Consider the following 144179-nt stretch of genomic DNA (forward strand, 5'->3'; position numbering starts at 1 on the left):
GGGTTTCTTATACGGTTTGACAAATGGCAAGGTAACAGAGCAAGGGATGCAGCTTTTTTGGTTACTGGGGAAGGGAAATACTTACAAAGAGCATTGAATGGGGTAGTTTGGACAGCAAACTGGGCTCCTGGACAGCGAGGCAAGATCTGGTCCTGAGCAGCGGCGGGCTCTCCTGGAGGCGACAGCTGGGCCTAGTCTGGTCACTGTAGACAGCGAGGTGCATCAGCTGGGAAAAACAGGTAGCAGGGCAAAAGCTGGTCTGGTCACTGGATAATCCCAAAAAGGGTTCCACAGCCTTTCCCCCTATCGCCCCTAATTATTGGCATTTTTGTAAGGGTTTAATTATGGATTAGAGGTTCAGCCTGGGTAAGAGGTTCTGCCTGGATCTGCTATCAGCTACCCCAGGCCTAGCACTGGAATCTGGAATCTTGCAGGGTGAATGTGGAATTTCTGGATCTCTGGATGTTGAGTTGGATTTTTGAATCTTGTATGTTTGAATGTCCTGACTCCCCCTAAGCTTCCTCCTTATAAAGGCCGGATGACATCAGAGGATATTTACGATATGGGCAGAACTAAGCTAGACCTACCTCTGAGAATCGGATAGGTCAGCCTGTGAATGTTGCCGCCTCCCTGTCAGCCGATAGGACTGAAGGAAGTGACTCCATTTTATTGTGTGTTTTGAAAATGTGCTTTGTTCTACCAAAGTTACTTTTGCCAAAATGAGTTATGGAGCAAAACACTTATATTTACAAATTTCATCATCAGGAAAATTAGATAGGCAGATTACATATTTCACAAGGGACATTTCTGTCGAAACGCCAAGTTTGTGCAATATTGTTCAGTCATTCTGGCAATCTTTTGCCATTTCCATGGAAAACATTTCACCTAAAATTCTACAATTGTTTACATATATACATATTATCACTGGGCATGTTATTAATTTTCAAAACCGTACCATGTGCGCTCTCCCCAGAAAATACATTCTACTGGCGTTTGCGTCTACAACATGTCAGAATAACCTACAGTGTCTTATTTTAATGGTGCAAAAATGACATTTAAACAGTCATATTCTCACTTTACTGTTTCTTTAGGTTACTGAAATGAATACTTTCATATCAAAAAGTCCTTTAAATCAAATGGATGGCATCTGTCACTGGAGGGTGGTCCTTCAGATTTCCCCAGTCATCCTACTCCCCCTTTGTCAGTAATGGGCAGCAGGGCTACCATAGCAACCTTTCATTCTGGCAGATCCAGGTGAGGAGAGGTGTCACCGGGAATTCACACTTGCCCGTGACAACGCCAGTTAACCGTGATCCATTGTTCATGGCTGGAGAAACGCCAGGAAGTCCGACGAGGTTGCCACATTGCACACCTTGTCCCCTTCCATGTGCCAAGGGGCTGGTCCATTTGGGGAAGGTAATTCCGTTCGCAGGGGAGGCAGGGCCCTTTGAAGTCGTGCCTGCCAAACCTGTTCTACTGGTCACAAAGTGATTTTTTTTTCTTTTTTCTTTCTTTAAACAGAAACAAAGTCTTTTTGGGAGTACATATCATGGATATTTTAGAGAAAACCCCCATCTTCCATCACAATTCTGTGCAAGCACAGGGCATCATTTTAACATTTCACTTTCAAAAGGCATTTTCCTGCTTGGCAAAAGGACCATTATACACGTGGGTTAATTTTTCTTGCATGTCACTTTACAAATGTGGTTCTTCCTTGCATATTTGATCTGAACATTTCCATAACCCTAGTCAATTTCTAATACACAGGAATCTGTTCAACACAAGGGTTCTTTGAAACTGACATAAGTAAAGAGAGAGAGAACTAGTTTCTTGTGAAGAGTTTGCCCGTGTTAGTTTGTTGCAAAAAGTAAAACGCTTGCCGTATGGCCTGGAGTGAATTCCTCTGCTATTTCCCAGATTTTACTTGACACATAAAGCCTTTCAGGGAGGACTGCCCTCCTTTGCTGGTATACAACCTGAATATGGATGAACATCGGTGTTTCTTACTTGACCCAAACTATGTAATGTTGAAAAAAATGGAAATGGCATCAGTGCACAGTAATTTTAAACACAGAATATGTTCTTTTTCAGTGGGAAGTTTTGAGCCGGTAGCATAGCAGTGCTGCCTTTGGATTATTTTCTTTGGTGCACATGAAGAAAATACTGGCAGACATTCTCAGGTTGTTCCAGGTTCCATCTCGCCCCATATGTGCTTGACAGAGCCAGCGCAGCCATTATCTTTGTAAATGCAAAGCACAGTTTTGATGCAAGGGAATGGTGCTCTGCAGAGACATCACAGACATTCTTCTTCTAACTGCTGAAAATGTAGTTTAGTGATGTAGGGGAAGTTCTGCTTGGCTAGTAAATGTACCCCACAGAAGGAATGAAGATAAAGGTATGCTTGTGTTCTGTGTGTGCATGAACGGAGTGTGTGGCCCCTGTGTTGAATTTGCCTGGAGTGTGCAGGGTTCCTAATGGCACTAGGTTACCATGTCCGTGGACACTCCTGCTTTCTAGGGTGTGATGCTTGTGACCCTTGGGGAAGGGGCGATAGCTGGCTTTGCTGATCTGACTTTTGGGGTATCTACTCTGATCCACAAATACTCTCTGGTGCACAGGTCCAAGATGGACAGACGTTTTGTTTGACAGTTCTCATCCTGTCGACAGTCAAGCGTTGGGTCCTGATGACCTGCCCATATTGTCTGGTCTTCAATATTACAAATGTTTTGTTTACTCCCAAACGGTGCTATTCGCCCTTAGATGTTGTATTTCTTTTTTCGTGAGTTTTCCATAATGTGCAGATTCTGCAGCTTTCTTGCTTGCTTTGAAGGGGGTGTCATCATGTGAGCCGGAGGCTAGCACTGGAAAAACCCAAATCATTCTGTCTATCCAGAAACAAACTTTGTTTTCCCTCTTTGATTTCTGTTTTATAATTATTGACTGTGTCACTTTCAAAGCCTGGGCATGGAGTGATCTTTCTTTTCTGAGACAGCAGGAGGGAGTTCAGCTATTTTTGGGCTACTTTCCCAGCCCCATTTTGCTAAATGTAAGTTCCACTTTCTACATACTGTTACCATTCAAGCCATTATTTTTGTGAGAGTTGCAGTACCACTAACAACATACTGGTGGCTTTGTAAAAAATCACATTCAGGCTCCTTTTCAAGTTCTCGTAAATTGGTGATGGGGATCCTATTTGTGTAGACATAAACACAGACGGCTGCTCACAGACTTTGGTCATTTTCACAGCAGAGAGTATATATTCAGGACAACAGGTGGCAGACATGTGTGTACACCACCTGTTTCCCTTCACTTTTGCAGTCTTTCCATGTGAACACAGAAGGTAGCATATGCAATTTCAATTAAACAAAAATGAGCCCTATTGCATTCAAAACTACAATATAGCACAACCACGAGCAAAGGCTGCAATTATATATACAAGCAGCATGTGTACTCACTCTTCACTTGCACTGTTGCTCCTTTCCCCCTCATGATGTTGCTCCTTTCCCGCTTGCTCTGTCGCTTTTGCCCATCCCCTGTCACTCCTTCCCCCATACGAACTGTTACTCTTCCCACCCCATTTGCATTTTATTTGTATTTGTATTTATTACATTGTCACGCTTTACCCCACATTTGCACTGGCACTCCTTCCTTCAAATGTTGTAAAATGTTTTTGTGTACTGTTGCTTGCCTAGCTTATCCTCCCTTGAGTTGCCATGTATTTCTTAACCCCCCCACCGTACTTTCATTACACCCCCAAATCCCGACCTCCTTCCGGCATTGCCCTTCATTGTAATGTCTTCCTACCTGGGCTGTGATTCCTCATTCCTTCTCCCCCACAGTACTTTCTGTACACCCCTACCCCAACCCCATGCTCCCACAGGCACTTCCCTTTATTGTCATTTCTTCCTACCTGTGCTGTCATTCCTCATTCCTTCCCTCCATGCTAAATGTGAAATGCAATAAACAAGTACAACGCCAAAACGACTCGCATTGCCGAATGCTTTTTCCGAAAGGTTTTGGAACATAGGGATAACATTTGTAATGTTTATTAGCTTTTCCTGGCTTTGCGTGGAGCAAGTGACGTGTTCTAAGTTAGGCACTGATAACTTTGCGTTTGCTTAATCACAAAGTTGAGAGTTTCTGCGCATTTTGAACTCTCTGGATTGTCTGTACCTCTAAATCAGGAAGGCATGCATGGAGTGCTTTTAGTAGCGCAGACAAGAGTAACATCTCTCATGAACAATGCAGCTTGGTAGTAATACCACAGTAACTTACACATACCTTTTTTTTCAATTAATGCACGACTCCGATTAAGACATTCACATGTTAGTGAATGAACAAATGTGCAAATGAGTGAAAAGTATCAATGAATGGATGATGGTTCCTAATTCAAATGTGTACGATAGGGTTATATTGTCCACGTATTTGCATGTGCGATAGCTATTTTCTGTGAGGTTAAAACTGCTGTGTGTTGGTGGTATTCATTCAGAAAGCGTTCAATAAGGTGACTTTGTTAGAAATATACATAGCACAAAATATCGCATTGTACAATATTATATATGTGCAAGCCTTCAGTGGGATTACTGTCATACAGAAATATGCATATCCTTCTAATAGCCGCAGAACAATGCATGTCATTCCTTTGTAACAGTAACAACATGCCTCTCATTCTCACTTATAGTACCTATAACATTCATGTGGTCACTTACATTTATTTATTTATTCATTTGGGAATGTTACACAAAACCGAGCTCGCATCACTTACCTTTCAACGGCATAACACCTATCTTCATTTTCGGCTATCAGAAACCCCTGCACCTTTTCATTGCTTAGCATTACTGAGTGTATTACACATGTTTCTCCTTTTCTTAAACAATTCTTCGATAATAGCAGCACAACTATATTTCCACTTGTCAATGTACTGGCATATAATGGTGCACATGATCAAATAATGGTGCTCGGAATGGCGATTTATCGATTCCTGATTTCATCAAGAAGATAGCACTATTATGTGAGGCCGTTTCTGGCCAACACCTTTCTGTGCAATATTGGAGTGCTACCTTGGAGAGCATGTTCGTTTGCTTTCTTTTAGTCGACGGGGAGCTAGTAGCGTATATCGGGCGACAGGATCTGTCGTTACATTTCATTCTAACGGCAGCGATGAAGGGAAGTCAGAGGAGACGGCTTTCCTAACCTGCCCTGATGGGTGGACTGGGAACTAAAAGAGGCCCTGGAAATAATGACTGGGGACCAAAAGAGGCCCTGGAAATAATGTCCAAAGTGGCCCCATATAACACATTTTCAGCAAGCCCAATGCTTTTCCTATGAGAAAATTTGGAAATACCACACAAAAGAGGCCCAGGGTGCAGAGTCCCACCGGGAAATCTCCAGAGTTCCTTATAGGCCAGTCCACCCCTGCACTGATGCTATAAAACAATTCACTCCATCCAGGAGGAACAGCTCGTACTTGAACCGCTCTTTTCACCAAGATGTGAGTGTACCACTGACAGATACATTTTCTTTAGGTTCTTAAAATAATACTGAAAATGATTCCAGACTATAATCCGAATAGCAAACTGCCTCTCAATGTCAAAGGCAATGTCACATTCGCCAGAGGATAGCCTAAATCTTAAGGCCTCATTAAGAGTTTGGCGACAATGAAAAAATGGGTATTATTTGAAACTACTGCACGCGTTACCGCTCCAGCAAAATGATGAGTAACATAATCCTGCATGCAGGAATATGGCATTTCCCCACAGAGTCCTATGGGAATCCAAAATGGGAATAAGAGAGGGGTGTGCATGGCTCGCAATCAAGCAGACCCCTCCATTATTCAATGCTTACCATGGGTAGTATTTGATTTCAGGAGCACTGCCATAAGAAATCCCACAAACTCTCCATGGGAACCCTATATTTTCCTATACAATCCGTACTATGATCTCACATTCCCACATTATGAGTATGGTGGCAATGGTAAAACCTGCAGATCTTTAACTACCCCCTATCTAAAAACACATAACTAATTATGAGTTGTGATGACCTGAGATATTTACCATTTATGGTCTATAGAAACTTCAACCTGGTGTTACTAGTCAATATTTAACCCATTCACTATTTTCAACATAGTGCATGCAGAAATAAGTAATACAGTATTATGAATATGAATATGAATATTAATCTTAATATTGTTATTATTTAGGAAAGTGGCATACAAAATGCCACACATCTGTAATGTTAGCACTATTTTTATATGAAAGCCCAACATGTTTGGTTTGTCAAAGTGTGCCTAACTTATTTGTGTTGTTATTTTCAAATCCAGAATCATCACATGTTGAAGTAATTTATGTAATTTGCAATTGAGAGGAAAAATGTTATTAACACAAATATTGTGTAATCTCTTTGCTAATTATTACACTTTGACAAATGTGTACTGACATTTAACAAAAACATGTTTGCTCTATAATTCGCAGCTCTTATTTGTGCCTAAACACGCACCAGATGCATAAACAATTGAGGTAGACATCTGGAGGAGAATCCTTAAAATAGCTAACGGTGAACCAGAGGAAACTATTAGGTTGCTGTTTGGAGTCATATAAATTAATATAGCAGGGGACATCTTCTTCTCCAAAAAGTCTGGTCCAGATAGTTGGCAAACGTCTTTAACGGCAAACAGCCGACATAGCAATGTGTACATAACAGGACAGTAGTCCAGGACATATCCAAAAGGGCTGCCGTCCACTCACCACAAAACATGTATTTGTATAGCTATATTTTATTTACCACTGGCTTTCTACATTCATGAAGGTCACCACCTTTCCAAACTGCCGAGATAATCGCAAACAATTGACAAGTCATTGCACTTGGCCTATCGAGGTTCACGTTTACAGACAGAAAATAACATTTCATGAACACGTATCAGTTATGGAGTTCACTTTAAATGGAAGGTGTAAGAAACAATGAAGTGTGTGTCAATCAAAGCAAATCAATGACCAACCTTTGTGGCAACTAAATGATGTCGCCAAAAATCATTCATAATTGTCTTGCAAAATAATGTAAAAATGAAAGCAATCAAACTACAAAGCAGATCGTTCAGGAAATTCCAGGAATTCTCATTTTACCACCCTATTAAATTCGCGTTTCTGTATCAATGTTAAGTGTAGGTGATTCATCTGCTGGTTGACCAAAGAGCTAGAGTGATTTGGTTGCCGTTGCTTTCCTCGTATTTTGTTGCATTTCCTCGTATTTTGTTGCATCGCAAGGATTATCAAGGATGTTTTTTTTTTTGTTTTTTTTGGACAGAATCAGATCACAATTTTATAATAAGGAACATCCTTTATTACACTCAGGTTTTCATTGTGGATGGAACAATTATGCATTTATTTGAAAAACACACATACACCCACATTCTAAATAAACAATTATTTTGAAAATAGGAAAAATGTATTTTAAATGGATATGGCATTTTGCAAGTGTTTGGTTTTGCAACGAGGGGACCACATCCATGCATACTTCCTTGCGCACGGTTCACCCAGTGAAATAATGATGCTTTTCACTATGAATTGAAAACAATGCACTGATATCCACGTGGTCCAAGGTTTTCATCCGTATGTACACTTTGTAGTGTGAGGAAGCATAAATGCCTTCCGTCAAATATGTGCTGCAGGCATTTACATTGACTCCTAGGGAATCTGCCAGGTTTTAGTAGGTGCAAAAACCAGAAGGATTCCAAGTTAATTGAAACCCTCTCTGTCTTCATCGAAAGCTGATGTTATTAGAGTTCTAAGGTGGAACAGGTTCATGGATCCTAATTTGCTTATCTGAAGCACTTCCTACCTGCTCCGCCATAGACATAACTTAGCATCTCCACCATAGAAATCCATACAAATGTGTTGGTTCATGAACAAGCTTGTGTACATGTTTCATGGTTGCTTCATACTCATGCTTTTCATTAACTACCACATTAGCAATGAGCCCCACATTGTTTTACTAGTGTAGTCTATTGAGTGTAAGTTCAGAATACGCACCATACGTGGTCATATCAAGCAGAACGTCAGCTATGGCATTAACAACTGCATAAGATTGGTTTAAGTCAGTGTTAGCAGGGCAGCCATTTAACATATGGCCAGTGCAGGCAAGCTACTCCGGCATCAATGCGCACACTGACATCTACATCTACAGGAATACCCCAATGAATACTCAAATACAATGGCTGAAGGAACCATGCAAAGCTGATAAAATCATATTAAAAGGGGTCTAATCACAACGAAAGTGAGCATGCTGGAACACACCTATCTGCCTAGAAAAGAGCACTGTGCATACCCAGCATTCTCATTCAGAAGCTCTATGGCCAATGTAAGCTGTAGTTTACAAAGCAAGCCCTCAAAAGCAAGTTGATAGGACAGATGGATGATGATATTTCTCTAAGGGACCCTCTGCTCCTGACACATTTCCTCAAGTGCAGAGAATACTGTGAATGGGCAGAACACCTACAGCATGAGTGTCAATGATGGCGTGCGCCATATGTCATCCTGCACAGCGTGAGACAACCACCAGCCCATGACGAAGCTTGCAGCAACATGGTTGTGAGGTGGGTTAAAGTGAATCTTTATTTTCAATTTTGAAGTTAGTAACTCTCAGATCCCACACAGGCCTCCCTACAGCAACGGTCCCTCGCCTCTAACCACTTCCTTTGCTTCCACCTGCAACATTCCGGTTGTGAGACTTGAACGCCAGCTGCATGCAGCACACGGCACAGCGGGCCAGGCACACAGACACATGTGAAATGTACATACCAAGAAGACAACAAAGACTACATTGCGACCTGCAGGGAACCAGGGAGCAAAGCACACAAAGGACCAAATAACAGAGTTGGGTAACACCAAGGGGATAACAGATGAGAAAAAGTGACAATGAAAATACAAACAATTACATAACAGACATGGGGAACATCGAGGAATGCACACACCAGAACAAAGGACAACAATGAAGTAACAATGGTGCCATACAAAAAGGTCTGACGAAACATAGCTCACAGCACTTCACAATGGCCCAGACTGCCTGACATGTCCGACTGCCACATGCCACATGATCTATAATTATTTATTGGGTATGTATAATGCGCCTACACAGCAAATGGTATTTCAAGGTGCCACAAGACAAAACAAGGAGGGGTGCGGGGGGACAGGGATGAACAATAACAGAAACTGTCCTACTAGGCCTTGTGTCAATCAAATCATGAAACTGCAGTAACAAGAAGTGCAGGGGAGTGGGGAGGGAGGGCGGAGGTGCAGGTCAGAGAGGAATTCGCTAATGCTGATGTGGGAAGGAAAGTGCAGGAGGGTGCGGAGGGCGCACAAGTGCTGAGGGGGAGGAGGAGGAGGGGAGGAAGAGGGCCCCTGGGCTAGTCGAGTGCACAGGGAAGGCAAGGTGGACAAATGCCAGGGGAATGAAGGGTGTGCAGGGAATGAAGGTCCACATTTTAAGTGCAGGGACAGGGCTGGATCAGGCTCAGTAGTGGTGCAGGCCCTGCCAGACTAATACAGGGGACAGAGCCCAGTAGGTGCAAGTGAAGGTTTGGGGGGAAGGGGTCAGGGGAGAATGAAGTGCAGGGGGAGACAGGGCGAGAAGGGCAGGCTGCCCTGTACGACTCAGAAGGAACCATGCAGCCAGTCAAAAATGTGGCAGAAGGAGACATTGGCAGGGGTGAAGGACATAGGAAGAGAAAAAGGAGGGTCTTCAGAAGCTTCCAGAATTTAAGGAGAACCCACCCAAGTATGAGAGGGACAGGGAGACCATTCCAGAAGCAGGTTCCTATGGAAAAGCGAGATCTACCCCAACTCTCTGATTGGCAAACATCTGATCTGCAGACATTTGTAGCTAGAAGAATGAAGGGCTCTAGCAGGGAGGTATTTGGGGAGAGAGAGTTGGATGTAGTGGGGTTCCAGGCCCATGAAAGCCTTGGGGATGATGCAGAGGGTCTTGAACTTGATCCTCACAACAACCAGAGCCAGTGGAGAGTTTAGGGATGGAGAGATGTGGTCCCTGGGCTTGAGGCCAAGAATAAGTCTCACCGTCCTATTGCCTTAGTTGAAGGGGGGACGGGAGAAAGATTAAGGAAGAGGCAGTTGCAGTAGTCCAGCCTAGAGAGGACCAGAGCTCTGGAGACAGTGAGTTTCTGGGGGAAGGTGAGAAAAGAGAGAAGGCCTCTGAGGACGTGCAGCTGAGAGTGGGCCTTGTTGGCAAGGTTTATGATGTGAGGCGAGAAGGATAGAGAGGAGTCAAAGATGATACCAATGTTTTTTGCCTCACAAGAGGGTGAGAGGAGGAGGCCCATGGAAGGTGCCCAGTGAGTATGAGGATAGAAGGGAGCTGGGTGAGACGGATTTCAGTCTTACTGGCATTACAGCAGAGATTGTTAGAAGCACACCATGCCTGATTAGCAGTAAAACAATCAGGAATGAGAGAGGAAGTAGAGGAGGCAGTGAGGGGGAGCTTGAAGGAGAGCTGCATGTCATCTGATTTATAAGGGTGGCATGACTGACCGTGAGGAAAGGTCAAGAAAGACCATTCGATGAAGGCCAAGACAAAGGCCCTGTTTGCACCTGTGCCCAGTTCAGCCACGACCACCGAAGGAGAGGGCAGGAGCCCTAGCCCAGCCTTCAAGCATCCGTATGAACCAGATGGCGATGACAGCACAATCACGCTGGATTAAGGGTGAGGAATCCCCATCCCCACCTATGTGCACATGGCACACCAGCACCCCTGTGAGCCGTATTCCTGCCCTTGCCCCATCTGCGCCATAGAAATCCGCAGCATACCTTTCAAACTTGCACATTGCTGGTGCCTGATCCTCAGTCATCCTTCTGCCTGGCCTAGCAATCTCGGGTGCTGTGCGACATGAGAGCGAGGGTCTGGCCTCGGAGCCTGGTTGCTAGGCAACCGAAGCCCCATTTGTTGCCACAACATCCGCCGGCAGGCGGATACACCGGCTGTTCAAAGAAGGCCAAGACAAAGGCCCTGTTTGCACCCTGTTCGCGCACCTGGAGCACAAGGGTGAGTACCTTTCGGAATTCTTCGCCCTATATCTAATGCTCAGAGATCTCTGCTTGTGCCTTACACCTTCTAGGCACAACAAGGTATTTGTACCCCAGCTACCCCAGCACCTTAAACATTTACACCAGCATCTCCGCCTACAACACCATGGTGTCTTCCTGCCACATGCCACTCGTAAAGACTTCCTAAGAATATTGCTATGCTTGTCACCCACTGTAACCATTGGTTAACATCAACTATGAAATTCCATACTGCCCACGTACCTGCTTTGTCATAATCAATGCACAGTCAGTACCTAATGTTTCACCTGCCCTTACTAATACTAGACCTAGTAATATTGCAATGGCTGTTTGATACACTGCCATGACATAGTCTCCCACTGATTGCCTCATTTAGCCCATATGTGCCTTGCATTGATTGCCTCATTTAGCCCATATGTACCTTGCCATTGATTGCCTCATTTAGCCCATATGCACCCTGCCACTGATTGCCTCATTTACCCTTGTGTGCCCTGCCACTGATTGCCTCATTTAGCCCATATGTGCCTTGCCATTGATTGCCTCATTTAGCCCATATGTGCCTTGCCATTGATTGCCTCATTTAGCCCAAATGTGCCCTGCCACTGATTGCCTCATTTAGTACATATGTGCCCTGCCACTGATTGCCTCATTTAGCCCATATGTGCCCTGCCACTGATTGCCTCATTTAGCCCATATGTGCCCTGCCACGGATTGCCTCATTTAGCCCACATGTGCCCTGCCACGATTGCCTCATTTAGCCCACATGTGCCTTGCCATTGATTGCCTCAAACCTAGTTGTGCCAATAGACCAGCTTCCTATGACTTACTACCTATCGACATTATAAGACTAGCTAGTCCTATCCTATCACCATTAGTCTCAGGCACCTACGTGCACATATCTTGACTTGCTGGAACATGTTGTATCCATCATTGTACTATAGCATTATAGCTGCTACTCTACTCTCTATCACCATGACCCAGGAATACCATACTGCGCCTTCCTCCTCGGCGTCAGACTGTATCTCACACATGCTGCCTAACGTAGTGATTAATAACCCTACCATCTCTCTACCGAAATACACTAGCGCCATAGGTGAAATCATCACCTCCCTCCCACGCACTTTACTAGACAGAAATCTTAAACTTCCCGCAAGACTCACAAAACTATATGAACCACTGAGAAGAACCATACCACCAACTAACCTAAAAACAAACTACCTACAAAAGTCTCACCAGACTGTAATAACAAAGGCCACTAAAATTAAAAGACGAAAGTATAAGCCTATAGACACCAATTTAACTACTCCCAACCAAGGTATCACGTCTAAAGAGACATCACTACTTAGAGGAGCACTCATCAATGTGAGATCCGTTGTCGCACATGCCCTCGACATAGCCAATTTAATTACAGAAAATAATCTGGATTTCCTGGCAGTAACCGAGACCTGGCTACACAATGCAGCTGGCCCATCGCTAATGTTAGCCATTCCAGAAGGTTAGACCATAACAAGACAAGACAGGGACGGCTCACGAGGTGGCAGAATCGCCATTATCTCTAAATTGAGCCTCTCTCTCAGAACATCCCCCTTTCAAATCCTACAATCCTGTGAAAATATCTTGGTTAAATTCCAGATAAACAATATACAAACTCTCACAATCCACCTAATATATAGATTCCCAGGTCCTCTCGGAACCTTTGAGGAGGACTTGTATAGTCTTATCACCAATAACCTTAAACCAACCTCCCAGCTTCTCTTATTACGAGATGTCAATCTAGGCTTTAATGATCCTATGGACAAACACGCTTCAGATATAGCCAATATCATCAACGCCTCAGGCCTGTCTCAGAAAGTCAACAAACTGTTACGCTCACCTGGTTCCCACAGGGGCGTCGATCGGACCCGGACAGCTGCGGTCTCCACCAACGTGATGCGTAGTGAAGAGATGACAGTCTGGACTGGCCCGCCTAATCTTGTCTGCTGGACTCATAGAAGTATTCTCCTGCAAGTGGAGAAAGGGATTTAGTCACCCATGGACTTTAGTGATGGCCCCCCAACAGTTCTCGTTCTCCCCACTAATCACCTCCGATATTCCCTTTTGGTAACCTCACCTTATGTTTTTAAATGATGAGCTCTCCATCCTGCATGGCAAGCAGGGGCGCGTAGATACCAGTTACTTCACTGGGTTGAAGGTACTGGAGGAGTTCCTGAGGAATATTGACTCCAGTGTCTATAAAGTTCAAAGAGTTCAATATGTCCGATGTTCACTCTTGTTCCATTCCCTCGTTAGGTTGCAGCTGGGTCCAAAAGAATTTTGCCTGGAGGCAGCTTATGGCGTTCAGGTAAGAGTCTGTATTACCAAACACTGTCCGGTAAAAGTTGCATGAGTTTAACTTGCTGTTTTCTCTCCCTTTATAGGTGAGGCATAGGAAGATGCGGCAAATTAATGAATAATACCTCCGGTGGTAAAGCAGGTAAGCCTATGGTGGCAAAGAGATTGTCCTTGTTGGTTTTCTCAGCTCACCTTGTTATTCCTTTTGTTTTCCCCCCAGGTGCTGGGTTTCGATGAAGAAAATAATGGAGGCAGCGCCGAGTCGAAAGATGCAGTGGACTGGTGAGTATAACACGGCGCTGCTGCTGGCGAAGCAACGCTTGCTGAAATAATGTCCTTTCCAGGCTCGGAGATGTGCTGGGTCCGGAATCAAATAAGGAATCAAATAATATCTGTGATCTAACCTCTTCTCCTGTCTTTGCCTTTTGTCTAGGAGCTCCGGATTCGAGGCGGGCGTGGCAGAAGACTGGATGCTGACTTGCAGACACAGTGAGCGTCACGCTGCTGGATGCAGAATAACGCAAAGCATGGGCTGCTGTTTGGGCGTGATTTAAATAGCCTGCAAAGTAGTCGCAGGTAAGAAGTTCCCCAGACCACACCCAAGTGAAAAATAGTCTCTGTAATAAAATAGTCCCATCCAGGCCTCACGTTGGCTTGGACTCATTTGCAGCATGGTCTGCATAAGGTAAGTAAAGTCTATGAGCCTGGCACCTATGGCACCAGGACTGATTTCTATGATGAGCCTGGCACCTAAGGCGCCAGGACTGAATCCAAACAGCCCCCAGCCGGGGCTGTTGGGGTTTTAATGACTATCCGGATGCCTGCTCCCGGGGCTGATGGACTCGATCCGGATGCCCGGGGGTAGGCATCATGACACAAACCCACTCATTCTAAAGGGAGAATGCTGGACTGGATAGCGGACTACAACAGTCTCTATCACCTACATCTCTCCTCAATCATGGACAGATCACTCACTCGTGGCCTTTAACCTATCAACAGCCAGACCCTCTCCCACAGTCTCCCTGCTAGCGCCACCATGTCTAACTAGAAATAAAAAAAGTATTACAGTGGAAAAGTCATCCCTGCCATCCTACCCACACTAAACGCTCTGCCTGACAATCTAGACCCGAGTACTCTAGTCCAGGAATACAATAAGATTATGCTCAACTCACTGGACAAAATTGCCCCGCTCAAACTTAGAAAAAGTAAACCTAAAGCACACCTTAACAAATGGTTCATGCCCCAATTAAGAGAAAAAGTGAAAACTCCTGGAGACTATGCCCTTCAAACGAAAATAAAGCCAAACTAACCTCCATTTCCTCGCACTTCAAAAATGAAGTGCACCTTGCCAAAAAGAATTCCTATGATGAACGGATCACCAACTCAAACTTCAGCATGAGAGAATTTTTCTCCATACTGAAAGAATTTGAGTCACCAATAGCTATACCAGATTTAGTTACCAAGGATAAGACTTGGTGCGCAGACATCCAAAATGCGCTAGCAAACAAAATCAATACACTCCAAACTAAAATACAGCAAAAAAAGATATGCTCAATTTACAGTATTCTCCTAATACCTCACACACAGTGACTCATACGAGGCACACAACAACAAATTTCATTTCTCCAAAACCTCTCCACTAGAAGTAGAAAAAAATCATTCTCTCACTCAAACCGTCCAATTGCAAGGGCAATATTTGCCCAGCACAGTTAATAAAATATGCCACCTGAGACCTCTCACCATTCATTTCAAAATTAATTAATGCGTCCTTCACATCATGTACTATCCCAGCTAACTTAAAACACTCCTGGGTACTCCCACTACTCAAAAAACAGACCTTCGATCCACTCATCCCGACCAACTATCGCCCCATTACCACATTGCCATTCCTCCTTAAAATATTGGATAAAGCCGCCTATATCCAGATACAAAAACACCTTGATTTGCACAACCTCCTAGGAGCTAGACAATCTGGCTTCCGCCCATTACATGGAACGGAAACTGCCCTAATCGATTTAAAGACTCAAATCGATGAGCTGAGAGATGGAGGGAGAACAGCACTCCTGCTCTTACTCGATCTTTCAGCTGCATTCGATTTGGTTGACCATAAGGTCCTTTGCAGGCACCTGGTCTGTGCTGCCCACTTCTCTCCTGAGGCCATCAAGAGGTAAGGATCTTTCCTCAGTGAAAGAACAATGAAAAGTATTTTCCCCAACGGCTGCAGCTGACCCCACCCCCATATTATATGGCGTTCCCCAAGGCTCCTGTGTTTCGCCAACCCTATACAATATCTTCACCATACCCTTGTTCGACCATCTGGACCTTCTGGGTATTACCTACACTAACTATGCAGATGATACACAGATTCTCCTCCCACTTTCTGGGGATCATAGTAAGGACTCGGAGTTGGTGAACAGAGTATATCTCATCGTTCAAGCATGGATGGCCACTTATGGCTTGTGATTGAATGACAACAAGACAGAGCTGATAATCTTGGGAACACACATAAACATCAAAAAACTAGGAATTTTCCTCCTTCAATATTGATGGAAATACTATTAGCGTCTCCAAGGAAGTAAAAACCCTCGGTTTCTACTTGGATTCCACACTATCATTTGATAAACAGCTAAAATCCCTGGCCTCCACCACCGCCTACACCTGCAAACTGATAAGAGCAGGTAAGCCTTTCCTTTCCAACAACAGCTGTATGATCCTGGCCAGAGCACTTATTCTCTCCAGGATCGACTACTGTAATGTCCTCTACAGCGGTGCAATCGACCATCCAGAAACTACAAACACTCCAAAATAACGACTTGCGAGCAGCACTTGGCATAAATAAAAGAGCACACATTTCCGCCATCAGACGTCAACATAAATGGTTATCCACAGACAACAAAATACAATTAAAAATGATCTCTCTGACACACAAGGCTCTTAACAATGCCGCTACTAGCTACCTCGTGAACAAGATACAGAAAAAGACCCTCTATCAGACCAACCAGAGTTACCAACATGAACTGCCTAGTAGTACCTAGATTTAAACTAACCACAATTGGTGGTAAAAGCTTCCCTGTGAAGGCTGCCAAAACTTGGAACCGACTACCAAACAACTTGAGAGCAGATCAACCCTACCTACTATTTAGAAGGAACGCCATCCAACATTTTATCTCTAACGACCACTAGTCACCTATTTGTACCTGCCTACCCTACTCCTAGGTCTGACACCTGATACTGGCCCCTTTCTCCTTGTTGAATTAGGATATATTATCTGCACCATCTTTTATGCAACTCACTTACTCGTATGACTCCTGTCTTGTATAATTTGTATAATATTAGTGTATCTTGTATAATTTGTAACTCTGTAAGCTTCGCATTATCCTACCTGCTGCGCCCTTCTACCCACGGGTCTGGAGCGCATTAGAAATTAATAAACAAACAAACAAACAAACAAACAAGGATGAGAATGGAACAAGAGTATGACTCATCGAGATTCAAAGGCATGTCTTCATGGCTGTTCACAAGAGCAGTTTCTGTGCCTGTGGCTGCTCTGAATCCAGACCAGTGCTAATGGACACAACCAACAGATTCAGTGTGGTGGATCAGCTGGGAGATGACCAGCTTCTTCAAGAGTCTTCCCAGGAAGGGGGTAATGGATATAGGGAGGCAGTTAGGCGGGTTGGAGGGGTCAGCAGAAGGTTTTATCAGGAGATGGTGCACACGGCAGTGCTTGAGGGGTAGCGGGAAGGAGCCAGTGGCAAATGAGTGATTGCAGAAATCAGCCAAGGTTGGAGCAAAAGATGCAATGTTGTCCTTAATTGTTCTGGAGGAGCAGAGGATCCCCTGTTTGGAAGAGACTTTCATAGAGACAACATGTCTAGAGACCTCATCCAGTGGTATGGGTGAGAAAGAGGAATGTAAGAGGGAAGGGAAGAGGGTGGCCAAGTGCAGCCTGAGAGTAGGTGGGGGAGAAGGGAGAGGTGTAGAGGAGAGTGAGAACAGGATGTCCTGAGTTTTGGTATTGAAGTGAGAGGCCAGTGCTGTGCAAGGGTCATGGATGTGAGAGGAGAAGTGGGAACTGCAGTAGGATTGTCAAGTTCCTTGTAGATTTTGAACAGTTCAGCCATGTTGTTAGCGGCCCCAGAGATGCATGCTTGGATATAGTACTTCTTCTTTGAGCGGATTGAAAGTCTGCATTGCCTTTGGAGCAGGCAGCCGGCCAGTCTGTCTGAGGATGTGCTCAGAGCCTGCCACTTCCATTCAGCAGCTCTGCACTTGCGTTTCAGAGAGATTGGAATCATAACAGGTGTTGCATTTGGAGGTGAGCTTCATTTGGATCCTCATGACAGGGGCAAGGATGTCGAGGGTGTTGGAGATGGAGAGGTGAAGGTTAGAAAAAGTTGGGTCAGTGTGAGAGTCAGTGGCCGGAGTGGGAGGAGTAAATTAAAGTGGTGGCAAAAGCAGCAACTGACACTCGCTTCATTGGTCTAATGATGGAGAAGGAGACTGGCAGTACGGGCAGCGGCTTAGCAGGGGGACCTAAGAGATCCAGGTTCGAGGACAGGAGAGCATGGTCTGACCAGGAGAGAGGTGTAGAGAGAGGGTTTCTAGTTTGGGATGTCTGCTCAGATGAGATGATGCAAGGTCTGTCCAGCTGAATGTGTCAGATTGGAGAGAAGAATGCTGAGGGAAAGAGAGTCACAGAGGCTGCAGAAGAGTCCAGAGGTTGCATCAGGAGAGTCAAGGTGAATATTAAAGTCTTTAAGAAAGAGACACTTGGAGGTGGATGCCAGGATAGAAGATGTGAGATAGGACCAGGGGTCCTGTAGATGGTGGGAAGAGTCAGCGAGAGGATTGGAGAGACACCAAGCCTGCAAATGAGGCATTTGAAGGAAGAGTATGTCTGAGTGAGTAAGATAGTAGCAAGATGGTCAGGCCTGGGTTTATAGAGGACCTTGTAGCCCTCAGGGAGGAGTGTGTGAAGGATAGTGACAGAGCTGACAGTGAACTACATCTCGATGACGGTGAGGAGGTTGCAGATGTCAGAGGAGTGTCTCTCGGCAGAGCGAGAGTTGACAGTAGCTAAGTGGAGCTGGTTGCCACTATTGAAGATCTTCTGAGGTACAGGAATGTGGTTTGCCTGTCAGTGGTGGTGAAGGGGCCAGAGGGGTGGCAGACGGAGGAGTGGCAGGAGAAGGGAGGGAGTTAGTGAGAGATGGAAGATGCCTATAAAGAAGGATGAGCTTGGGCTGTGAGCCCTGGCCAATGACAATGCCATTCTGGTAGACATTAATGATGCCCCTAGCGGATGGGAAGTTTGCCAAGAGTACTTCCCACTAAATTCCACCATTAATGGGTGAGGAAGAGAATGGGGAGAGGACTGAGAACATATGGGGAATCCAAAGGTCCCGAGAGGGAACGACAAAGAGGATGTCGGTGACGGTCTGCCTGGTAGAGGCGTTGACGCAAGTGTCTGGGATGGGCAGGCCTGGATTGGTGCCCAAGAGATCTTTCTTGAACTTTTTACTTCCAGTCTTCGAAAGAGAGATAGGATAGGTGTTAGAGTAGCAGTTAGAGTAGATGGGGAGAGGGAGAGCACCATGGAGGGCGAGAACAGAGAGATGGAGGGGGGAGAAAGAGAGGGATGAAGAAACTACACAATGCACACACACTCACCAGGTGACCTAGCAGCAAGACAGGTGCAGGCAAATCAGGTGCCCAGAAGGAAGTTCAGGCCAGTGAGGAGAGTCCTGCGGCAAGTGGAGGGCAAGCATGGTGAAGAGGCTAAGAGACTAAATACTTTGTCAGCCTTCAATTTGCCACACCGCTGAAGAGACTTAAGAATGATAGTCCATTTAATTTGCCATCATTGTCTCTATGAGCTTAATGCAACACCTCCTCCTGCTTATTGATGTGAATGGCTGCAAAAACAGTTGCATGAAGGTGGCAGTTCAGATTAGTGAAAGGACAGTTCAGACTCTGTTCTGCTTGGGTTTCTGCATTTTTGAAATACATCTCCTGAATCCTCCCCACAGCATAAGTCTGCCTGATCCTCAGAAGGATCAAATCAATATTCCAAGAAACAGTGTTGAAAGCTTTCAGGACCACTTGAAACTACTTCTTTCTGGCACCCTTAGGCAATGGGAATGTTCAGGCCATGATCTTGCTGTTGGTAGGAGCATCAGATGAAGTGGAGAACATTAACATCGAGGCCCAGGCTCGACTTCCTCCACTTCCAGTGACCCCGTCCATTGCAGCTGAGACACCAGCAAGCAAATAGCCCTTCCAACTGCAAAGGCACCCACATGGAGTCCAATGGTGACCTCACAACAGAAGGGGAGCACTGCCGCCAGCCTGCAATTGCCTGCAGAGCATCAAGATATTATCTCCCTGCAGCAGCCGCACTGCAGCTCGTAGTGTGCTCCCGTGCGCAACCATCCAGACAGTTACCAACACATGAATGCCAAATGACCATATATAGCTGGACACAATGCTGTCATGCGACACATGAAGCAACATCCATCATACACCCATGCATCACACTCCGAAAATTGGGACACAGTGAGACAAAGGAAGCATTTGAAATGAACGTCCCACAGAAAAGCACATCAAAAAACATTCTGTGGTGTTTTGGAACACCATATCCTAAAGTTACATTTGTTTAAAATGGTACAGTGAATAAGCATGGGTGTTCATGGATAAGCCTACATACATAATACAATGCATCTCAAACAAGTTGCCGGATGTCAGACGTGCACAAGGTCATATCATATATCACACATGTTTACCCTGCACATGGAGTGAGAGGAGAAGAAAATCACATACAAGTAATCCCTACCATGTATGCTTGAATACGTTAGAATGTGTGGGTATTGGGTGAAGGTGTGTGTGTGTATGTGTGTATGTGTGTCTGTGTCTGTGTGTGTGAGACAGATTGCCATGTAAAAGTTCTGACTGTGTTGATTTTTATTGATATACAATGAAGCAGGTAATTCTGTTTCTGGAAAGGAAGTCTACTAATTTGACCCCCTCATCCCAAAACCTGCACTGGTAAAAGTAAGGTTCAAAGGTTCACTGTGCATTTCTGGCAGCTGCTGAAACACAAATGTTCTAGCAGGCTTTTTAATCATCTGCACCTTTGATACAAAACCTTATAGTTGTATGCTTTAGCTTGTCTGGTGGCATGTCAATCTTTAAATATAAGCCAAAAGTGGATGTGGCACGATACTAAAAATCGCACACAATTATACAGCCACATAAATGTGATATTATACTAGTGTCAGCTCTATGAGCAGGGCCGATTATTACAGGACTGATGTGTATTGTTGGCTGTTCTGACTGGCATAACAATTACCATGCGAAACACTGGCCAGGATGGTGCTCCTTTGATACCCCAAATGGTCGGCAGTTCTTTCTTCCTAGGGCACCTAAAGCTCACCCAAGTGGTTGTCTGGGAACCAGTGGGTCAAAGGTAGTAGAGACCTACCTAGCAAATCCACTCTTACACAAGGCACAAGGGTGCTGACAACTGGGGTCCCTTTGAAGTCAGCTGTCATGGGAAGTGGACAGAGAGTTAGGGTAGCCAGGTGGGGTTGGGGCACTGAGAAGGGTTCCACTATTTTGGTTACTGTTAGGTATATCCACCTCTTTCTAACCACCCTATTTCCTTCAGGTAATGCACTTTGGGTTTGATGTCAGAAGTCAAAAGGCTCTTGCTACAACAGCCTGGATTGGACAACTTGCAGCAGGTTTGCTTTAGAAAATTCATGTGTGAAGTTCTGTCTTTATAAGGAGAGGATATACTCTTCATTGTTGATTCTTCTTTGGGCTCTGAAAGAAGAAGGATTGAAGCTGAACTCTGTTTTCTGTACAATCAATTCCAAAGTCATCTGACACAGAGTTGAGGAAAGAAGCTTCTAAGGCAGATCAGAGCTCTACCCACTGACCATCTCACAGGAACAATAGGAATTACACTGCTATTGGGCAAGGCCTCACTGCTGCATGTGCACTGGAACCAGGTTCTGCACACTGCCAGTGAATTTCACCCTATATTTTTATTGTTAAATGTAATTGGTTTATTCAAACCTTTGCAAATCTTGAATCAACCATAATAACATAATTCATTTGTAAGAAATTAAGAAAAAAATATAAAAAAGGAACCTTAAGTCATAAGATAGTCATTATTCATAAGCAGAAGTAATGAGAGTAAAAAGAAAGAAATAAAAAAAAGAAAATGTATCAAATAGTGATACAGTCAAATCAAAAAGAATCAAGTTACAATAATTCAATGAATACATTGTAAGAAAAATGAATAGTAATAATATAAAAATTGATAAGACCTAAGAAACAGTCACATAAAATTAGAATCAAAATACATTAGCATCACATAGTCCATATAAGATCAGACAGAGTACAAGAAATGCCCATACAACAATTTTTTCTAAATCTATAAATTCAGTGACTTGATGAAACCCGACAAAGCCAACCCTTAACGGGTATTGCGAATTTTTAGGCAGCGTTTCCATACCAGATCTTCATCGAATGTTATTGGGTTCACTGCTAAAGGCCCCAGGTACCAAGCTCTTAGGCCCTGTAATGATACATGCTCAAGCACCAGATGTCTTAAGGACTCCAGTTTCTCCATACAGAACCTACAACAAGCTGAATCTGCCGTAATGAGAGATCTCCTTAATTGACACACCCTATATCTGTCAGACAACTTCCTGGAACGGAAGTGCAGAACACTAAAGGAGGCTGTTGATTGTACTTCTCATGAGCCCTCATTCATGCATTGAACTACGTGTGTGATACACCAATTCTGACTTTCACTGCCTGTCGAAAGCATCTTCTATCAACGTGCCATTGCTGCTTGAATTTTAAGCAGCCATTGGGACAGCAGGTGCAAATCACTTCATGACACGCGCAATTCCAGTGCAGGTAGTTGTCATTTATTTCCCCATCTTCACTTGGGCATCTGACCATCTTTCCATTGTTAGAAGTTATTCATCAGTGTTGTATTCATGTGGCTCACTTAGTGTGCATGACATCAGGGTGATGGTGTAAGGATGGTAGGGAAAATGATGTGGGAGCTGGTTGTGGTCTGGTTAACAACAGAAACCTCTTACAGTCGACATAAAGGGGCTTAGAGGCCTACTAAAAAAACTCAGGTAACAGCTTGTGGGTCTTCTTGCCCTTTCCTGTAATGCAAGGAGACTGGTAGAATTCATGGCAGAACAGCATGATTAAGATTAAGTGGCACCAGCTCCTAAGGTACCATGTAGTATTGACTTTCAGTGCCTACCAATGTGAGAGCTTGGTGTCTGTATGAGTGATGTGGACGGGGCATGTCACATTCTTTTCCAAAGCCATGGTTCCTACTGTTGAACTGTATCTGGTGATATAGATAGGGAGCGGTAATACGATCAGAGCAGCTACCTATTCAGGCCTATTGTCTTGCCAGTTGAACATGTCCACCTTGGCTCTGGGGACCTACAGTTAATAGGTGAGTGGTGCCTCCTAGGTGCCCCCCCCCCTACCTTTCAGAGTCCCATCTGTTCTGGGTCATTATGGGCGCTAAGAACTTTGAATGTCAGTCAATTCTTCTCCCTTCTGTAACAGGTCCCTTTTGGTGTACCTCTTTCTGCTGCCATGGAGCCCTTTTTATGTGTTTCTAACTACATTATTGTACTGTAATATTTTCATATCACATTGATGTACAACGTCCGTCTAATGCCAATATAACTCCATGGAGGGGAAGGAGTGTGATTTATAATTAATAAATAAAAAGCATAGGTTGGTCACCGTTTTCATCTTAAGTGGGTGTGTAACACCTGCTCGTGTATATCCACAAACTATTCGTAAGACTGTCTTGCTGGCATCATCATCTTATTGTTTGGCATGTGCAGACATGATTGAGTGCAGAACAACCAATCAATGGTATAAAAACCGCTTTGTAGACCTGGTGCAGTGGTGGCGATGCATGTTGTATTTCTTGTCTATATGTGGGATGGTCCTCTGAAGCTTGAGCATTATTTGCCTATATCATTCGGTATGTTGTGCTGGAAAGGATGACTTGTCACTGTGATTAGTCATCAACACAGGGTTGCCGTCCACCTTATGTGGATGGTTTTTTTTCTGCCATTAGAACTCGAAGTTGTGGGCTGTTTGACAAGGTTTCTATTGTTCAATGTGTCAATAATATCAGCTATAGTGCTACACGGGATGTGCTAGACACATGCATAGCATGGTTTCTTCTCATGCGACTAACTTCTGCTTGTGTGTAAGACACAGGGAGCTATGCTGTGTCAAAGACCTAGTCCTATGTTGCACAAAGAAGAGTAAACCGATGCTCATGACGGTGTTGTGTTTTGTTTTACGGACCATGCATGGATATTCTGCAAGACATTTACATATGGACTTGTGCTCGGCTGTTCAGATCTCAAAATAAATGTTAAAAGACACTTAAAAAGCCATCTGACTTCCTTCTTACACTGATTTTTGGTTGGCTGCACAGAGTAGATAATAGGGCAGTTTCACAATTTGGTAGTGTGTTGGGGGCGATTTGGAGTACTTTTTTCTGATAGTATGAGAGTTTCGGAGTTTTGTAGAAGATTTTTTGTTTTTGTTTTGTTTCATGTTTTGTATTGCTGTATTATTTGTTGACTGTGTGTGATTGTTAAGTCACTTGCCTTAACTTCCCTTTTTAGCCTTACTCCCTTATTACACATTTTAAAATGTGAAAAGGTTCCTGTGTTCTTATACCTGCTCCATTTTTCCATTTGTTTGTGTCACCCATACATATTATAAAATCTCAAAAAAGTTCAATTTGCAATTTCCCTAGTTCCTTTAATCCTCATGTGCCCCCTCAAAATTGAAGAAAGGAAAAACAACAGTTTCCTAACAGCTTGCCTTTCCTATGTTGTTGTGTTTGTTTGTTCTGTGTACCCCAGAAGTGTCCCTGTGTTCATTCACCTTTCTTGCCCTTACTGGGTGTGTTATGTGACAATGCTTTACCTTTGTGAGAGTCTTGAATGAAACAATATATCATGTTCAATTTGTTTTCCATGCATATTGTTGACACCCTAGGCCGCACGCAGCAACATGGTATGTCTTCTGGAGGAAATGCTGGGTGGAGAAGAATATAAGCAGGACTAGTTCTGCAACTCTCTGTGAGAGAAGGTAGTCAGTGGGAGACAGGAGTTTCTACTACAGTTTACCTTACAATGGGACTGTCGGGAGGTGAGGAGGGTGGGGGGTTGAGACAGGCATTGTAATCTGCAACACTTGTAAAAAGACAGTGCTTTGCTGTGACCCAGGGAAGAGTGCTTAATGAGCAAGCACTGCCCCAAGTGGCACAAGGATGTGTAAGATTAACACAAATCTGATACCACAAACATGCTAGTGCTGCACCGATCCTCGAGGAGTTATTGCATTGAGAAGAGCTTGGCATATGACATGCCACCTCATTCGCAGTGGCACAAGTAGTGACTCCTTTTCCCCTATAACTTTCAGATAGCACAAATTCCTTTCCAATCCTGAGTTACTGTACCAACACCACCAGAACCATTGGCTCCTTTGATTAGTAAGTCAGCAACTTTACCACCACCATTAGCGTGATCTCCTATTAGTTAAGTGCCACTGGGCAGGGAGGGAGGCAGAATGATGAGGAGTGCAGTCACATACTTACTGTTCTGTTTAACATCTATTAGTCAGAGAAAGCTGACTTTATTGTGGATATTATCCACATTGCGCTTGTGAATGTACGTGGGCAAGACACTAGAAACATGGGATACCTTGAGTACTTGCAGAATTAAGAAATACATTGAGGAGTCCTGAAAAATGTAGGAGAGGCTCAGTTGGTAGGTAAAGCTAAACAAATTGGGACAGAACCATACATTTGAGAGTGAGGTAGAGCCACTGGGAAGTACAGTGGGGCTCAATACAAGTTTGGTGATAATTCAGCAGTAAGCCATCAATTACCACCAAACTCAATACAGTTACCAGCAATTAGTCCTGCAGATTTATAGCAGAATACAAAATGGTGGCCTCCATAGTGGCATTACTATCTGCAGTAATTCCGCATTCAGTAATTCTTCCAATTTTGCTGATTGTTAGCGTTAAGGTTGAGGATTTACCCCCAGCTTTGTGCTACAGGTAAATCCCCCACCTTACCCCAGACTTGTAGTATGGCAGTGTGGTAATGCAGCGGTAACAGAATTGCAACCGTTTTACTGCGTTTATTTCCGGAACCACCACACTTGTAATTAGGGCAACATCCCAGCTGTCTGGGCTATGTAAAGAAGAAGGGAGGAATTAAGCACCACTGCTAGGTACAGCTAATTGACAGATGCAGGACCACCTGGGATATACCATCTCTGGTTTGGGCTGAGCTCTGGAGTTTTGGGTTGAATTTGGGTCTTTGTGGGGTCTGGCACTTGATCAGAACAACTCCCCCGCTGGTTTCAATATCAAGGTTAACCCGGCAGAATAAATGTGAAGCCAAAACATGTAGAGAAAAAGAAAACTGATCTAAATGTTAACTTAAGTTAAAACTCAACTATAACTAAACCTTAAAGGAAGGAGAAACTAAATATAACTAAAATGTAACTTGAGGAGAAACTAAACATTAAGAACAAAAAAAGTAAACTTTAATTTAAGGAACTTACATTTACATAAACTGTTCTTTTCTGTTGCTTTAATGGGTGTGCCATCCTGCTGTCATCTCCAGAGATAAGATACTTGTTCACCTTTATGAAAGTTCTCTCTCATGTGTGTCCTTGAGGTGTCTGCTATGGTATGTGGCAATAGCCCCATCCATGACACCTAAATACTTGTTCATACTGCACACTAGCTGGGGAACATGTTACAGTTCCACAGCCCATTTTTAAATGCACAGATGGATATGTTGCCCTCTTGCCAAGTCACAATTTCAATGGATCACCATCACTACACAGCTGATATATGTTGAGAACATAAACATCAATCATAATTACTGCTGTATTACTGCTTAATTCGTTGCACCAACAACAGCAAGCCTGACTGCAGAAGGACTGTTCCACAGTATGTTACATTTTTCTGCTTCTCAAAAGCTTGTTGTGGTACCCCCTAAAGTAGTGTCAGATGCTGAGGATAATTAATGTGCACCATTATATTTACTACTTTGCAGCTGGTGGGCAACACCCTGTTTTTTTTCTCACATTTGTTTCACTCGTCCTATTGCATCCAAGGTTTTAGATATCTCTGTATTGCAACCTTGTATGTCCTCTTGCAAATGGCAAATCCCTCTATTGTCCTCCTCAGTCTCACACACATTTTTTATAAAGATTGACTCCTTGACTTTAAACTGTGCATTACAGAAAGATGCCACGTTCTACTCCATAGTTCCCTCATCCCAACAATGAGTGGATCCTTACAGAAATGTAACCGCAGTATCTTGGTCATTTACCCTACCTTGGCATTGCCAGACATGTCATGTTCTTTCATTGTTTTGGATAGTTATTTACAAGAGATTCAGCTGTGGCAGCTCCTTGCTGAGGTTCGTGCCATACATGCTACTCTGCTTAATGGTCTCTTCAAAATGCTGGGGTAAAGAACAGGCATTTTCCAACATTGTCCAGGTGTTAAAAAGGCAACCTCTAGTTGTTGGCTCTGATTATTGCTTTAGTCAGTCCCTGTATTGCACTGGTCTCACATATGCCTCTGTATGTGCAGAACATAGGAAAAGCAGGGCAAATGAATGCATTCACCTGTGCTCGGGGCAGCTATATTATTTAACTCATTATCTGCTGCCAAAATGTCTACTTCTAAAACACAGGAATTGAGTCAGTGTGCCATAACCTCCTTCACTTTTGTCCAGTGATCAAATTCCCAGAGGGACCTGCTCCCAATCCCTTCCATACACAAGGGGTCTAATGGCAAACATCATCTGATGTTGTGTCTCCTATATTTTGCTGCTAAGAGGGATAGGGTAAGGTGACCCTGTGTCTGGTGATGGCCATGACATCCATGCCTTGATCATTGATCCAATGTCATTGTCAGGTAGACCTTGATACACTCAGAGTAATCTAGTCCTACTCCCACTGCTTACAGAACATGTTTTTAGAGACATGGGACTACATTGTGTGTGAATTAATGCAGACCCAGAGAAGCAGGGACCAATGAGGCCACAGAGTCATTGATGCCTTGGATTTCCACAAAAGAGTAGGGCAGCAGAGTTATTGGCAACATTACAGCAGTCATTAAAGAAATTAAGACTTTGTGGTTTATTTCTGATATTGCCCAACATGCTCATGAGTCATCATAATGTTATCAAACAACAAGGTTTTGAAATGTGGCCCTCCTGTTTCAACTCCATGAGCTGGGAGTTCAAGTCCAGAATTGAACAAGAGGTTCAAATAATGGCATTATTGTTTGTCACATTTGTGTACCTTGAATTCCGAGCACAGGTTTCGATTTGTATTAACACTTGGATTTTTTCCTTGGTAATGAAATGTCATAAGGTAGGAGAATGAATCTCCGAAGACTTAACTTCGAACAGGGCATGCCAGGTGATGTTCTTTATAATTTTCACTGCATCCAGGCAAACGAGGAAGGGATAATCTGGTTTCTTCACGACCAATGGATCTTACTACATGTCTCATTTTATATGTCTTAAAATGTCCTTTTTTTAATAATGAATAGGCGCGTTTTTGATTATGCCTCTATGATCCTTGTCCACTGTTTCAATAGTTAACCCTTCTGAGTTCTCTGTCAAAATCATGAATAATGTTCTGTTCATCAACATTAATGTTCTGAAGTTGGAATATTGTGTGAAGTCTTCACTGCGATTTGGAAAAAACGTTGCCTTTGCAATTGTTTTATGGTGATAGGGTATATTTGATATTTTGCAGTCATAAACTGCCTTCACCAAGGGTTTCAGCATTGATTTACACACCTTATAAAAGGTAATACGTTTCATGATATTTGATTGTACCTGTTACTTTGATATCTGATATCTGTAAGTGCAATTTATCTTAAAAAGTGTTGTTTACCCTCAGAATTGTTTTGTTACTCAGGGACATGTCTATATCTAGGACAACCATCCCAGTGCTCAAGGATCCCAAATGTAGTTGTTTCTCCATGTACTTTTGAATCTCTGACTGGGCACCCTAACAGCAAAGCGCCATCAATGCCAGCAATGTACGTTTAATACACCACTCCAATGGCATCAGGCAATACAGGCAATCCACACAAATTATTATACAGCAAGGACTACGACAGAATTTGGTCATGCTGTTCACATAAACTCTCTGCATACTTACACTATGCTGTAACACCGCTGGCAGCAGAATGCAACTCAGACCTAGGACACATTTGGGCACGCAGAACACATAGCGAGACTCTAGGACTGACGCAATGCCTAGTCCTTTCAGCACCCATCCACATGCTTAACTGCATGGGTAGCTTCTCTACCGGAGCCTGGCCAGCCCTGCTGAACCTTTTTTGGTCAAATGCACACACGCATCCTAATCGTGCTCCATAACCACCAAAACTCTGGACTTTGGTTTGCCGAGGGTGTTCCCACTAACAGCGCATTGAGGCTCTAATAATGGTCACATTGTCACTATACAAATGACAAATACAATACAATACACATCTTCATAAACAGTTTGACGTCCTCCTTTATTGCAAAGATTTTAAGGAGGGCATTTCCACACTTGCCGTTGAAAGAAAAAAGGGACATCAAAGAAGGGATTGTATTGAGTTTATGTACAAGCAGTTTGCCACTACTCCCCCCCAGAACTGATGTTCAATGTACACTAAAGATATTTCATCCTACTTGAAGTAGTGCTTGTTGATTCCATATTTTGCATGCTCTATTTTCCTTTGCCAGTTAAAAGAAGTCTGACCATTTTTGGCTGTAACTTCAGTCAACACCTCCTTTTCTCATTAAACTGACTTGTTTTTCTCTTTTCTTTTGATAAATGCTATCTACAAGTTAGAGTCCTCTACTCCAAAGGAAAAAATATAGGGCCTCATTACGAGTCACCCGGTATGGAAATAACGGTGGCGGTAAACCCGCCGCCACTGTTGTTTCCATACTGGGTGATCTCGAGTTCTGCAGGCGGGAGGTGTCATTCCCACCAGGTCTGACCAGGCGGGTTTAACACCACCCGCCTGCAGGGGGACGTGGAAACACTGGCACGATCACGAGATGGTGCCAGTGTTTCCACTTCCCCATTCCCATTGAGTCCTATCGGACTCAATGGGAATGGGGATTTACCGAATTCTGCCTCCGGAATTCCTGGGTCACCGGGGTCGTAATGCCCCGGTAATTCCGGGAATCACAGAGGCGGAATGGTAATACGAGTCCGGCGGTAACCTTCTGGAATTTCAGGCACGGTTACCGTCGGACTCGTAATGAGGCCCATAGTATATTTATGACAGAAGAACCAGATGCAAGTATTCTTCAGTCACAATGATTCCATATGTTGTGTTTAGGTTGTGGCACACCAAGAGCCCCCTGTGCAATCTATTACCATCTATTATTGAAAATGATCATTTTAACCTATGTTTTTTGGACAATTCCGACTCAATGGCCATGTTACAATTGGGGATACTGAAATCAACCAATGCCCATTATCCAACCTTTTCTTCATTGGATGGAGTCTACTAATTCGAGCACAATCAACAAAAAACAGGCTACCTAAATGCCTGGCTTTCTTTAGTAATCTTTGCAAACTAACACCTACCGCCTTGGCACCCTATTTTTCTGCCATTACAAATAATTTTCCCAACCTGAACTCAGCGAAAGAGTTGGCTACCACATATCAACATATGCTTGAAAACGCATTTCATAGCTTGGCTCCCATGATATTTCATCTGGTGAAAAGTCAACCTAACAAAATCTGGTACTCAGCAGACATCCATAACCTAAAAATAAATCAAGATCACAGCTCTTAAGCAGTGGAAGAAAACGAAATCCACTGAGGATACATTCACTTATTCCTGTGCCGTAAATGCCCATAAAGCAGCTATTTGTGATGCAAAAGAACTGTCCCATGATCACAGAATATCTGAGGCAGCCTCTAACTCCAGGGAGCTCTTTAACATTTTAAAGGAGATGGAAGACCCCTGCCAACACCCGCCACAGGTAAACAAAGACGCAAATTGGTGTATGGCTATCCAGGAAACCATGACGGGCAAGACCAATAACATCAAGGCAGACACAGCAGACAGACCTAAAGAAAATATAGCTCCCACTAGAATCAGTGCAGCTTCACCCAAATTCAAATTTCAAGTAGTGACCAAATTAGAACTAGTGGAGGTACTAAGTAAACTCAAGCACACAAACTGTAAGGGGGACATATGCCCTGCACTGACGGTTAAACCGTGTGCCCCCCAGCTAGTACCTCTGATCACAGAAATTGCGAACACTTCATTCATGGAAAACTGTGCACCATCCCTCATTAAGCAGGCATGGATTTCTCCCCTGATCAAGAAGCCTTCTCTGGACCCTAATGTGCCAAGCAACTATCAGACGCTTACTAATCTACCCTTTTTACTGAAGATCCTGGATAGAGTAGCTTATTGACAAATTGAGGACTTCCTTTCCACCCACGCATTACTGGGGCAGAAACAATCTGGGTTCAGAAGTGTCTATAGCAGCAAGTCCACATTGTTAGACCTTAAAATCCATTTTGTTAACATCTTTCAGAAATGGGACACAGTTCTGCTCATGCTGTTGGAATTATCTGCAGCCTTCGATTTAGTGGATCACTCTATACTCGTGGACAGATTGTTGAACACTGCCTCTTTCTCGCCATTGGCAGTGGAGTGAATACAATCCTTTCTCACTGACTGCAAGGCCAAAGTCTGATTCGAAGAGATAATTGCAAAGTCTTCTTTGAAGAGTTCCTGGTGATGTGTGATGTCCCACAAGGCTTGTGTGTGTCGCCACACTGTTTAACATCTTTATGCTACCCCTACTAGAAAAACTGGACACTCAAGGCACGGTTTATGGCAACTATTCTGACGATGCACAATGGGCCTCATTCCGAGATTGGAGGTAGCCATGGTGCTATTTGCACCATGACTGCCTCCAATAATGGAACCGGCATCGGTCTCGTTCAATGGGGACTTACCGGTGTAGTCCGACCTTTGCGGGACCGGTAAGTCCCCATTGAAAAAAACATTCCCCATTCCCATTGAACCATAATAGGGCTCAATGGGAATGGGGAAATAGTTAATAACGGTACCTAATTTGCGGTACCGTTATTAGCTCTGAAGTCCCTTAACGGGTCCCGTCCTTAACACCTGGTCAGACCAGGCGATAAGGAAGGGACCCACTAAGGGACCTTGTAGTAGGGCGGTAAGGGATTACCGGTACCGGTCTCCTTACTGGTGCCCGGTATCCCTTACCGTCCTACTCGGAATGAGGCCCAATGTCTTATTCCTCTCACCAGGAACCATAGCAATGAATCCAACTCCGTCCATTCCACCTATAGCCTGATACAAACTTGGATGCTTGATGATACCAAGACGGAGCTCTTGGTCACTGGCACAGCATCACAACTATATGAACTTAGCACAGAATATCAGCACTTTGTCATTGCAGGGTGTACCATCCCAACCCAGGGGAAGGATAAGACACTGGGAGTTATTCTTGATCAATAACTCAATATGAAAGTCCATGTTAATAGCTTAGTTTTAAGCACTTCATACCATATTAAATTGCTCACACAGCTCAGACCTTTCCTGAACTCTAACAACTGTGCTACCATTGCATGAGCAATAATTGGAGTAAAGCTTGATTCATGCTCTAGTTTGCTGCAGGGTAATGGCAAGAGTGAATTCAGCCAGCTACAAATTATTCAGAATAATACTGTGCACGTTGTTGAGGGGCTGCATGGATCTGACCAGGTGTCTGCAGCCAGGAGGGCCCTATATTGGCTTACTATTAGTAAAATAATTGGTTTCTGAGTGTCCTGTATTACACATAAGTGCTTGTATGGCCAAAGCCCTGGGTACCTGTCTAGTAGCATTTCATGGCTGACAGTTTGGAGGGTACTAAGAGGGTACTAAGATCTAATAACTCCTTTCTTCTAGAGGTACCACAGGCCAGCCTCTCCATGATGGCCCTTGGATCCTTTCCTTACGCAGCTCCCAAAGGCTGGAATGCCCTAGCCACTCATCTGACAGTGTGTAACTCATTGCCTGTCTTCAAATGTGTGCTGTGAACTCTGCTTTAGTCCCTCTGAGATCATTCTGCTAGACTCCACCTTTTACTGCCAAATTATTTGTTTCCTGTTGTTCTGTCTTGTCTTAGCACATCCATGCATGTGGGCCATTGTCTGGCGCTATACAAATAAAATAAATAAATAAATGAGCAGTCACTGGATTTCTGGCAAATGAAGGCACATTTTCTCACCAAACATTTGCACAACCAATTGTGTCGTCATTTCAATGACAACTAAGGCAAAATATGTGCCTGCATACCCATTATATAACTGACTGTAATGGAAGGGTGTACTCTTGAGGACACACAGCATTATGGGCACTGTTGGCAGATAGAACCATAGATTTATCTTAGTTAGTAGGGTGTCCAGTGGTGGTATTATCCAAGCCACTGGCACCCAGATGGTCAAAAGAGGAAACTCTGACATGTCCCCTACTTCCCATTGGCCCTGATGGTCTTTTATTTCTGTGACATGGCATTTTGTATTGGGCATCAAGGGTGGAGCAAGCATGATATATATTTTTTTTTATGTGGCCTACATGTTTGAGCCAGTCTGGAAATATGTTCTTACTGTGGCACCACATTGTTTATTGGACCTACAATGGTGCAGCACATGTGAATATATATTGTAATTGTGTCATGACATTTTTACTACACATCAAATTTAAGCAAACATGATGAGGGTTATTACCTGGTTAGACAGGTTAGTGCAACCAATCTGGATATATACATTCTTACTAGGGCATGGCATTTTGTACTGAGGATTATTGTAGGAGCAAACATGATGAGTGTTAATATGCAATTAGAGTGCCCTGCATTGGTGCAGCCAGTATGTCTATATTGTCTTAGGGTGGCATGGCATGTTTACTGAGCATCAAGGAGAAACAAATCATGATGAGTGCAATTATGTAGCTAGACTACTCTACATTTGTGCAGCCAGTTAGCACATGTTTTTTTACCGATGCATGACATGTTTGATTGCATCAAGGAATACGCCATGGTGATGAGTCTTACATGGCTATACTGGACTACATTGGTGCCACCAGTTTGGACATGATTCTTCACTGTGGCATGGAATGTACTGTGCATCAAGGGTAAGGTACACATGATGAGTTTGCTTACCTGTCTAGACTGGCTTACAATTATGCAGTTAGTATGGGCACATTTTCTCACTGCAACATGACATTTTGTACTGGTATCAAGGGTAAAGAAATGATTAGTGTTTGTATGTGTCCATGCTGGGCTATTTTGGTGCAGCAAGTCTGAACACGTTTTCATTCTGTGACGTGGCATTTTCAGTGCAAAGCCAATGGGATTATGTGCTTGCATGGTGATACTGGCTTATATCAGCAGAACCACCAAGGATGTTTGTGTATAGTATTTTTTCTGGCATTATGAGCAAAGCAAACATAAGTATGTTCTTGTAATGTGAATTCTGGTATATATTAGTGCAGCCAGCATGAAAATGTATGGGCACAGCCAGCATGAAAAAGCATTGTGAAAGACATCATAAACATCCATTGCAATATGCTCCTGTGAAGTTTTGGTGAGTTGCATCTATGGTTTTTACATGTGTTACCTGGCAAAATCGATTGCAAACTATATGGCTTTTTACCCAATTTTCCATAGAAAGTGTGCTGTTAAATTTTACAATTTTAACTCATTATTTTTAAAATGTTCTCGGGTGGAGAACCCCCAAACCTCCCTGATTGGTTTCAGGCTATATTGCAACTCTCGGTCACTCATGCGTATTCACGGAAAACATTTGAAAACACCTAATACAAAAATGAAAAAGATGCTAAGGTCTCTGCATTGTGCTCTCTGTGTTGTACAAACACATGTATGTTCTTACTAAGACAACTGAAGGATATTAATATGATTTTCAGTATTCTGATATTTATGAGAGAAAAACAGCACAAACATTGAATGGTGGACTAATGAACACCATCTTAAAATATGAGGTGCTCTTTCAAGTTTTACAGTCCAAAATAGATCTTAATGTAACAGTTTAATGGTGAATTGATTTTTGATGCTTTTATTTTTTCAAGTGTTGTTATTGTTCTATATACAACAGGAACTCTGTGGACTGACAAACACCAACATGTGTTTTGTTTTTTTTTAAATTTAAAATGAGCTTACTTTACCCCATTGAATTTAATGGTACGCACTCTTCCCAATAACACATCTAGTGTGCCAAGTGAACTTCCGTGAACTATAGGGTGTATGCAGAACACATAAAATCAAAAACGAAGAACGCACACCTGCACAACCCAATTTTCCTTTCATTACTTATTTATTTAATTCCCTGTCTTCTGTATGGAACAAACCTTCCCATTATTGGCCCATGATTGGCTGCATCTGTGCAAGAAAATATAAAATATGTAACAAGTGTGTAATATAATAAAAACAACAGTTTTTAAAACAATGTTAAAAATCGTAAGAAAACGGCATGCAATAAAAATGTCAAACATATTGTGAAAAGCGGACTCAGCAGTTATGGTATGATATAAGTCATTTATAATGCGCGTGTACACAAGTGTTTATAGGCACGACAAGACAAGGCAGTGAAGACAGGGGGAGGGCAAGACAAATGACCTTACTATGCCTTGTGTCATTCAAATCGGGCAAGTGTGAGAAAGAGAAGTGCAAGGGAGAGGGGAGGGGAAAACAGGGCAGCAATGCTCTGAGTAAGTGCAGCCAGGGCAGCGCGGCTCTAGGTAGTACAAGGGGAACAAGGAACTGTAGCGTTACAGGTACAGCCGCTAAGTGTGTGGTAGGCCCAGAGGCAGTGCAAGGGTGACTGGTCAAGAAAGTGCCTGGTACCCAGTGAGACTCTGAGGGTAGTCAAGCAACCAGTTGGTATAGCAGACAAGGAGGGCCGGAGGTCAGCAGTGGAGGGAGAGAGAGAAAGCAGAGGAGATGAGGAAAGTTGTGAGCCTCTTCCGGAACCTCAGGTGGTCCGGCTCAAGTCTGAGATGGGCAGGGAGGCCATTCCAGGGGGAGATACCTCTTTGCCCCATCTGTGGTCGATGGATGCTGCGCTTATCTAAGCATCACTTCCAATCTCCTTGAGGCATGGCTAAAGTGCTTGCTACTCCAGTGAGGACATAACGAATCTCAATTTGACAACAACAGACATTTTTTAAACAGAATCTTAAAGAGCCATGAGTAAGACATCACCATAGTTCTGGACACCCTAGCCCCGGTAATTTTAAAACCAGAAAATACTCCGACTAAGCTAAAGAGCAAGGGGTTAGACAGTGAGCTAGCCCGCTGCAAAAGGAACAATCACTAACTGGAACATACATGTATGAAAATCCAGACCACAAAGAATAGCAGCATGAATCAGGTACGATAGAGGATGCCATCTGGCATCACCAGGAAGAAGACCAGCAAAACCTCATCTCTTTCACCCACAACATATCCACAGAGATATTCAAGATAACTAAAAAAAATTAAGAACACCAGTAACTGGCTGCCAACTTGACTATGGTCTTTAAAGAAAAACGAATCACTGTTTACCCCAACCTCATCGCATTTTATGCAAGATCTGACCACCTTTGATGTGTCATGCTGCCCTTTAACATCACTTTAGCATGACATTTCTCTGCTCTAAACCTATTTTCTTAGAAGATTTTATTAGCCATGCTCCATAGATGAGCAGCATGCCTGAGTAAACTCACCAATGCCCTATTATCATAATGAAAGAGAACATAACCACTGTGATGCTAGGTATAGAATATCTTATCAACAGTTTACTCATAGCTAATTCCTTCCCTGTGAGACTGAATTCACCATCTCACCATGCTGAAAGGAAAATGTACAGAGATACCAATCTATGACCAAATTCAGCTCTATATCCATCAATCCTTCCAGAAGAAACATTTTGCGGCATGTAGCTGCTCATCAATCCATTTAGTTCAGTATACTGAATGCCCTGCTATATAGCAGCATATAAGCACTGAAATAGCCCTACTGCACATGAAGGAAGTACTTCTATCTACCATGGACAGTAAAATCCAGCCAATTCACTTCTTTAACCTCCCCACAGCTTTTGATGCAGAAAAGCACGAAATCCTGTTTCAGAGACTGTTCTGTGGTGCAAGACACCACTTACTTATGGATTGCCTGCTTTGTTTCAGGACAGTATTATTCAAGTTATATCCGTTCAAAGACTTTCACCTTTAGAGATGCTATGCCACATGCTTCAGTGCTATCCAATGCTTGTTCAACTGCCACATCAAACCTGTAGCCGGAGTAAAGGAGTAATTCGCAATGCCCATATTTATGTTGGTGACAACCAAATTGCCTTGCTAAAACCGACATTTGTTGAAAAGGCTCACAGCATCTTCTAATGTCTAGAAGTTCTGAAAGACTGGTGATGAACAATCACTCTGCAAGAGCTAAATGAAACATATTCTTGGGCACAGAGATCCTTTCTTTCCTTGAACTGGTACTTTTTGATGCCCCAATCCCCCAAGGTCCAGAAAACACATCACTGAGGTAAATACCTATTGTTTCTCTCTGATTATATACTCTCCTCATCTCATTTAAAAGACAGATTAAGGACATTTCCAAATTCTATCACTCCCACATACATATGCTAAAATGCAATCTTTCATTCCTCAACATGCAACACAGGAGGTATTGACCAACGCAATGATATTAACTAGACTATTTTACTAACTTAAACATTAGCTTACGAAATCAGGGAATTCATCTCATACAGCTCATGCAAAACAAGGCAGAATTACTAAAAACAATGGTCTAAAATGTATTGTGATTTACATAAGATTTATTTTAAATAGGGGGTGCTCCAGCCTCAATCCATTCATCAAGAGGTAAATTAAGATCTATAGTGAGAAGACTTTCCATTGTTACTATCAAGAAAAATAGACCACGCATATGGTCCTCAGGATCTCACAGATTTGTCATTTGTAATAGCCTCCCAATAAACATCAAATGGAAGAAAAATACCTAAAGTTCAGAATGCAATGAAACACTCAATATTCAAGCAGGAATACCCCCTGACTACTCCTCTGTCTAGCACTTTTGGTATGTTAGACATTGCATAATCTGGTGCTGTCCATGTGGCTGATTGAACAGGTGCAAACAATCACCTTTCCCCTTCCCTTTTTCTTTAGTCTGTTTAATATCGCTCTTGTACTTAGCATCACTAAAACCTTCCTAGCATCTCTGATCTTCCCCTGTTCGGAACCCCTCGCATGTATGCTGGTATGAATGCTCAAACAACTATGAAAACTTTTTTTCTACCCATCCTCAGTCTATTTCAGTGCTTCCCACCGTCTCTCAAATTGGGGTGCAATGAAGCAATTAGCACATTTCAGCTGGCAACTATTATATCAGCAATACATAAACAACTGAACGCCTTTAACTGAAGCCAGAAACCTTGGAGTCGTATTCGACTCCTATTTCTCCTTCCTCCCTCACACTCAGGACATTGCCAATAAATCCAACTATCAGCTCTTCCTTCTCAAAGGAATTGTAACTTTTCACACTTTCCCTCAGAGGTTCAGTGTGTCTCAGCCTTGGTTCTCTCTAGATCTGACTACTGTAACAGCCTACTCCTGAATCTTTCTTCTTCCACTCTGTGACCCCTCCATCTTATCCAGAATAGAGCAGCAAGACTTACCCTTGGCCTTAAGCCCAGGGACCGCATCTCCCTTGCACTAAATAGTCTTCACTGTCTCCTGGTTTCCAGATTAAATGCAAACCCCTCTGCATCATCCTCAAGACTGTCTGGGCCGGGGGACCACGCTATTTCTGACTTTATCTCACTAAATACTCTCCCTCTAGACCACTTCTTTCCTCTGGCACCAACTCTTTGTTTGTAACACATTTTGATAAATAGAGGGCAGGGGTCACTCACGTTTTACTCTGCGGGCTCCCTCCTATGGAATAGCCTCTCCCTCCCCTTGCGCCTTGAGCAGGATCTTCTCAAATTCAGGAAGCTCCATAAGACTTTCGTCTTTTCCTCCTCCTTCCCTCCTTCTCTCCTCTGCTAATCCCACAGTTGCTGAATTGTTGTCCTTGACCTGTATGCATCCTTGCGGTCTTGACCTCCCACACCAATTCTTCCCAGCTCCTGTCTATCCACAGCACTTGCATTTCACACCCTCTGCTCTGGAGGCTCATGCTTTCACCTCCAATGTCCCAGGACTACTAGCACTCAACATTCCTAGCAATTCATCTATGGCACTCACAGGAGCTCGGACTTCCCAGCTTTTACCCCCTCTTCCCTCTTCCTTTCTGCACTTGCATGTTCTGAAAACTCACAAGGCATAATAGGTTAGCCCCTCCCCATCTGCTCTTAAATATTTGTGTTGTAATGTATTTTCCACCCTTGCTCCCTCCCTGCCCTGTGGGAGCTTTGAAACTCTATTTTCTTATTGGATAAGCACCTAACAAGCAAACAATAGATACAATAAATAAATACATAAAATACAAAGAAAAGTGATATGTGTTTACCATCTGCAAATACAAATGCAGTACTGTGACGAGTCAGAAGAACTTGTCCCTTTAATAAGACGAGGAAACTCAACTCCCACACCAAAACCAAGACATTATTTGAAAATTCCCATGACTCCCACTTCCATAAATGCACCTATATAAGGTAAACCCATGTATTTGTGTAAGTTTGAACCCGTAACAAATATACAGGAGACTGAGATGAATAAGCCCTATGCGAATGCAGGAAAGCAAAAAGAAAAGCATAACCGATGTTCTAGTTTTTCTATAGCCGCTGAAAATTTCAACCAATTAAAAGGGAAGAAAGTGAAAAAATTGCGTTGAGAAGTAGTAGAAGTGGTCCTGGCCAGCGATGGAGAAACAGTAGTAGAGTGAAAAAATTATTACAAAAGCTGAGAACAGTGACAGAATGCGGAAAGCGTTCACAAAGAAGTCCTTGCTGGGTGGTGCTGCGACAAACAGTGAGACCCGGACAGTCAACTGCGACCCGTGGACAAGTAACAAACGAGCCAAGGCGTCACAAGTGAGCACATTAGCACTTTGGGAAGCGGAGTGCCGGTATGCAAATGTAAACCGTGTTCGCAAGCAGAACAGAAATAAACTTTTTGCAGAGCCACACAACTGGCAAACATGCACTGAGGGCATTTGGTATCAGATCCAGACAACCTTTTCAACAACCACAAGTGGCAGGCCACAGGTGACTCATTGCAGAGCTAGGTAGCAGATCCCTGAGGACTTTGTCGACTGGTGTTGGCAGCGCTGCAAAAATATCCTGGAAAGTCGATTAAGAGAGGTGAGAAGCTGTAGTGAGAAAAGACACACTACAGAAGCATTCTAACAGTTGCTGCTTGGGGAAAGTGGGCACAGATTGTCTGGATAGGCAATCACAGACCAGGTAGGGGTGGAGTAGAACCCCAAAGAAAGGTCTTACCACTAAACCCCAAAAAAAGGTACATAATAAACCAAGTGACAATACCAAGCAACAGAATCAAGGCAAACCCAAGCTACTGGGGAGTTAAAAAAAAGTAGCAAAGTTTGAATACCATAAGATATACCTATAAAGAAATACTTGGCATGTTAGTGAACCAATTATCTTGGACAAAGTGAACAGACACATAGACATTGGCAGGAGAGTACACCAGGGCTAAGGGTCAAAGTGAAGCCCGGTAGAGAACCCAGTCTACAAAAGGGACTACCATATGCAAAGACTCACATGGATCTTTGCAGGACAGTAAACCAGGACTGTGAGTTAACCTAAGTCAGATAAAGAGGAGCTACATTTTTTTTAAAACCATAGAGACTGCCAAAAGGGAAGGGAGATAACTACTTTTGTACAGCCTGGACATCTGTTTATTTTGGAACACTTTCTTTCTTTTGGATCTCTTGATTTTGGTACTATTCAATAAGGCTCCAGAAGACCAGCCGCGAGACATGTTTCCCCCCATTTCACTTTTTATTGAGATTAGACTGCGAGGGACGGATTAGGTTTTGGACAGAGGACAGCAAACTTTATTTTGGACATTAGTTCGTTTTGCTTAGGCAGGGACATCACACTTAGTGTTAGGGCTAGTGAGGCATTTCTCCAAATTCCTCTTTTCTTTTACTTTCAATAAAAGTGTACGAAGCAAACAAACACGCCTGTGTATGTCTCCTACTTCTGATTCCTTATAGTACTGAGCGTTCAACTCTCAAACAAGCAGTTTTAATCCGTTGGGCTGTAAAACACAGAGCCTATACACTAAACTACACTGGATAAACATGTTTAAAGTGAAGTGCTTTTGGTAGCCTATTCGCCTGATCTACATTGGAGAAAACTTTAAAAAGACAATTTAGCCTCAAGGAAAGAGGTAAAGATGCCATTCGCACACAAAGAACTAACAGAGATATTGTAAGTTATCTACTTTAATGCCGGGTATACTGGGGCTGGTTCCATGATCTACACTGTAGCAGATGATGTATGGCAGGTACACAGAGGATGGATGTAAAGATGAAATCCACTTGTACCGAGGCTCAGACATTGTGTAGATTAGCTGCTCTGAGCCTTAGGCAGTCCTAGAGAATAGCATTCTCTAAATGGAATTTCAAATACAATGGGTGATGGAAAGACACACTATCACTCTGCTTATGCATCTTGTGAACCAAATGTACCAGCTGTAGGAGCAGAGGTCCGCGCCTTGAATGGCCAGTTGAAGATGAAATTTACTCGGGTAGTTAGCAGAAAACATCTCATAGGTTAAACACCGTGATTCCAAGGAAGCCTCCAGCAACAACTGTGTTTTCCACACAGACATTTAAGGTTCAAAAACAATAAAGTATGCATACTACAACAAAACATATATAATAAAGTTTCCTAATTACAGAGAAGAGCATGCATAGAGAAAATTGCCTAAAAGTGTTGTCATGTGTGCCAAATATTGACCTCTGTGTAGGATACCAGCACTTACTGAAAAGCCATTGTAAATGAGTTCAAGAGTAAAACAAGACTATCCCTGTAAGAAAGATAGAACGGCAAGTTGACAGTTGTATTCACTCTGTTATGCATGCACGAGTTAAGAAAGAACCCTTCATGAATTTCCCATACTTTGCACCTTTGCAAAACAGGATTCAGATTATGCTTTTCTGTCTCATGTTTAAACTTTTTTTTTTTTCATTTGTAAATTCAAGATACACTTTTAAATACAGGAAAACTGTCTGCCCTGCCCCTAATTTGATCAATCACACAGTGTAAGGATGTGGAGGGTTGTCATCTGGAAATGGCAGGGAAGACCTGTCTTTTTTATGTTTCAATAACTTGTGTTCCCAGCACGTCCGCTCCCGAAGGCCGCCATGGAAAGAGAAAACGGACTCCCGTTTTCCCTTTCGCGGCGCCATTTTCTTGGCTGCGGCTTTTCGGGACAGAAAAAAATGCTTTTAGTGCCCCGGTCACGCATCTAATGCGGGCCAGGGTACTAATAGCAATATGACCCTCGCGGCGGGGGCATTACCGACTCTGGTAATGCCCCGGTGCCTTCGTTATGGGCCCCGGGGCATTACCTGAGTCGGTAATGCCCCCGCCGCGAGGGTCATATTGCTTAAATGTAACATTGTAAAACCCTTGAAATTTGCAACCAATTCAGGCGAGGCCACCTTAACTGCCCCCTGTTAACTTCACTAATTACATCATATATGACATCACTAATTACATCCGCCATAACATTATATATTGCTTGACTGATAAAAGCACTGATTACATTATTTCCATGTTCATACTTTAGGACTATTTTCTTTTACATAAAATAAATATACATATTTGTAAAAGTACATTTTATTGTGCTGTAATTTCTTTAAAATTAAGTGTATGGTCCACAATTCGAAGTCCATTCAAAAATGAGTACAAAAGAAAATAGTATAGTATGTAAAGATTAATTTCCTTTGGCATGCCATCTGTTAGAGTGAAATAAAAATCGTACATCATTTACAAAAGAAAGTACTGAAAGTAATATAACTCGAATTACATGTCTAAAAGTAAATCTTTAATTTCTAAGCGTATTACTTATGTATATATGTAATTATGAAATATTCTTTTTACTTTTAGAAAACCCATGTTTAAAATTCTTATATCACAATATGTAAGTGCAGGTTCTTTGTTTTACATGTGTTTTTTAACACTTCTCATTAGGAAAACAATATGTTTATATAATATGTTTATAATAAGCACACTACAAAATGTAAATCAGTACATTTAGCATTTTCCTAATACTCAGGACGCAACATGTTTCTATTTCTATCCATTCCTATTATCATTTTTGTTCACTAGTGTATATACATATTATATTATATCAAACATATCTAAAGTACAATTCCCACAAGTAGATGGATTCTATGGAATTGACTATTTTAATTGCTTGCTATAAAATGTTAATAATTATATTTCTAAAAACTGACATATTTACATTTTAAATTTCATCTTCAATAAATACTACAAATGAATGTTCTACAAGAACTCATAACATATTTGTTTACCCATCTATCGTGTGATTAAGTATACTGAAGTAGCATGTATACCAAGAGAGTGACCCCAGAATATGTTAACATACATAATGAGTGATCTCATATTTGATGTAATCAGTGATGTCATATACGGTGTAATGAGTGATGTCATGTGAATGGAGGATAGCACAGGGGCAACACACTGGTCTTGGAAGCACACCACTCAGAACAACAGAAACTTAGAAACCAAACTCAGGTATGGTATTAGGTTCATTATATTTCCTAGCTAATTCCATGAAAGCCCAAGGATTCTCTCATCGCATCTGTTCACGGACCCATGAAAAAGGACGTACCTTGGATTGGATTCCTGACACTAATTGCGTCACAGACATCTTATCTAACACCCCTTCATCATGGTTCGACCACAAAACCATAATCTTCTCCACCACTATAATAACCAAACCTATCAAACTCTTCGCACCCACTTCCACGTTACCCTCCAGAAGTTCAAAAAGATCAACCGTGATTACATGCTCCCCCTCTTATCACCAATAACGAACCCCACTTACCCTCATGCAAATCCATGCTTACTAGTCAGCCAGTATAATAAAACCTTGCTAACAGCTATCAATAGCCAGTATAATAAAACCTTGCTAACAGCTATCAATAAAGTAGCTCCATTGAGATCCAAAAAAGCAAAACCCAAAGCACATGCCAACGTCTGGTTCACCTCAGACTTGCAAACCTTGCAAGCGACCAAAAGGTTGGCCAAAAGTAGTTGGCTAAAATCACCAACACCAGCAAACAAAGCCCTCTTTCAGACTCTAGCTAACAACTTCAAGGACATTATCATCAAAGATAAAAGTGACTCATACAATCAGAGAATCCAGAATGCCAAATCTAATTCCAGAGAATTAATTGCCATTCTCTGTGAGCTGGAATCTTCAGCCCCTACCCCTAAGCACTCCACCAAAGATCAGCAATGGTGCACTAATGTGCAAAAGGCCCTCACAGACAAAATCAACCTTCTGCAAGATCAAATTGAAATAAAAAAAACTAAACTCAGCATTGACCCTGCCTCCCAAACTACATACTTGACTCTAGAACCACTCGTGATCAACAAATTCACGTTCAAGCCAGTGACCATAGCAAAACCATTAACATCATCAAAACATTAAAACTTTCGAGATGCAAAGGCAACACTTGTCCTGCTCCCCTTATAAAAGAATGTGCAAATGAATTGACACCATTCATTACCACCATCATCAACAGGTCATTGCCCACCAGTTCAGTACCTGATGACTTAAAAGAAGCCTGGGTGTTACCTTTGTTAAAAAAAAAACCTACCTTGGACCCTAGCATCCCAACCAATTTCCGACCTATCACTACAGTCCCATTCCTATTAAAAATCCTCAACCGTGCAGCTTATCTGCAGATCCAACAATTCTTGGAAAACAACAATCTTTTAGGACTGAGACAATCTGGGTTTAGAGACGGCTCTATTGGTCTTAAACACAAATGCACCAATTCAAGGACAGAGGAGGCCTATGTATCTTTTTCCTACTAGACTTTTCCACAGCTTTTGTTTTGGTCAACCATAAAATCTTATGCCATCATCTCGAATCTGCAGTCCACTTCTCCCCTGAAGCCATCAAATGGATCAAATATTTTCTTCCCAATCATATAATGAAAGTCTTTTCGACCTCATCAGCAGCCCCACCAGTCCCAGTAACATGTGGCGTACCGCAAGGCTCTTGCATGTCTCCATCATTGTATAATGCTTTCACACAGCTCTTGTTTGACAAACTAGACAAAATGGGTATCACATATATAAATTATGCAGATGATACGCAAATACTCATACTTATCACAGGTTTTTATGACACTGCTGCTAACAACCTCAACAAAATGTACCTTGCCATCCAGGCCTGGATGGCCCAACATGAATTATGCCTCAACGATGACAAGACTGAGTTAATTTTAATAGGTGATCAATCTAAGCTAAATCAAAACAATATAAATCCTTCAAAATTGATGGCAATACTATCAATGTTGCCAATTAAATAAAAACACTGGGGGTCTACATTGACTTTTCCCTCACCCTAAACAGACAGGTTAATGTCATTATCTTGTCAACAGCCTACACGTCTAAACTTATTAGATCTAGCAGACCCTTCCTCTCAACAGAGAACAACATTACCCTAGAAAGAGCTTTGATCCTCTCGAGGACAGATTATTGAAATTCGCTATGTGCCGGGTCCAGCACTAAAAACATAAAACATCTCCAAATAGTACCAAATAATGCGATCAGGGCTGTGCTGAATATACCCAAGAATGAGCACATCTCTTCAACCAGATGACATATGCACTGGCTTCCAGTACAATATAGGATCACATTTAAAATCCTTACCTTCACCCACAAATGTCTAGCCAATAATGCACCAGCCTACCTCAGCAACCAAATTGTCAAAACTCAATCCAATAGACCCACTCGAGCCTCTTATGCTAACCTCATTTCTGCACTGAGATTTAAGAAACAGAAAGCAGGTGGGTCTAGCTTCCGGGTTGTAGCAGCAAAACTGTGGAACACATTGCCACTACAACTAAGAAATGTCCCATCCCCTCTGGTCACTCAGAAAATATCTGAAAACCAGACACTTCAGCCTAGGTTCCCAGCAATGAGACAACTGGCCCAGTTTTTATTTTTTTATTAATTTGCATTTGCTGAGCGTGCAGCAGCCCGGAGGAATTGTGGCACTGGTTACAGACAAATTTCCTTGGGAAACCTAGTCCTCCCGCTTTGGATCTGTTGATGTGGGGAGTGTGAAGAAAGTTGGCGTAATGTGTTCTGATAGGTCTGGAGTGAGAGGGTCTCAATAATGTTTGAGCCAGATATGACGGAGCTGAGAGTGAGAGGCATTTGTGGGTGAGGGTGAGGATTTTGAAGCTGATGCGTTCTTTAACACAGAGCCAATGGACTGATGTCTGGCCTGTGTGATGTGTTCTCTTTTGGGAAAGCTTAATGCTGCTCTGAGCGCATTGTTCTGCATGATTTGAAGTATGTTTATGTTGTGTTTGGAAGTGCCTGCTAGGAGGGTATTGCAATAGTCCAGTCTGGCTCCAATAGTGGCTCTGGCAATTGAGAGGCTGTTGGGCTTGGATAAGTATGGTTTTACTGCATGTATGAGTTTAGTAGTGTGTGCTGAGGCGGAGGTGATAGCGCTAACCTGTCTGAACATGGATAGTGTGGAGTCTAAGTAGACACCTAGGGTCTTTACTCACGTGGAAACGGGGATGATGGTATTGTCAATAGTAAAGTTGGAGTATACATTGTCTAGCTTGGTTAGTGTGGTTCTTAGGCCTAAAATGATGATTTAGGTCTTCTCTCCATTGAGGCATAGGCCGTTGGCTGCCATCCAAGCCTGGATGGTGGTGTATATTGTGTGAAGAGCTTGGGCATCTCTAGTGTAGGAGCCAGTGAGTGATAAAAGTACTTGAGTGTAATCAGCGTAGTTGGTATACGCGATACCTAAGGCATCAAGCTTGTCAAAGAGGGGCTTCGTGAACAAGTTGTAGAGAATGGGTGCCGCGTATGAGACTTGTGGGACTCCAGAGTGAGTGGTGGTGGGGGCAGCATGGGCTATGTCTGAGAATACTTTCATTGCCCTTCCCTCGAGGAAGGAGGTAATCCACTGTGCAGCTTCTTTGGAGAAGCTGGCTGAGTGGGTAAGGTGTGAAGTGAGTGTATTGTGATCTACGAGATCGAAAGCAGCTGAGAGGACTAGGAGTAGCAGGAGGGCAAGCTTGCCTTTATCCTTAAATTGTTTGATCTGTTTTTTTAGGTCTACCAGTGCTTTTTCCATGCCGTGTCCTTTGCGAAACCCAGATTGTCTGGAACCAAAAATTGAGTGGGTTTCAAGGAAATGTTGGATTTGGCAGTGGGCAGCTTTATCCAGGATCTTGAGGAGAAAATGGCACCGTTGTTATGGGTCGGTAGTTTTTTAATTTTTTTAGAAGGGGGCATACCCACGCTTCTTTGAGGCTAGCAGGGATGATTCTGGATCTGAATGAGGCATTAATGAACACTGTTATAAGTGGGAAAAGGAGGTCTGAGCAGTCCTTTATCAGTTTGGGAGGACAAATATCTCCTTGAGGGTTTAAGGTGTATGGTGTATTGGGGGAGATATGAATTAATTGAAAATGCAAAGATTTCTTTAGATTGTGGTTTGGCATTGGTGATACGGACATTGAAGGATTTAGCTTTAGCGTTGGTGATGGTATCTTTGTATAGTCGGGAGATTTGGTTAAAGCAGTTTTTTGTAACCTAGTTTTTTTGAGCCTCCATTTTACGGGAGCGTAGGGACTGAAGTTCATCAGTGAACCACGAGTTAGTGTGTAGGAGGTTTTTTTTGGGTTCAGGTGGAGCTATGGCATGTAGCTGTCAGCTAATTCATTAGGGTCGTTATAAAATGGTGGAACTAGTGCAGGAATGTTGAGGTGTGAGCGAAGGAGGTCCTCTTTGAGTTTTTTGGAGATTCTTGCTAGTGTATGGGATGGGGGTGAGGATTTTGGTGGTAGAGGAGGTAGGTAGGGTGAACTCAATGCAGTGGTAATCGGTCCATGGTAGTGTTGTGTTGGCAATGATGGAGGTTAGGCAGTTATGGTCAGCGACCCAGTCAAGGGTGCGGCCTCTGGGGTGTGTGGGGCCAGAGATTGTTTGTGTAAAACCTAGTTCTTTAAGTTCCTTGGTGAGGGAGTTGGCAGCTTTATCTTTAGCGTCATTAGATGCTGATGAGGAGAATCAACGTGATGGTGCGAGGTGGCAGGCTTCCAGGATCGCGGCGAACGGTCGAAGGTTAGACAGTAGATGTGTAGGTTCACTTGTCTACTTATCAATGCCTGCAAACCCCAGTTCATTTGCAATGGATAATTACTTTGTATGCAGCAACCAGTCACAACATTTATTTCATGTTGTTTTGCATATCTGTATAATTGTATTCCGTAAATTATATGTTGTAGTGCAACTGTACCTGTTCAAGTAATCCAATGTAACCAATCTCTTAAGTTTTAGCGCCTAGATGCCTCTGGGCTGTGTGAGCTTTATAAATGTACAAATAAATAAATAAACAATAACATAAAATTAATATACAATTTCATCTGTAATCTATAAAAATCAACATAGACCTGACTTTGCATATTCTTGCAAAATTTGGTGCGGTTATATCAGTGGTGTGTTCAAAAACGTTAGGAATCTCGGTAGGCTTTAATGGAGACATTTGCGTGCGGCTACAACCTGAAATACAGGATGGATTTGCACCAAACTTGTGTGAGGATCTTTGGTCATGTCACAAAACGTGCTTTTGCTCATTTGGTGTTAATCCATACAGTGTTTTATTTTTTCAAAAGTGCCAAAATGTAGGTACCAAATATAGTGATATAACTTTGGGGCCTGAGACTGCCCCCTGAGACTGCCCATCATTATGAATGTTTTATTCTTTACTGGACATGTGTAAAGTCATGATTGGACTTACTACAATGTCTGTTTTTAGTGATAAAGGGGCTAGCGTATCTCATCATAGCCAAGACTGAATCAATACATCCTTGGCTCTAAATGACCTGTAATTTTAAATGCAAGCTCCACCCAAGCTTTGCTCCGGAATCCACCCTTATTTGCAGAAACATGTGTTTTAAATGTCTAACCTCTCTTTATTACATGTGTAATCTGCTGTACCAGTGATGCCACTCATGTCGCCATAAGCAATGTCATATGTGATATCATCAGTGATGCCATTGTGATGTCATCAGTGTATTAGGGGTAATACATTAGGGCATCATAGTTAAGGTGGCATAGCGTCCAACACCTGTCGAATTTCAGATGTTTGTTGCATTTAAGAGGCAACTAATGTCACACCCACTAAGGTTTTTTCACTGAATAATTGCTTACTAATACATTACATTCAAACCATTTGTATTACGATACATATTTTTATTTTCAATGTTGGAAGTTGCTTAGTACAAAAAATGAATGCTCTATTCGTAATTATATGATACTTCTGTGTCAGTGTATTGTTCCAGTTCATGTTGCTATTATTGTTAAGTATCATGAAATAAAATATGTTTCAAAAGAGGTGAACATGATATTCTAAATTATTTAATCATTTAATCAATAATGGCATATCTGATATAATTTTTGATCTAATCAGTGATGTAATTTATGATGTAATAAGTGATGTCACCAGTGTTGTCATCATTGTGGTCATACACTTTGCAACAGTGGGAGAATAGTTAAGATGGGCTTGATGGAAATGTGAGTTCTGAACCCACTGCCCCCCTGCCCAGTAGAAGTAGACATTGCATATGTTAAACCTGTTTTTTTTTCCCAAACTCGTCATTACCTACTATCACTCATCGCCATCGTGACTCACATTGTTTTCTGAGCTAATCTTGCAGCGTTCTTGCAGTGATCTTGTGAGATTCCCGTGGTTTTCACCTGATAACCTGAAAATGCTCTACCTGTAACTGGCTCCCGAACCTAACCCACAAATCCCCAACTTCCAAATGGTGTCTTCTTTCCAACTTCTGACTTCTTGCCTGATTTGACTACTATTGTTATTGCTATTGTTATTGCTATTGCTATTGCTTTTGCTATTGATATAGCGCCTACGACCAGGCCATCTAAACAGTGTTGTTCGAAACAATCAGTGTTCCCCTATGAGTGACTACATAAACAGAAGAGTTGTGAGGCTGTTTCTGATGTTGAGAATGTTATTAGGCTCTGTGAGGTCACTGGGGAGTTTATTCCAAAATATTTATGGCATCCTTTTTCCTCATCCAAATGGCTTTTTGTTTTCGTTCACTTGAGGCGTCTCCTGGTAATATCATGAGAATCGCTTGCATCGAGCCAAACCGCCTCTAAGCCTATTTGCTTCAAAGCACCAAGGCTGATATATATATAAAGGTTTAAAGGAACAGGGAGCACCCTATGTCTCTGACAAATATTTAAAAAACTTCTGGATGGATTTATCCAAAACCTGTCAAGGAAATTAAGTCAATGCTTTTGCACAGATTGTTTCTTATTTGGTCGAAATCTGTTAAGTTATTTTTACGCTACGGCTGTTTAAAAACTGCACATTTTCGCTGGGAAAAATTAATGGGAGTAGGCTAAAAACTGCATTTCTATGCTTTCTTCATAACTTTTTAATTATTTAACAAATTGTTCCCATCCTTTCCAGTTTAGGGGGGATGGGAGCTTGACAAACCTTTGGTTTAGAAAATGTCATCCAAATTCAACCAGCAAGCCAAAAGTTATTAGCATCTCTCGGCCTCTCTGATGCAAAGCACCAAGACCCATATAAAGGTTTAAAGGCACATGCGGCACCCATTCTCAAAACTCGTCTGTTTTTGTAGTCACTGGGGAACACTGATTGTTTTGAACCAGAGTGCTTAGATGGCCTGGCGATAGGTGCTATATTTATTATTTGATTTATTTGTTTCTGTATTAAGCATTGAAAGCCCAAGCGCAACAGGGTGCTACATTTACACATGAGACACACTCATCCAGTGGAGTCCTTTTCTGGCCTGTGTAATGTGTTCTCTTCTGGGGATATCCCAAATGACATGCACAACATTGATTTGTAGAATTGTGAGTTCTTTTAGGCTGTTGCTGTTTCAACCAACAGAGCATTATAATAATCAATGCGTGGCATGAGAATTGGCCTGACCAGGGAGGCATGATTCATCTGTAAAATAAATTGTTTTTCTAGAGAGGGAAATTGAGTGGAGTGAGGGCACATGGAGAAAAGAAGGGAGACACATGTTGAGTGCTTGTGAAGACATGGAAGACGTTTTAATTCTGAGCAATTTCTCCATGGCTCATGGTTGCTAAATAAACCTATTGGTGCAATATATAAATAGGGCCACGGACTGTAAGGATATTTGGCGTGTTACAGTACACAGTACAGCAATACTGCACAAGTAGCACAATTTTTTTGCAGCACCACCACAAGGGTGCGGTGCATTGCTATATGGGTTAGCAGATTAACAAGGAAAGACAGGCTATTCAGTCAAAAAACGATTTTAACATATAAGATGCAAAGCTATTTTTACAGTTAAAAGCACACGTGTTCATTTAAAAATGCACACTATTTTTCACCTGAAATGCCTATATTGCTAGAGACACATTTGAAAATTAACAGCTAACCTATTAACAATTAACCTGACTAATAAAACCTTATTTTAATATAACCCACTAATAAAATGTGTTCTCTACTGCAGAATTAGGCATACTTTGAAAACCAGTTAAATGAGTGTGCAGATTTTTTTTTCCTCTCTTCTCTGCCTGATTATCCGTGTTGTTGTGCACAGTAACTGCAGGAGGAAGGAAGTCAGATTTGCAACAATTGCAAATGTATAAGCGAAGCTATTGTTAAAGAGTAGGAGGATGAGAGATGATGGATTTCATTGGGACACGTCATAAAGAGGGCTGAGAGGAAAGTTTTAGTGGGCAGTAGCAGGGAAAAAGACAGGCAGACATCTTTCTGCACTACTGGGGAGAAGACCTGGCTGTGGGGGTGTCCTGCTGCAGTCGAGACTGGGGAAAGCTGAAAGAATTACCTTTCCACTGGCAGAGGCAGTCCTATCTGAAAAAGCTGAGAATTCCAGGCAATGACCCCGGCTTGAGAAGGCAAGCGTTCCTTTTTGTTGGAGTTAAGCCAAGAGAGCCACATTCACAGAGAGAAGCCTCTGAACAGATAAGGTAATTACCTAACTGGGGGAGCTGTGTGTGTGCACGAAAGTATGCAGTCAGTGTAGAAAAATGAAAGTCCCGTGCGTGTCTTAATCAAGTGCTAATGTTGCAATTTAAGTTCTGTTCTCCGCCACTATAATTGCAGTGTGTCATTGAAAATGCTTTGATTGTTCCATTTTATTGCTGTAAAGAATGAGATCATGTCTAAATGCAAATTTTATAATACAGAAAATATTTGAAAACAGACGGGTGGTTTATTTTCTATTTACCATTACAATGCCAATGATGTGGGGAGATTTTTAAACAGTGCAATGGTCATTTTAAGACAGATGTGTGTATGTCAGAATCAGTATGAATAATTGTGAGTGACTGTAGTATAACTTGTTGGAGGTACATGAGCCAACGGGAAGAGAGACTCTCTGAACATAGCTCCCTACCGTATATAAGGTAGTGGAAATTACCACAAGAATACCACATATAGCTCTCTGTCGTAAATAAGTCAGTGAGTTTGCCCATGGTGGCGCACCAACACTATCACTGGAAATTGTGGTATCTCTAGAATGCAGGTCTGAGGTCTCTCTAGTGATCACACGAAAAATCTAAGCGAAGATAAGGGATTCTGGACATTGGGGCCACAAATAAAACAAGGGAATTATGCTCACCAAAATACCACCAACCACGTATACCAAATATGCAGGTCTGGGTGCTGAAATAATGCATGTCCATTGTATTATTGTTGCACATGGCCAAATCTGAATACAAAGAGTGATTATTGCTAAGTTATTTCTCGGCGGTAATAAAATACCGTCAGGCCCCAAATCTCCACAAAATACCCTACATATTTATGGTGCGTTGCAGGCCGGGAAAGTGATCATAGAGTACCTACTGGGCGTGGCAAGCGTGTCTCACACTGCCATTTGCACATTAAAGGGAACCCATTTTATAATAGCAGTGTGCCACTAAAAACGAATTTCAGAATGTCACAAAGGGAAACCACATTCTCAGATCTAGTGCAATATTTAGAGGCAAAGTTATTTGCACATGGGAATTGGTCTTCGAACAGTACCTTAGAATGGAGTAACCGCATTCACGGTGAGGTGCAGAAAGAAAAACTAGACAATATTTTTGCAGAAGGCAGCATAATTCAGGTCTGCCTTACAAGATTATTGAATGCAGCCGATAAAAGTGCAGAGAAAGACTGTTTAATACGGCTATGCGGCAAAATATGGTTTATTTTAAACAAGTCCCTGCGAATGCAAGAGAATGATACTCAGCTAATTAACAGGTTAAAGACTGAATTAGATGGGGCAAGTAAAAATCAGGAAATGTTGAGAGCAGAATTGGATGTATGCCAAAAAGACATGCAATTAAAATGCAGAGACTTTGATACTCAGTTATCCAAAAGCAAGAAACAATTTGAAGATAGTGAGCAAGAATTGACACACTTAAAAGCCTTAGTGGATCACATTAGGCAGGATAAAGATGAGGTTGTTTCAGAAATGCAGATTTTACAAAAAGAACATTGCGAAAAAGAAGGTGATCTCCAGAGTGTAGAACAAGAAATGATTAAAATGATCCAAGAAAGAGACAAGAGAAATAAAGAGTTCAATGAATGCCAAATGCAAATGTGCGATATGCAGGAGGCAATTAATAAAATGAGTGATGAAAATAATTATTTGCATGATGAAGCCAACAGACTCCTTAAAAAGTGTAAGGACTTAGAACAGCAAATGTGCATTCCCAGGTCCCAGGAGAGGCGGCAGGGTACCACATTCAATGGAGTGGAGGTGAATTCTAGCTCTGCCCAAAGAGCTAGTGCCCCAGTGACAGGACCGGTGACTGAACTTGGTTGCAGCGCCCTTGGGGGATTTGATACTCCCATTGGGGGCAGCCACCAATCTCATACACCTGAAAACAGGATTGAATCACAAAATAGTGCAATTCCATGCATTGCAACAAGTAGCCCCATAAAAATAATGAAATCCATTAAAGCCCTGATCAAACCATTTAAAAAGGGAGGTGAATGCTGCATTGAGGATCACTTAGAAGCGGTGCATGACATTTTTAAAGCGCTCCAGATACCTAAGGAACAGTACAGACAATATTTTCATTTAACTTTAGATGCCCCGACGGCCAGCATCATAAGGGGATTAAATGAACAGCAGAATATGACATGGCTGGAGTTTGAAAAAGAAATTAGGCGTCATTTTTCTCCTTTTCAGTCATTGCAGGAGGCAAAGAAAGTCGCGTACACTATTACTGCTGGACCTAATACATCACCTCGCCAATTTTTACAAGACTTAAAAAGAGCATTCTCTCGCTTTGATGTATCTTTTGACTCAAATTCCAATGAGTTTAAAACCGCATACTTCTATGGGCTACAGAAAGACATCATATCCCAATTGGTCCGTGAATTTGACCGTGACAAGTCCCTTGAATGGATTGTACATCAAAGCACCAAGCTATATGAGGTACTCTATTGTCAGGGTAGAGAAAGTGATAAAATGAAAGATACCAGGCCTAAATCTAAAGAACCCTCAGCCACAGTAATGGAAATCAGGTCAGCCAAAATGTCCCTTGAGTCTGCTCAAAGCCAAGGTAAAAATAATGTGACACCTGAACAAAGGGGTAATCAACAAAGATCGCCATTTCCTGTATCAATGTTCCAATCACATGATCCTAGTAATAGAGAGAGCTACATCAGCCCTAGATATTTAGGAGATAGACCCCGGGTAAGATACCGGTCTGATATGGCAGGTATGAACAATAATCAGAGACAAAATCAAGATCAAAGAAATGATGGTCCCTACCAGTCATTGGGGACACAGAGCAGATTTGATCCCAGCACCATGATATATGGTAATCAGGATAGGCCCCGATATGTGGATCGATTTACTGATAATGGAAATCAATATAGGGGCCAGTACCCACAATCTGAGAGACAGGACATGAAGCAAAACGTGAACTACAGTCCACGCCAGTACAATGATTCCCCACCAGGGGACTATAATCAAAGGATGGGTGCAACCCGCTCCCCTCCACAAATGAATCAAGAGTTCAGAAACCATCCCAACCGGTATCAATCACCTGAGAGGTATCAGAATAGATCCAATCAGGGGGAAAACAACCAATATCGACCTAGGCCACAGAAAGAGGATCCTAGAGAGGTGGAAAGGTTCCAATGCCTTGAGGCCCAAGTGAAAATGTTAGCTGAGCAAATAGGAAAGCTCTATACAGCGCAAAAACAACCTTCCAAAGAGGGGGCTGATGGCCATAGCAATGACCGGGGGGCTTCCGAAAAGTGACTAAGTACTCATGATAACTGCAGTGCCAAAATGACAGATTGCTCTGATATAACTTTGCATAACGACTCTGAGATGACTAATGGATTAAAAATGAAAGTACCAGTAAATGAAATTGTGATGGAAAGTGTAAATACTTCTAAAAAAGAGGTACGGTTTAACTTAGAGCTAAATAAAACAGTAAAGATTTGCACAAATGAAAAAGAAACATTAGGAATTCCAAAAGAACAAAGGGACAGATTTAAGAAAAATGACTCATGCATGGGGAATACCAGTGAACAGGGAGTAAGTGGGGATGCCATAGCTCCTTCCCTGGGCAAGCAAAACAATGACCAAACACAGACAGAAAAAGGAAATACTCACAAGGAGGGTACAAGTCAATCACCTGAAAAATTCTTTGAGCCACATATTTTTGAAGAGGCTGAAAGGGCTGGTATTACACTAAATGATCACAAATGCACAGAATTAAAAAATGACAAATTGCTGAATGATGTTGTGACACATGTTCAGTTGGAAGGTTGTAATGTGGTCTCTGATGTTACCCAGATGGATGGGCGAACGGTGGCCACACTCCAAAAAACCTCTGAACATGGAGAAATGAATAAAATACCTCGCACAGAAATGGGTAAAAAGGAGGGAAAAATGTCTTTTCATTTACCAATGTGCTTAGCCAAAAGTGAAAAAGACCTGAGAAAGGTGAGCCCTGAAATCAGTAAGAATTCACATTTCTTATGTGTATTAGAGGAAGTTGAGGACAGATATTATGCACCCATCACTGTAGAAGAAAAATGCCACACCTTTGCTATGATTGACACTGGCGCACAGGCCACAATTATGTCCAAGGAGCTGGTAAAGAGTATCAATGAAGGGAGGCCTCCACAGAGTCAGATCACAGTGAAGGCAAATCAAGGCCCAGTGCATAACTTTAATGGGGAGGAGGTGCCCATCATAGGTGTAACTGAGGTTGACATAAAAATAGGAAAGCACAGAATGAAACAAGAGGTATTGATCACATCTATTTGTGAAATTCCATTTCTGATGGGGACAGATTGCCTGAAAAGATTGTCTCCTCTCATAGATGGGGTGAATGGAGTGCTGTGGTCCTTAACCAAAAAACCATTGAGGCCTAAGAAACTAAAATCACAAAACAACAATATAAAAGAATGTCACACCGTTGCCAAAACAAATGATGCTGTGGAGGTATATCTCCAGAATAGCTGCATACCTAGTGTCACTGTTATATTAATGTGTCAAGACAAAGATCAGAGCGACAATGAAAAACTACCTGTACAAATATACTTGGACCCAAGGAAAGATTGGCAGACTGCTATAGATGAACACACATTACGTTTTTACTTAAAAGAGAATACATGCAAACAGAATATTGTTCCTAAAACAGATTCAGAAAAACACATTACCACTCTGGCAGAGATACACATGGAAGATGAGCAACCATGGGTTCACGCTGGTATAAATGATTATCTTAAAACAATAAAAGCCACTTTAGCGCTTGAACATGAAAGGAGTTTCATTAATGAGAAATTGTTGCAAAAAATTATGGAGAGGGAAGAAATCCCGAAATTTAGGATTAAAAACCAATATGTTTCTGGGTTGGACAGTCCAGACTTTGAAAACCGAATTACAGGCAGATGCATGCTTAAAATTAGCATTGGGCAGAAAACAATTTACCATAATGTATGGATAGTGAATGGAGCACAAAATGAATTTTACATGGGCAATGACATCATGCACAGAATGTGTATGGTGTTAGATTTCCTTAATCAAAAAATATGGTCACGCCTAGGTGGGCCGGCGCCTGAATTTGAAGACAAAAGAAGGGCTTATCATTGTGCACAACTAGTTCCTTATGCAGTCGAATTACAAATGAGGAAAAATACTATTGTTCCTGCATTTACAAAACAGTTTGCAATAACACTGCAATGCAAAAATGGACAGCAGATGAAAGGCTCTGATGCATTTGTATGCCTGAATGAATCCATAAAACAGCAAGGCCTGGATTATGAATACATTCCATTGGTAGACATTGGTGAGGGATCTGTAAAAATCATGGTAAATAATAAAGGTTGTCAGGACGTTCATTTAGAGGAAAACTCCCCATTAGGAATGGCCATACAAAAATCACATTATACGGCAGATTTAAATAACATGGTGATTGGGAATATTCCTGAAAAATATGTAGATGCCAAGGGCGAGTTGCCAGAACACCTGGACTCTCAGCCCAAAGGAATATTTAAAATTCACTCTGTGTATCCTTATGATTCAAATGAGACAGTGTGCTGCCATCAAGAGGATTGTATAATATTTAATTTAAATGAAAATGAAACAGGAAATCAGCCCATTGAAGTGGAAGCTGATATGCCAAAATATTTGAAAGTGGCAACTCTACAAAAAGACACAGCCACACAGTTAGAGGAAAGCGCTGAGATTCCTTTACCAGAAGAGTTTCCAGAATTTTCCAGAATGGTAGAAGAGCAGATCTCCTTAGCGGATGCATGTAACAGCGATGAGGATCGACGCAATCTGAGGGAAATATTTATGGAGTTTAAGGATGTATTTGCAAAAGATGCTTATGATTGTGGTTTAACTGATTTACATGTGGCCACACTACCAGAAGGTTGTAGCAGAAATCCAGTGTTTGTACGCCAGTATAGACTACCGCTGGCATGTTTAGAATCATTGGCAGAGATTATTAAAAATTTGGAATCACGGGGAATAATTAGGCCCATTCATAGCACATCCAATACGCCTATTTTAGGTGTGTTAAAGCCAAATGGTCAATGGCGGCTGTGTGCAGACTTAAGAGAGTTAAATAAAAGAGTACCAGTATCTAGATGGCCACTACCATTCATTGATCAGGGCCTAGCTCAGATACATGGTTCAAATGTATTTACCACGTTAGATCTCACATCTGGATATTGGTGTGTGCCATTGGCAGAGGAGATACAACACCTATTTTCCTTTACATTTGACAGGACTCAATATGCCTGGCTTAGAGCTCCGTTCGGGTACATCAATAGTGGGAGTGAATTTGGCATATTTTTGAGAAAGGCCATGCCGGATGCAGCGGAAAGAGGGACAATAGTTTATGTGGATGATGTCTTGATAAAAAATGAAAACCTTAAAAGCCATTTTGATGAAATAAGACATGTGCTTGGCCAATTGCAGAAAGCAGGCGCCAAAGTATCTTTGCAAAAAGCACAATGGTGCAAGAAAAAAGTGAACTTTCTAGGGCATGAAGTGACTGAACATGGGCTAAATCCACAAAGGAAGAAAATAGAGGCCATACAAAGATTAAAAGATCCTAAAAATGTGAAAGGAGTAAAAAGTTTATTAGGGATGACAGGCTATAACAGAAAGTTCATTGAGAATTATGCAGAAATCACTCAACCATTGACTAAACTGCTTAAACTAAATACTCCCTGGAGATGGGAAAGAGAGCAGTCTGATGCAGTGGCTAGATTGAAGGAATGTCTTGTAAAGGCACCATGTTTAGCATACCCCATAAAGGACAGGGATTTCTTTATAGAAATAGGCTTTTCTGAACATTGTATGTCAGCAGTGTTATCACAAAAACACGATTTGAATCACAAAACCATTGCATATGCAAGTAAGGTATTTTCCCAAGTTGAAATGAAATTTAATGAATGCGAAAAGGCCCTATTAACCACTGTGTGGGCGCTACAACATTTCCGCCCCATTGTTCAGGGAGAAAAGGTGATTATTGAAACAAATCATCAACCTTTGCAATTTTTAGAGAGTAAAAGAATTAGATCAGGCAATCTAGCGCAATCCAGAATCACTTCATGGACGCTGGCATTACAAGGTTTTCCCGTAGAAGTAAGATATGGACAAAATAAAAAGAGCCCAATTGCTCAAGGGTTAGCTGACTTACATGACTGTGCAGCTGAACAAATACCAAATGAAATGGAAGTGGAAGCTAGTTTGCAGGAATTTGAACAATCACCACACAAAGCTTTTGATGAAAAAACATGCAAGGATTTGCCAACTGTATATGTGGATGGTTGTGCTTTTCACATTGAAAATGACAGTAATAAACAATTAGTGGCAGGAATAGGAAATGTCTGGTTGGATGGATTTATCCAAAACCTGTCAAGGAAATTAAGTCAATGCTTTTGCACAGATTGTTTCTTATTTGGTCGAAATCTGTTAAGTTATTTTTACGCTACGGCTGTTTAAAAACTGCACATTTTCGCTGGGAAAAATTAATGGGAGTAGGCTAAAAACTGCATTTCTATGCTTTCTTCATAACTTTTTAATTATTTAACAAATTGTTCCCATCCTTTCCAGTTTAGGGGGGATGGGAGCTTGACAAACCTTTGGTTTAGAAAATGTCATCCAAATTCAACCAGCAAGCCAAAAGTTATTAGCATCTCTCGGCCTCTCTGATGCAAAGCACCAAGACCCATATAAAGGTTTAAAGGCACATGCGGCACCCATTCTCAAAACTCGTCTGTTTTTGTAGTCACTGGGGAACACTGATTGTTTTGAACCAGAGTGCTTAGATGGCCTGGCGATAGGTGCTATATTTATTATTTGATTTATTTGTTTCTGTATTAAGCATTGAAAGCCCAAGCGCAACAGGGTGCTACATTTACACATGAGACACACTCATCCAGTGGAGTCCTTTTCTGGCCTGTGTAATGTGTTCTCTTCTGGGGATATCCCAAATGACATGCACAACATTGATTTGTAGAATTGTGAGTTCTTTTAGGCTGTTGCTGTTTCAACCAACAGAGCATTATAATAATCAATGCGTGGCATGAGAATTGGCCTGACCAGGGAGGCATGATTCATCTGTAAAATAAATTGTTTTTCTAGAGAGGGAAATTGAGTGGAGTGAGGGCACATGGAGAAAAGAAGGGAGACACATGTTGAGTGCTTGTGAAGACATGGAAGACGTTTTAATTCTGAGCAATTTCTCCATGGCTCATGGTTGCTAAATAAACCTATTGGTGCAATATATAAATAGGGCCACGGACACAGGTCATGGCTAGTCGGCCCCAAAGAAACTATAATATACAAGAAATACTTGAAATTCAGTGAACAAACGTTAGTTTGGAAAGAGTTAAGGCAATCAGATATAATGTGAAAAATACATAGCAACACAACCTTTGAAATTCATGGAAGAAAACCTTGGTTAAAAGAGTATTAAGATGACACAACAAAAACCTGGAAATTCAGCAATCCCATTTTGAGAAAGCCCGCCTTAACTCTGTGCCCCCTGTTGTGCAGTGTATGACCACAATGATGACAACAGAGATGGCATCAGTGATGACACCAATGGTGACATCACTAATTTCATCAATGTGATCAATAATTGCATCAAATGTGACATTACTGATTAAATACATTAGAATATTTTTGATGAACTCTTTTGATACATAATTTATTTTATTACACTTACCCCCACCTCACTGTAGCTGTAGCATTCAACTTTTCTTTTGTATTTGTCACATTTCTTTAACGCTCTCTTTTAAAAGAAATGTTTTTTCCATAACTACGGTTGGTACAACCTTGATAACAGTCATGTGCTACAAATAACCCTGTTTTGTTCATAAAATAACCCCTGGTATTCTGAAAATAACCCATGTTATTCATGTGATGCACTTTCACTATGATCCTGTTTTCTACTATAATCCCGGTTATGCGAAAATAACCCTGGTTATGAGAAACATTTGAGCACTATACTTGGTCTCCAGCTCTCCCAACCTCTGGAATTTGCATGGTGTCCTCTTTTCCCTCTGCGACATCCCGCCTGATGCCGTTTGAGCGTTTTTCATCATCCAAATCGCATTTTGTCCACTTTTCACTTTTGGTTAATGCCAGTTATTTCCTAAATAACCCTGCCTATGTCTCGCTTCAAACAAAAAACAAATGGCAGTTTTTTCAATTCTGAAAAATCAACTCTGCTGCAAAAGCACCATGGGAGATATAGCAAAGATTTTGGGAAAAAGGGGGACCCACTTCTCCATCAAATATTTTGATAACTACTGGACGGAATAACCACTGACCCTTCCCGGAAATCGAGTCAACGGTTCACCCGGAAATCGAGTGAACATTTCATGGCCAAGTTGTTTCATACATTTATAGGAGTAGGACAAAAACACTGTTTTTTGGCTTCATTAATGAGCTTTTCATTTTTTAATGACAAATGTTTTGTTTGCAAAATATCAGCCAAATCCATTACGTAAGTCAAAAGTTATTATCAATTCAATACAATTATCAATTCAATTTTCAGGTACTCAAATTACCTATAGTACAACGAGTTGGACCACCATGCCTCTCATTTGCCCATGTTAACAAAAAAGCCAAAGAAGGTCAATTTCTTATCTATGGCTGTTTCACCTTCATGGTTGGCATCAGTGTTGTTTTGTAGATGTATGAGGGCTAAGTAGGCAGGTTAGCAAATCTCATCTGTTTACTGCTTTGGGACGGAAATCATTTTGTCAAAGCTTTGTGTGCAGGGTTTGTTGCAAAATACGGCTATTATAATCATAGTATTTATTGAGCGTGGACCTAGCTTTGAGAAGCAATGAAGTGCCTTACAGAGGTATAGAATAATACAGATACACAACAGTGTGCTTTACAGTTTTATACAACAGACAAATTCATAACAGAATGCTTTTCAGGGGTAACAACAGAACAGATATACAGCGGGGGAAGGATACAGAGGGGCACAGTGGAGGGGTACAGCTGTACGGGGTGTTGGGGATGAGAGGGGCAGACGGCGTCTAGTGATTCAGGTGACACAGTGGGCGACATGATTACCTTGGTCTTGAGGAGGAGAGACTCCTTGAAGAGGTGTGTCTTGAGTTCTTTTCTGAATTGTAGGAGAGTAGGGATGATTATGATGCTGATAGGGAGGAGGTTACAAAGTCTTGGGGTGTAGGCAGAGAAGGCTTGTTTTATGATCCTTTCCCTTTTGCAAAGGTGGATTTCACATCTTTATGGGTTCTGGCTTCTGGTGGTGCACTGTCCACCTGTCCACCAGAGATGCTGAGTAGGTGGGGGACGTGAGGGGACTTGAGGCATCCACCACAGGAAATATCAATGCTACATTTGGGATTTACAGTACTGACAGAACACGACCCTACAAATTCATAACCTAAAATGTATAAATTGGACAATTGATTTGGCCTCAAATGTGATCTTGTATCAGTTTAATATACTGTTACCAATCACTGGATCATTTGTAAATATGGGTGTATATATTTATTTGCATTGGCTTCACTGGAAAATCACAATTTAGTCTAATTAGCAGTAAAAGTCACAGGACAAATACATACACAGACAAGTCTCATAGAATGATAGAAAACCTATTGTGAAGCATGAGTCAGGAGTAGGTATACAAATGAAATACTCATTTTGTGTTCCCACCAAAGTTCCACTCAACCACCAGATGTTGGTAAAAATCCACTCTAAGAGCTACATTGTTAACGTAAGTAACAACTGTGCCTCAAAAACACCCTGCCACCTCAAAAACTCTCACAGCAATGTTTTTCAATGACAACAGCAGTTGTGTGTCTCAGCCCATACTCATTCAGCACCATACCATATCTGTGCATAACTATATTGCAAAAACAATTTGTTTATTGTTGTTGTTTTATAAGGCACCATTTACAAACACTGATTTCATTGGACCAAAATAGCGAAAAGGAAGGGGGTCTTAACGGTTAAAGCCTTGGGACAAGTAGGAACAGTTATGTATGTAAAGCGAGGGGTGAGTGGGTAAACACAAAAGTCCAAAAGGTACACTACAATGCAAATGTATGAATACGTGAAGCAGGAAACCAGTCAACCTCATGAGAATGGCGAAATAGAATCCAGATGGGTCTCGGAAACAATGTTGGTGTGGTCAAAGTTATTACCACCATCATAAATGAAAGACAAGATTAAAGATGAAAGTGTTCAATTGTTTCCTGAACTGGAGATGATTACCCAGTGTTCTCAATGAGACTGAATTGTCATGCCAACAATAGACACCTGCAGAGTGCAGTTGCCTGCCACCAAACCTCTTTTTCTTGGAAGCCACAATTGTGAGGGAGAACGAGTTAGCCAACCTTAAGGCTTTGGGGGGGCAGTGCTTGGGGATAATCTGCTGCATATGCCTTGGACCAGCTCCCTGGTAAGAGTTTAAGAAGTGATATGCCTATCCACTGGAATTCAATGCAATGATAGAAGGCCAGGTATGATATTGTCTCTGAGTTTTCACCTGCCCGCTGTTGTATTTGTGGACACTTTGTATTACTGCAGAGAATTACCCACAGAGACGGACATTGTCAGGAGCTCTTTATTGCTATGCTGAGCACAAACTTAACTCTTCACACTTCCCTTACCTAACACGCCTGTGTCCGCCCCACCTTCCCAGGCTATTTAACTGCTGTGTGCCAGCACAAAACATGTTTCAGGGTCAGGATCAGCCTAGCAGCCTTATTCTGAATCACTTCCAAGTATTTCTCCAGTATTCTTTTCAAGGGCTACATGTATTCTAGCATGTGTAGGTGGCGTTGTCAAAGGAAAGGAAGCCATCCATCAAATGTAATACCCACGTTTATAGGAACTGCCACAAAGGGAATGTCATCAACAATGTCTGCAGGCCATTTGAAGGGCAAAGTAGGAGGGATAGGAGAACCAACGTAAGTAATCCCATTTTAGAGGGTTTGTAGCACACTCATACCAGCCAAGCAGGCAGATAAGTAGGGTTACACAGATTGAGGACATCTGGCCATCATTAGCATATGTCTGGATGCAAGCACAGAAAAGAGCCAGTATAGCTGAGTGGCTTAAGGTAGGAGATTAAAAACCAAGTTGGCAGGACACATCGTTATTGTACATCACATGCCAGGAATGAATGTCGGGAGAAGAGCAACATATATACTTTTGATGTCGAGGAGAATGAGAATCACACAATTACCCTTGTCAACTGCTGAGTGATACAAGTCATCGCTCATATAAACAAGCCGATTCATGGAATTATTAGCGCGGCGCAAGTGGCCAAAAACGTGCGAATCGCAGTGGAATAGCGAAAATCGCAGTGCAAGTGCGGAAATCGCACGAAAAGCAGCGCACATCGATTCATGGAAGGCCGTGCGCGAGAAAACCATCGGATGTGCGATAAAAAAGTGCGCGGCGCACGTTGGCGCACAGGCCATCTAACGGCATGCGCCAGGTTACAGCGAAAATCGCACAGGCCACAGCGAAAATCGCACATAGCGCGGCGCACGCAACAAAAGTAGGCGGAACACGGGGCGTAACACTCGGAATGGGGAACAACTTGCCAAAATGTGTGCGTCACGGGGGAAGCACTGGGTACAAGTGCGCGGAACGCCCACACGCTCGCCTACAACACGTATTCATGGAATAGAATAGGGCAAAAAAGCGCACGCTCAAACCAGCGCACAGGCACAAACACGACCGCCACAAGAAAGCAGGCGGTAGCGTCTCTGCGCCTGTAAGAAATGTGCGCCAAAAGGTGCGCCTACAAATAGCACCTATATACAGCCATGATGAATGCCCAATACTGTGGCCCTCCACGCGCTGACAGAAAAAAAACGTGTGCGTGTATACCGGGGTGCGTGGGAAGTCTCACACGCGAATTGGCAGGGTACGTGGATTACAGGGGTGCGCAGGAAGTACCACACGCGATTTGTCAGGGTACGTGGATTTCAGGGGTGCGCGGGAAGTTCCACACGAGATATGGCCGGGTACGTGGATTTCAGGGGTGCGCGGGAAGTCCCAGACGCGATTAGGCAGGGTACGTGGATTTCAGGGGTGCGCGGGAAGTTCCACACGCGATTTGGCCAGGTACGTGGATTTCAGGGGTGCGCGGGAAGTCCCACACGCGATTAGTCAGTGTACGTGGATTGCAGGGGTGCGCGGGAAGTTACACACGCGATTTGGCCGTGTACGTGGATTTCAGGGGTGCGCGGGAAGTACCACACGCGATTTGTCAGGGTACGTGGATTTCAGGGGTGCGCGGGAAGTTACACACGCGATTTGGCCGAGTACGTGGATTTCAGGGGTGCGCGGGAAGTTCCACACGCGATTTGGCCGGGTACATGGATTTCAGGGGTGCGCGGGAAGTACCACACGCGATTTGTCAGGGTACGTGGATTTCAGGGGTGGGCGGGAAGTTACACACGCGATTTGGCCGTGTACATGGATTTCAGGGGTGCGCAGGAAGTACCACACGCGATTTGTCAGGGTACGTGGATTTCAGGGGTGCGCGGGAAGTTACACACGCGATTTGGCCGGGTACGTGGATTTCAGGGGTGCGCGGGATGTTCCACACGCAATTTGTCCGGGTACATGGATTTCAGGGGTGCGCGGGAAGTACCACACGCGATTTGTCAGGGTACGTGGATTTCAGGGGTGCGCGGGAAGTTCCACACGCGATTTGGCCGTGTACGTGGATTTCAGGGGTGTGCGGGAAGTACCACACGCGATTTGTCAGGGTACGTGGATTTCAGGGGTGCGCGGGAAGTTACACACGCGATTTGGCCGGGTACGTGGATTTCAGGGGTGCGCGGGAAGTTCCACACGCGATTTGGCCGTGTACGTGGATTTCAGGGGTGCGCGGGAAGTACCACACGCGATTTGTCAGGGTACATGGATTGCAGGGGTGCGCGGGAAGTTCCACACGCGATTTGGCTGTGTGCTCCCAGGTATTACCTGTACACCCTCCACGGCCCCTGCAGGCAGCACACACCACAGGGGACTACCCTGCACACCTGCTCATGTCACCCACCACCCCCACCCCCCAGCCACCAGGGGCACCCTCCACCAGGCCCCCACCCATGTCACCCACCACCCCCACCCCCCAGCAGTGCAGGGGCATCCTCCACCAGGCCCCCACCCATGTCACCCACCACCCCCACCCCCCAGCAGTGCAGGGGCATCCTCCACCAGGCCCCCACCCATGTCTCCCACCACCCCCACCCCCCAGCAGTGCAGGGGCATCCTCCACCAGGCCCCCACCCATGTCTCCCACCACCCCCACCCCCCAGCCACCAGGGGCACCCTCCACCAGGCCCCCACCCATGTCCCCCACCACCCCCACCCCCCAGCACTGTGGGGCACCTGCCAGCAGGCCCCCATCCATGTGTCCCACCACCCCCACCCCCCAGCCACCAGGGGCACCCTCCACCAGGCCCCCACCCATGTCACCCACCAACCCCACCCCCCAGCAGTGCAGGGGCATCCTCCACCAGGCCCCCACCCATGTCTCCCACCACCCCCACCCCCCAGCCACCAGGGGCACCCTCCACCAGGCCCCCACCATTGTCACCCACCACCCCCACCCCCCAGCAGTGCAGGGGCATCCTCCATCAGGCCCCCACCCATGTCTCCCACCACCCCCACCCCCCAGCAGTGCAGGGGCATCCTCCACCAGGCCCCCACTCATGTCTCCCACCACCCCCACCCCCCAGCCACCAGGGGCACCCTCCACCAGGCCCCCACCCATGTCTCCCACCACCCCCACCCCCCAGCCACCAGGGGCACTCTCCACCAGGCCCCCACCCATGTCACCCACCACCCCCACCCCCCAGCAGTGCAGGGGCATCCTCCACCAGGCCCCCACCCATGTCTCCCACCACCCCCACCCCCCAGCCACCAGGGGCACCCTCCACCAGGCCCCCACCCATGTCACCCACCACCCCCACCCCCCAGCCATCAGGGGCATCCTCCACCAGGCCCCCACCCATGTCACCCACCACCCCCACCCCCCAGCAGTGCAGGGGCATCCTCCACCAGGCCCCCACCCATGTCTCCCACCACCCCCACCCCCCAGCCACCAGGGGCACCCTCCACCAGGCCCCCACCCATGTCTCCCACCACCCCCACCCCCCAGCACTGGGGGGGCACCTGCCAGCAGGCCCCCACCCATGTCTCCCACCACCCCCACCCCCCAGCCACCAGGGGCACCCTCCACCAGGCCCCCACCCATGTCACCCACCACCCCCACCCCCCAGCCCCCAGGGCACCCTCCACCAGGCCCCCACCCATGTCACCCACCACCCCCACCCCCCAGCAGTGCAGGGGCATCCTCCATCAGGCCCCCACCCATGTCTCCCACCACCCCCACCCCCCAGCAGTGCAGGGGTATCCTCCACCAGGCCCCCACCCATGTCTCCTACCACCCCCACCCCCCAGCGCTGTGGGGCACCTGCCAGCAGGCCCCCACCCATGTCCAACCCATGTCTCCCACCACCCCCACCCCCCAGCAGTGCAGGGGCATCCTCCACCAGGCCCCCACCCATGTCTCCCACCACCCCCACCCCCCAGCAGTGCAGGGGCATCCTCCACCAGGCCCCCACCCATGTCTCCCACCACCCCCACCCCCAGCCACCAGGGGCACCCTCCACCAGGCCCCCACCCATGTCACCCACCACCCCCAACCCCCAGCAGTGCAGGGGCATCCTCCACCAGGCCCCCACCCATGTCTCCCACCACCCCCACCCCCCAGCAGTGCAGGGGCATCCTCCACCAGGCCCCCACCCATGTCTCCCACCACCCCCACCCCCAGCCACCAGGGGCACCCTCCACCAGGCCCCCACCCATGTCACCCACCACCCCCAACCCCCAGCAGTGCAGGGGCATCCTCCACCAGGCCCCCACCCATGTCACCCACCACCCCCACCCCCCAGCAGTGCAGAGGCATCCTCCACCAGGCCCCCACCCATGTCTCCCACCACCCCCACCCCCCAGCCACCAGGGGCACCCTCCACCAGGCCCCCACCCATGTCACCCACCACCCCCACCCCCCAGCAGTGCATGGGCATCCTCCACCAGGCCCCCACCTATGTCTCCCACCACCCCCACCCCCCAGCAGTGCAGGGGCATCCTCCACCAGGCCCCCACCCATGTCTCCCACCACCCCCATCCCCCAGCAGTGCAGGGGTATCCTCCACCAGGCCCCCACCCATGTCTCCCACCACCCCCGCCCCCCAGCACTGTGGGGCACCTGCCAGCAGGCCCCCACCCATGTCTCCCACCACCCCCACCCCCAGCCACCAGGGGCACCCTCCACCAGGCCCCCACCCATGTCACCCACCACCCCCACCCCCCAGCAGTGCAGGGGCATCCTCCACCAGGCCCCCACCCATGTCACCCACCACCCCCACCCCCCAGCAGTGCAGGGGCATCCTCCACCAGGCCCCCACCCATGTCTCCCACCACCCCCACCCCCCAGCAGTGCAGGGGCATCCTCCACCAGGCCCCCACCCATGTCTCCCACCACCCCCACCCCCCAGCCACCAGGGGCACCCTCCACCAGGCCCCCACCCATGTCTCCCACCACCCCCACCCCCCAGCACTGTGGGGCACCTGCCAGCAGGCCCCCACCCATGTCTCCCACCACCCCCACCCCCCAGCCACCAGGGGCACCCTCCACCATGCCCCCACCCATGTCTCCCACCACCCCCACCCCCCAGCAGTGCAGGGGCATCCTCCACCAGGCCCCCACCCATGTCTCCCACCACCCCCACCCCCCAGCCACCAGGGGCACGCTCCACCAGGCCCCCACCCATGTCACCCACCACCCCCACCCCCCAGCAGTGCAGGGGCAGCCTCCACCAGGCACCCACACATGTCCCCCTGCCCCCAGGTCCTGACGATACTCAATCATGGCAGTGATGGGCAGCATACCCAGCACAAACACCCAGGCAAGGATTGCATCCTCCCACATAGTGAATGCAATTACATGATACAACCCCAATGGCAAGTATGTAAATGAACACATGTCCGTCACACACACATACACAATGGGTGCAAGTGAATGTCAAAACCCATATCATGACATGTATGAAACCAATGAGAAAATACCACAAGTGAAAGTTAAAAAAACATGTATTAAAGATGAAAAATAAGTAAACAAATCAAACATACAACAATGGGGATAACAAAATAAATGGTCCATGTAAGAGAACAAATGTAAAAATAAAAAAAAAAAGTAATCCAAAAACAAATGTTGTCCAAAGCAATATCATGTGGAAGGAAAATAATGAAAAACCATTTCCTCATGGTGAACACAATAATTAATAAAAAAAATGTTTCTTCAAAAAGCAAACTATATACACGAATATTCCAGGGTCCATGAGCCCAACACCATAAATGAAACCTACTACTACCTAATGAAAAAAATATATACAAAAAAGTGGCCATTGTCCGAGCGGTCCAAAAAAATAAAAATGAATAAAGGAAACCTAACACTGACTAACTAAATAACTATATACAAAGGCAGCGGGCAAGTCCTGCGGCTCACTCGGTGATGTTGCTGGCCAGGGCATCATCGAACTCCATGTCGATGTCCTGGAGGCGGGACTCTGTCCTGGCCCCGAGGTCTCTCAGGGATAACCCCATGTTCAGCTCAAACTCCCTGCAAGCTTCCTCGAGGCACTCAGCCCGCCTCAACGCCCGACGCATGGAGAACTCCGCCCTGACCATGGTGAGCCGCTCCTCTTCCGCCCGCTGCCGCTCCGCACCTATCCGCTGGACCAACTGCTCCCACATTGAAGACACCACCATCCCAGGGTTGCCCTGCCCTCCGGCCGATGCCTGCCCCTCTGATCTTGATGGCCCCGAGCCATGATGCCTCCCACGTCGAGCCTGCTGCTGCCTCCGACGCCACTGCCTCTGCCAGCGCGACGGCATCCAGGCTGATGGAAACCACCGACGCCGTCGTGCACGTGCCCTGCCCGATGATGCTGTCACATCTTCCATCTGCTGGGGTCCAGTTGCTGTGTTGTCCACCCCTGCTGGACCTCCGACTCCCAACTGTGGCAGGGATGGGATCCCCACCGAGCTGGCTGCATTGATCGGGGCAGGTCCACAGGGGGCCCTGGTGGCATCTGGGCCGGAAGACGGCAAGGAGAACGACTGGTGTATAGCCTGCACAGAGGAGGAGAGGGCCGCCAGATTGGCCAACACATGCAGCAAACCCCCGAACATGGCCGATCCCAATTGGGCCACGTCGGCACGGTGCACTTCGTGATGTCGTGCGTGCTCCTCCCGGGAAGCATGCATGGCATCACGAATCACAGCTGTGTGCATCGCGACCCCAATCAGGACCTTCTCCACACGGCCAGGGGTTCCCACGTCCGCAGGTGGAGGGGAGTCAGGTGACATGGACATCCCCTCTACCTGCGGACGGGCCTGGGACGGGGCATCCCTGCTGGTGCATGGTGGTGCACTCACAGGGTCAGGGACAGCGACATGCACAGGCCCCTCCACGGTGACCTATGCTGCCTCCTGCCCCTGGCCCTGGACTGCACCACTTGCAGCAGCAGGGATACCCCCACCAGGCCCCATGTGTGCCCCAGTGGCGGCCTCCTCCTCCTCTGTGCAAACCACCAACCTGGATGGCTCCTCACCGTCTCCCACCGTAGCAGGCCCCTGTGGGGGCTCATCCACCCCTTCCGCTGCAGCCGTGGGGGCATCCCCGCCGCCTTGCTCCACAGCGCTGTCTCCGCCCTCTTCTTCACTAGCTGCTGCGTAGAGGGAGACAAAGAACACAAGCATCAGGGTACTGTACAATGGTCCCCTAGACAGGAAGCAATAGCAGATGAGCACCACTGTCAAAGTACACTTCCATCATGTCCCTCCACAACACATGGGTCAGTCCAGGCAAAACACACACAGTAATAGGCATGGTGTATGCCATGGACATTTCCATGCATGTCCAATGGACTCTTGAAACATTCAATGATATGTAACTCACATGCATCATGGCTCATGCCTATCACATGCACACACTTCACCTCATTCACATCCATCTGGCCCCAAACACACCAAACACAGCGGATGCAAGGTTGATTTGGCTGCTTCACTGAATCTGTGCATTGTCACACACATGTGTCATGCATCCATGGCATGCACAAGTCACAGACACGCAGGTCAGGCACACAGACATGGCTACCATATATGTACCTGGCATCAGCACCCATCCCTCACCCCCACCCATGTCCAGGTACAGAGACTGGCATGCTCTCATGTTCAAAATCTGCATAGGGCTCCCCATGCGGCATTTGAACACATGCAACAACCATGTGGGTCACACATCACTGGTCGCACATGCATTACTATGATGTCCCTGCACACATACATGTATACATGGCCTATGGCACACATACAGGCAAGTATCATAGAACCATAGAACCAGCACACCGCAACATGCCCTGTCTCACACAGTAATGCTTGGACACTTACCGCTCAACTCCAGACGGGCCTCCCTCTCAAGGATCTGGGCGTGGAGTGCTGGGCGTACGCGTTCCAGGACCCTCATCTGGATGGAACTCATGCGGCCCCGGCCCCCCTCCACGAGGCGCCGGGCCTTCACAAGGGTCCTGGACCTCAAGTCCTCCCAGTGCTTCTTGATCTTCTGGACGTTGCGGGTTGCCACCCCCTCCGCGTTGATGGCAACCACACAGTCGGCCCAGATCCTCTCCCGTCCTTCCTTGCTGGCGCGGGACGATCCAAAGAGGGCATCATACTGCCCCAGGACATGCTGCACCAGGACACCAACTTCGTTGGCAGTGAAGCTGGTGCCCCTCTGCCCCTCTGGCCTGGGGTTGCCACTGGTGCCAGATGTGGAAGTGCCCGACATGGCAACCCCAGAGGCAGGTGTGGGTGGGCAACTGGGTCCTGGGGCTGGGCTGTGGAGCGATGTAATCCCAGTCGGGAGTCTTCAGTTCCAGCAGGGGTGGACACAGCAACTGGACCCCTGCAGATGGCTGATGTGCAGGCACCAAATGGCAGGGCACGGTGGCAGCAGGCAGGCAGGCAGGCAGGCAGCAGCAGATGGCACGTGGGAGGCTGCTCGGGGCACTGGGGGGCAGTAACTCGGCCTTCTGGGCAGGAGCGTGGTCTTCCGTGTGTTTTCGCGTGGCCAGCTTGATACGGAGTGATTTGGCACGTGAAAATCCTGCACGTCAGCGTGAAATCCGAGGAAAGGCCCTTAGCGCGTAAGCGCGTCAGCACGCATACGCGATTCTATTGGACCAGAGTCCCTCAGCGCGTAAGCGCGTCTGTGACGTGACCCGCACGGGTGTTCCCCACTCAGCACGTGATGACGGAGCACACGTGGAAATACTGCACGTCAGAGTGTCATCGCGTGTAATTGGACAAAAGTGCGCGTACACGCGATTGGCCTATGTACGTGTATTTCAGGGGTGCGCTGGCACTTACACACGCAAGTTCGTCAGCGCACCTGTATCCCGTGGTGCGTGGGAATTTCCACACGCTATTGGACTGGGAACTGGATTCCAGGGGTGCACGGGTCACACGCTCGCCTAGAACACGCGCAAAGCATAAATTTGCGCCAGGATGAACATACCGTTCCTAGCAGCAGTGGCAGTGGGCTACCAAAGGAGGAGGAGGAGGATAGTCAGGGCCAGAATATTCACACCCAGAACCAGCCTTTTCGGGATGCCTGATGACCAGGTGTATGGGAGGTACAGGTTTCCACCACACATAATACTGGACCTGGTGAGTGAGTGGGAGGATGACCTAACATCACCCACCCTGTGCTCCCAAGCACTCAGCCCCCTGGAGAAGGTCCTCAATGTACTGCACTTCTTAGCCACTGGATCATTTCAGCGGACAAGTGCCATAGTGGGTGGGGTGTCACAGGCCACCCAGTCACGCTGCCTACACCAGGTCTTGAACATCATCACTGCAAGCCCATCAGTCCACAGGCACATATACCTGCCCAGAACACCTGCAGAAAGGCATGCTGCCGCCCTGGATTTTTACGGTGTGGCACGATTCCCCAAAGTGCTAGGTGCCATCGACTGCACCCATGTGGCTCTACGTCCCCCCAGGGCATCTGAGCACATCTATAGGAACCGCAAGCACTGGCATTCCATCAACGTGCAGGTAGCATGTAATGCCAAGGGAATCATCACCTCAGTATATGCCAACTATCCCGGGTCCACCCACGACAGCTTCATTAACCGAATGTCCACCCTAAGCCGGGACCTAGAAGCTGGGCGGCATGGCGATACATGGCTGCTTGGTGAGTATGTATGCCACTGCACATGCATGCATGTTGGATACTGAGCAAGGTCACAACCCCACCAATGATACCAATCACCACCTCCACAGGGGACAGTGCCTACCCTCTCAGCCCCCACATGATGACGCCAATTCGGAACCCCACCACGCCACCCGAGGTAAGATATAACACAGCCCACATTACGACCCGGGGCATAGTGGAGCGCACATTCGGAGTGCTAAAGTCACGCTTTCGCTCCCTTGACCGTTCTGGCGGGCAGCTGTTATACGCTCCCCCAGTAGTGTGCAGGATCATAGTGGCAGCATGTGTCCTGCACAACGTTGCAACACGCCGGGGCCTGGCCGTGGACATGGTGGTGGCCCCACATCCCCAACCACATGCACAGCCGCTGCGCATGGGAGGGGAAAGGGCACGGGGGGAGGCAGCCCGTACACAGCTAGTGGCTAATTACTTCACATAGTGATCACACCCCTGTGGAGTGCACACTGGCCTGGCACATTCCATCTGACAATCAATGATGACTCAACCTGACACTGATCCTGAATGTCTGGAGATTCAACCGTGAAAAGCATATCAGCCTCAGATTGTTCACCTGGAAGTGTTACAATGTGTGCATCCCTACCCACACACACCACCAATGCAGTTTTGTGAAGAAACACATTCAAGCAGCTAAAATGAATACCCACTTGCTAAATGCAACAAGAGGACAGTGCCATGTCACCCAACCCATCCCCAGCACCGCCACACAACACACCGTGCCATGTCATGCTATGTGCAGGTAAACAAAGTAATCCCCACAACATGACACGTGTCACGATGTACAGTGTCCCCAATTGAAACTTGCTACACCTGAAATGCTCACTGTAATGCAGGACCAACAACAAACTTGAGCAGGTACTACCATTAACATGACTTCACTAATGTAATAAATCAGTAGTCTCACCACCTGGAAATACCTGCACTCCCACCACTTCCAACTGTACAGTGTTGGCGCCATGTAGAGTTATAGGTGCACTGCTGCCAACAAGGACCCCATCTCCAGACTAGAGGGCCTTGTGTAGACATGAGGAAGGGACCTGCAAATTGGGAGGCAGACACAGATGATGAGTTACACATCAATGCAACATGCAGTGTACAACAGAACAGCAATATGCACTAGGAATGTATACACAGTATTGACTACACTACCCACACATGTAGTGGGAGTCCAATGTCACCATGCACTTCAATGTCACTTGGGCACACCCTTTGCAAGCCCATGGAAACGGGAAGCAGGAGGGGTGTGTGTGACTCAAACCCAGGCATCTGAACCAAATACATGACAAGCCTGCATGTGCCCAGCCACAATGCAGCGTATGCCCACAGGAACCACGGAAGCCAACAAATTGTCCCAAAAAAATTGGGAAAAATATAAAAATAAAAATAAAAATAAAAATAAAAAAAAATAAAAAATGACCATTAATGGGCCCGGGGGGGTTGGGGAGGCCACCCAGGAGGTCCGAGGACAGGGTGCACACCAAAACCCACCTGTGTGGATCCTGGGAAAAAAAAACAACTCCATGGGCTCATGGCCCACACGGCTACCCTGTTGTGGGAGTATCACTGCTGTCGCTATTATCACCCTGTGCAGCTGCATCCGGAGGTGGTTGCACTATGGGAGGCAGCCCATGCAAGGCCCTGCTCTGTTCCTCCATGGCTGCAAGCATGCGGGTGTGGTAGGTCTTGTTCTGGAGGATGAGGGTGCGGAGGTCCCCATGCAACAACTGACGGGATGCCCGGACCTCCGCCCTTGTTGCTTGCATCTCAGCTGAGAGCGTACGGGTGAGACGCTCCAGCTGCTGTTCTGTCCTTTGGTGTGGTGAAGCCTCAAGCTCAACAAGAGTCGTCCTGAGTTGATGGAGCTCCTGCCTCAGGGCTTCCCTGTGGCCCTGGGACTCTATGGAGATGGTCTCCTGCAGAGTCGCCAGTGCCGCAGGCCTGTCCCTGTTGGACGCCAACATGTCCTCCCTGTGTGACTGGCAGATGGAGTTGGTTGCCTGCTCTAGTCGCTCCATCAGCCTTTCAGGGGGGACAATGGAAGTGGCCACCCTATCCATGGCCTGAGCCATCATCTCGGATGATGCTGCCTGTTGGGTAGCCATACCGTAAATGGATTGCTCCCATGCGGTATTGCCAGGTGGCGTACGGCCACCACGTCGGCGGGCACCACACCTGTCTGGGGCAAGGCGGACTGCGCCTTGCTGTGCCGGCACTGCCTGAGGCTGCAGGACTGCATTCCCCCTCTGATCTGCTGGCCCAGGAACAGGATCAGATGTCGCGGAGTGTGACCCTGCATCCGTAACCACCAAAGGCCTAGCTGCCAACACTGACATCCCCATTGAGGGTTCTGACCCTGGTGCAGGTGGGTGGGACAGAACAGAATCCCTCCCTGGAACACTCACCTGCGACGGCACGTACGTCTCATCATCCGAATCAACAGCTGAGTACAGCTCGGGGGAGGTGCAGCCAGAGACACCCCTTGAGAGCACGACCTGCAGCACTTGTGGGTTCTCACCCACCAGCACACCACGTCCCTCACTGGTGGTTGGTCGGCCCTCGGACCCCTCCTGGCTCTGCACCATCTCCACAACCCCAGCAGTATCAGGTGCGTCTTCCCCTGCAAAGACATAATAACAAAGAAATGGAAACAGGCATTAGCACCATGGCACACAATGAGGGCTGAGAAGCAAGAGAACCAGTACTTGATTGACACATGTCCCACATGACTAAGACCCTCCCATGCATGCACCCTCACTGCGTATGAAGGGCAGGCAAATGGCACACACTGATGACACAAAGATGGAAGATGAACACATTTCCTGCATGCTGCCTGGCAGTGGCATCACACATTGGCCTGTGATTGCCAGGTGACACACACATGCCATCACACAGATGGGATGTACCATTGCTATTGAGGCAAGATGGAGAGGAGGGCAGCACTTATTCATTCAATCCAGTTCCCGCATGTAATAGCTTTTCTAAATCAAACAGGTCTGATTTTCACCTGGAGCTGGCAGTCCCAAATGGTCCAATTGCACAGGGACATGTGTGAACATATGATATCCAGGTAACAAAGTCACTCCACTTTACCATAGCCATGCCAGACATGTGACTAGAGGACTGAGAAATGCCTAGTATAAGTGGTGGAATGCAAACTATCTGTCTGAATGAACAGAGAAAAATAAGCAACAATGTTGTGGCAAGGTGACACTTCAAGGGCAACTGGCGTGCTGTTGGGCTAGATGTCTACTGTTGGCAGAAGGGATACTGCAATGGCCAAATGCAGCTGTGCAGGATGTATTGCATGAAGCACATGGCTGACCCATACGACTCATGCGCACACACTCTCACCTGGCACACAAACAGAAGCCCTCACACACACACCATGCACATGGATGACACACACATGCATGTGCACTCACCGGACAATGCCTCGTAATCAGGCAGATCTCCCACGCCTTGGATCTGTTCCTCCGTGACGTAGGTCCCAGCGACTGACTCATGTGGAGTGATTTCCATGTCTACTACTGGAGACCCACCTCCAGTCACTAGAGTTGCGGCATGACTTGAGGCCAGCTTCTTCTTTGCCCTGCACTTTAGGTCATTCCAGCACTTATAGCAATCATTGGCTGTGCGCCTCACGATTCCAAGGGCACTTACGATGTCCGCAACGGTCTGCCAGTGTGCCTGGCATTGTGCAGGTGTGGTCTTGGATCCTGCAACAATGACCATCTCGTTATCATGTCCGGACACATACTCGACAAGTGCATTCAGTTCGTCATCCGTGAAGCTGGGCTTCCTCGACGGGCCGGACTGTGTAACCGTGTCTGGGGCATCAGCCTGTGCCGGACGAGCACTCTTCCTCTTCCGCTTGGAAGGTGGTGGTGATCCTGAGTGTCCTGCGCCGCTCTGGACACTAGGGGCAGGAGCCCTGGTGGGCTCTGTATCAGGTGTGTGGGATTGCACACTCAGCATGGGAGTTGGTGCAGGCATTGGCTCAAGTGTAATGGTGTCAGGGGGAATGTCAGCAGGATGGACTAGGACCGACACTGTCCTGGCTGGGTGTGTGAGAGCTGGGGTGGATGGAGCCGCAGCTGCCCCTGCAGCCTCTCCGCCCTGCCTACTTGGGGCAGCAGATGACCTTGCTACCCCAGATCCACGTGGCATGATGGCATCAACGTGCACCAGCGCACGTGTCGTAGCCCTGCTGACCTGGAAGTCAGCCATGGAGTCAGCCAGGTCTGGTGCCACAATGGGCTGGTCCAACAAGGGCTGAGCATGGATGGTGTCAGCCACATCAGCCTCAACGGGAGGGGGGGAGAGGGGGGATTATGGGTGCCCTTGACTGGTCCTCCACACATGGGGGGACAGGCTCACCCTGCAAGTTACGACCACGTCCCCTACCGGATCCACCACGGCCACCACTTGTGGCTCTTCCACCTTTGCCACCCTTACGGAATCCTCGCCTCCCAGCCATGGCACTGATGTTAATGTGCGTATGGGAGTGGATGTAGACTATTGTCCTGGGCAATTGGGGGTCAAAGGGGTTGGGTACCAGATGGTAATTGTACCCTAGTGCTCTAGCAAGGCTGAATGTAACCCCTGGGGAAAGATGACGGGTCACGCAACGCACAGGAGGCCCAAAAAAGGGAGATGACGTGCACGCAACCCCTCCTAGACCACGTGTGCAGAAAGAAAAACCTGCACTACGCTGTGGCACCCAGTAACACAAGAATGAATGTATGCGTGTCACACGCAGCCTAGAATGACCTCTGAAGGGGTAGGCTACACACGGGGCAAGCACTGATGTTATATACGTGCATGACTCACCGTCTGCCAGGTAAAGGAGCGTGAAAAATGAGCGCGTTTGGTTGGCAACACCCCCGCCAAAAGAAGATATGTACGCTGTCTGAGGAGACAGGACAACAGTAGAAGGGAACACTGTTTGAGGGAACAGGCCCATGTAAACCAGTACAAGAGAAAAAATAGAAAAAGCTGTCAGAGGTAACAGGGAGTACGAACTTGAAATGCTGTGAATTAAATCGCGTGTGAAACGCCAAGAAGTACAGAATTCACCCACTCGTTCTCCACGAAAAGCACGTACAAGGAATTGGTGTTCTACACGTACCTTATATGCAGGCCCACACGTACAGCGTCACTTACGCGGCGTGTACGTGCTAGGCCCATTCCCACCAATTACACGCTTTGTCACTTCTGCGTGTAGGTCCATTTTCACCAATTACACGCTTTGTCACTTCTGCGTGTAGGTCCATTTGCACCAATTAGACGCTTTGACACTTCTGCGTTTCGGTCCATTTGCACCAATTACACGCTTTGTCACTTCTGCGTGTAGGTCCATTTGCACCAATTACACGCTTTGACACTTCTGCGTGTAGGTCCATTTGCACCAATTACACGCTTTGACACTTCTGCGTGTAGGTCCATTTGCACCAATTACACGCTTTGACACTTCTGCGTGTAGGTCCATTTTCACCAATTACACGCTTTGTAACTTCTGCGTGTAGGGCTATTTACACCAATAACACGCTTTGACACTCGGACGTGTCACGCAACTTTTTCCTACGCGTGCACGTGACTTCATAGACGCGCATACGCTAGTGACGCGTGTACGCGCTAAGGGCCTTTCATCGATTTACACGCAGACGTGTGGGATTTTCACGTGCAAAATCACTCCGTATCAAGCTGTCCACGCGTTCACACACGAAAGACCACGCTCCTGCCCAGGAGGCCAAATTACTGCCCCCCAGAGCCCTGAGCACGCTCCCACCTGCCATCTGCTGCTGCCTGACTGCCTGCTGCCCACGTGCCCTGCCATTTGCTGCCTGCACATCAGCCAGGGGTGCTGCTGCTGTGACCACCCCTGCTGGAACCAAAGGCTCCGACTGCTTTTCCGTCGCCCCACAGCCCAGCCCCAGGACCCAGTTGCCCACCCACTCCTGCCTCTGGGGTTGCCATGTCGGGCACTACAACATCTGGCACCAGTGGCAACCCCCGGCCAAGGAGGCAGAGGGGCACCAGCTTCAGTGCCAGGGAAGTTTGTGTCCTGGTGGAGCATGTCCTGGGGCAGTATGATGCCCTCTTTGGAAGGTTGCGCGCCGACAAGGAAGGACGGACTCGGATCTGGATGGACATCATGACTGCCATCAACGCGGAGGAGGTGGCAGTCCACAACTACGAACGTGTCAGGAAGCGATTTGAGGACTTCAGGTCCAGGACCCTCAACAAGGCCCGGCGCCTCATGATGGCAGCAGATGCTAAGGGGCGGGCAGGGCCACTTGTCGGAAGATCAGATGAGTGTCCTGGAACGCATATCCCCAGCGCTCCACATCCAGGTCCTTGAGAAGCAGACTCGTCTGGAGTCGAGCGGTAAGTGTACATGCATACTGATTGTAAGCTGTGCGTGTGGTGGTGTGCCAGGAGTGTGCAGGTTGAACATGTATTTTTATGTGGCCAAGTAGGGGGGTTGTACAGGGCTGTGAGGGTGACACATGCGAGGGGTCTCATGTGTGACACATGGATGGTGCTTGTGTGTGTGGGCTTGCATGGCACAGGATGTGGAGGAATGATTGTCAGGTGTGACATGGATGTCGATCGAGACACTGCGACAGTTGGCGGAGGTGTACACATGCATGCAGGTTTGGTGTTGTGTGTGCATGTGTAGTGTACTCCCTATGTTGCATGTGATGTGTGGATGACCTTTGGCTGCCCATGCTGTTGTATGTGAATGGATGGTGCTGGCTGTTGCATTATGGCTGTGGTATGGCTCATGTGTGCAAGTTGAAATGACATGTGTGTTGGGGATTGTGATGCCATGTGTGAGGTTTACCAATGCCACTCATGTATAACTGTCATGTGTGTATGAGTCCATTTTACAGTGCCCTGATGCCTGTGTTTTCTTTCTCCCTGTCTGCAGCGTCAACTGATGAAGAGGGCGGAGAAGGTGCTGTGGAGCACAGCGGCAGGGGTCGCACCACCAGCTGAAGACGCAAGGCCCGGATCCCATCCCAAGTTGTGATCTCGTCGGGGAGTGAGGAGTCTGGTGCGGCGTCCCAGGGCGCAGCTGGCGAGGGGAGGTCCAAGAGGCGGAGGTCGGAGTTGGACTCCTCAGCAGCAGAAGGGGCAGCTGGGACCCCACAGGGCCCAACGGGGAAGATGGCACGGAGTCACCCAGGTTGGTGGGGTGTTTGGTGGAGGGTGCCCCTGCACTGCTGGGGGGTGGGGGTGGTGGGAGACATAAGTTGGGCATGAGTGGGGGCCTGGTGGAGGCTGCCCCTGGTGGCTGGGGGGTGGGGGTGGTGGGAGACATGGGTGGGGGCCTGGTGGAGGGTGCCCCACAGTCCTGGGGGATGGGGGTGGTGGGAGACATGGGTGGGGGCCTGCTGGCAGATGCCCCACAGCGCTGGGGGGTGGGGGTGGTAGGAGACATGGGTGGGGGCCTGGTGGTGGGTGCCCCTGGTGGCTGGTGGGTGGGGGTGGTGGGAGACATGAGTTGGGCATGAGTGGGGGCCTGGTGGAGGGTGCCCCTGGTGGCTGGGGGTGGGGGTGGTGGGAGACATGAGTTGGGTATGAGTGGGGGCCTGGTGGAGGGTGCCCCTGGTGGCTGGGGGGTGGGGGTGATGGGAGACATGTGTTGGACATGGGTGGGGGCCTGCTGGCAGGTGCCCCACAGCGCTGGGGGGTGGGGGTGGTAGGAGACATGGGTGGGGGCCTGGTGGTGGGTGCCCCTGGTGGCTGGGGGGTGGGGGTGGTGGGAGACATGGGTGGGGGCCTGGTGGAGGCTGCCCCTGCACTGCTGGTGGGTGGGGGTGGTGGGAGACATGGGTGGGGGCCTGGTGGAGGCTGCCCCTGGTGGCTGGGGGGTGGTGGGAGACATGGGTGGGGGCCTGGTGGAGGCTGCCCCTGCACTGCTGGGGGGTGGGGGTGGTGGGAGACATGAGTTGGGCATGAGTGGGGGCCTGGTGGAGGCTTCCCCTGGTGGCTGGGGGGTGGGGGTGGTGGGTGACATGGGTGGGGGCCTGCTGGCAGGTGCCCCACAGTGCTGGGGGGTGGGGGTGGTAGGAGATATGGGTGGGGGCCTGGTGGAGGATGCCCCTGGTGGCTGGGGGGTGGGGGTGGTGGGAGACATGAGTCGGGCATGAGTGGGGGCCTGGTGGAGGCTGCCCCTGGTGGCTGGGGGGTGGGGGTGGTGGGAGACATGGGTGGGGGCCTGGTGGAGGCTGCCCCTGCACTGCTGGGGGGTGGGGGTGGTGGGAGACATGGGTGGGGGCCTGGTGGAGGCTGCCCCTGGTGGCTGGGGGGTGGGGGTGGTGGGAGACATGAGTTGGGCATGAGTGGGGGCCTGGTGGAGGCTGCCCCTGGTGGCTGGGGGGTGGGGGTGGTGGGTGACATGGGTGGGGGCCTGCTGGCAGGTGCCCCACAGTGCTGGGGGGTGGGGGTGGTAGGAGATATGGGTGGGGGCCTGGTGGAGGATGCCCCTGGTGGCTGGGGGGTGGGGGTGGTGGGAGACATGAGTCGGGCATGAGTGGGGGCCTGGTGGAGGGTGCCCCTGGTGGCTGGGGGGTGGGGGTGGTGGGAGACATGAGTGGGGGCCTGGTGGAGGCTGCCCCTGCACTGCTGGGGGGTGGGGGTGGTGGGAGACATAAGTTGGGCATGAGTGGGGGCCTGGTGGAGGCTGCCCCTGGTGGCTGGGGGGTGGGGGTGGTGGGTGACATGGGTGGGGGCCTGGTGGAGGGTGCCCCTGGTGGCTGGGGGGTGGGGGTGGTAGGAGACATGGGTGGGGGCCTGGTGGTGGGTGCCCCTGGTGGCTGGTGGGTGGGGGTGGTGGGAGACATGAGTTGGGCATGAGTGGGGGCCTGGTGGAGGGTGCCCCTGGTGGCTGGGGGGTGGGGGTGGTGGGTGACATGGGTGGGGGCCTGCTGGCAGGTGCCCCACAGTGCTGGGCGGTGGGGGTGGTGGGTGACATGGGTGGGGGCCTGGTGGAGGGTGCCCCTGGTGGCTGGGGGGTGGGGGTGGTGGGAGACATGGGTGGGGGCCTGGTGGAGGGTGCCCCTGGTGGCTGGGGGTGGGGGTGGTGGGAGACATGGGTGGGGGCCTGGTGGAGGCTGCCCCTGCACTGCTGGGGGGTGGGGGTGGTGGGAGACATGGGTTGGACATGGGTGGGGGCCTGCTGGCAGGTGCCCCACAGCGCTGGGGGGTGGGGGTGGTAGGAGACATGGGTGGGGGCCTGGTGGTGGGTGCCCCTGGTGGCTGGGGGGTGGGGGTGGTGGGAGACATTGGTGGGGGCCTGGTGGAGGCTGCCCCTGCACTGCTGGTGGGTGGGGGTGGTGGGAGACATGGGTGGGGGCCTGGTGGAGGCTGCCCCTGGTGGCTGGGGGGTGGGGGTGGTGGGAGACATGGGTGGGGGCCTGGTGGAGGCTGCCCCTGCACTGCTGGGGGGTGGGGGTGGTGGGAGACATGGGTGGGGGCTTGGTGGAGGCTTCCCCTGGTGGCTGGGGGGTGGGGGTGGTGGGATACATGAGTTGAGCATGAGTGGGGGCCTGGTGGAGGCTGCCCCTTGTGGCTGGGGGGTGGGGGTGGTGGGTGACATGGGTGGGGGCCTGGTGGAGGGTGCCCCTGGTGGCTGGGGGGTGGGGGTGGTGGGAGACATGGGTGGGGGCCTGGTGGAGGCTGCCCCTGCACTGCTGGGGGGTGGGGGTGGTAGGAGACATGGGTGGGGGCCTGGTGGTGGGTTCCCCTGGTGGCTGGGGGGTGGGGGTGCAGGGGGACATGAGCAGGTGTGCAGGGTAGTCCCCTGTTTTGTGGGCTGCCTGCAGGGGCCGTGGAGGGTGTACAGGGAACACCTGTGAGGACCCACCCAGCCTAATCGCGTGTGATAATTCCCACGCACCCCTGTAATACACGTACCCAGCAAAATGGCGTGTGATAATTCCCACGCACCCCTGTAATTCACGTACCCTGCCAAATCGCGTGTGATAATTCCCGCGTACCCCTGTTTTACACGTGCCCTGGCTAATCACATGTAAGACTTCACGCGTACCCCTGTAATACACGTTCCCTGGACAATCGCGTGTTGAACTTCCCGCGTACCCCTGTAATACACGTACCCTGGCTAATCGCGTGTAAAACTTCCCGCGTACTCCTGATATGAAGGTTGCCCGCTTTGCGTTCCTTGTTTGGCAGCCCTGTAAACTGGTCAAGGGTTAGCGCAGCCCTTTGCGATGATTTAGCAATGTTGATGGCTTTTCCTTGCGCGAGGGCGTTCTTGGGGGCATTACTGGCGCTGCTGCAGGCTCGCTGCGATACTCTGCGCCACGGCTGGTTTGGGAGCATGAAATCCATGAATACGCTGTGCGCGGAAATCGGTTTTAGCGCACGTGCCTGGCGCACACAATCGCACGCGGACACTCTGCGCCAGCCGCTTGCGACACTTTTCTGCGAAATTCTATGAATTACCCTGAAAGAGGATTGATGGTTATACAGTACATTATTGGCATCGTGATAACATAGCAGCTGTTGTTTGGCTATTTTCTGTATAATTGTCCCCAGGAAGTGGGTTTTGGTAATTGGAAAGTAGCAGGGAAGCTTGATCTTCTGGAACCCAGTGAGGAAAAAGACAACTACCTTTCTCTGTGCTAGGAAAAATGACATTCCACGCACTACTGTCCTACAAGTTCCCAGTAGATGATGACTGATTCATCAACGCACACAGACATATAAGCTCGGACAGTCCTTCTGAATAATAGCTCCATCAACAGTAAAATGTAAGCATCCTGCAACACAATGTAGTAAAAGCAAGCGATGTGCAGGCTGTCGTGGATCTGGAAATAATATTTTTTTACAACGTTGAGTGCTTACATGCAATGCAAGTTAACCTTGCTTACTCAGATACAGTTCAATCCTATTCACTGTGGCTATAACTCGGGTGCAGACTGTAAACATATATGTCTCCCTGTCTATGTCCTTACCCCATTAAGCAACTATATGATGTGTTTCCTTCAATTCAGATAGGCAAACAACTTGCTCATCCACCATAAAAATAAATCTTCACCTAACCCCATTCAAGTAAGAAGCCATATAGGAATCCTGTTCCTGACCGTCTTCCTGCTTTTTTTCTATCTAGTCTTTCTCTGTTCCAGCCTCCTGCTAGGCCTGATGTTGGCAGATTTTTCCAGAATTGAGATAGATACAAGAACTGCCATATACACGGGAGATTGCTTTTCCTAGTCCACAAGCAAGTGGCTTGGTGTTTGGTATGGATACATGCATACATGCATGGCTCCTTATCAGGCCTGCACCTGCTTATCAGAGCAGGACATGGTTTGATGGCTCTCCTCGTGGATTGCTGGCACTCCAGGATACAGGCGGTAATCTGAAGATTAATATAATGTTTGGGTGAGCATAAATGGGGCCATGCGATAGCATTTGTTTTGGAGGCATTGTCACTGAAATAGCCTAATAACTTGTTACATATTTCTTCTTTAGCTAATGTAGATCTGCTGTGAAGTTTGTCATCATGTCTTCACTAAAGGTACAGTATTTCTAATCATTTCTCCCTGTAGGCTTTGCCATTTGTTTTAATTGTGTGCATTTTAAAAACGGTATTGAATGAAATGTTGGTGATTAAGAAATAGGCACATCCTCAAAAAATAACTACTTGCTTTACTCACAGGGGCTGCTAGGGTTAGCCGAGTAGGGATTTGAGAGTTAAGGAAAGGGATAGGGAGTTTTGGGAAGGCAGATGATGGCGAGGTAGGATAGGGGTGCTTTGGAGTGTTGGGTTATGAAAAGCGTACGGTTTGGGGGGACATTAATGGTTGCAGTTAGTGTTGGGTTAAGTTTTAGGGATAGGGTGATAGTTCATTATGTTTGTTTGGCTTTATGAGGGGTTTCTGTCATTGTTACGGTTACAACTTTGCACATTTAAGTGTTTCAAAATTGATTTTTTGGCACCCTTATCACTAGCATCAGTTTTACGCATTACATGTCTTGTATTGAAACACTACGTTTTGAAAACAACTATTTGCTGACTACATTTTCATCTGGCTACATTTTCCATCCAACATTTTCCTGTGGTACCCATATTTGGGTCCTATATGATGATTCTGAAAAACATGTAACAAGAAAAATCCTATTGTATCACTGTTTTTATGACACAAGTTGTCTTGTGTAGTATGTTGAACAACAAAAATAGAAAAGAAAAATGAGAGTAACCAGAGGGTGTCTCACCCACTAGTCCTCGGGATCTCTCTCTCGGGTGGCCAGGGCATGGCCATCGCCTTTGGATACAGACCCTGGGGTGGACCAGTGCGGGAGGATCACCTGGGTGAGGGGTTTCCAGGGGGTGGGGGTGAGGCAACTGATGGTGAGATGCAATATTCCTCCCTTTTTTGTTCATCTAAACAATCCTATTTTTTAGGATTTTTTGAGGTCCCAGCACCTTCCCCTTTTTACGCAAACACTGGGCCGAGGAAGAGGGTGACTAACTCTCGGACATCATACTGGACATGTCCTGTTTATCAGTTCAGGCAAGGTAAGGAATTTGACTTCAAGTTCATACTCCTGATACCAATTAGCTCTCCACACACAGATAAAGGCAGAACCTAGAGATACACTCTGAGCAAGGTGGAACACGAGTATGAGCAGCATTTCCAGTGCAAAGGCAAACCTACTGGAGCAGAGCAACAGACCAAGGGACGAGTGCAACAGGTCAAAAACCCCAAGAGTTCCCTACTGGAGGTTGTTGCCTCTGACAGGCCATGCAAGACATGTGGAGAAGGCCAGATCTTGCATTAGAAAGCTGCACTGTCTTTCAAGGATGCCAGTGACTACATGTAGTGATATATGACCGTGTTTTCAATAGAGGCAGCCAGAAAAGTGGGTGCAAATCCCCAGCGCTCCACATCCTGGTGACAATATTTTCGATAGAAGCAGTCATTTTAAAGGTAAAATGGGTGCAAAACCTCTAGCTTATTAGGGTTGCAGGCCAGCATTTTAGCGGGATTAGTCTTAATGCAGAAAAGTGATGGGAAATGATATGAAGCTGGAGGGATGCCACATTAGTTCATTTTAACAGTGAATTAGGCTTTCCATGACAGAGCAGAATACAACAATAAAAAACATTGAATTCAAAGTGCATTATGTATATGGATTATGAGAATTCCCATCTGTGTAAAATTGCATTGTGAAAATGACCTATGCTAATTAACTACTTTCCCTATTAACACCATCCCACTAACTAATTAGTTCCCTGACACAGGTGGACATTCTGGTTTAGTGTTTCTCCATGGAAGAGAAATTTTCACAAAAAAAAGAAAAAAGAGAAATGAATGAGCTATTTTTTTCATGCATTCTGAGAGTCCTTTGTGTGTGCAGGAAATAGGTTGATACATCCATGCTCTTGTGAAGTGATTGGACAGTGGGATCAGGAGTATAGGAGGTGTTCAGCTGTGTCAAGGGGGAGTCAGCTGTGCTCCTGTTAGACAGGCAGATTGATTACATTGATTACATAGGGGGTTGAACCGAAAGGCTGGGCTTTTTCTCTTCTTTCCTGCACTTCAGCTGGGTGCTGGATTTTTTGCTGCCGTCTGCAGAGGGGCCACAGTCATATCTGTCTGGAAGCCCAAGGCCATCTTGGGAGTGCTAGGGATTGTCTGGCTTGGGAAGACTTTAGTGCGGCAGGAGCAAGGAGGGGGTCACGCAGATAAGACAGTTTCTTCAAGTCCTTATGTAAGTCCTTATGTAAGTATTTGTGGAATTGAGGAGAACCTTGGGTGACTGTTTAGACAAGAATAGGACTAAGTCATTGGTATTTCGCACATGGGGAACTGAAAGAAAAAAAGAAAAAGGTTTTACAATGCACATGTATATCTTGCCTCTTTGATAACTGCTGTGGTGGTGATCTCTGGGTAAGAGCTCATAACTGTGTCATCATGAAATGTACTATTTTGTTTCTTTTTGTTTCATAATCAGATATATTACCTAAATAATACCTGCAATAACAGAAATGTGGGTGTCTATTTTTTTTTTCTTCTCTTTTCTCTTTTCCTATGTCTGATGATCACTGTTTCAGTGGGGAAAAGTAACTGGGAAACACCTTGGAGTTTACAGGGAAGATAGACTCAGAAAGCGATATGAAAATTTTGAATTAAGGCTAAGAAATCAACAGCAGGATCAGAACTCTGATAGGACAGGTCGGACAGCCACCCTATTTGAAACAATATGGGGAAAAGAAAATAACCTGTATGAAAATCACAGGACTTTGAGAAGTACCCGACAACTCGGAGGGGGAAGTGTTTGTTTTGTTTATTTTCAAGAAAACCTGGAGGAATGGAAATGTTCACAACAAGTGTAATGAACAGTTACTTAGAATGGGCTTCGGACTGAAGAACGTCATTTTGGACTTTAAAGCACACGCTTAGCTTTTGTTTAGTTAGGTAGGGAACTTCCCTCATAGTGATTGGGATAGTTAGGCATGTTGATTATTTCATTTTAATAACACTTTTTGAGAATTAACTCTTATCAGCCTTCTTCTGGTTCACCACATTGCACACAAACAATGTCTGCTCACAGAGTAAAATAATTAGTAGGAATATTGATAAAGACTACATCTTCGTGTAGGCTATGATCACATCTTTCATGTCAAGAGTTGGCACAATGTACTATGAAACGTAAATAGATACTCTGCAGAGTATAGGAGAGGTGATCTTGTCTTCTCATAATGAATAAACCATTATGACCAAGCAAGGGCATAGACTTGGTTTAATGCAAACTACACTGCAGAATGGTGTGTCAGTAAAAGGTCACGAGCAAGTGAGTATGATGACATTGAACTACTGATTATCTCACTTGAATCATAACATGAAAAAAGCATTAATGCTTCCTCCCATGCCATGCATCTCACGCATGTGTCCCTTATTCAAAAACACTGGAATGGGAGGCAACTTCTCAGAAGTGTGCCTGGAAACACATCTAAAATCCCATATGCACAGCACAATGATGAAATAGTGTGGTCGAGGATTGAACAGACCATCTTTTACTCCTTTTTTTGCAGATTGAATGCAACATCGCACAACACACTTACTATAGATGTATTGTAACTAGTGTGTCTATCGTAACCCGCACATAAAACAGGATGTTCATGGACTACGTGTCTATACATTAGTGTGTGACTGAAATATGAAGTTCATGCCTGTGAAGTCAATGTTCCATGATAAGTTTAACTAGCCGAACATAGCAAGTAGATCTTCGTTGAGCTAATTCTTTGTTGAGGTAATATGTCATGTCATGTGATTTTACGCATGCTGAGTTGAGGAGCAAGGTCACCGATGGGCCCTACCACAACCATGTTACACCTATTGGTGTCCTGCTGCTAATGTCCCTGGTTCCTGTGAATTTGTCATGCCAACATATACACACATTATTCAAGCAGCAATTGCAGACCAGTCTTGATGCAACCGTTTTCTCCCCATTGTCATGCTACAATGAGAGGGTGTATCTGGCATCTTTCCAAACCAGTGATACAAAGACAGACCAGTTTCTGTGTATCCGTTTCGCAAGATGTGTCTAGAAATAAGCAGATCTGTTGTTATTTTCAAATAGAATTGACACACAAAGTATGAAAATCAGATAATTGAGATGGAATGAAGAAGAGGAGCGACAGCGGAAGACAGAAACTCTGAAACTAAGGATCTGTCAAAAAAGAAGCACAAAATAAAGCTCCACAGTGTACCATTCAACACATGCTCGGCAATGGCAAATGGAAGGAATGTGCTGCTTAACATACATTCCTATGTGCTTGTTTCCCGTCATGTGTCATGTAGGGGAAAAGGGCAAATAATGCCACCCTGACAAAGTCGCACATACATCACTTTTCATCCCCGCGACTAATGTTTTAAAAGACAAATCATTTATCACATATCAGAAAAACAGATTCCTGTGGATGCATGGCAAACTCAGACACTTACCATGAAATGTGGGTTTACCCAGATTGTAGACCAGCATGTGATCACATACCCATGCATACACAGCTATGGGGTGGAGAATAACTGCACACATGAAACTAATTAAATATATGTAAATTGTCCACACACTTGGCGGTGTGGCCTATGCAGGAGTATCAACACATGTCCAGCAATACAATGTTGAATCATCTGGAGCATCAACTGCACACTTCATGCAGTGTTCTGGGTGGCCATGACACATAGGTTACCCAGGAGATTGTTACATTGGCCATTACCAGAACATCATAGCATTGAAGTCACCATGTGTCTGTCGAACATCTTTCCCCTAGCACATACCTTTGTTCACTGCCTTCCGATTGGCCATGCTGCACATATATTCCTGAAATCAGGCCAATCAAAATGGCTGGAACATTGTCACAGTTTCAATTCACCTAAGCCACACTGTTTTTGAGCGCATTACATACACAACATAGGACGGTGAACCACCATCATTGCAATGTACTGTACATCTTGTGTCTGCTAGTCTTTAACTGTGCACTGTTGCACTGCTCATGTGTGGTGATTGTCTACGAGGAGGTCAGGTGCAAATCCAATGCAGATGTCTTCACTTCACATCCATGTTTAAGAGCATGTTCTAGACACATCTTTCCATAGAGCTACGCAGACACTGGTCTGGTTTTGTATTGCTAGTGAGAGATGATGCCAGATCCACTCCCTGTTAGCAGGCTGTTGATGGGGAGAAGGGAGAACATAGTTGCATCAACATCACAACTCATCTACAATTGTTGCTTGAATAAAGTTGGATTAATCGGTGGGAAAGCCTATACATTTATGACATTCAAGCATGTACAAGTTGGATGTCATCAATGTGTGTTTCCGTGTGGTAGGGCAAATTCACATGAACAAGGGACAAAAACCATGCTTAATGACATAAAGAAAAGGTGATAATCCATCCCTGCAGGAGTGCCAGAGTGCTAACATAGACATCCCATATTTGAATATTTTTATGGCGTTATCATCACTGCATGCATGTGTGGCGGAACCCTGTCTGAGGTGGTGGTGAACACCTTGCAACCAAACCTTGCCCAACTAACGCACATACACGTCACCTACATCTCCACTGTCAGACAAGCTGTGGGCCCTCCAATCATATCTGACATTTAGTGAGAAGACATGTGTCTTTTGCACGTTTGCAGGCCACTTGTGCTGCAGAGCATACAACGCTGCATTTCCCAAAGGAGGATTCATGTGTACATCATGTTTCAGCCCTTACAGGTTTTTGTGACTGATACTGAGGGCCAAGATGAGCCTGCAAGTGGGACCTAATTGTCCAAGCCTGGTATGAGTTTTCTTCTGCTGACTGTGGATGACAGCAGCTCCACTGCTATGCCTGAAAATAAGACCTCCTTAGCACATCCTCCGATGATACAATTGATTGTTCGAATTGCATGACAGCCTACTCCAGAATTGAGAGTCTTCCACACCCAATCAATGATTGTATCATATGGAAGTATGTTCATGACACATGTGCTATGAGGAAACAGAGAACCAATATGTGCATGTGTGAGAAAGTGGTGTAAACTGGAGTCCATCCTATTTTGAATTGCATGTGTCTTGGTTTCCTTTGGCCATGGAATGTCCCTTCTTTGGAACACACTTCCAGCTAGGAAACGGCAGATACAGAGCTATACCCTGTTCAAACTTGCCATAAAGACCCACTTCTTCACCTCCAATAACCCTGTGACTCTTCACTCATTCTGCCTCTTATGCCTGTTTGTCTTCGTCTTAGTTTTGTTTTGCGTGCGCCCTGAGGCCCACGGGCATGTTGGCGAGTTATAAAAATTAAAATGAATAAATAAATGTGTCTGATTTCTCTTTCCCATTTTGTCTGTATACTTTGCAAAGTCACTCTTAGATGGCCGAATGGTATTAGACGTATGCTTTGTCTTGATTGGACCTTCCGGTGCACTGGACAACCTCACCGGGCATGCTAGGCTCGACTATCTCGACGATGTGTTGTGCACCCCCCTCATATTTTGCTCTTCTGCTCTTTTCCACTTGAATTCTAGCATTTTCCAAGAAACCTACTTTGCCGAAAAACGTTTAATTCAAATTAAAACAATAATATTGTTCGTCCCCACATTGATGCTTCCCTTCACAACGCTTTGATTTCTATACCCACATGGCCTTCACCACACAATGCTTAGGTGTGTTACTATCTTTTCTTGAATGTGCACCTGAATCCCAAAGATCAATTGCAGACCTTTGTGCTGCTCCACCCTAACCATGTTGTTGTTCCTTTTCTATCTAAAGCCTGGTTCCTGTCCTTCACATGTTTCAACTCCTGTGAGTCCAACTTTGAACTGTTGGTTGTTTAGCGACCACCTCACCCTGACCCCTTCATTCTTTGATGCATTTTATAAATGCATTACACACTTTTGCACTTATTTCTGTATACACAATAGTAGCTGGTGATTTTAGCATGTGTATTTACTGCACACTAAATTCCACTGGTACTACTTCCCTATGTAATCCGAAAACCCCTGAATCAATCCAATGTGTTGCTAAGCCCACGCATTTCAACCCTTCTGGCTTGGTCTGTCCTGACTGACCTCACCGATTTCCATACACTTATCTGGACTGATCATTTTGTCATACATTTTAATAGTAATGATGATACTCAAAAGCACATTTTATCATCTAAACTTGCAGCTCCTCAACATGCCTGGAAAGGAAAATCCAAAGAATTACTCCCTCAGCCTCTAAATGTCGGAACGTATTTGCTTACCCACTCATGTGCCCGGCAGCACTAGCAGTATTTATGAGCTGGAACATAACTGCTTCTGATTTTCAAGGTCCTCCCGCTAACAATCTGTGTACTCTTTGGTTAACAGACTCTAAAGTGTTTTCCCATAGTGTTCTGTCTGCCTCAAATACTTGGTTAAGGCACCTGAGAGGTGACCGTGCTTTCATATGTGTGCTTTCATATGTAGACCAGCTGAAAGATTTGTTTATGAAATCCAAATTATGAAATCCAGATTAAACAACTGGAAAGTACCAATCAGACGTGAACAAGATTTTGTTTTTTCTCTGCAAGCCTTTCAAATGCCAAATATGTAAAAAGAAAAAATAACATTTTCTATTACTGACAAAATATCCAACCCATACACCCTCTCTGGACCCATGTGAAAATATGACTTCTTTTGTCAAACAATTGTGGACTTTCATGCACGTTTTTTTTGTTGTTGTCCTCTTTGTCCCACTCCCATTAGTGTATTCCTGGCACCCACTGTACCTCACATTTCTTTCTGTCCTTTGCTCAGTGCACATACATGTTTTCAAATGTCTCGCTCTAAACCTTCATCGCCTTGGATTAATTTACCATGTTACTTCCTAAATTGGTATCTGCAGCTATTCTCTTTATTTTTTTATGTTTTTGCTTCTACGATTCCAGAAATATTATTAAAAAACAAAGCTACTATTACCTCGTCCCTAAAAATGCTTTCTCATTTATGGTTTGCAAATGTTGCGCTATTTCTCTTCCCACTGCCCCAGTCAAATCTTCAAGTATGGGGCACTTCCCTATTGTCTGACTTTCCAGAAACACATATGATCTTACACCCGTATCAGGCAAGGACAAGAGCACTGAACATGTCCTCACAGATGTTTTAGATGGATGATGCATTCTTCTAACAAACATATTCTACACAATTCCCAATATAATCATTTACACTTTAAGCACACTGATATTTGGCTGGCATTCCATTATACTTGAACCATATAGACCTTATGACGGAGGGAGGTCTATTTCAAGAGATGTTATCATTGCTGCTTGTTCACGAAACGAAATAATCCAAATCAAACTACATAACTACCAGGGTGCAGCAATCCCCACTGGCCATCTGTATTTAGATGTTTCAGCCATATTACAACTCCATGGGTTAGTGAGCCCCGGAGCAAGGCCTTGCAGAGCGACTGACGATGGCACTGGGCTTGGCGGAGAAGTGTTGAGGACACCTAAACACCTCAGAGTGTGATTGATTATCATGCTCTATGGGCATATGAGTATTAACTGCTGGGACTGTTCATTTTAGAAACGGGCTCAGTGTTCACTTGTTTCAGCCCAAGGAGAAGTTAATCCCATTATTTGTATGTCTCTTATTTCAATATGCTGAGGAGCCACTTTTGTTAAGCTTTTGGGCATCGTTCGAAAGATACAACAGACATTCAATGGGCACCAGATGTTGGTGTTCCCTGTTCTTTAAAGCTGCTGTCCCCACAGCTCCAACCAGCTCCATTTATGGAATATTGTTGAGCAGAGCAATAATATCCAAGGTTAGTAAAACCGGTCTTTCTGGCATGTTCCTTCCACTCGATTAATGTTGTCCCTTTGCTCAAGTAGGACTACTTGGCTTCCTTTTTGCAAGTGGAGGCATCACTGTATTAATACATTTCCATAGGGGTTCAGGAATTGCTCAACAAGCCAATGGTATATGGCATTCCTGTTTGTTATGTTCATTTTGCCGATATTGAGTGAGGCATTTATGCAAGGATATCTGCAATATCCACTTTTTGAATATTGAAACTCATTCGGACACAGTGCAATGTGTCAAATAAATAAATTAGACCTTCATTTGAGTGCATTGAATTTGATTGAAGGACAAGTGATCAAAAGATCGATTGTCCTTCATGAGCAGACAAATGAATTCTAGTGTTCAGAATCATCACACAGGACTGATAAGATAGCTCCTTAAAAAGGCCACTCACGGCATAGAGAACCTTGCAAACTACTGGACAATACCAGAATACCATTTATTGGTAAATTAATTGATAAGAAAGTAGCCAATAATCTCTATGAGCAGGTCAGCTGCTGCAGCCCTTACAGATATGGGTTCTGTCCCAAATGCAGTACTGAAACAGCTGGTGTCTAAGTGATTGATGATGCTTTCCAGGTGATAGACTGTAGCATGTGACTGGTCCTGCCATGTGACCTGCCTCATGATGTGAGGATTCGGGAGCTCAAGGAGGGACGTGTGATATGATAGGTTATTTATAACGCGCTTAATACCCAGATGTTTTTAAGTGTGGACCCGGGGATCGAGCCTGCGTTGCTCCGTGTCGTCTTGCTTGCAAGGCGAGCACATTGCCCCTGAGCTATCCTCCCGAGGGTGCAGAGAGAAGGATGGCGTTTGGAGCGACAGAGAAAGACTGAGCTTGGCGGGCTCTATATAGACTTCCACTTATTTCCCCTTTCTCAATAAATCCCCATTCTTAAACCACATTGCTTATGAGCCTTATATTACATGTGGCAACGAGGATGGGATATATTTAAATCCTGAGCCCTGCATACTCGCCCAATGCCTCACCACACTTCCACAGCTGTCCGGATGTCGGAGGGTGAAGATTGAAGGTGGGGTGACTGTGCTCCACAGTTTTAGCTTCCAGCACAGATAAGCAGACTCTCACTCTTCAAATAAACAAAAATATATATAAGTAATGAGAAGCAACAATCAGCCTATTACGGCACACTATTGATGAGAACGAGATCTTGTGAGATTGTGTTGCCGCCAACTTGGGGACAGGCAACCTTCAAGACACAGTAAAGTTTTCATATGTGCGCCGCCATTTCAAGGTCAGGCACAAACACAAAAGGATGCTCAGCACCCCAACCCAAATTTTGGCAGAACTTGTATTAATTTCATTTTATAAACACCCACAACTGCTATATGTGGCACTGTTACTACCTATTCAACCAAAAGCAATAGGAAAAGTCTTATAGGTGCATGCTGTTCCATTTCAACCATCAATAAATCAATCCTGCATTTAGATTCATACATCAAGAACTGCACCAAGAGAAATCTGCTGCAACATATGCATTGCGGATAATCACTCGCATTACCCATCTGGCCATGGCATTCAGCAGTGTGCCCCCACCTGCTTTCTTTTTAGCCAAAATATGGGAACCAGCCATATCATGGAAGAGATGGATAAAGTCCTTCAAGCATCATGCCAGTTTAATTTGTGGCGCAAACTGCAGCGTGGAGAGGAGGACGTCTCTTTTGTTAAATTGTCTAGGCTCTGCTGCTCAAGAGAAGTTTGAGGACTTACCTGATCTTCTGAAAAATGAAGATTAAGTTCTTAATGAATATGAGCGAACTATTAAAAAGATTAGTATACATTATGAAAAGAAACTGAGTATTAGAATGCTACACATGTGGGAAAAGAGCACAAGATGAGGGAGAGAGTGTCTGGCAATATATCACAAGTTTAAGTAAATTAGCCAGAACATGCAATTTCAACAACGAACTAGAGGAACGGTTGAGGGATCAGTTTATGTTGGAGTGCAACTATGCCAAGGTTAGAGAGATATTGTGGTCAGAATGATCCCCCGTTGGACAGAGTTGCAAAGGAAGTAGAGCGCACAGAGAAATGTGTCAAGGTCTTAGAAGATAGAATGAAAGATACAAACATAAAGACGGAGGTCACACCGCAACCAATAAACATGCCCAGAAGGAATGATGCAATTTCTTCGGTCAATTATAACACTGCCAGGAAGAGAGCAGCAGACAAAATACAAAGGCCCGCGTGGAGAGATGACAGGAGGGGGCAGGTCGTCTTTTCGTAGACAGAGATGAAGCAGTCGTAAGAGTAGCAGTCCTAGTAGACGTTTCAGGTGTGACAGTGCAAATCACTGGGTGGACAATCCGCATTGTCCTGCCTTGAAAATGATCTGCTACATATGCAAAGGAAGGGGTAATCTTTCAAGATGTTGCAAGACCAAGAGGACGTCCACACATTGGATCGGGAGCAACCACAGTGATGAAGAGGGCGAGGAATGTATATCCAAGGTAGTGGACGAAGATGAAGAAGAGACAGCCCCAAAGTTTCAATATTTGTAGACGGCGTGATAGTGTCCATGATGATTGATTCAGGGGCCAATATACACTACTATCCCAAAGCAAATGGAGATAACTGAAACGGGACTTTCTGAATTAAGTTGATATCAACCCCAGGTTTATGGAGGTGTAAGAATTGAATTAATTGGACAGTTTTGGGGCACTCTGATGCTCAAAGACAGAGAGGCTAGAGGAAAAGTCTATGTAACAAAAAAGTGAAATGCCCTGTTATTATGCTGGACACATCAAAGGAAGCTCAAAGTGCAATTAGACCCCAATGCAGAAGAAACAGTACTCTCTGTAGAAAATAACAACATTGAAGAGAAAAGTGAATGACCTTTTTCGAGATTAAACAGGCTACCTATGTGGTTTTGTACACAGGATTGACATGAAAAAAGATCACTATAGCGCAGAAACAATGCAGTATTCCTCTGTCGATGAGAGATGAAGTCAAATTAGAACTTAAGAAATTGGAAAGTTAGGGTATTATAGAAAGTGTGGATGCAGCTGAATGGGTGTCACCCCTTATGGTCCTAAGGGAGAACACTGGGAAACTCAGGATATGTGTTGACATGAGGGAACACAACAAGTGTATACTTCCGGAAAGGCATCCACTTCCCAATACACAGGAAATAATATCCGCCATTGGTCCAGTGAAACTTTCGTCAACTCTGGACCTCGCATCTGTGTATCATCAAGTTAAGTTACATGAAGAATCAAAATGTTTGATGGCTTCATCACACCTGAAGGACTATTCCAGTAAAGAAGAATGCTATTTGGTTTGATTTCTGCTGTTTCTGTTTTTCAAATGGTCATGCACAAGCTTTTCAATGGAGATGAAGGAGTCCTGTGCTTTTAAAATGACATATTGTTTTACGCAGATAGTTTGAAACTTCACAATGAAAGACTGGACAACGTTTTTTAAGAAATTGCACTCTGCAGGCATGACTCTAAGTAGAGAAAAGTGCAAAATCAATAGAAAAGAAATAGAATATCTAGGTCACATCATTTCCTCTGAAGGTATACGCCCCAAAAGGCAGATCGCAGATGCGTTCGAAAACACACGCAGACCAGTCTCTCATGAGGAAATTCAAACATTTCTAAGGACAGCGGAGTACTACTCAAAATTCATTTGTGATTTTGCAAAACACACTGCATCTGTGCATGAGCTTACCAAAGGGAACAGAATATCCCTTTGGAGCAAGGCATGTGAAGAAGAATTTAAATCCATCAAAAGAGCACTGGTGAAAGCTCCTGCACGGCAAAACATTAGGAGCAACAGGAAAACAGTTATAACGACTGATGGCTGCAATGTAGCTCTGGGTGCAGTAGTTACACAAGAGGGGGATGATAAAGAATTTCTCATATCATTTATTTCTAGGTTACTGAGAGCGGCAGAGAATTGTTATGCCACTATCATAAAGGAAGCCTTGGCTATCAAATGGGCTTCAGACAAGTTCAAGATTTTTATCTGGGGCATGAAATTTGAATTTTGCACCGATCACAAACCTTTAGTGGAAATTATAATTTCAGATGGTTTAGACAAAGTATCAGGCCTCATCTGAAGATGGCTGTCCCAACTGCAAGAACATAATTGCACAGTGAAATATCTGCCTGGTGTGAAATATTTTGCAGTCAACTGTCTGTCCAGACTCACAACTGTAACATAACTTAACAATGAAGAAAAAGACCCAGAAGTCATATTGGTAATAGCTTCTGTACCTGTCCTGCAAAGGGAATGGGATGAAGCCATGAAACAAGACATTAGTCTCAGCAGACTCAGACATGAAATGGAAGAGAACAGTCCTCGAAGGAACAATCGTTTTGAAGAATTGGGTCTTTTACCGTACTGCACTGTAATAGATGAGTCGTGTGTCCAATGAGAGATGTTAATGCGTGGTGACAAGATTATTCCTCCATTTAATGTTCGTCAACGACTCATAGTCCTGGGTTATGAAGGTCATCAAGGGATCATTAAGACCAAACAAAGGATAAGGAGCAATTACCGGTTATGATCTTTAGATCGAAAGGGCTGCCAGAGAGTGTATCCTCTGCAACAAGAGTGACAAAGTGTGTGTGAGTTCAAAATATCCCATGGTTGTCACTGATATTCCTGAACGCCCGCAGGACAAATTGGGAATAGATGTGTTAGGCCCTGTATGGAGCAATGGGAGGCAATCCTTTTGTTTAGTAGTCATTGACTTATTAACCATGTGGGTTGAAGTGTTGATTAGACCTAACATCACGACTAGGCCTGTAATTGATTTTTTAGAAGAAATTAGTTTTCCTAGGGTAATTGTGACAGACAATGGGCCTCATTACGACCCTGGCGCTTAGTGTTTAACGGTACCGTAAAAGGTTGCGGCGCCGTTAAACACTTAGCGCCTTACTACGAGGTCCCTTTTAGGGACCCGACCTTAACGGCTGGTGTACACCAGCCGTTAAAGTAGGGACCCGCAAAGGGACCTTGGTGCTAAGTACGGTACCGCAATTTGCGGTACCGTACTTAGCGCCTTCCCCATTCCCATAGAGCCCTATGGGGCGAAAATGGGAATGGGGAAGGGCCATGGTTCAATGGGGAATTACCGCCCCGCCAACCTTGGAATGGGGTGGTAATTCCCCATTGAACCATGGCAGACCCGCTACAACTCCGGCACCAACCATGGTGCTAATAGTGCCATGGTTTAGCGCTGGTGTTGTAATGAGGGCCAATGGGTCACAGTTTAGATCAAAGGAAATGGAGGACCACTGTCGAGACGAACTCCATTGAGCAAATCAAAAGTGCCATTTACCATTGCCAAACAAATGGCATTGTAGAACATTTCATTTGATTTGATTTAGGATTTTGAACATATATACTCAGGGGGATCCAAGCAGCAAGCCACATCTAGGCGCAGAAGGTTTTAACAAAGTTCTTAAGGAGGCCATTCAGTGGGCTTAGTCTATTGGTATAGACTGGGAGAAAGCAGTGAAAGATGTCAGTGTTGCTCACAGGTTCACTCCTCACTGTACAACAGGAGTTTCTCCTTTTGATTTTAGTAGAGGCGGAAAAGCCAATACTAAACTTGTACCACCCTGGATGGGTAGGGACACCACAATAGGAAAAAAGGTGGAGAATGTTGTTGATATCATCAGGTGTAGCCAGTTAAAAAACAAAGTAGCACATGATTGGTCTGGTACTGAGAGAAGCAATGTTCTTCCTGCTGTGGGAGATAAAGTAAGGATTAAACTTCCTCCTACTCTCAGAAATGGGCTTTGCAAGTGGTCTAAGCCCAATGTAGTGACAGAGGTGTTTAAACATGTTGTCAGAGTGGAGGATGGACAAGTGTAGGACATGGAGAGAGTGTCATTGGTGAGGAGTATGGATAGAAGAGTGAGAGGTAACATTGGTGATGGCGAGGATGGTGTGAGGAGAGTACGAGTTGGCAAATGAGAAGCTGATGCTGGAGTGTTAGGAAGACGGAGTAGTGAATTTTCCTTGCCTAACGACCCAGCTGGATGTCCTCGCCAGTCAAGAGTGAGGAGAATCTAAGGGAGGCCCTGGCAACTGACCGGACATGTGTAGGAGGAAACTTGCTCCACAATTTTCTTCCAACTGTTAAGCGAGGGGTGTGTGTAGCATGCGACTGGTCCTGCCGTGTGACCTGCCTCGTGACGTGAGGATTCGGGAGCTTGTGGAGGGATGCATGGAATGGGAGAGATGGCTGTTGGAGAGACAGAGAACGACTGAGCCTGGGGGGGCTCTATATAGACTTCAACTTATTTCCCCTCATTTCCCATTTCTCAATAAATCCCTGTTCTTAAACCACATCACCTCTGAGTCTTACATTACATAGACAAAGCAGAATTCTTCCTTCTGGTCCTTCTGTACCGTTCTGTCACCTTCACAGCATTTGACCACCACACTCTGATCAGCCTCCTTTTGCAGATAAGAGGGTTCTCAGGAAGGTTTTTAATTGGATTTCCTCTAACCTATCAGACATACAGCAAACTGTTCGGACGGGCACCCACAGATCTGACTACTGCCCAGTGACCTGCAGAGTTCCACAGTGCTCACTGCTTTCCCAATTGATTTTCAACTTTTACAGGGAACCGCTAAGTATTTCAGTGTGAACTGCCCCCACAACATCATCACCCACTTCTATAGAAGCTTTGCCAGAATTCAAATGTGTAGGATTATTCAATATCTAAAGCTGAAACCAACCAACAGGGACTGTGTCCTCCTCTGTTACACATTCATAAAGGGAATCATCGACACTTGGCTGAATGGCTTGCACTTGGATACATTCATTCAGTCCTCAACTCACCCCCTTTGACAAAACTCTCAGGTTCATCATAGACAGTAACATCTCCTGGCAGCAGCATATTAAGTGACAGACTCAAACTTCTTGGCATCTACTTACTCTGCTTTTCAAGATTAAGCCCTTCCTCCCACCACAGGAAATCCGGACCACTTTAATGGCCCTCTTCATTTCACACATTGATGAGGGAAACACCCCCCTGGGCTCATAACCATATAACCTTTCCTACTCATGGTATCCCACCACCCTACGACATGCCTCATACCAGGTCCAATAAATTCAGCCATATTATCCTAATTTTGCATTACCTACTTAGCAACGATTCCTACATGCAAGTCAAGCACGAACACTTGCCTGCCATGCTGCAAAATGTACCACCTCTTGTGGCAGACTTCCCTTTAGAATCCAAACCATTGCCAGGCTTGAAGGTATACTGCTTTGCAGGGAGAAGAGCAGAACACAGTCCTTCTCCTGCTATGTCCGGCATACTGGAATACCATTACAGTTGCAATCATGACTACTCCAAAGCCCCTGCAATGATCCTGAATTTCACAACATAATGTAAGAGCCTGGAATTCCTAGGTGTGACTTCTGATCCACTGACTATCCTAAATGTGCACACAATACCACAATAAAGAATGAAATATGCTTTATCTTGGAAACTGCCACTCAAGCGTCCAGGGATACATACAAATATAAGAAAATAAAAAAACCTCCATCCTGCCAACCCAAATGAGGCAACAGTAAATTTACTTATCCATCATACTAACTTATTAGCTGCTGTAGGGGAGCGTTTGTGCCCCACCTTGTTGGTTTATTTGGCTTGTGAAAGGCAATTAAATTGGTATACGTCAAGTCCCAAAGTGCACTCCATAAGATTCTATTCTATTTGATTCTCATTTTTTTCTCTGTCACGCATTTGCAGCTCTCTGTTGCGCCTGGGCTATGTTTGCACTATGTAAAACAAAAATACAATTAAAACACAAAAAGTGAGTGCCCAGACGTGAATTGGTTAATTACCTCGAGCATTGAGTTTCTCTGGGAAATGTTGCTATATCAGGAATTGTCTTAACCAGCTCGGGGCAGTCTGTCGCCATTCGACCCTGAAAGAAGTCACTTGCCATCCAACGCAGAGGGGGTAGGTACCTTGCCATGAGACCCTGGCAGCAATCCAATTGGGGATATCAAGCCAGAAACCCAATGGGCAGTCCTTATTGTGGAAGATGGGATTCAGTTCCTCAATATGTGGTCTGAAGCCAGTTCATTTATAAGGGCTGAAGGTATTGTGCCATCCAAATCTTTGGGGTGGGGGGTGTCCTTGTTACACCAGTCCAAGGGGGACATTCTGTCCATCCAAGGACAGTGCCATCCCTAAATGATATCCATTAAAAACTTCGATATGTAAATGCAATTACAGTTTAAACCTTGGAAATTCTGTCCAGAGGGGTTCATGTATTCCTTCATGCTAGTGGATTTTTCATTGTAGATTGCATGTTGCCAGAAACTAACATATGTCTCTGTCTCTGTTTCTGTCGGTCCTGCTGCACTTATTTCTCTCCCGTTCTTTCTACATCTCCATGTTTCTCTTTGTTTCTGTGTGTGAGTCTCTCTCTCTCTGTCTCCATGTCTCTTTCTCTCTCTGTCTCTCTCAGACACTGTGTTTTTGTCGTTCTGTCCTCGTTCTTACAAAATGCAATGCAACTTGTTATTTATAAGTATGTGAGTAGCTGTCTGGGCCCCACTGGCACCAAAAAATCAGAGTGCCAGTAGAGAAGATGGAAAACCGAGTGTAAATGATTAATTCTCTCTTTTTTGCACTGCCCATCCCGACTGCTGCTGTCTGAGTTTATCTCTCAGTGGCAAGGATGTTGCATTTCAGGAGAGTAATAGTACCCCTTTAGTGCCTGGTGTGGGGGTGGGGGGGTGAAAGCTGCACACGTAACACATTATATGATCTGCATTTTTTGGTAAAGCGCATAATCGTACCTGCTCACCCATTGACCCTGTCTGCCCAAAAAACACAAATACTGGGATCTCTTTGAGCTAGCTCTTTTAAGCATTAACATCAAACTTTCGCTGGCTAGTGTTATTTAAGCGTCTGCTGAGAATTAATGACTTAATTACTGTTGTAAAACAGCCCCTGTTTGTAATAAAAATGTCTTAAACAGGTGTACTTTAGCTACTTGATATATAAGCAAAATATGTGTCCTTGCAATTGTTCCTTGCTCTGAAGTCCTGTTAAAAACAAGCAATGCCAAAGTCAACATGCTAGCTTGTGTATTGGTGAGGCATTTGCCAGGCACTGACATCATATGCCCAGGTAGAACCAGTATGGCAATGCCTGGCAAATGCCTATTCCATGCCAAAACTGTTGGCTTTGCCAGTGTGTGCTTATTTTAGGTCCATCCCCACCACCCTGCACACCTAAATGTTCACTATTACTAGGTGAATCCAAGTCATCATTTTATGCCAACATGTTATTACACTCAAATAGAATGATTCATGACATTCTCCCTGCGAGATAATTTCATATGGGGCAGCACAATGGCAGCCATGTGGTGGAATCTGAGCAGGGAATAGCAGCTTCAGGAATACTTGAAAAAGAAGAGTGACATTTTGGGATGTTTTTACCCATGCATCCAAGCCCTACAACAGAACTGTGCATTACTGGCATTGAAAACATCATGATGGCCAGAAATCACCAGAAAATGCACAGGGAAAACATGAAAAATAGGTTGACATCCATTTTTGCCTCTGTCAATGTTAATACAAGAGACCATTGCCAGGCCCTATCCTTTGGCTACACACAGAGCAAAACCAGGGCTAAGGAATATGGTGCTGTTCAAAATATGTTTTAATTAATGTCAAAAATTGCTAAAATCATGGGCACAAAATTACTCTACTGCAGAATCCACATCAATACCATGTTAGCAAGGATCATATGCTATCAAGTCAAATCCTTTGTTTGAAATGTATTAATTCAAGACAGCTCCCAAAAATGGGTGCAGTACCGGCGCTTGACACTAACCGGTTCTAGCGATCTTAACTCTGACAGGAGACCGGTATTTCAGGAGCTGAAAAGGAACCTAAGCCAGCTGGGACTTCAAAGCCTTGCTGGTTAATGAGAATTTTTAACACCTACTATTCCCTGGCCCTATACTAGAAGGCAGTCTGAGTTAATTAAAAGTTCAAGAGGCCTCTGTCTATGGGAAGCTGTCACACCTCAGAACTCCACATCAGAAGGCAGGAAATCACAAGTTTCTGTTAATCAAATGGAGAGTGGCACCCTGGACTGATGCCCTGCTAGCAGGAAAAAACAGACAAAGGATGCCTTCAGCTGAATGGGATATGCTGATTCGAGGTGTAATTGTCAACAGTTGCTCTGGGGAAGGCAAGACACATGATCTCGGAGTCAAGCCAAGTTCCCGGGGACGGGGGCAAACAAAGGGGTGTACTGAATTGAGAGCAAATGTATGTTTTATTAAATTGCTTCTAGAATATTGTATTAAGCTGACAGAAATGTACAATTTGGGGATTCTTAATATGAGAAATCTACCCACAATTTTAGACTAAGCTCAACTCTGTGATGTTCTGAGACCGAACCCCGTGATTATTAATACTACAGACACTGTGCTTACACTAGAGAATTGAAACATTATTGTAATGTGCTCAGGAGGGGTTGCAGGTCAGCGTTAAATTTGATGCCGAACCGACCATGGCAAAACCCACTAAAAGCGCAAAATGTTGTCGTTTCTGAACCCAAGCTCTTAGAAAGACGAGGCTTGAACAGAGACCTGTCCTAATTCATCTGTGATGTGTATATGTATTATGAACCTCATGTGTATCCGGGAATCCTGTTTGTTATGAAAAACTCATTTTCTAAGTAAAAGCAAAGGGGTGTTTCTTCAATAGATTGTAAAAGGGTAGCATCACTCTGACTCCCAACTCAGTTATCCAGTTAAAGGACAGAAAATCCTGTAGCCTATCAGGATCCTTAGTGGGTTGGGCATAGAAAGTTAGCCTTCCCACCCATTTTCAAAAGACATAAAAAGAGCCACTGAGACCTAGGTGGGGACTGCTCTTTCCACTTTCTTGCGGAGCACTTTGACGGACGACTTCACATTCAAGCAATATTCAGAGACCAGAACTTAGAAAACCAGACTCCAGATTCCAGAACTTTGAAGCAGAAGGCCTACTGGAAGCTAAAAGTATTCTCAGCTGGCCTTACAATTTTGCAAACTGATTTACCCCAGACTTCCACGGGGCACATCAGAATAAACCACCGGGCTGTGCTGTTTGATTCTTTGGCCAATAACTTTCGCCAGAACCAGACCCAGAGAGCAGTGCTGTATCCAGAACCGCAGACCAGACCAGACTGCTTTGCAGTTCCAAGAACTTTTGCCAGAACCAGAGATCCAGACCACCAGATCAGAGCTGACCCAGAGAGCTGTGACTTCAGAACCACCCACTAGAAGTCCAGTCTAACCCTGTTGACCAGATTTTGACGGCCTATTTTAAATTTATAGTGTGAGTATCCAGCCAGAACTGTGCAGAACCAATCTCTTAGTCTAAAATAATCTTATCCCATCCATTTGAACCTATTTAGAACTGCATAGAAATCGTGTGTCCATTCTGTGATTTCAAACCTGTGAAAGTGTCATTTGTCATTTGAATCTTACTTTATTTCTGAGAATCTACCTCCACTAAATCGTCCGTATCTTTTGAACAACATGTCCTAGGAGCGAGATTTAACTTTCATTTTAAAGCTAAGAACCTTAGCTTTCCTTACAGTTTTTCCGTAATCGCGATCAACGCACTCTGAAAAAGTGCCACAAATTGCAATTTGACTCAATTGTTCCACCTGTCAAAAATAGCTGCCCTTTTGCTTGCAACTGCTGAACTCTGCTTTCAACCTGATAATCCCGCATGAATCACTGATAGTGTTGACCTGAACTAATCTTAAGTAGCTATCACCTACCCTGAATCTCCTATGGGGAATTACAATCATTTTTAGCATATTTTTCACTTCATTGCAAATCACATTTAAAAGTGTTTCTGCCTGTTTTAAAGCATAACGGTTGCTCTAAGCTTGCTAGGGGGGAACTGGAATGTTTATTGCATTTAATTGTATTCCTGAAAACTGTGTGCTCCTCTTCTATCTCCTTATATTGCATAGGGGGGGAGTGAATTGTCAAAAGAAAAAGGGATCATATTATCTCTTGTTGAAACCACATCAGTTTATTTCTGTGCTGCATTCTTTTCCATCATTGCATTTCCTTGAAACCATAAAAGTATTCTCTGCTACCTTATCCTTTCTATACTAACTCCTCACTGATTGAAAAGAGTGTGCAATTGTAACATTACCCATTGTTGATCAACATTATATTCATAAGTGTGCTATCAAATATTAATTTATTCATAAAAGTGATATATATATATATATATGTATTGTTTCATTTTTCAAATAAATCTTTTAATTTGCAAAACAAACCTACTTCTTGGCTCAGTGAGGTCAGGGGATTCAAAGAGAGGGGCATTATACAAGGGTTTATCATCCAGATCTAGGAACTTGTCATAAAAATATATAAATAAGGGCTTCCCTTGGGCATCCCTTGGGCATCCCAGACTAGGCATTGACTTAGTTGGAGTGCTGAATTGAAGTCACTTAACAACATGGTGGGGCAGAACTGGGACAAGAGGCAGGCAGCATGAAAATGTGTTACAGTGGTAATGTAAAAACAGATTGTTAAGGCTGGTACATGTTGCACATTTTCTTTTCAAAGAGTCAACCTGATGAATGCTGTACTGGAAATCGGAGTTTGTGCCTTGGAGTTCATTGGATCTTGAAAAGCGTTTTATTTAGCTAATGAGCAGGTGGGTGTCAGCCAAACAATCTCCCAGTCCGGATATGGTTCCACCCTTTCTCTCTCTCTCTTTCTCTACCACCTACCTCTATTTCTCCCTCTTACTCTGTCTTTCTCTTTCCCACTACTACCTTCTATCTCTCTATGTCTCTCTTTCTATTCCATCCCCCTATCTACTCCTCTCTCTTGCGCTCTCATTCCCTGTATTTTATTATTTTATTTATTTATTTATTGTGCATTTGTAAGGCGCTTACACATCACATAAAGTGTGTTTCAAAGCGCCCCAATTATTTCTCTCTCTCTCTCACACACACACACACACACACACACATTTTTTTAAACCCCTTGCTGTCAATTTGAAAACTTATATTCAAATGACCTTTACCTGTTTACTGCAATCCCAGTTCCCTGCACTAGCACGTTAGTATCTGGATATTCCTTAGCAATTTGCACCCTCCAAATGAAACAAGGAATACATCAACACATCCCAAATCATCCTCTGTTATGTTTTAGCTCAATTTGTATACAGCTTTTATGGTCCTGGATGCGCAACTCTTTTTTTTTGTGACACACTATCTATGGCTTAGCCCCTAGCTATTGGGGGATGCTTCAGTGCTCCCATATATTTGTTACAAGGCCTGAACTGTATTTGTATGATATATACTGTGTTTATTGGGTTTTCATCACCTTTCCTTTGTTGTTTTTGCAGGCAGATCACGGTTCAAGTGTCCACTCTAGTCAGGCTTTAGCAGAGCTAACAACAGCGAGCCAGGCGAACTCATCCCAGTGGGCAAGTAACCACTAGTGACTGTATATCTTCAATGCAGTGCAATGTAAGGTGGTCCTGTATAGCACATGTAAACCATTTTGGCAGCTTTTAGTATGCATACCTTTTGTCTCCCCCCAGGAGCCCGGCCACCCTAGGCTCCAGTCCAGCCTATAAGCAGCAGTGACCAGGTAGAACTCGATCCTATTCCTCCGCACCCAAATTATAGTTACTCAATCAGTCGCTCTTATCTTTCAATCTGAACAAGTTTTGTTATTGTGAATTTGCATCCCGGCTTAATGTGTGCATTTGTGTGCATGCAATAGGAATGAACTTACTATATATGTATGTAATGCTGCATGGCCCTCTGTTTTATTTTTATTTTTTTATAAGTTAACGAAAAGGCTGCAGCAGCTTTCTTTTCTAGCTACTATTTTTTCAGATGCGTCAGACCATAATACTACGTCCAGGCCACTGGCCAGGAGTAATAACATGCATGCATCCAGTTAATTTACCATACCATAGTATGGGGCTGGATTACTGTTAGACTCAGCATTTTACAGACCTAGCTGGATATTGTTCTCTTTTTTGGGGAGGGAGGCTATGGTGAGGCTGGGGAACAGTCACATCTGAAAATGCTGACATTGATCTAATGGAAAGCACTTGTTTCTTCTTAATCAAATGCTACTTTCTATGTTGGCAGCCAGGTCATTTAGACCTACTATGATAAAGGCAGGAATCTGATGCACTTTTAAGGTAATTTTATTTTTTAGGGGAGAAATGGATTAAAAAAAAGAAAGGGAGGAGCAGAAAAACTACGAGAAAAGAAGAAAATGCGGATTGAAGAGAAAGTCCGGCAAAACAAAAAAATTGAAGATCTGTTTACAGTTCAAACCATCAAAATGTCACGTGGCATTGCTGGGAGAAAAGTAGAAGAGGTTGAATAGGCATCTTCTTCAGGTACAAATGTTAAACCTGGTTCTTCACTGGAGCCATCATCAAGAGCTCAAGATGTGAGAAGAGAGGAAGTGACAGAAGCCAACATCTCTGCAGTTATTGGGGACATCTCAACAGAGGCAGATGCAGCAGCAACTACAATGTCAGCAATCACTGAAGCTGCCCCCGAGAGGAAGTGTCGGAAACAAGTCTTCCTGAAATAATTGAGGCTATCCATCTCAAGGAAGTGGCAGCCGGTGGTGGTACCATTCTGTAATACACAATTGAAGATTCCCCCAAGGAGGAAGTGGCAGAAACCAATGTGCCTGAAATAATTCAGGGTATCCCTCTCGAGGAAGGGGAAGCCAATGGTGGTACCAGTCTGTCACAAACAATTGAAGAGTCCCCCAAGGAGGAAGTGACAGAAACCAGTGTGCCTGAAATAATTGAGGGTATCTGTTTCGAGGAAGTGGCAGCCAGTGGTGGTACCAGTATGTAACAAACAATTGAAGTTTCCCCCAAGGAGTAACAGAAACCAGTGTGCCTGAAATAATTGGCAATAACATCATCCCCCCAGAGGAAGTGGCAGGTACTTGTCATTTGGAAGAATCTTTATCTACTTTACTACATACTGAAGACTCTGGGAACTGGAGTGTGCAGCACAGAGCACGGAAAGATGATCCACAGTTGGCAGACTATTTGTTTTAACGTCCAAAACTAGATCATCCATTTCTTTTAGCACCATCCAATTTAACCTCCCAAACATACATGCATTAAAGCAGAGTTAGGATTTTGGAGGAAAGATGGGAGTAAACAGCATTGTTAAGTTACTCTGAAATACAAAAGCCCTTTTTTGCAGTTTGTTTAACATTTACTAAACATGGAGAGAGGGGTCCTTTCATCAACGGGATGAAAAACTGGAGGCGTCTTTACCAGCGTGTTGTAGAACATGAGGCAGGCTAAGGTGATCGGAGGTGCACAGATTCATATATGTTGACCTTTTCAGGGGTCGACATAGGCTGTGTACTCTTTCACAGACAGACATTAGCTCGAAGTGAGCAAATTCGAAAAAGGAGAGACATATTGGAGCGCGCCATTGACGTTGTAAAAATCATTGGGAAAAGGGGGCTCAGTTTTCGTGGGAAATCAGAGTCTATGGGCCTCATTACATGGCAGGCGTTAAGGGAAAAACAATGCCAGTAAAGGATTACCGGCATCGGTAACCGCACCTGTCAATTACGACTCGCCTACCCGCTATTAGCGGCACCGCTAAGTACGGTGCCTCTAATAGCACCACGGGAGCGGGCGCGCGTCCCTTCATGGCGGCAATAGCGGCATGGCAGAATTAGGAGTCCATTACAAGACATGCGAACATGCAAATAGCGGCATGGAGCAGTCCCAAAAAGCCCATACAGGCATGTCGGAAATACCAGCATCGCGAACCACCCGTAAAGGGCCATGTGCAGTGTTCCCAACCGCCACAGTTGCCCACAATCAGCACAGGTGGAGGCAATGGAGACTGGGCCAGCACAAAAGTAGCACACCACACCCCTTCCCACACCCATTCACACACCAAAATGATTCCAATACTAGCAGCATTACATGGGCTGGAGGGCATGATTGCATTGCAACAGCAACAAAAACAGGCAGCACAGAGGAGATGCAGGAGGAGGAGGAGGGCGAGACAGGCACAGCAAGCTCCACCAGTGCATCTGGTTGTACCACAGAGGCAGCCACAAATCCCCAGGATCAGAGCCAGTCCATTCAACCTAACCCCTGAGCAGATACACACCCTGTACCGTCTGGACCGGGATACCATCACCACCATTGTGGAAATGGTACACAACGACATAGTCAGCCTCATAGACATCCGTACTGCCATCCCCCCTCTACTGAAGGTGGTAACTGTGCTCCACTTCCTGGCCACAGGCACCTACCAGCATACGGTAGGGCAGATGCATGGCATATCACAACCAGTATTCTCACGCACGCTGAACCAGGTGCTCGATGCCCTCCTGAAGCACAAAAGTGAACACATATCCCTGCCACGGACTGCCCAGGACATCTCTAACACCAAGGTTGGCTTCCATTCACTGGCAGGCATCCCAAGGTGCATCGGGGCCATCAAATGTACCCATGTGGAATTGGTTGTCCTACATGCCAATGAGGCAGTGTACCGAAACAGAAAGCAATACCACTCCATCAACGTCCAAATGGTATGTGACTCCAACAAGATCGTCACACATTGTTGTGCCCGCTATCCCGGATCAATCCATGATTCAATGGTCCTGTGTAACTCAACGATACCATGCTACATGGAACGATATGCTGGACAACTTTCGTGGCTACTTGGTGAGTAGCATGGCAAGCAAATGGCATTGTGATATGGGCAGTACATTCGGGGGGGTGAGAAGCATACGCCAATCGGTGTGATTGGGGCGGGGAAGAAGCATACTCCAACCGTGTGTGATTGGGGGGGGAGAGAAGCATACTCCAACCGGGTGTGATTGGGGGGGGAGAGAAGCATACTCCAACCGGGTGTGATTGGGGGGGGAGTAGCATACTCCAACCGGGTGTGATTGGGGGGGTAGTAGCATACTCCAACCGGGTGTGATTGGGGGGGGGAGAAGCATACTCCAACCGGGTGTCATTAGTTGTCAGGGTCAACTATGCCCATACAGAATCACACCACTGTCCCCCGTTGCAGCCCACACTGGACCTGACACATGGAAACCACATGCAAGTAGTAAGCTGTACAACAATGAAATGAACCCATTAACCCAATCATGCCATATCCATCAACATGCACATTGCACATCAGACCATAACCCCTATAACACAGCTACATGCAGCCAATATGGACAATGGAAATGTACGCTGAACAGCATCACAACGGAAGTGTGACGTTGAGTGCATATAAACAGATTACCTCTATCCATTATACTGATTCACAACCGTACACCACTACAGAAGTGCTGCATGACAGCATGGGGACATCAACTTTGGAATGGCAGTTCACTAGCAGTGGTATCCAAATGGTGCCTGGACCAAAATACATGAATGACTGGACCTCACCCAGTACATGGCATCAACTGCCGTAGGCATGCACAGTGCATGTCCACTTGCAAGGACTACATCACCTTCCCACATTGCAGTTACTTTGATTACCTCCATGCATGCAGGGATTTGTGGATGTCATTCACAATGCTAAGTTGATTTGTGTGATATGTACAGGTTCCACTTGATGTAAACACTTACACATACCCATTGTTGCACCCATGCAGGTGATGCAGGCTATCCCCTGAAGAGGTGGCTCCTTACCCCTGTACGGAACCCACAGAACAGGCACGAAGAGGAATACAATCGTGCACCTACCCGTACCCGTGTGGTAAGCGAGAAGACATTTGGCCTTTTGAAGACATGGTTCCGGTACCTCAGCAGGTCGGGTGAGGCACTCCTGTACGGGCATGAGAAGGTGGCCAAGATCTCCATGGCATGTGTCATGCTGCACAATATGTGCATCAGACGGAATGTGCCACTGCCCCCTGACATTGAACTGCAACCACCTGGTGAGGATGATGATGGGGATGAGGAGGGAGAAGATAGGGCTGCTGGTCATGCAGGTGGCGATGCCCAGGAGGGACGTGCTGTGCGCCAGCATCTGATAGGCCAATATTTCTAATACACATGGATGAAGAGTGTTCAATTGATGTGGGTATTTGGGCACTGGGTTTTGTGGTGAAATGTACACCGTGCCCTGTCCACCAGTAAAGCACACATACACAAAGAAATTGTCCACTCCTGTGATTTGTCATGTCACCAGTGTGTATTAAGTATTGTAAGTAAAAGAAGTGAATGGACCCAACAACACAAACACCCTTTCCTCCCTCCCCCCACAACACTCCCAAAAACCCTTTCCCCCCTCCCGCACAACACTCCCAAAAACCCTTTCCCTCCTCCCCCTGCAACACTCCCAAAAACCCTTTCCCCCCTTCCCCCACAACACTCCCAAACCCCCCCCACAACACTCCCAAAAACCCTTTCACCCTCCCCCCACAACACTCCCAAACATGGCTTGCACATCAGTGCTGCATAGCTGTACACGTGTCAGCAACATCTGGCTGGCCCTAGTTGCCACCCCCTCTGCCACCATTGGGGGGTTGTGAGGCTGTGCGCCGCATAGCCCACAAGGACCTGCGCCGGGGGCTGGTCTACCTTGAGCTGGCAGAGGAGGAGGTGCATGGTTGGTCCGGTGCCGGTGGGGGGTTCTGCCTGTCCATCGCGTCTGCTATGCGTGTGAGGACCTGCTCACAAGTGACATTTCCTCACATAGCCAGTTGGTGCTGGCTTCTATGGCTTGTCTGATGCCCCTTGCATGCTCCCTGCACTCTTCCCTCGCAAGGGCAGCCTCGTCCACATGCTGGCCAAACAGCGCAGTGATGTCTTCCTGCCGCTGTCTGATGATGGCCATGTCATGGCCTCTGTGTCTGCGTTGTGCGATGGGTGACGCAACTTGTGGTATTTGTCCAGCATCAGGTGATGTCACCGGTGGAATCCAGCACCCTGGCACAAATTCATCCCCAGACTGCTCATGGCTGCTGGAATGTGTTGTGGGGCATGGGCTCGGTTGTTTTGACTGCTGCGGGCTGGGTGTATGGTGTTGAATTGGCGAGTTACAAGTGTCTGCCACATTGGACATGGGTGCCGTGGCAGCTGCCTCGCCGATGGAGCTATTAGCAGCGGACAGTTTCCCTTCCGCGGGTGGATCGTGCGTGGGGGGATTGCTGGAGTGGGTGCTGCAATTGCGTCTGGCGGACTTTCACGTCTTGGTGACGCGGGTGGCTTTGTGGGTTTAGCCCTCTGCGGGAGTGCACTCTTTCCAATGCCCCTCGACGTGCTGGCCATGTTGCCTGTGTAACGCTCACCTGATTCCCACGGAGGCACAGGTCTGGCTTCGAGTGCTGATGCTTCTTCAATGGTGAAGCGCAGGACTCTGAAGATGGACAGGAAGGGCCCTCAACTCTGGCTTCTCCGGCTCGCAGGAATATTCCCCTGTGCGTGAAAAGGGAGTATTACCTACTGACTGAGTTATGATCAAGCCTCCCACTCTCTTCCAACCCTCCACGATACCCTTCCACGATTCCCCGTGAAGTCTCACCTTAGGGTCAGGAAGGATGAGCTCTCCATCCTGCTTCTGATGCAGGGGCGCGTTGAAACCCAGTTACTTCACTGGATTGAGGATTGATGGGAGTTCAGGTAAGCTTGACTATTCAGGTAAGGCTCTGTAAAAGTTCTGTTGCAAGTTCAAAAGTCCAAGCTTAATAATAATGTTCATTGTCTTTTTGCAGCAAGCGCTAATGTTTATGTCCTTTTTTCCCCTTAAGGGCCGGGGTTCGGAATGCCGGAGATATGGCACCGACCCGAAGTGAAACGTGCAGTTCCAGTTCCAGTAAATGGCAGGTTAGTTCTGGATGAGCGCTCGGGAACTGACTTTGCATACGCTCATTCAATGTCTTTGTCTTTTTTCCCCATAGGGGCCGGGGTCCGGAAAATGCCTGGAAGCGGCAAGACCCGAAATGAAATGAGGTAAGTCTTATTCCCTTCCTTCTCTCACCTCTTATTCTTGTCTTTTTCTCTAGGCTCTGGGAAGTGGCTGTGTATCCGGATGATCGCTGCTGAAGATGGAGGAACCCAGGAAAGGTGAGTGAAATGCAGCGCTGCAGAGATCGTAACGAAATGCTTTTAAAAATAATGTCTTCCCTTTCAGGATCGTCGGTGATGTCTCCGTGGTGCAGATTTAGCTGGTAAGGTCTCTTGTCTCCCTTTGCAGGTGACCCAGGATGCTGACAGGCGTGGTTGAAGTCCAGAAGCAGGAGCTGACACGGTGAGCGTCCAGCTGCGAGGAGCAGAACAACGCGAAGCGTGAGTTGCTGATCGGGTGTGGTTTAAATAGCTTTGGAAGAAGTCCCAAGTGTGTATCCTTCCTCCGATCAGGTATGTATCCTTCCCCGACCACACCCGGGTGGAAAGTAGTCCCACAGGTAAAGTAGTTCCATTCAGGCCTCAAGAGGGCCTGGATGTGGCAGCATGGTGTGCATCAGGTAAGTGCACATGAAAACACTTGCACACATGTATAGCTTTATGAGCCTGGCGCCAGGACAGAGGTCCAACATGAGCCTGGCGCCTAAGGCGCCAGGACTGCGTCCAAAGGGCCCCAGCTTGGGCCCGCTGGCACTGCCCTGGGGGAAATGATGCCTGCCTCTGGGATCGCTGGGTCGGACCTGGCTCCTTGGAGGTAGGCATCATGACAGCCTGCTTCCATTACCCTGACCTGTTTCTTAGCAGGTGGGGCCTGCGTCGCAGTGTCCTGCTCATCGCTGTCAGTTTGTGAGCCTGTGGGGGACAAAGAGAAATATGGCATTGGTGATGGGTCAACGTGCTTCATGCAGATGTTGTTGTTCCTGCTGTTCTATGCATTTGGACTTCATGTTTGGCCATACAGGTCGTTAGACAGTTGGGTGGGTCATTCATGCATGAGTCTGGGTGACACGTGTCTGTGGTGCTGCATGCATGTGTTTGTGTCGGGATGTGCACCGCATATGGGCAGGGTTGTGTGCATGTATGTTTGATGGCCCCATCCATGAGATGATTTCAGGGTCACATTTGGGGGCTTACCTCATGGTTCACAGTGCAGTGTTTTGTGTGGACACTCACCTCCATCTGACTATGCCGGCACACCGCGCTCCATTTCGCCTACTCCATCGATTGATTCGACCCCAATGGTGCTTGCACAGGTCTCCTCCCACTCCTGCAGTTTTATTTGGGATCCTCCACTGCCTCCTGTGCCCATGGCCAGCCTCTGGTTGGCAGCCAGGATGCTGCGTACACGGAGGCGTAGATCGTCCCACCGCTTCCGTACATCCTTCACAGTGTGGTGGAGCCCACCGCACTCACTTTACGGGCCATCTCTGCCCAGATCTCCTTCTTCTTGATTAGGGTGGGACGCCGCATCTCATTGGCAAACACGACCTGTGCGTTGGCAGTAAGCGTGTCGGTTAGCATTGTCAGCTCTTCATTTGAAAAGCGCACCTTGCGCTGCCGCTCAGCTCCTTCTTTTATGGCCTTGGGCATTCTCAGTGGGTCTGGGGATGATTTTTGAAAGCTCTGGTGTGGCTGCAGGTCCTGGGGGCAGAGGATGGCAATGGACTGTGTTTTTAAAGATGGCCGCCATGCTCTTTCCCGTTCCTGTGCGATGACGCTACTTCCAGTTCCGCTTATTTACGGTCACTGCTATTAGCAGTCACCATTTTTGGCGGTAACCGCTAATGCTGTGTTGTAGCACGGCGGAAGTGCAATCAGCGCTTTCCTCGGTGCCGCTAAGGGACTTTTCGGGGCCTTTACTGGCATGGCGCTAAGCTCGTGCCCGCGTACTCGTGATGCCACGCAATTAGCGGGCTGCTTCCTGCACGGGCACGTTATTAGCGCCATGCCGTTAAGGGCCGTTACCTACTGCCTACTGTGTAATTAGGCCCTATGTTTGAACTGGATAATACAGAGCTGGATCATGCCAACTTCTTTGAAATCCTTCTGCTCCTAAGTAAATATGACAGACCTCTAATGGAAAATATTGAGGCCATTCGAACCAAATCCAAAAAGAAAACCGGGCAAGGATGGGGTGCTTCTGTGATGTTCATGTCAAAGAATACAGTTAGGTATGTGATTGAAGTCATTTTCAAACTGATTAAAATGGTGATCAGTCAAGAAATAAAGGAAGCTGGACTATTTTCTATTCAGATAGACTCAACCCAAGTTGTGAGTGTTACGGATCTGTGCTCTATAATTATTAGATATCACAGACACTGTACATGAACGCCTGCTAACAGTAATCAACTGCACTTTATCTACTGGAAAGGGGTAGTTTGAGTTGGTGCAAAGTGTTATTAAAGATAATGGTCTTGACCTAAGCAAGAACATTGGAAATTGAACCGATGATGCTACAGTATGCAGGGCCACTACAATGGTCTCACATCCTGGCCCAGTAAGGAATCCTCTGGTCATATGCATGTCTGGTGCTCTGCACATGTATTAAATCGTGTACTTGTAGAAGGGACACAAGCATCAAATTAATCTACATCTTTGTTTGGCCTGTTAAACTCCTGTGCTGTTTTTTCCATAAGTCCTACAAAATGATGTGGATGTGTGGCGTGAGCAGTCTGTGGAAGGCCACACAGTCCAAATAATAGGAGAAACAAGGTGGCGGGCAAAGGATGCAGGACTACTGAAAGTTTTCGGCTGCTGTAATAACCTAAACAAAGCAATGATCCTTGATGAGGTTGTAGCACTCAATAATATTGGCACAAATACAGATAAAATCAATGCAAACGTCTGTTACCAAGCTTTACACTTTTCTGAGGCTCTGTGCAAATTCCAAACAGTGCTCACAGCCCAGTTTATCTCTGAGTATTTCATTTGACAACCCCATCTAATTAACTCCAGACAAGTGGAATGGACATCCTCCAGGCACAAAGAATGGTCTCGGACACTACAATCGCGCTTGCTGCAGAGTCAAGAAATGTTGATTCTGTGTACTGTGCAGCAGAGGAATTTAAGAATGGGCCAAAGTGGGCTTGGAAGAGAGAGGCTATGATAAAGGAGTGGAAACTGCACTTCCATAGGGGAGAGAGTCCCACAAAAAGAGGATGCCTAGAATGAGTGCAAGGGATGAGCCAATAACCTTGGCTAAAGACCGGTTTAGAGTTACTGCACATAATGCCATTATGGACAACATTATTCAAAGCCTAACTAGTCACTTTAAAACCAACTAATTTCTTGTTGCAGATATAGCATGCATGGATCCCAAAAATGTCAATGAAAATCTACCCAACAAAAATATAGAAATATGTGCTCCTTGCTTGAAAGACTGGATGACTCCATAACGGTACAGGGGTTAAGTGAAGAAATCTTGGACTTTGCAACCAAGTGGACTAAACTGAGGAGGACACTACCAGAAGAGTATGCCTTTGAAGCCCTACATAGTGAAGATCCAGCACTACAAGAAGAATTTGGGGAGCTACCTAAACATTTAGTACAGCAATACAATACATGGCGTAACTGTGCAGTATGTTGCTCCTCAATTCTAAAAAAGTATGAACTTTTTAGTGGTGCTTAACAGCGATTCTATTTGGTATACAAGTTCATGTTGACCTTATCTTGCACACAGGTGGCATTTGAAAGAAGTTTTTCGAAATAGAAGAATATTAAAACCTGCCTAAGAAACCACCTCAGCCAGGACAACCTCGAAGCCTTTATGCTCATGTCTGTTGAGCGGAATGTGCTTGTCCAATTGCAGAATCCAGACATAATAGAACAGGTTGCACAAAAAAGTGCATTGTTGAAGGAACTCTTGATTGAGTGATTTTCAGGATTTCCAGGAAGCTGGAATCAGGATTAACAGGAGCTGTGTACCCTGTCACCGAACTGTATTCAAAGTTATGTTATTCTATGAGGTGTGTTGTTATTTGAGCAAAAATACAACTGGCAACTGGTACTTTCTGGTGTCATCATTTGGCTGTACTGTTTATTAAATTCAACTCTATTTTCATTACTGGTGGCAAAGAGTAGACATGCTTTGGGTCTGGTTCTGCAAAATAAGTATTAAGGTATGTGATGATGTTCTTTTTTTTAAAAAAAGAACAAAAAGAATGGTATCACTTTCTCAAGTGTTTACAACCAAAGTTATTCTAAATTACACATTGACATTTTTCAAATAAAACTGTAATCCATCTGTAATCCATCATAGTTATTGTTAAATACTTTTTTAACTATATGTCTGATTTTGCTATGGCGACCTGTGGAAAGCTACTATTTGATGTTTGCTTATACAACTGACTTTCCATAGACCCATGCAACTGTCAGAGTTTAGTGTATCATTGTTTAGGCCTAGGGCAAACAACGGGATGCTATGTCCAGCTCGAGGGGCCTCATTTTTTGTTCTTCTGGGAAGTGTTGACACTTTCCATGAGAACAGGTGCTTCCACTAGAGGGATAGGGGGGTCGGAACCACTGCTTTAAAGAAAGGTTTGCCAGCACAATGAGGATATTGTACCAGGCGAATAATGATTGAATTTTTGTGTGTAGGAAAGACATGGGAATAGGAAATTTAGACAAATCCATGATGGAATATAAAACCAAGAGAGGGGATACCCCATCTTATATTTTCCTAGGCGGCACGCACTTCCTCTCCACATCATGAGGAGAAATCACTCCGAATCTCACATCATAAAACATGGCAACGTACCAGCACCCTTTCCGGACTGCCAGACTGTGAGAATAACTTCAGGGGACGGTACTCCCGGCCCCTGCAGGAATGGGTTTCACGGAAGCATCAGCACCATTAGCAACAGTGTGGGTGCCTCCATGTCCCCATTTGCATGGAGTCATATTGGAGTCCACAGGAATTAGGATTTAAAGTTTCCACTGCATGATATCCCGGGGCAATGGGACTTGTAATGTCCCAGTGGCCCTGGGTTCTCAGGAGGTGGAACCGTGTTAAGAGGTCGGCTGGGCAACCTGCCAGTTACCACCAACCTTGTAATGAAAAACTCTGTCTCAGCAGCTTGCAGTGACTCCTTACATAAGGCTGCAAAAGGACAAACCCCCTGTGGCAAAATGACTATATTAAGGGATGAGACCCCTTAATTAAATATCTTTGGACTTTTGAAGAATAAGGGTTTCAGTGAAAGCTTATTCGGAAACAGTCTACCCAAATGCCTGAGTCATTGTAGTGAAGATAAATATTTCCATGGAAGGAGCAGGACATTTTCCAGAGCCACGTCAATGTAGCATTTGGAGTGACCTGCTGTTTTTGAAAAGGCCTACCTGCTGCCTGGTCACTTATACCCAGGACATTACCTATTCAAGGCGTCATCCCTGCAATTGCTCTCTGGATACCATTTAGTTGGGAAGAGCAGAAGCAGGATTCCTGTTTCCTTAGAGACACTGAACAGGGCCTCCCATTACCCTATAGCTAATGAAAAACTCCCTGATGCCCTCAAAGTGATCGTCTATGTGGATTTGTCTAACATAACAAGTGTCAAGTATACATTCCATAAAGATTAATTGAATGTATGCTATCCACAACAGGAAACTAAGACTATTCCTTTAAATCCATTTTAAAGAATAGAACAACTAGACTCGTTTACAAGTAAAACTTCTCCTCCAGCCGAGATGTAAGAGTCTATGTTATGAAGAGTGTCCGTCATAACCGAGTTCTTTTTCCGATCCCGTCTAAGGTGATCTATATACCTACTAGAAACTCCTTCCTTTTCTGTTTTTTCACAATAGGAACAGACAGAGATTAGCCCTTGTGGCTCATACAGCTTCCAATAACAGAACCTTTGGAATTAATACACCCATAGGTAAGCTGTGTGTGTTTTCAATACTGCACAGCATATGATTTATTCTTCTTTAAATAATCGGTGCATGAACACTCCCCTGACAATTGTCTCCATTCCCCCTGCAGCACAAACCACATACAGTACAGACCCCCGTCCTGATGAAGGCCGTATACTAGATGTGGCCCACTAAGCCCACCTATAAACGGCTGAAACACTGTGGTGTAGACACACTATCCCCAACTGCAGTACACTCATGCTGCTGTACACAATGAAAATGACTTGTTTTTGTCGAAATGTTCAAGTGATGTTGTAAATGTCCAATTGTTTATATGTTGGTCATTTTCATGCAAACCCCTTGACAAATGAAATTTGAATTTGATTTTGTCTTGCACACACAAAATGGTTGTCCTACCGAAAAACCTTTGATTCCGTGTGATGTAAATATTTTCTGTACTTTAGGTCAATGACCTCCCTTTTCTCTTGTTGCTAACTCTGAAATGTCCATTTTATTTTGAACTGTACTAACATTAGATAAAAAATAAGATTGATTCTACAACAGAGCTTGGAATTCATGGTGTCCGGTCATTTGGTCGACTGCAAACTGGTCGACTGCCATTTGGTAGACACCATTTGGTCGAAAACCAAATGGTCGAAATTTTTTTTTTTTATTTATATATGTGTTTTGTGGGTTTTTGTGTGGGGAAAAAAAGAAAAAAAGAAAAAAAGGGGTTTGGGGGGGGGACTCCCCCAAAAAAACCAAAAAAGGGGTAAAAATAAAAAAAATAAAAAATCGACCATTTGGTTTTCGACCAAATGGTGTCGACCAGTTGTCCAGTCGACCAAATGTTTTCGACCAAATGACTGGCAACCGAATTCATTATTCTTCCTTGATGCAGAGGGTGATAAAAAACAGGAGTATTCTGTTAGCACCTATTTCTCTTGGACCTATTCAATTGTAATCATTGTAGTGAAGATAAATATTTCCATGGAAGGAGCAGGACATTTTCCAGAGCCACGTCAATGTAGCATTTGGAGTGACCTGCTGTTTTTGAAAAGGCCTACCTGCTGCCTGGTCACTTATACCCAGGACATTACCTATTCAAGGCGTCATCCCTGCAATTGCTCTCTGGATACCATTTAGTTGGGAAGAGCAGAAGCAGGACTCCTGTTTCCTTAGAGACACTGAACAGGGCCTCCCATTACCTTAGAGCTAATGCAAACTCCCTAATTCCCTCAAAGTGATTGTCTATGTGGATTTGTCTAACATAACAAGTGACAAGTATACATTCCATAAAGATCAATTGAACTTATGCTATCCACAACAGGAAACTAACACTATTCCTTTGAATCCATCCCGCCAATGGACGGTGCAAAGGATGCCTAAAAAGGATGAAGTAACAAGAGAGAGTTACAGATGACGAGACAGGATGAGAAGCCAAGAAAATCTGAACAACAGTAAGAACTAGGGGAAGCCACCTGTGCATAGCACATTGGAAGGAGGCTGAGCCCTCACAGAACACAAAGCCTGCGTAAGCCACTGTAAGAGCCCACCACATCTTACTATGTGCAATACAAATAAATGAGACACACCCCAGACGTTGAATAAGGCTTAGAGGACAGGCTGCAAGAGTTTCAAATGTTTTATCTAGAATTGGCATCCAGAGAACTCTGCTGCCTGAGAGCGCTCTAGCAAACATTGCATGTACACGACAATATAAAGTGAAACAGCGTCATAGATGGCACAACTAACATAGGGTACTAGGCCAGTGCAGGATTGGATAGACAGTATAAATATATGTTGTCTTCTGGGCATTGCTCTGGCCAGATTGGTTGTCCAGCTGACGGGAGGATGAGCGTCATGAGGTCCATCTGCCTGTGTCCAGGTGGGGTGCGTGTCAGGTCGCCTCAAGGCGGGGTGGTCACTAACTAAGCTAACCTAATACAACCTAATAAAGCATGCACTAAACAATAGCCATTGCAACTCCTTTGAGCAAATCATTGTAAACCCATAAACTTCATTTGTGTATTTACATCATCACTTATTGAGGCTTATATGGGGCATCAGGTTAAGGGTCTTGAACAACTTGATGACATTGATTGCGCCGAGGGTCTGGACTCATAAATATCTGGGCCACTTATTTTTGTTTATTGACATACATAGGCCAGGTGGTTTTGGTCACTGGCGGTCAGAATAATAAAATTGAAAAGGGTGCTATATATCTAGACATTAACCTTGTTATATCTTTTTTAAGTACTTTCCTTAGGGTTTGGTTTCAGCTCATGGTGCACATACATGGGGAAATGAGCAGGCCTCAAACACATAATTCATTTGTATACATGAAGATAAACTTTAATGTCATTAACATTTTCTGATGATGCAGTTTCTTTCTTTCTTCCTTACTTTAGTTTCCCCGTATGTGTCTCTGATGTGTATGCATTGTGGTTCTTCATATGTATTGTTTGTACCAGCACAATTTCTGTAAGTCTCGAATTGTTAGCTAGTTATTACATGTTTAACATTACTCAAAACTCTGATACGGTCGCATTCATTATTGTACTATCCAACATTACAACATTATAAATAGTGTACTTCTATGGTGCATGCTGCAGTCATTGCCTATGTTTCTATATGATTAGGTTTCTGTATTAACGACAACACTCCAATACAATGATATTAGATGAGTACATTCTTTAATAGATTAAGTAGTTCATGATAGGTCTCCCGATCATCCCTGACATCTTGTTACCAACAATATAAACACAACTCCTTGTAGGGACTTTTCATCAAAATGTATTACACATGTGATGTCATCAGTGATGTCATTAATCACATTTGTCATGTCAACTTTGATGTCCTGAGTGTTAGTCTTAGCAGTTCACGGTGGTGGCGCGAGTTATGGTTGTTTAGCTTACCATAACTGGCAAATTCTTGAGGGTTTTCGATTTTACTCGAAACCATAACGTCCCTTTAACAAAGTTTTTTCTTTGAATTTAATAGGTTTTTATTAGTACAACATAACCATAACGTCCCTTTAACAACATTTTTTAAGTGAATTTCAAAGGTTTTTATTAGTGGAACTTAACCATAACATCCCCTTAACCAAGTTTTTTCATTGAATTTCATAGGTTTTTATTAGTGCAACTTAACCATAAGGTCCCTTTAACAAAGTTTTTTCTTTGAATTTCATGTTTTTATTAGTGCAACTTAACCATAATGTCCCTTTAACAAGGTGTTTCCAGTGAATTTCATAGTTTTTTACCAGTGCATGCTATTTACCTACAACTTACTAATATCATACTTACCCAATATAGCAATATTTGTGTTCCATTTAAAAAGTGTCACCTTAAAACTCTGCCATTTACCACCTTCTGGAATCATTTTTAACACTTCTATACACTTTTTGCAACTAATTCAACTAGTTTTGCATCCATAGCCGCCTACGAACATCTGACTTCATAGCGGGTCTTCCAGACAGTGCCACATGACCATACGCTGGCACGCGGCATGATGACATGTCAGAGAACCCGTCCGCACTTCACGATAAGATCTCTGCTTCACAGACTGTTCAGAACTGCATTTTCTACTGATCTAGGTACTTTCAACTTTAAAATTTCCCTTGCACAGCTCCAACACCTATTCCTACGCATTATCCATTAACAATCTAGTACACAGTATATACTTTTAGCAAAACTGGTATTTATCTTAAAATGGCATCAGCTAAGGCTATCCCTCCTCCCCAAGAGACACCACCACTGCTTTAATCAAGGAGCATGAGAAACACTGCCCCCTACCTTAAAAATAACACACACGCAACATTTTCCCGTGTCCACCTGCCCCTCCATATTAGTGTTTGCTGCCTCTTCACTCATTTCCCTCTCCACAATTCGTTCTAAGCTCTCTTGCCAAAAAAAATCCATCCAAAAACAAAATAAATGTTCCTTTAGGAACCATCTTTCACAGTTAAAAAATAGAACAAAAAAAAAACGCAGAGACTCCATCTACTTTATATTTCTCAGTAAAGTACATAGACTCAATAAGTTTTCCAACATTTCCATTTGCATTTTGTGTTATGCTAATGGAAATATTGGGGCGGTCATCCTTCATTCCAGGGACTGGAACGTTGGATACCGGCCCAACAGCCCAAGTTATCAACCCAAGCGAAGCAAGAGTGGTTAACGAGGTCTCTGGACCATTATCCCCCCATTCCAGCCCCTGAAATGGGGGATGAGGGCCATTAGCAGTCTAGGTGCCCAAAACGGAAACCCGGGGTACTAAAAAAGAGGATTTTCATCCTACGGTTTAGGAAGAAAAATCCTTTTCCAAGACGGCCACCAAGGAAAGGGAAGGTGGGGGTTCCATACAGGGCCCCTCTTCGCTTTCCATGGCAGTCTGCAGAAGGCAAAAAGAAAACCCTATGACCATATTACCACAAGCACATTTTTCTCCCCTTTCAAATCTATCCTAATTTCGAGTAACTTTACCACAAAGCCAGTCCCAGGTGGACATGGCCTCTTTAATCCTATCTTTTGTCCATTCTGGACATGGCCAGTACCCATATTGTCTGGATCATGACCTTATTCCATAACCTGGACAATCTGGCCACTGCCCATGGCCACAGGCTACCCCTCAGTCACTAAAGCTATATCGCTATTTTAAGAAAACCCTGCTACATTTGCAAAACCATGCTTTTAGAAATGCGCCAATGTGCCTTACGCAAGTTTGCTGGAAATTCACTCATTTTTTATTTTTTCAACTGAATGCACATACAATCGTCATATAAGCTCTACACAAAATCCCACCAAACTTTGTAAACTCGTTCGAAATCAGGTCAGAAATATCCCACCCATCATCATCACCCCTCACTTCCCCAGACATTATTTCATAAGTTTCACAAGTGCAATGCTCAGAAAATATTATTGTCCCGAGGTTTCGGCCATATATTTTTATACATACGTTGATCTATCGCAACACCTCTTTTAAAAACATATGAAATCTGGCAGCAGGGCGCGTCCATCTTGTGCTATTCTTATCCATTGATGCATCTGCCTAAAGTAAACTGCCTTGACATCACTAAATCATATGCCCCTCCCCTGACCCTCACATTACCAACCCTAGTGATGTTCTATAACTTTCTCAGTGACGTTCCTCTTCAGCATAGCCAAACGCGCCCATAATCACCTATGTCACGTGACGCAGAACCTGAAAAATCAACACACATCCACTAACAACACAGCACGTCACAATTCGGAATATTAATACGTACTTTAAAAGAAAACAATAACACTGTACAATTTGTAAAGTACTTTTATTTCACAATAAACTCTCTGAGAACATCCGACTATTGCCATATTCAATCAAATTGCAAATGTGTTTCTTTGCTCATGATCCAAAATGTTTATCGTGAGGCACAAGTTGTTCTTTTTGCGTACGCAAACTGTTTGTTTTCGAGAAAAGAACCTCTTGGGTCGCATGGTCAATTCCAGGGCTTCTGAATCAACTTGGCCATATACCACCATAAAGGATGTTATGTTACTCCTAATCGCTAGTATAGCATACTGGCACATTGTCCCTGGGAGATCGTCCCAAAAACCAGTCACTGTGATCCAGGCGTTGACAACCATGTGCAGCTGCCAATTAAAGAAGCCGTCAGTTGGCATCTGGAATTGATGACAATCACAGAATGGCAGGATGTAGCTATTTCGAAAACATAACAGAAAATATGTCTCAATACCTGAACTTTATTACAATGTATCTATTGACTTTTTAATTCGCCATAGAGTTTAAACTAAGGATTAGCACACACATCAAACAATCTCAACAAAGAGAAAACAACGTGGAAACTGATACACAATTCGATATTTTCATACATGACATTTTAATGAAATATTAGCGTTGAACCTGGGAGAACCTAGTGATGGTCTACATGCACCTCGATGCTGCACTCCCCATAACCACGTAAAAAAGACAACTACACACAGATAGTACTAGTGTTACATTGCAATAAGCAACACAGAACAAACAAATAGAATATAACCCAAAATTAATCTTCAGATAATAAGAAGTTAATGCTTGTTCCGGTATACAATCGTCAAAATCAAACTTACATGATATTCACCAATTCCATTCTCTTGGCGTAAGTCAGACCGTAACGCTCACTGCGTTCGCACCAAAGATTTTTCATTAACTGAATTTACATGTTCCTTACACACTTTTGGAATGCATAACCTTATCAAATGTTCATTATTACAAACCTCATCTCATTGCATTCCTTACGGAATGGTCCCTTTCTCTCAAGGTCAAAAAACAATTCAACCTTATACTGTGTGTCGCATGCGTGGGATTCCTTCCCTCGCAACCAAAAATTCAAAGCTGGTGACCTTCACTCAGAATCTAAATACATTCTCACTTTACAATAACTTGGCTCATCGCATCCATGAGAACTTTATTCTCATACACGTGCAGGGCTGCTATTTGCATCAGACACTGCAGCTGGCTGCCTCAGATGCCAGGCTCTAGGGGACGGCAGTCTGACTCCATTATTATTTTAAATACATTTTAACACAGACACATTAATCCTTCGCCTGTACTTTACGCACATTATATTGTGGAACACCTCCAAATGTACCATATGACTTTCGTGATAAAAATAAACAGTTTTTTGCTTCTTGTTGCCATATCACATCCAATCCTCATCAACCCTCACCTCCCCAGACAGTATTTGATAAGTTTAACAAGTGCAATGTTATGTTTTTTAATATGTTTTTGCGGCAATGTCTGCAGACATCAAAACACGGATCCAAGATGGCGGGCGCATCGGATCAATCTGATGCACTTCACGCTCTTCACCATCCAATCAGCGAACGTGTCACACGTTCGCGGACATGACGCAACCGATTAGCCAATCGATATCTTGCCCTCGGAGCGAATAGGGAAGTGTGTCCGCAGAGCGGACATAGATATCACTAATTTTTTTAGACCTACTTTTTGACCGTTTTAAAGAAAACTACTGGACGGATTTTCACGCTTTTGGGACCAAGCCGCTGCTCCTGCCACAAATTTGGTGAAAATCCGTCCAGTGGTTTGGGCTGTAGGCATGCGCAAAGTTTTTCCCCATTCAGTCTATGGGAAAAAAAACACATTTTGGGACCACCCCTATAACTTTTCCCCCCGGACCAAACCTCGCCAAACTTTGCAAAAAAATTCAGAGTGGGCCATATACTTACACAGTTTGGTGTGGATTCGTCCAGGGGGAGCGAAGTTATAAGGCGCCTAAAAAGTGCTCTTCCTATGGGATTAGCAACTTAACCATAACTACACAGCCACTGATGTGGCTGTGTAATATTGTATCTTTCATTTATAGCCGCAGCTATGTGACAAGCAATGTGATTGGGTGAACCACACAAGCGGATAATAGCGGCCATGACTGGAGTGCGTTTCTGGGCTACGAATGGGAAAGGGCAGGGGAGGTGAAGAGGACCGTGGGGGTGCAGGGGGAGGTGGCATACATGTTGGGGCTACTTGGTGAGTGCTTGGGAGTGCAAGATAACATTTTTTCTTTCATGGTTTTCTTCTGAAAAGCCGCAGCTACAAAAAACAACAACTTTATATGGTGTTGCGATACCCATGGGTATATAGCGAGAAGCCAGTCGCAAGTAGGCACAGTAACGTTTCTCATCAGTTGATTGGCTGCTTTTCTACACACGACTATATGAATAGCCACAGGTATTAACCCATACATTTTCTGTGCAATAATCATATTGTTCTATGGATGTTAGACCACACAATTGTACTTGTTTTTCTGATTTCATGTCCACCCTTGTCTTATTTGCACATTTAAAGGTTGGCAACGTTTGGTTTTGAATTAGCAAGACATGTACATGTATCCATGGCTATAATCCAGTGTTTAAAGCCACAGGTTGAATAGCTGCAGCAATATAAGTTTTCTATGTGTTTCGTTGTTTGCAATTGGTTAGTGTTACTGCTGTAATTGGGTACTTGCCTGTGATAGGTTGCCGTTAAAATGTGTCAGCCATTTACTTTGCTTACTATATAGTCCTTGCCTTGTGCTGTTGATTTTGGAAAGTATGAAAGCCATGATTTTGTCCCCTTTTCTCATTTTGATTGCAGAACTCACACTGTGTACATGCTATTTGTGTGGCTGATGTGAAAGTAAGTGACAGTACATATTTAAAAGTTTATTTGCTGTGTTGCATGTGTCAGCTATATTGACCACTGCTATCAGATGGTATATATAGCAACTATTTTCCCCCTGCTTGCATTAAGGGGCAGTTAATTGTACCATGAAAGTGTTTAGAAAGTGCAATCTTCTTAACTATATAGGGCCTCATTACACGGAAGGCGGTAAGGGTTAATGGTCACCGGTAAGGGGAACCCGGTGACCGTTAACCCTTACCGCCTTACTACGAGGTCCCTTTGCGGGACCCGACCTTAACGGCTGGTGTAGACCAGCCGTTAAAGTTGCGACCCGCAAACGGACACTGGTGCTAATTACGGTACCGCAATTTGCGGTACCATAATTAGCTCCTTCCCCATTCCCATTATGCCCTATGGGGCAAAAATGGGAATGGGGAAGGGCCATCGAGAAAGGGGGAATTACCGCCCGCCAACTTTGGAATGGGGTGGTAATTCCCCTTTCCTCCATGGTGGTACCGGTATGGTACCAGCGGCAACCATGGTGCTAATAGCACCATGGTTTACTGCCTACCGTGTAATGAGGCCCATAGAATTAGAAAAATGTTAGTGCTTTTCATACACCTATACATAGTCAGTGTTTTATTGAAATGCTATTAAATGTTGTAATCCCTGTTCATACACCTATGCATTGGCAGTCTTTTATTCTATTCATAAAATGTAGCAAGTTTCTCTATGTATAAAGGTACACTATTTTATAAACACTTCTAATAGATTACATGTAGTGCGTGCACAATACATCTGCTGTCACCAAGTTCCAATTACCAATATTGTAGACAGTTTTTGTAATTGATTTGTCTTTACTTGTAAATAAGGTACAAATGGGGCTCCTAATTCTGCTATGCATGTTTTTTACATTCCACTATAATGCTACTAAAGTATACATTTTTAAAAGAACAGAATTCATATTTAAATATTTCCCTTTTTCTACACAGGTTACTGAGGTTAAAGGGTTATTTGGTTGCACGTTTCCTAAACCTTCAGTGCAACTCCTCAATGGAGTACCTCCAGCTGTCTGCAACAAAAAATACATGAGAATATTTAAATTGTCTCTGGAAGAAAATGGCATCTCCCACAGTGATTCAATTGTGTCATATGCAACACAAAATGTTGCACTGTTTCACATCTGGGTGGGGCAGCAGTAGGGGAGGATTGAGCTTGTGGAAGGTACTTTGATGCCGGTGGAAGGTGCAGAGGTTTTTGTGGTGGTCGATGGTGCAAAGGTTGACGCTGCAGCAGCTGTTGGCAGTAGTTTGAAGAAAAAGCAATGGGGAAAAGTTAAAGACTTTTTTGACAAACTGTTTTTTTATTCCACCTTGTTTTTTCCCCAATGACTGAATGATTCTTATAAGTGAAGACAACAACAGTTTGGCCCCGGTGGCTGTATTTTGTGTTTCTCATGGGCCTTTCGGTAGTTCTCAGCAATGTCGTCCCAGTGCACTCGGTCTCACTGTTGTATGAGGACACATGTCCCCATGCTCTGTTATCGGATGTTAGATACTCCACGGTGTAGCATTTTTTGCAGATCCTGCACTTCACCTGCACCTTTTCTGTATTATTTAGCAGTGGTGTTGCTCTACCATACAGTCCTTCCAGTTTTCTGCAGTTTTTTCCATGCTGCATATTGTTTTGTGGGGGTTAGATGCTTTGTTCAACCACCCACCCCCTCCATCCTTGCCCATGCAATGTACCCTCACCCTCTGTATGACTGTGCACCATACCATCACTCTTTATATCCAACCCAACCTGCCCCCTCTTTTCTAAACTCACCCACACTATGCTAGTTTCAGGTACCCCACTAACTGTACTTCCAGAGTCTGTACTCTTACCCACACTACTGCACCCTGTTTACCTGTACCCACTCATTGTATTCCCACCTTCTACCCTCTATACTCCCACTCATTCACCTTATCAATGTGTTAGTGTATGTTTTTTTTAATCCACCTTGGCTTTTTTTCCCAATGATTAGTATATGTGAAGAAAACAATAGTGTAGTACGCACACATGTTGAATCTAACATAGTGCATATGATGCACTAAATATCAGGGTAACACAAACATATATGTACAACTTTAATTGTATTTCATAAAGTATGTTCTCTAACTAATTGTTTTCTTTTTTTACAGACAGAAGAGTGCAAATGATATATTTCTCATTAAATATATTATGTGTACATATCTAATCTGAACCCCCCACTTTATCTAACTTTGAAAAGCCCACCCACTCACCCTGTTGACAGTCTACCCACACTCCATACACTCTACCCAGACCCTTTCTACCCCTATCTAGCCTACCTTCACCCTCTTGATCCTTACTCACCCTATTGCTATAGAATCTATTCATGCTACTGCACCGTACTCCCATCATCTCTGGAGTTCAAACCCTATGGCTCCGTGATCGCTAATTGCAACTTGCCATGACACACTGCTGTTGTCTTGAAAGTAAATAATCCTTGGGTCATTGGGAGAAAACAAATTGACACTGGATTAAAAAAAACAATTACAGTTATGTGAGTGTAAGAGTGATAGTATTTTTGTTTGAAATGTGTTGTGATTAAGGGAGTGCTTGAAGTATTTAATTACCTGTTGGCGTATTCAAACTACAACAGAGATTAGAAGATGTTTTGTTGTATGAGAATTGAGAAGGCATATTTAAAGTGTTTTGGAATGAAGAGCATTTTTCAAGTAGTTAGATACCTGTTGGTGTATTATAGCTAAATGGACTTTGAAAAGAACTATTGTAGTATTATTGATGTAGTTAGATACCTTTTGGAGTATTTTAACTGTTAATGGTGCAATAGTTTAGTGACTAAATGTAGGTTGAAGTAGTATTAAGTAGGCATGTGTTAAATCTGCTGGTAACCTATGTTTTGGATTAACATAGGTATAGTTACTTTCAAACCAACCACGTATTCTTTTTCCATATGCAGTGTAGTGTCCTGAAGTGGTTGGGGCACCAGTGTGGCATACTATATCTACTGTTGTGAAGGTTTATTTCCCAAGAGATACTTGGCTGTGTGTGAAGCCTGAAGATTACAGTTATTTTTGGTACCATCTGCATTGTACCTTAGAAGCATTAGTATGACATATGGGCTATGTTAGTTTATATGATTGTCTGAATTAGTTTGAATTCTGCAGAACGTGTTGAAATGGAATGGATTCACAATTTGTTATGGATACATATACAGATTGCTCCTTAGGGATGTGACCTTGTGAAACATGGTTTCAGAGAGTGCATGTATGTTTCCACGTGTATGAAATCTTGAAGATTTCCTTTATAGATATGGTGTTGGTTTCCAGTACTAGTAGTAAGTACATTAGGAAGACTTGTGGATATTCATGAGTGTTTATGTACATTTTACCATTCCTGCACAGTAGTTCAATTCTTGCCTTATACCTGAGATACTGTAAGTGTTGTCAGGATTATTTGTGGAATTTCTATGAAGGACAAGCATTTGCAAACACAAATGGTCCAAGCCGTTTAAGTAAATGTTGCCATCAATTGGTGACGATTGAAAGAGAAGATTCATTGTCACATTAGCATAACAATTTACTCCAGTTGTGTTGCTGAATTTAAATGGACCAGAAAGTTCTGTTTGTGGATCATTTGATGGGCCTGCAGATCTTTCTGGAGAAGAGACATTTGTGTCTTTCTTTTCTGATGGACAAGCAGTTGACTTTGTACTAGACAGATTTGTGGTATTGCTTGATGCAAAAGGAGTTGGTAGTTGTTTTTTTTGTTGCAGTATTGTTGGGAAATCAGACATAGCTCCCGTTTGTATTTTTAAGGTTTCTTTTTTTGAGGCACAGAGTACATATCTAAAAGGGGGTGTATAGTGCCTGTATCCTGCTGTATTCCTGGATGCAAGGAATGTCATTATTGACTTTGTTTGCATCAGAGTTAACTAGGAGTAGAATATTGAGTGTACGCAGACATGAAAGTGCTATGTAACTCATACCATCTTATCTACTGGTTTTCTCTATGGTACTTGCTTCCAAAATGAATTGCTTCCACCAAGAAGAGAATACATGGATCCTTACCAATTCATACAAACAATATATCTTTATTTTTTCAACATAAAATGACAAAAGTTCATTATCTCAAAATGCATGTTGCATCCTTTGTCTTCAAACCAATGTTACCAACACATGCATTGTTAAATAAAAAAAAAACAGTGCAGACAGCCTGTATAGTCTGTACAAAACATCGTCTTGCATAATACTTGAACCTTGTTCATCAGATCTTGTTATCTGCTCATGCTTGATGTCAGGAAGACACAGAACAGTCCTTGTTTACCAATGCTTCTAGATATCAAGCTTTTCAAACACCTCTCAATACCCAACACGTTTCATTCCTCACTCATACCTCTATACATTCTGTCCAGGAAATTCATCAGGGATGCACAGACTCCAAACTGATTGTGAAAATTCTTTTATGCTATATAAATTCTTTAGTCTAAGCATATGGGGTGGGTGGTTCTGTTCCGCACTCCCCTTTTATCTTTTAATCCAGTGCATGTGTCTAACTGAAAAAGCAAGTGAAAAAAAGACTTGGTTTAGTTTTAACCAATCTAGATATATTTGAATTATAACACATTTTGTGGCTGTTATGGTCACTGGCCCTAGAACACAGACCCTGCACCATCAGGGGATGGGCTTAAGGGGTAACACAATTCTTGTTTCTCCCTTTGGGACAATCAAGCACAGGGGTCCCAACTGGACTCAGTCCTGTCACCTTTGGTGAAAGGATCGTGAACAAATATAATCAGAGACGTTTATTTTGGGCAAGAGTGCTTTATTCGTGGACACAGGAAAGTTCATGTGCATTCGTTTGGGCATGGTTACTAGGAAGCTAGGTTGCACATGTAGAATCATATAGGAGTGGCAGGGTGTGGCCGGTAAACCAGAGCTATTGGGCGTGGCTCAACTATATAAGCCCACCAAGCCTGCATGCAAATGCTTTGCGTTATTCTGCACTTGCATGCAGCGTAGCGCTCATCGTAGCCTGACTGCAGACACACCTCTTGGACTCCAGCTTCATACTTACTTGCCTGTTGACTCCAGCTTCTTACTTACCTACCTGTTCTCGTCCGCATGTGCCTTTCGTCCAACCTGGCATCCAGCATTCCATCTTCAACTCCCTGGGAAAGGCGAAATCTTGACCTTAATACTGCAGCATGATGAGCTCCTCATTCACGAAGACGGCACCTGCAAGATGATACGAAAGACAAGGTTAGACATTCAAGACATTCAGTTTAAGGTCGCGCCGCCATCGAAGCTCGCGCTTAACCTTAAATCATCACTTACTTGTTGTCGGACCATCGCAGAAACTCTCCTCTTTCATCTGGCTTCGCCTCGTGCTCCAAGGCCGCAGCTGGGCCGCAATTCCACCTATAGGAAGAAATTGGAAAAAAGACGTTAACAATACAAACATTTCAACCACGAGAAGAGACACTAGAACTGAAAGACACACCTGGTCTGGGCTGCCACGTACAATGGGCCAGAAAAAGGAACTCAGTCCCATCAATAAGCGCCCCTGCAGTGAGAAGCAGGATGGAGAGCTCATCATCTTTAATCAACAGGTGAGCCTATATGGGTCGGCTCATGCTCACCGCACTTTGGGAAGAAGGGTTTGAGAGAGACAACAGTCACATAGCAGCACTCTCACATTCTCTCATATCCACGCAGGAGCAGTGTCACCAATTGTCGCAACCCACAGCATATTTGCAGGGGTAGAAGCCTGATAGGAGTGATTCACTTCCAGGGAGGGCTGCAACCGTGGTTCTACATCCCCGCAGAGACCAGGTGAGCATAACAGAACGCAAAGCCTCTACAAATCTCTGCCTGGACATTATGGAAACTTCAGAGACAGACCAGTTGGCCCAATTACTGGTAGAGCTTTGGGCTGAAGTTCACGCCTCAGGACAGGAAACCAGTACTTTGAGGAGGGACCTCATTGTGACTCGAGAGCAAACTGACGACTTGGCAAAACAGATGCTTCCAGCACAAGCTGGCCAGGTTCCATTGCCTGGGTTTAACTATCCTCCGGTGTCCGGGTTGTCCGTAATTAACCAAAATGGAGGTGTCCTAAGGACACTATACCCGTCCATACTGTTCGTAGTCAAGTTGAAACTGTTCTAAGAACACGCTTGGTGTCCGCTTGGTGTCTGGAATGTCTGCAATTAACCAAAATGGGGGTGTCCTAAGGACACTATGCCTGTCTGTAATGTCCGCAGTCAATTTGAAAATGTTCCAAGAACATGTGCGGAGTCTGGGTTGTCCGTAATTAACCAAAATGGAGGTGTCCTAAGGACACTACACCAGTCCGTACTGTCCGCAGTCAAGTTGAAACTGTTCTAAGAACACGCTTGGTGTCCCGAAAGTCTGTAATGAAACACAATGGGGGTGTCCTAAGGACACTGTGCATGTCCGTAATGTCCGCAGTCAAGTTGAAACTGTTCTAAGAACATGCGCGGTGTCCGTAATTAACCAAAATGGAGGTGTCCGAAGGACACTATTCCAATCCGTAATGTCCGCAGTCTAGTTAAAACTGTTCTAAGAACACGCTCGATGTCCGGTATGTCCGTAATTACCCAAAATGGGGGTGTCCTAAGGACACTATGCCTGTCTGTACTGCCTGTATAACATCTACGCACATGCACACCACACCATAAGTCCTACGAACAGTGCGCCTGTCCGTAATTGTTCGTTTCACTTGTGTCACACGTTTAATTAGTTTCAGGAGCTGAACACTGTCTGTAGAACACCCATGCACATGTGCACAACCGTTCCTGTACATTTGGTGTCCTGCAGACACCCGTTCCCTTCGCGGACGTGTTCGCGATGTCATCATGTGACCGCACCCACGCTGAGTGTGTGTCCTGAATTGCGGACACTGTCCAGGTCCCCAAACATTTTAAGACTACCTTTTCAGGCAAACCACAGTATTTTATAGTAAAAAATCACCATAGCACATGTCCCAGACAATTACCCTGACTTTCTACATACTTTTTGGAACTTTTTGAGCCTTTTTTGGGTGTTCGATATGTCCGCGGACAACGCGGCTGTCCACGGAGCACATACCTGCACCCCTATAAAAGGCCAAACCCCAGAGCTCATCTTCATTCGGTCTTTCTACTTTTGGAGATTGACCTGCTTTTGCTGCCTTTGCTGTTGAATCTTCAAACCAGATGGCATCCATGGCTGCTGTACTTCCACCTGGTGCTACATCTGCCTCAGCCCCACACCCACCCCCTCCAGCACCACCACCTCCCTAAGGGCCTGAAGAGGGGAACAGGCATGAGGATGTAGAGGAGGCCGAAGAGAATGAAGAGGATGAGGTAGTGGAAGTCCCTACTACCAGCACTCGCTGTGAGTCTTGGGTGTGGTGGTTATTTACCATTCATGGTGACGTACCCAAGACTCGTGCGAACAAGGTCAACTGCAACCAGTGCAAAATGGTGCTGAGTCGCGGGAGGCCTGGTTCGTACATTTTTGGTACGACATCTATGAAGCGACACTGAAGGTCATTCCACGGTGGGGCCATTCGCAAAGCTGTACCTTGTGATCTATGTAGTAGGTTGAGTTCCTCAACTACATCCTCTGTTTCCACTCCTCTCACCACAAGAGACACTCCTGTGGGAGAGCACATCCCTCCAGCTGCCTCACAGGCCATTCACGATGCTGACCCTTACCTTTTGAGGGTCACAGTTTTGTGTATGTACTGCGATGCAGGGGGGAGAGACTTCGTAGTGCTTTTGAGACTGTGGTCTCGGGGCACGAGAAGACCTGCTACCTACCTAAGTAAGGCCCACCCTACATCTTCCTCTCTCCACCTGCCCTGCCTTATCCCCGTGGTTGGTGTCCCCCCTTACCCTCCTGTCCCCTCCTCTCTTAGTGTGTTGTGTATAAAAAAAAAATATAAAACAACACAAATCCAACAAATGGAGCAGAGCCCTGTGTATTTTTAGAAGTCTGCGGACAGTTTGCGGACATCTAAAATTTTAGTGTGCTGTTCTATGAAAACCACTGCACTTTTCTCTGGGAGGAAGTGGTGGCTCTGAATAGAGCCTTTTGGTGGCGTTTTTTTGTGTTTCAAAAACTTGAAATAGTCAACACCTACTGCAAAATGAATGGCTGGAATTCCACAAAAGGTTGCAATGCATTTTGTACATTTCTCAGAAAAATCTGATTACCAGCATAAGTAAGATGAACTCCATCTCTGCGGAAAATGTATGTGTTACGAAACATAATATTTTCATTGTGGAAAGAGGACATGCCAACATCTCTTAGAAAGGAACAAACAGTCTTATTAACATTCCGCCTTGCTTTCTCCATTTGTGGACCAAATGAAGAAGAACGCAGCCAAATTTTCTCAGCGCAATACGTGAAAATATTACTTGGGAATTTGGAAACACGTCCATGGCCTTCCCAAGTCCTTCCTTCATCGCAAATTGCAAAGAAATTCCTGACACATGTCCTAAACTGTTCCCTCCACAATGAATTATAATTTTGTCTGGATGAAGCTCTGTCTCCAAAGTAGCACAGAGAAGTACCAAGTCCAACAACTTCATTTCACACACTCCATGCCAGTGCACTTCCACATAAGGGAATCTAAGATCTGCAGCTACTCCACAGCGTTCTGCATGCACCTGAGAAACTCTCTCCTTACACAACACACCCACTAACCTTTACTGACCAATCACTTGCTCTGCTCATTCTCATTTGCATGCCCCTCCACCCCAAAATCTCTGTATGTAATACGCGATGTCCGCAGGCTACCATCATGTCCGCGGACATATCGAAAACCTGAGCGTGGTGAATGTAAATTTAAATAGTCTGCCCCATGTCCCCTTTGAGGTTGGCTCTGAAAAGAGTCTTTTTTTTTTTTGTAGATGCCTGACAAACACCTATTATTTTTTTTTCCTTACTTTACTCCTAAAATATTCACATAACATTCTCCAAAGCAACCCTTACATTCCAAAACAGAATGACATTTCCCAAAAAAGATAAGGAAATACCATCTTCTTCAAAATTAACAGCATTACTGGGATCAATGTTCTCATTATTAGAAAAGAACATACCAGCTCTAAGCATGAAAGCACACATGCCTCAGTTGATTGCACAACTAGCAATGTTTTGCTGATGACAAAACACAGAACTATTGTCCCATATCGCCCTAGGTACTAATCCAGAAAAAAACATTTTACAATTTGGAAGGATGTTCATTACTGCTTGAACCAAGTTTTCCAAATCTGCCAACAAAGTAGGGACACTGACATAGCCCAAATGGAAAACTCAATAATGCAAAACTACCACAACTTGACCATATGTTCACAAACTTGTACAATTCCCTGTACATTGCAATCAGGCACAGTGCTCCACACCACCTCCACTCCTTTAACATCAAAATGGTTTGCCACATGCCTGCATTGAGCATACTGCTGTAAACCATACACAACCATATCTAAACGCACCAACACCCTGACTTTCTTCACCTCGGCCATCTTCACTACACTCACTCTCTTTCAACACAAATCCACAACCTCAACATCTGATTGGCTGATCCTTACAGTACCCTTTTCATGCTGGATTTTCTGGAAAACCCTGGATGTGGCATGCACTGTCCGCGAACAGCTGCGGTGTTCGCGGACATCCTAACTCTTGGACAGCCCTTCTACCCTTTCCACTTCACTCCCTCTGCCATTCCCTCATTGGATACAGCTAAGCAGTCACACAACCATCCACCAATCACATCCAAGTTCAGCACTTCAAATGTACTGTTGATCACTCTGAGAAGAAGTCTCATATCATTGGAAAGCACCTACTACAAAAAGTACTCTACACATCTCCAAGATTTCTGCTGCATAAATATCCACATGAATGAATACAAACTACAGGTATGCATATTATCTGCACAATACATGTACAACTCTTATAAATGCATATAAACAGAGTAACTGCCACTTAACCTGTATAACCTATAAAATGAACTTATTGTAATTTTTTCTATTTGCTGTAATCAACTGTCACTTCCAAACCTGTCTGCTATCTTTTTTTTTTATTACCCACGCCTTGACAAATACATATATTCTATGCTTTTCTATACAGTTTCTGCCATTTACCTTATAAAAATTGCAAAATAAATATATAATTATTTCTTCTTTCTCTTAACATTCTATAACACAGCGTTAAAAAAACAAATTAATTTCATACACTTAATATTCTACACATTTGCAAAGCATGTTGAACTAACATAATATAAATAAAATATAAATGCTGCACATAGTCAAATGAAACTGCATGCATACACTATGTTGAGAAATCAAACAAGAATACTACTATAAAGACACAACATAATTAACTTCTTTCTTTTTATTTTTTTTTATTTTTTTATTATGACTTGTTGTTTTTCGATATCAAAATCTTTACAACAACGGTTTAAAATCTTATTCTAACATATAAAAATCAAGTTCAAACATAACAAGCAAAGAATATAGCAAGCAAAAAATAACAAGCAAAAAGTAAGAGAAAGAGAAAAAAGAAAAGTAATATAATGCAAAATACAAGACATTAAAGATAGAACATACTAAAAACTTGAATCCACTAAAAAAATATGATGGACAATACAAAACAATATAAATAGCAGCATACTAAGAACTTGATAAAAATGAATTCAATTCAGCCATTCGAGCATATAGCTAAAATATATCGGATCAGCCCTGAGCCTTCCAAAGTGATATTACTGTTAGCAATTTGTATCAGCAATTTGTTATTAAAACTTAGATCTTCATTCATGCATAACTTTGATATTTGCCAGCTTCTGCTCTATCACAGACAAAAAAAAGTATAGATCGACAATCAATGACTGCCTATACCCCCACATACATTGTAACCACAGTAGTTCAGATTTATGATTTGATGATGTATCCACATAATTACCTAAGTATCTTAGGCGCTCCTTTGCGAAATATGAGCAATAAATCACAAGATGCTTCAAAGTTTCAATCGATTGAGCCTTACAGAATCTACAAGGATCTACATGTGATGATTCAATATTCCGCCAGCATTTTGTTCGTTCTTTTGTTAGGAAGAAATTAAATCTGAAGCGCATGTATGTTGTTCGTATCTTATGGCATGGAGCCTGCCTGATATAAGGGATTAAAGGTTTCTGCTTATGGCGGAAGTTCGCATATTCCTTGTATGCTGGATAATTGCCGATTTTATCAGATATCATTGCCCAATCATGCTGAAATAGTTTACTCTTCACAATTTGGGGCCGTTTAATTAGATCTTCTGTATCCATTGCTAACGCTATCAGATTTTTTTGACAGTATTGACCAGCAGCATAAACAGATTTCGGGATGCCATGCTTGAGCATTTTTCCTAAGTCTTCATATAAAGAGTTTGACACAGGGTCCAACATTTTAGCATAACTATCAAGTTTTCGCCATAGGTACCTATAAGCAAGAGACTTAAGTCCAAGTTCATGGATAATTATTACATTTGGAATAGATGAGGGTAGATGCAAGACTTCTTTCCAAATTTTACCTTGGATTTTATTCAGGATATTCCCAATTTCTAATGAACATAGGTCTAAGCCATAGATGATTATTGCTTCAACTTTAAGTGTATAGAACTCAATCAATGGAAGTAGAGACAATTGACAAATCTTTAAGTATATTAGTTTCATCTGTGCGATTAGTGGGGCTGTTTTAACGACAATTTCGACCTGCCATTTAGAAATTGAATCTGAGTTATTTAAGTTGTAACCTAAATATATCATACCCAAAGCACGGAGTATGATCAACCCTTTAATGCTCCATTTATACCTAATGATCTTTCTCTTGTTTGTAAAGATCAAAATATTAGATTTCTTTGAATTTAAGATCAAATTATGGGTCTAACAGAATTTAACTAGAGATTCCAGTTTATTTTGGAGACCAAAAGGGGTTAAGTCGAACAAAATCAGATCATCCACAAAGGCCAGCCAATCAAGACGTAAATCGCCCAATTTAACCGCAAATGAATTACAAGTGGCCCATATATTATCAATCTCTGTAAGATATAAGTTAAAGAGCGTGGCAGCAAGGTTACATCCTTGTTTCACTCCTATGTTTGTGGCTATCGGAGGAGTCAGTAGACCGGTATTATCGATCTTTATCCTATAGGAGGTGTTAGTATGTAAAAGTGCTATCATGGCAATAAGGTCAGATGGTATATGTAACTCTCCCATTTTTTGCCACAGTATTTCTCTTATTACCGAGTCAAAAGCCCCAGATATATCAAGCAGAGCCATATAGATCGGGCCTTGGTTTTTCTGCCTAGAGAGCTTCAGTAAATGCATCATTATGGTAGCATTAAGGTGAGTGCCCATTCCCTTCCGGAAACCTGTTTGGTATCGAGACAGGATCTTATGTTTTTCAATGAATGCATTTAAATCCTTTAGAATTAAGGCAGCAAAGATCTTCGCTGTGACATCTATGAGTGCTATCGGCCTAAAATTGTTGGGATCATTCAACACTCCTTTTTTATGTAAGGGTATCACAATTGCCGATAGCCATGATTCTGGTACAGTTTTAGTTCGAAATACCCATTCCAGTCGCCTTAATATAATTTCTGACCAAAGCCTCGGGTCATCTTTTATAACACAGGGAGGGATCCCATCCGGACCAGCAGCTTTGGAAGATTTCAGGTTCCCTATTACCTGTTCGATCTCACCTATGCTCCAGGGGCAAAGGCAGGGTAAATCTATCATGAAGTCTGGACATTGAATTTTGCTAAATTTTTGGGGCATGGCATATTTCTTCCGATATATTTCAATCCAGACCTCTCCACTCACCGCTGAACATAACAACGAGGTACCCTTCAACAATGGATCTTTTAGTGCCCTCCATACTTCCCTTGAATTTTTCTTAATCAAATCTTGGATCATTTTCTGATTTGATTTGATATATTTCTTAAACTTAAGTTGTTTAAGATCGTTTTTATAACTGATCAAAATTGCCTTTTTTTCATTAGCATAGGACTTTATAGATTTATAGTTTTCAGATAATTTACGTATGTCAAAGTTTTTCTGTTTTTTCCTTGCCGCAATTTCGACATTGTAAGCACTTGCAGAGTATATATGTTTTTCGCTTTTTCTTTGGGTTGCTAATGATTCCATGTGATTGTGTATCATGAGTTCGTTCTTCTTTTCGCATAAGTTCAATTCTTTTTTGGACATCGTTTGGGTATTTGTTTTAACTATGTCCCTATTTACCAAGTAATTTAAGTGCCTATATAATCCTGGGTTCCATCTGATAGAGATGGCTTTGCGATCTAATTCCAATAATGACAATGCAGGTACAGAATTGTAAACAGGGAGGATACCATCCAACCTACACTGCAAGATGCAGTGATCGCTTAGGTGGGTAGGTATGATATTACACATTGATGATGTGTTTGCTAAGGCCCCTGAGATTACAATATAATCAATAGTCGAAGTCTTTGTGCCACGGGCCCAAGTATATAATGGATCTTGTTCTATAAATGGCATAACTTGCATATCCCATAGTTCGAAATAAGTTGTCCACAATTGTCCCCTTTCATATGATGATATCGCATATTGATTAACTGTGCTCTCAGAGGACACACTCGTTACACAAAGGTTAGAATTAAAATCGCCACCTATAATGATTTGCATGTTAGTAGTGACTGCGACGGAATCAGACATCACCTGATTCAACTTTTCGATTATGTTATCAACAGACATTAAAATAGGATTCCAATACAGTGCAATCAATAGAGTATCTGAAAATATTTGCGTACTTGATGACAACTTAATAGCTAGAATATCTGTGGATGTAAAAACTTGACAAGTTGCAACGCAATATGCGTGTTTTATGAATATCGCAAGGCCGCCAGATGGACGTCCAAATTTGCCTCTCACAGCATGTGAGCAATAAGCAATATAGCCTTCTAAATAGATATCATTTAGAGCCATAGTTTCTTGGACTATTATTATCGCGGGTAGATTCCCCTGAGGACAATTTTGGAACCATGCAACTAAGTTTCCAAATCCACAGCAATTCCAGGAATTTATTACTAATACATTATCTTATAGATTCACTTTGTCTTGCGACCCCCCTGTTACTGTTTTCATTAGTGGCTTAGCCGCGCAAGACTTGTCGCAATTTGTGCCACTGCTTCAGATTGAACTCTGATCTTTTCATGCAGACTAGCCAACTGATTATCGCGTGCCTCAGGGCTAGATACAGTTTGAGTCAGTGATGGTGGATGTTCAACAAAGCAAGTAGCATCTTCCATCGAGGAATACACAGACAAACCATAGCCCAGTGTTAGGAGATCTTTTTCATGTTTCCATATCAAGGAGGCAATTATTACGGATTGACATTTGCAAAGCATCCTGCAATTTGGCACATAAGGGAGTCTAATCCAGTCAATGTCGTTCGATACTAGATTACGTAAAGCAGGAATTTGGTGAAACACTTCCATTAGAGAAGAACGATTTAGGTTGGGTTTATCGACCTTTGTCGAATCTACCGTCCATCCCATTATCAATTTCATTTCTTGGGATATTTCTTTATCATTTAAAATTCTCCCCTCTCCACGTTTTTCTATGATTTTACTATCACTAAGCAGATGTGCTTTTGCATATGCCTCTGAAATACTGGGCGTGGCCTGTAAGTTAGCATCCCCAGGAACCTGAGAGGGGACATTATCTTTATCCACGCTACTTACTTCGCATTGCTCACTGACATGCAGAGTATTATTAACACGATCGGAACCATCAATGTTATGCCCCGAGCCCTGAGGAAATTGCGATAATGATGTTATTTTCTTATCCATCTTCTCAAAGAACCGTTGTAACTGTGTCTGAATAAGCAGCAGAGTTGATAATGCCTCAACTTCTTTAAGGTGTACATCAGGTACGCCACTCACCTGAGCTTGGGTCTTTTCTGGAGATTTCTGTAACACTGCGGATGTATCCTCCTTTTCTATGTTTTTTTTCATACCCAATAGCTCCTGGCTTTCTGTATTTAGTTGAGTTAGATCAATAACAGTTTCTGGGTTTGTTTTTATATCAGAAGTTTTTTTGTATATATTGCCTGTCAAGGGCAAGATATTATTTTTTTTGTTTTTTTTTTTATTTTTGGTGTTTGTTATGATAAGTCCTGTCTGTGTATTGTCATTTTGTATGCCAGCATGAGCCTTCCTTTTCATAGCTCTCTCATGGAGCTTTTTGGCTTTGCGAGACATGAAAAAGGTAGAAGTTTTTTCGTTACCATTATCTGCCAGGGCTACAATAGACACGTGTTGCTCTATATTACATTCATCCTTTAGATCAATCAAATCTGTAAGGGGAGTAGGACTATCCGGAGTAATTTCTGATGTAGGTGATTTAGTTTCATCATGGACAGGAATTTTCTCCCCCATAATTTCATTTGACACTAAATTTGCAGCCAGCAGTATCTTTTCTAGTACTAATATCCTTTCATGTTGTAATTTTGCTATCTCCACATATGGTGGCAGCTGTCTCGTGCTCCATTCCATGGCATTGGCACTTGTATCAATATCAGTAATATCCGTTTTATCTCCAGAGATCGTTTGCGTGGCTTGGGACTTTAACAGAATCACCTTCCCCACTTTTGCCTCAGGCTTAGTTTCCACTAGCATATTCTCTTGTTTTGTTTTTTCCTTAAGCACTTGATCAGCCCAGAAAGAATGACATTTGTCTTGCGCCATCAGAAATCCCTCTATTCTACTCAGTTTGGCATTGATTTCTGAATTGGCTAGACTCAGAGCGCCAATTGCTCCATGTGTAAATTCATGACCTTTGTCCAACAAGTTCAGAATTCTTGCCAAAACTGGGAAGTTCTGTAGTTCTTGTTGATTGAGATCCACTAATGTGTCTTCCAAAGGAAATAGAGGAAGTGAGGAATTTGGTTGACGAGATACATCTGAAGACAATTTAGGGATAAATATGTCAGGGCCAGTGACTGGAGATTGTGAGTCAGTTATGTCTGTTAAGTTTCCCTTCATCTCATTTGTAGGTGAGCTCGCATTTTGTATTTTCCCTTTTAATACCCAGCCAATATCGTTCAACCTTGTTTCTGCTAGCTGATTCAAATTGTCTGCGATTGCAGCATGAAAATGGACTTGTTCTCTAAGTCCACGTGAGGACGCTGCTGGTGTCGATGGCCCGTTTGATAGGCGAGTTCTACTATGAAGTTCAGCAAGAACCACTGGTGCAACCAATGAGGTGTCTGTTATAGATGTACTACACCCCTCAGCCATCGCCCCCAACAGTGAGCTATCGGTGATTGGTACATTGATTATGGGATTCGAAGAATACATCGGTTCCACATTTACCTCACTGTGGGTTTGGGCTAGGTTATCTATTTTATTGTTTTCTGATACAAGCTTCATATTACTCAAAGTAATTGCAGATTCTATTTTACTCGAGGCTACATTGGAATCAACAAAATCGCTAACACTTTTATTGACGCATATGCCCTTTTTTTTTGTCTGCTTGAACGTTTCATGAACATCTTCTTTGTCTGAAACATTTCCCTCACTTAAAGTAGAGGGAGACCCTTTTAGGCACCTTT

This window comes from Ambystoma mexicanum, chromosome 5p (assembly GCF_040938575.1).
Source record: "Ambystoma mexicanum isolate Mex_15411 chromosome 5p, UKY_AmexF1_1, whole genome shotgun sequence".
In the NCBI taxonomy this organism is placed as follows: Eukaryota; Metazoa; Chordata; class Amphibia; order Caudata; family Ambystomatidae; genus Ambystoma; species Ambystoma mexicanum.